Source organism: Hemitrygon akajei, chromosome 26 (assembly GCF_048418815.1).
Source record: "Hemitrygon akajei chromosome 26, sHemAka1.3, whole genome shotgun sequence".
Classification (NCBI taxonomy): domain Eukaryota; kingdom Metazoa; phylum Chordata; class Chondrichthyes; order Myliobatiformes; family Dasyatidae; genus Hemitrygon; species Hemitrygon akajei.
This window is the reverse complement of record NC_133149.1, coordinates 32,175,406-32,302,045: the sequence shown is the minus strand read 5'-3', so window position 1 is coordinate 32,302,045 and position 126,640 is coordinate 32,175,406. Positions and strand designations below refer to the sequence as shown.

Below are 126,640 nucleotides of genomic sequence, written 5' to 3'. Positions count from 1 at the left end.
GCTGCAGACCAGCTGAGTTGGAAAGTCTTCTGTTCTGTGCTGTAAATTCTGTGTAATTTTGCATGTGTAATTTTATAACCAGGTTCATCTATTTTGGACAATCCTTTATAGTTTGTGCCACTTTCAATTACAAGAAAACAGCCAAGCCATGACAGACAGTATGGGAGATATGTCACAGACTGAATGGATAAAAAGGGAAGAACTAAAGATGGGGTAGGCCTGTCAAGAGTATAAAGAGTGTAGGGAAGCACTTAAAAAAATAAGGAAGGCAAACAGGGTTCACTGGTAGACTAGATTAAGGTAAATTCAAAAATGTTTTATATATACATTAAAGCAAAATGAATAACAAAGAAAATAGTTGGACCCATGAGGAACAAATGGAACAATCAGTGCGTGGAGCCAGAAGGTCTTAAGAGGTCTTAGTGAGGTCTTAAGAGCACTTTTTATCAGCATTCCCAAACAAAACAGACTTTGTAATTGGAGAATTCAGGAAAGGTGAAAGTGTAAGTATAATAGAAGATGTTCAATGTCTGAGCAGGCTTAAAGGTGGATAAATTCCCAGAGCTAGAATATACAAACCCCATTTCCAGAAAAGTTGGGATATTTTCCAAAATGCAATAAAAACAAAAATCTGTGATATGTTAATTCACGTGAACCTTTATTTAACTGACAGAAGTACAAAGAAAAGATTTTCAATAGTTTTACTGACCAACTTAATTGTATTTTGTAAACATACACAAATTTAGAATTTGATGGCTGCAACACACTCAACAAAAGTTGGGACAGAGGCATGTTTACCATTGTGTTACATCACCTTTCCTTTTAATAACACTTTTTAATCATTTTGGAACTGAGGATACTAATTGTAGTAGATTTGCAATTGGAAATTTTGTCCATTCTTGCTTGATATAAGACTTCAGCTGCTCAACAGTCCGTGGTCTCCGTTGTCTGATTCTCCTCTTCATGATGCGCCATACATTTTCAATAGGAGATAGAGCTGGACTGGCAGCAGGCCAGTCAAGCACACGCACTCTGTGTCTACAAAGTCACGCTGTTGTAGCCCGTGCAGAATGTGGTCTGGCATTGTCCTGCTGAAATAAGCATGGACGTCCTGGGAAGAGACGTCGCCTTGATGGCAACATATGTCTCTCTAAACTCTTATATATGCCTCAGAGTCAATGGTACCTTCACATACATGCAACTCACCCATGCCGTGGGCACTGATGCACCCCCATACCATCACAGATGCTGGCTTTTGCACCTTTCGCTGATAACAATCAGGATGGTCGTTTTGATCTTCGGCACGGAGAACTCGACGCCGATTTTTTCCGAAAACTAGGTGAAATGTGGTTTCATCTGACCACAGCACACTGTCCCACAGTCTTTCGGTCTATCTGAGATGAGCTCAGGCCCAGAGAACTCGCCGGCGTTTCTGCATAGAGTTGATGTATGGCTTCCTCCTTGCGTAATACAGTTTCAAGTTGCATTTCTGGATGCAGCGACGGACTGTGTTAAGTGACAATGGTTTTCCGAAGTACTCCCGAGCCCAGGTGACTATAATTGTCACAGTAGCTTGACGGTTTCTTAGGCAGTGCCACCTGAGGGCTCGAAGATCACACACATTCAACAGCGGTTTCCGACCTTGCCCTTTACGCACTGAGATGTCTCTGAATTCTCTGAATCTTTTCACAATATTATGTACTGTAGATGTTGAAAGACCTAAATTCACTGCAATCTTGCATTGGGAAATGTTCCTTTTGAACTGACTAGCAATTCTCTCATGAATTTTGGCACAAAGGGGTGAGCCACGACCCATCCTTGCTTGCAAAGACTGAGCCTTTGATGGACGCTACTTTTATACCCAGTCATGATACCTCACCTGCTACCAATTAGTCTGCTTAATGTGGAGTCTTCCAAACTGGTGTTACTTGAATATTCTGTGCACTTTTCAATCTTATTTTAACTCTGTCCCAACTTTTGTTGAGTGTGTTGCAGCCATCAAATTCTAAATTTGTGTTTATTTACAAAATACAATTAAATTGGTCAGTAAAACTATTGAAAATCTTTTCTTTGTACTTTTGTCAGTTATATAAAGGTTCATGTGAATTAACATATCACAGATTTTTGTTTTTATTGCATTTTGGAAAATATCCCAACTTTTCTGGAAATGGGGTTTGTACTTATCCCATACTGCTATGGGAGGCAAGGAAAGAGATTACTGGGGCTCTAGTCGAGACCTTAAAATATTTGTATCCCAAGTGAGGTACCTGATGTTTAGAGAATAGCAAATACAGTCCCCCTTTACAAAAAGGAAGTTAATCTGATAATTACTGACTTCTTAGCCAGATCATAAACACAAGAAAGTCTGCAGATGCTGGAAATCCAAAGCAACACACATAAAGTGCTGGAGGAACTCAACAGGTCAGGCAGCATCAATGGAAATGAATAAACAGTTGATGTTTTGGGCCAAGACCTTTCATCAGGACTGAAAAGTGACGAGGGTGGGAAGATGCCAGAATAAAAAGGTGGGGGAAAGGGAAGGAGGATAGCTAGAAGATGATAGGTGAAGCTAGGTGGGTGGAAAAGGTAAAGGGCTGGAAAAGAAGGAATCTGATAGGAGAGGAGAGTGGACCACAGGAGAAAGGGAAGGAGGATGGGACCCAAGAGGAAGTGATAGGTAGATGAGAAGACATAAAAGGTCAGAGTGGGGAATAGAAGAAGACGGGAGGGGGGAGGGAATTTTTTTTATCAGAAGTAATCAAAATTCATGCCATCAGGTTGGAGGCTACCCCAGATAGAATATAAGGTGTTGCTCCTCCACCCTGAGAGTGGCCTCTCTTGGCAAAAGAGAAGGCCATGGACCAACATTTCAGAACGGGAATGGGAATCCAAATTAAGATGTTTGGCCATCCAGAGGTTCTGCTTTTGGTGGATGGAACGGAGGTCCCCTAATTTACAACGGGTCTTACCAACATAGAGGAGGCCGCATTGGGAGCACCAGACACAATAGATGACCCCGGCTATTCGGAAGTGAAGTATTGTCTCACTGGGAAGGACTGTTTAGGGCCCTAAATTGAGGTGAGGGAGGAGGTGAATTGGCAGGTGTAGCACTTCTTCCACTTGCAGGGATAAGTGTCAGGAAGGAGATTAGTGGGGAGGGACAAATGGACAAGGAGAGGGAGCGATCCCTGTGGAAAGTGGAGAGTGAGCGGGGAGGTAAAGATATGTTTAGTATTAGGATCCCTTTGGAGATGGCACAAGTTCCAGAGAATGACATGTTGTTTGTGGAGGCTCATGGAGAGGTAGGTAAGGACAAGAGGAGCTCTATCACTGTTAAGGTGGTGGGAAGATGGGATGAGTGTGGATGTTCGGGAAATAGAGGAGATGTGGGTGAAGGCAGCATCAAAAGTTCAGGAAAGGAAACCCCGTTCTTTGAAGATATCAGTAGTAAGTAAGTTATTAGGAAAAGTTCTGAAGGACAAGATTCATGATCACTTGGAAAGGCAGGACTTAATCACAGGGCTAGACACCATAGTTTGTCAAGGTTAGATCCTGTCTGACCAATCCGCCTGAACCTTTTGAAGAGATAACAAGCCATTCCTTGAAGAGGACCACAACCTTGTCGTGGTTTGGAGGTTTGCATGTTTCAATGAGCTAGAGAGCTATGTTGGGTGGAGTTAGTGCTTTATGACTTGGCTCTTGGTAGGGTCACCCATGCCAAACAAGTCAAAGGTTAAAGGCCAGACTAGGACTGGTCCACTGGTCCTCTAGGTATGGGGGGTTCAGCTCAGGGCTACCAACCCTGACTGGACAAACAAAATTGTTATGGAAACAGCAACGAAGAATCCTTCTACATCTGAATGCGAAGGTATTCCTGAGGCTTCACCAGGGACTTGTATGGCTGACAGTAGTGAAAACCAAGAGGAAGCTACTGGTGTGATGAAGGAAGCCCTGAACGCTGCCAAGACCAAGAGGAAAGACAGAGATGGAGGACCTTCATTGATGCCCTAAACACCTGCAGGCATAACAGGCAGTAAGTAACAAGCTATTGATGATGGAGGTACAGTAGATGTGGTTTACATAGACTTTGGTAAGGCATTTGAGAAGATCCCACATGGGTTGCTGCATACAGCCCATGGGACCTAGAGCAATTTGGTTAATTGGATTTATAATTGGCTTCTAGAGGGTGATTGTAGAGAGTTGAGAGTTGTTTTTGTGATTCAATGCTTGTAACTCATAGTGTTTCACAAGGATCAAGTGCTGAGACCCTTGCTGTTTGTGATATCTGTGAATGATTTTGATGTGGATGTAGAAGGCATGATCAGTAAGTTCACAGATTACATTAAGACAGGGTCTTGATGTGTTGATGAAATGAGCTGAGAAGTGGCAGGTGGAGTTTAATCAGATAAATGTAAGGTGATGTATTTTGGGAACACTAAAGAGGCTAGAACACCACAAATGGTGGGATCTTATTGAGTATTGAAGAACAGAGAGAACTTGGTGTACAAGTTTAAAGATCCTTGAAGATGGCAATGCAGGTAGATAAGGTGGTTAAGGAAGCATATGGGATACTGGTCTTCGTTAATCAAGGCATTGAATAAAAGAGAAGGGATGTTATGCTCCAACTTGCTAAATCATTCATTGGACCTCAACTGGAGTACTGCATGTAGTTCTGGTCACCCACTATAGGAAGGATGTGAACGTGTTGGATAGGATGCAAGGGAGATTCACTGGGGGTTGCTAGGGATGGAATATTTCAGTTAAGAGAGACTGGAGCAGCTCAGTCTGTTTTCTTTGGAGCAGTGGAGCAGTGGATTGGGGTATATAAAGTTATGAGAAATATAGATGGGGTAGACTGTAAGAAACTTTTCAACACATCAGAGGTAGAAAAAGTTGGAGGATATGGATTTTGGTATGGGTAAGAGATTTAGAGGGGATCGCTGGGGAACATTTTCCAGGAAAACTTTGCCAGACAGATTGGGGAAGAGGAATTTCTGAGAGCATCAATGAAGTGTGTAGATGACCACTTGAAGACTGTGGACAAAATGCTGGAAGATGGAATTAACATGAATGGGTGCCCACAGGTCACCATGGACATGATGGACTGAATGTTTCAATGCTGAGTGACTCTCAGACCCTATTAGTCCAAATTTATGCAGGGAGAAACTAGAGTTAATGTTTCAGCTGGATGACCTTTCATCAGGTGCTATATGGCCTGCTAAGTACCTTCAGCATTTTTGGATTTTTAGCTAGCAACAAAATATGAAACAGTGGATCTGTTGTCCTCTCAGATAGCTAATGAAATTTCAGAAAAGTATGTAGTGAGATTTTTACTTTACCTAATTCTTTATCTTGTTGATTGTTACTATCCCATATCCATTTCCCTAAACAATAAATAACTATAACAATTATAATCACAGCCCACAGCTTTTAAGTATGACATCTATCCACCTGATAGGATGAATTACTTGGAAAAGGTACAAATTCTTCTAAAAATTCCTGATGGGGTAAAGAGAATGGGGGGAAAATATCACCATTATATGATTAAAAAGCCAATTAAGTGTCCTTAAATCTTACAAAGCAACATTAAGTGCATTTAGTATACATTTTCTCTGCTACTAAAACTAAACCAATTATACAAAGAAAAGTTGTTAGGATCAAAGATATACATTGAGTCAAGAACTTGTTGGATCATAGAATAGGCTGGGGGTCTTAAAATGGAATTAATTCTGTTCTCAAATATTGAAATTACCAGCCTTGTAGGATTGAAGGATACTAATCAAAGTGCATTGAACATATTCCAGGTGATCATAGTACATCTGATAGGAAAGACAGCACAATCTGCACAATGCAGATTGTCTGTGTTTTTCATTCAAAAAATATTTAGTTTATTAAAACTACAGTCGACAAAGCTAAGGAGAAAGGAAATTCAAAACAAAAAATGCTAGATGTATTAAACAGGTTAGGCAGGGTATACACAGAAAGGATTGGGGTTAATATTTCAAGGGATGAGTTTCTGATGCAAAATCATAAGTCAAAAATATTAACTTGATCTTTCCATACAAGATGCCTGACTATGGAGCATTTCCAAAATTTTCTCTTTATTCCGATCTTCAGCATCTGCAATATTTTGCTTTTGTTTTATAAATAAATTAGTGTTTTTTGTGTAGCAAATAATGTTCACACAAATGTCATGTGCCAATGTATACACCTATGATGAATTGACATCAATTCATTTCTATATTTGTCATTTCATGGAAATTTACTCCCAGTTACCAATATCCTCCTGTGTCACTATTACTGATGAAACCAAGATATAGCAGTGCTCTGCTACTTGTATATTATATAAGCATTAATTTAGAACTATGAAAAATATAGTAAACTGCTTATGACTAGTTCAAAGATCATTCTCCCTTTGTGTGCATTTTGGGTGCAAGTGTTAAATGTGCACAGCCTGAAATTACCAAGGAACTCTATTACATGCAATAGAATGAGATAGACAAGAAGGTTGTACAATATCAGTTAAGAATGAGCTGATTGTAAATATGTCAGAAATATATTGGGAATAGGCTAACTACCAGAAGAATCTGGAATCTTCACACTGGAGGATTGCTTCTTTGCAAAATTAGATCCAGTTGCAGATCAGAATAAAGTTGAAGAGAAAAACAGAAAAAAGATTAGATGTCTGTGATGCCTTTCATAGCCTCAGGTCATTTGAAAGTCCTTTACAGCCAAGAAAATACTGTACTCTTAAATTGTAATCATCTGTAGTGTAGGAAATTCAGTAGGCAATTCATGCATAACAAACTCCTAATAACTGCAATGTGATAGTAGCCAGATAATGTGATTTTTTTTTGGGTAATTTTGTCTGTGATAAAATTGGCCAGAATATCAGTGATAATTCTCCTGCTCTTCTTCTACCATGCTACCTTGTACCTTCACTTCAGGGAAACTGTTATAAAATACCAAACACCTCCCCTCAAATTTCAATAACACTCTGAAACATTCAGAACATCACTTACCCAGGTCAGAACAAAATAACCCACAACATTTCATCAGATCCATAAGGAATTCACGCAAAATTAGAAGGCTGCTTAGAAACATTGATGTACAAACCAGATTAATCTGTTCGAAAGATATCTGGATACACTTCCCTAATCCAGTCAGTATATGAGATGATGTCTGGTTTAGGTAATTCTACCCAGTTTGCTCAACAAAATTTTCTCATGTCAACATTGGGAATGTGGGTGGGGAAGTTTCACACTGTCCTGTCTTAAAATTAATGGGCAAAATTTGTCTTTGTTTGCCAATAACAAACCCAATTTGATACCAATTATATTCCCCTTCCAACATCCTATTCCATTGAAGTAAATAGAACCAAATGTTTGTTCATCCACAGGCTGATATTATCACACAAGTTCAGCTTAGGCAGCCAAAGATGAGTATCTCCCCCAATTAGTGAAAGCTCCCTAATGAGCCAGTAAAACAGTTCCCTTTCCCAACCAAACAGTATTCATACAGTCTGAAAAGCCTTGGTTTGAGCTGGGATCATGACAGGAACAGCTCCCATTCTTTTCATATGTGCCTGTGTTGGTCCATTCTTGTTGATCTTCACTTCCTCAGTTGGTGTGTACGAAATGAGCATCTTCTCGTCTTTGGCTGATAGTGTGCGAGGTTGCTGGGAGCAGGGGGTGCCATTTCTGATGGACTTAACAGAGCAGGAACCAGACTGTGTGCTTCCTGTACCCACAGAGGACTGTGTGCTGCTAAGCTTTCCCTTTGGTGCCTCAGCATCTTCCCTGTTGTCGCACAATGAAAAGAAATAGCGAAACGTAATTAAAAGTTTCCTGCTTGAGAAATCTGTACATTCCTTGATTAAAAACTCCAACTAATTGATTAGTAATAATTGACATGTTTTAAATACTTCCTTAAGATATTTTAACTTCTGCCTTAATTTTCTATGTAAGTCATAACCTTTAGTTTGCTCTCTGTACAATGAAAGAAAAGTTAATGATAAAAGTCATTTTTTGCAACCTGGTTATGGTCTGAGTTTACTATAAAATGATAGGCTATTCAATGTGGAGGTAGTCAGCAGCTTTAAATTCCTGGTTGCTAATGTGTTGGAAGACCTGTCCTGAGCCCAACACAGGGGCACAATCATGGAGAAGGTACACCAGCACTTCTACTTTCTTGGAAACTTAAGGAAGTTCAACATGCCCGCCACCACCCCCCCCCCCCCCCCCCCCACCAAACTCCTCTAACAAACTTCTACAGTTGCACTTTTGAAAGTATCCTGACACCTTGCATCATGATCTGGTACAGCAATTCAAATGCACAGGAATGTATGAAGCTGCACAGAATAGTGGGCTCAGCCCAAAACATGACAGGCACATCTCTCCCCACGGTGACGAGTATCTACATGAAGTGGTGCCTCAAGAAGATGACATCAGTTATCAAAGATCACCACCATCCAGGTCATGCAGCTGTCTTTGGGCAGGAGATGCAGAAGCCTGAAGCCCCACACCACCAAGTTCAAGAACGACTTCTCTTTAGTCATCTGGTTCTTAACCAGCCCACGCAATCCTAGTCGCTTCCTCAGTATAGACAGACTCTGACCATTTTGATTACTTTGCAATACAAAGGCTTTTTTTTTGTTTTATGCATGTTCGTTGTTTTAAAAATTTTATACAATTAATGTTTATCTTGTCTCTCATGCTGTATGCCTGTGATGGTTTTCATTGCACCTGTGCACACACATATGATAATAAAACTCAACTTTGACTTTGATGCTGGATTCCAAGGATCCCTTTTAGCTGAGGCTTGAATCAAATTAATGTTAGAAGGACTACTAAGAGAAGCTGATGATCTTGAGAACAGCTTTCTTTGATCACAATTTTAAGTACAATCACTTTGGAGCGGACTGTAAAATTCAGGCTAATGGAAGCAGAGATTCAATTTATTTCAAATGCATTTCCCAGACCAATTGCCTCTACCACCAGGGAGTTTGGGGCAGTAGGATGACCTCCAAGCTGCATAGCAAATCCACTAAATTGATGGCCCTTCATCGTCACTGGAATGTTATTTGAGACCTCTGTCCAAGATCACCGTGGGAGTACCTTTAACCAAGGGATTGCAGTGGTTCCAGCTGCCAACTCACCACCACTTACCCCATGGGCAACTAGGGATGGAATAAATGCTGTTCCTTCTTTCTTTCTAGCAAGGGGAACTCAATAAGGCCAATTTGAACATTTTAATAGACACTTGATTACTTTAAATGTTAGGGTGCTGCCAATTGCCCGATCTTTCACAGTGCCCAGATTATAGCCTCCTGTCCCCAAACAATGTGCAGCATGATTGTTAGCATAGAATTGGTTTGGAGTCTGAATGCCAGTTTGGCATAATGCAGCAAATGGGCAAGTAGTTGGCAGCACCCACATAATGGCCTTAAGATCAAGGAAAGCTTTGCCTCTTGGCATGCTGGCTATCAAATCTCCTACTGCTGGGTTACGTTTGTGAATATCAAAAGAATTCATAAAGAAAGTCACTTATGCCATTAAAAATAAAATAGTTAAAAATTAAAATTAAAGACTAATATTCACACAAACACCTAAAACGATTTGTGGAAGTACATTGTTCTTTGAAAGTGGCATCACAGATAGACAGGGAGGTGAAGAAGGCACTTAGCACACTTGCCTTCAAAAGTTAGGGTCCCGAGTATAGGAGTTGGGACATTATGTTGTAATTGTACAAGACACTGGTGAGGCTGCTTTTGGGGTACTTTGTACAGTTTTGGCTACGCCATTATGTGAAATATAGGAAAGGCATTAAACTGGAAAGAGTGAAAAGATTTACAAGCATGTTGCAAGGACTCAAGGGCCTGGTTATAGGGAGAAGTTGAGCAGGTTAGATTTTTGTTCTTGGACTGTAGGAGACTGAGGGATAACGCAATAGAAGTGTATAAAATCATGAGGGACATTGATTGAGTGACTGCATACAGTCTTTTCTCCAAGGAAAGTGAATCAAAAGCTGGAGGGCATAGGTTTAAGGTGGGGAAAGTGAGAGGGGAAACATTTAAAAGGACCCCGAGCAGAAACTTCGTCATGCAGAAGGTGAGGTGTATATAGAATGAGTTGCCAGAGGCATTTAAAAGACATGTGGACAGGTATATGGATAGGAAAGGTTGAGAGGGGTATGAGCCAAATGCAGGCAAATGGGCAATTAGATGAGACCTTGGTCAGAATAGACATATTGGGCCTAAGGGCCTGTTATTCTGGTGTATTACTTTATGAGTAAAAACATTTAAAATTACTTAATTAATTCAAACAGAATATCTATTTTTACTCTGATCACATTTCTTCCATCACTGTGGTACACTTATTGGAGCCATACTACCAGTGATTAAGCAGCAGGGTGACTGGGAACATTGTGATGTGCTTAATAGAAACAAGCACTGTGATGTTTGCAGCAGTCGTGAGCTGCAAATCTGCTTGAAACTCGGTCACTTTACAGCTGAACACTAAGTTGAAAAGATGAAAGAGAAAATAATACGTCCTAGCTGTACTGCAGCTGGCGAGAAGTGACATCAGCAGCATTAGACTGTTTGGTTCATGAAAATATTCGTGTGGCACCATGACAGGATCAGGAATGAGTAAACAATGTTTAAAATATAAACATTGCACGAATTCAGATGCTGGGGCTTTTTGGGGTCAGAATTAAGCTATAGAAATGAGTCTTCTGCATAGGATTTCTGACCAGAAACATGTCTCTGCCATACTTTGCCAGAGGTTAGTAACAATAACATGCTTATTCAACATCTTAGGGATAGCATCTGCAGACCACAAATTTGCACCTTGAACTGCTAGCTAGACAGTACCTTATCTCATTCGGTTGTTCCTCTTCCTCATATTTATGTTTTGCTTTCCTGTATAGTGTAAACCAAACAATAAGGAAGATTAACAGCAGCCCAAGTATAACTCCGATAACAGCACCAGCAATGATCCCAGGGTCTTTTGCATCTGGAAACGAAAAGAAAGCAAACAAATTAATATCGACATCTGAATCTAATTAAATTAAGTTGAATGTATGTATGTTTGTATGGTTTTGAGTTTAAGTAGTCTTTTTGATGACATATTTTCTACCTGCATCCACCATTTCTAAAAGTAAACATATTTCACTCTGTTTATTTGTGCTGAATTCAGTAATGATGGATTTCAGGGCAGAAATGTTGAGTATTAGAGAACATGCATTTAAGGTAAGAGGGGGAGGTTAAGAGGAGATGTGTGGGGCAAGGATTTTTTTACACACAGAGACTGGTAGGTGCCTGGGTGGGGGTTGGGGAGCATGCTGGCAGCAGATACAATAGTGGTGTTTAATGGCTGTCAGATAGATGGAGCGATATGGATCACATACAGGTATAAGAGCACTAGTTTAAATCAGCATCATGTTCGGTGCAGACATTGTGGGCCAAAGGCATTTCTCTGTGTGGTTCTGTTTGATGTTCTATGTACAATGTTTGTATTACCATCCTAGCATTGTGAATAAATTTGAAGTACTTTTGCCTGGAATTGCTGATTTCTTTGGTGTTTGTAGACTACTCACAGATAATTGTGATGTTCACCGAGCAGCTTTCCTGCCCTGCCTCATTGGTAGCACTGCACCGGTACACTCCAGCATTCGTGTGGCTCAAGTTCCTCAGCAGCAACATTTCTGGGGTTTTTGAATCTGAATAAATTGAAGGACGGCTCAGTTAAACAAAAAATAAAGTAAAGTCTGCACAGTTTGGAGCTCTGAAATAAAAACACAAGTTACTGGGAAAACTCAGCCGATCAGGCAACATTTGTGGAAAGAGAAATAGTCAATGCTCCAGGCTTGCTGAGTGGTTTTCTGGCATTTTCCAGTTTTATTTCAGTGCAGTTAAATGATGCATTTAGCATGGGCCATATTGATAAGCCAACAATTTAAAGTTATTTGACAGATTGCACGATATGAAACCTTCAACATGTTTTTAATTTATCAAAATTTCTATCATATTTTAACTGAATATATTTACAGAACAAACTGAACAAAGTTCCCCTACAGATTCCTTTGTCCCTTTGTTTCCAGAGTATTGTTTCTTCCTTTCTTAGTAAAGATTTTACTTTACATAAAGGGGATTTTATGACCTAGTTTAACAAATGTCATTCTGTAACTAGACACCATGATGAAATAAGAACCTGTGTGAATTACCAACTCTCTTTATGTGACAGCTCTTAGCCTTCACTTTGCATTGCACAATGAAAAACAAGATCTTATAACCAGGTAATTTTGTAGTTGACACTTCCTGATCCATTACATCCTACACTGTGGCTGACTGCAGTTACTGCTTCCAGATCCGGGATTTGGATTAGTTCAAGCATTAGTTAACTGCATTTTTGGTTCCATTTTGTTTGTCCAACTCGCAGGTGCAGATTAATTCAGTATCACTACTAGCTGTAACTGCAGGTAAAATGCGTTTCAGAACATTTCAATTGTTTGAAATTATGGCTGAGAATTCAAATCTTGGGTTAGTTGAGACTTCTAATGTCATCCTCAGTAAGGTTACATTCAAAAAGGGTAAAGCTCTGAAAATTTAAAGGGATGTAACATGCAAGGGAGCAATTTCACTATGATAAGATATAAGGCCATAAGACATCAGAGCAGAATTAGGCCTTTTGGCCCACCGAGTCTGCTCCATCATGGCTGATTTTTTATCCCTCTCAACCACATTCTTCTGTTTTTTCCCCGACATCTTTGACACCCTCATTAATCCAGAAGATGGCACCAGCAAGCAACGCAACTAAGATGACATCCTGCAGCTGGTTCATAAAATTACTTCTTTCACTTTGTTTACTTCATCTTTTTCTTTCAAATGTGCTTCTGCTACTGTTGAAGCCTGTGATTTACATTTTGATGATGTGTTTTCAGGCCCATTGAGTGATCCGGCGCTGTCTCCGAAGGAGTTCGGTGAGATTTCGAGCAAAGTGTGCAGCCTGGAGGACAAGAAGCCAGGAGATGGAGCATGAGCCCACAATTGACTCCATTTCTCACTAATCTCACCGATTAAAGCGCCAAGAAAGATTGAAAATCAATGAGGAAATGGGAAGGTGAGTTGGGTGTTCAGCACCGTCTGCCTGTGTGTGACCAGTCTCTCTCTTGCTCGCACTTGCTGCACACGAAGGAAGGTGTCTCATGCTGAAGGATAGTGCTGGAGTCTAGGGTCTTGGTGATGCACCATCAATAACTCTCGGAGACGTGAGGCGAGATAGGCTTTTATTAGCTGGAAGAGAGCAGTCAGCAGCAAGAGACCATCACACAACATCCTGGAGACTGAGGGAGGAGCAGTGCCTCCAATCGCCTTTATACAGGGGTCTGTGGGAGGAGCCACAGGAGCAGTCCGCAGGGGGGGACGTGTCCAGACAGGTATATGTAGTTCACCACACTTGGGCAAGGTTTAATCAACGCGGTTTATGGATTGGACTCTGTAGTTCATGATATGATTTGTCTCTGGTTTCTGCTCACTTCTGTTTTGTTGCTGTTTCTGTGTGATTTTGATTGGGGTGGACAAGCGCTATGGCCTGTAGATAGTGAGAGACACGGTGTTGGATTGAACTGAGCTGAACTGAACTGAATATGCCTGGACTCTTTCGTGTCTTTGTGATTTGATGTTTTTTGCTCTTTTTCTGCCATTTGTGCAATTTGTTCTTTTTTATGCACATTGGGGGTTTGATGTTTTCTTTAAACTGAATCCATGGTTTTCTTTGTTTCGTGGCTGTCTGTGGGGAAGACGAATCTCAGGGTTGTATACTGCATTCATACTTTGATAATAAATGTACTTTGAATCATTAAATCTTGAATCAAGAACCTATCAACCTCCACTTTAAATATACTCAATAACTTGGCCTCTGCAGCCGTCAGTAGCAATGAATTCCATGGATTCACCAACCTACCCTTAAAGAAATTCCATCTCCTCTCTGTTTTAAATGGATGTCCCTCTATTCTGAGGCTGTGACCTCTGGTCCTAGACTCACCCACTATAGGAAACAACCTCTCCACATCCACTCTATCTTGGCCTTTCAATATTCAATAGGTTTCAATGAGATCCTCCCTTCATTCTTCTAAATTCCAGTGAGTACAGGCCCAGAACCATCAAATACTCATATGTTAACCGTTTCATTCCAGGAATCATTCTCATGAACCTCCTTTGGACCCTCTCCAATGCCAGCATATCTTTTCTTAGATAAGGGGCCCAAAACTGCTTACAATACTCCAAGAGCAGTCTGCCTCATAAAGCGTCAGCTTTATATTCTAGTTTAATCCTTGCTTTTATATTCTAGTCCTCTTGAAAGAAATGCTAACACTGCATTTGCCTTCTTTACCACTGCAAATTAACTTTTAGAGAATCCTGTACGAGGACTCCCAAGTCCTTTTGCACCTCCGAGTTTTGAATTTTTTCCCCATTTAGAAAATAGTCTGCAGCTTTATTCCTTCTACCAAAGTGCATGACCACGCAGGGAATTACACTGTATACCATCAGCCACTTTGCCCATTGTCCTAATCTGTCCAAGCCCTTCTTCAGACTCTCTGCTTCCTCAAAACTACCTGCCCCTGCATCTGCTGTATCTTCATATCATGTACAGACTTGGCCACAAAGTCATCAATTCCATCATCCAAAATGTTGACATATAATATGAAAAGAAGTGGTCCCAGTACAAACCCTGCGGAACAGCACTAGTCACCATCAGCCAACCAATAGGACCCATTATTCCTATTCTTTGTCTCCTACCCGTCAGCCAATCTTCTGTGCATGCTGGTATCTTTCCTGTAATACCATGGGTTTGTGGCGACCCACTTCCCAGCGCACTCGAACCGGCTCACAAAGTGACACGCACCGGCATTGAGGCCAGTCCCAAAGAGGATGCCAAGCCTGCTTCACCAGCAAGGGGAAAAGCCTGCGCGCAGGATGGGACTGTGAATATGCGCCCCCTGCAGCATTCCCACCCGGGGAGGGCGGGATCAGGAAGGCTTTAAAGCGAGGCCACGAAGTTTGAATAAATCTCTTTTGCAACTGCAGCTCACCGACTACGTGTTGTTATTTCAGCGCTGCGTGTAGCACACCGCTACAATTGGTGACCCCGACGGCCCAAATTATATTTGGGCCGAAGATGAACGACGCCGCATCTGTTCATGCAGTTTCGTTGAAACTGCCAAGCTTCTGGACGCTGCGACCTCACCTATGGTTCCAGCAAGCAGAAGCCCAATTCCACATTCGGCAGATAACCTCGGATGACACACGTTACTACTACGTGGTGAGCTCCCACGACCAGGAGACAGCCGCCCAGGTTGAGGAGTTCATACAGTCGCCCCCAGCGGACGGCAAATACACAGAAATCAAAGTCTTGCTCATAAGGACTTTTGGACTCTCACGGAGCGAGCGAGCTGCCCGCTTACTGCACCTGGATGGTTTGGGAGACAGGCCACCATCAGCTTTGATGAACGTGATGCTGTCCCTGGCTATCGGACACAAGCCCTGCCTCATGTTTGAGCAGGCGTTCCTGGAGCAGCTGCCCGAGGACATACGCCTGCTGCTGTCCGACGCGGATTTCAGCGACCCCCGGAGGGTGGCGGCCCAGGCAGACGTGCTGTGGAAAGCCAAGAAGGAGAGTGGGGCGTCTGTTGCACAGATCACCAGGCCACACTCCCAGCAGCAAACCAGACCAGGCCCAGCCACAGAGCCCGCTAACCCCAGAGGCAGGGGTGAGGAAACCAACGAACAATGGTGCTTCTACCACCAGCAGTGGGGCGCAGAAGCCCGCCAATGTAGCCCACCCTGCAAGTTCCCGGGAAACGCCAGGGCCAGCCGCCGCTGATGGCTACGGCGGCTGGCCATCGGGATAGCCTCCTGTATGTCTGGGACAAGCGGTCGGGATGCCGCTTTTTGGCCGACACTGGAGCCGAGATCAGCGTCTTACCTCCAACGAGTTACGACACCCACAACAGAGAACTGGGTCCCACCCTGAGGGCCGCGAATGGCAGCACAGTAAGGACCTACGGCACCCGTACGGTACGGCTACAGTTCAGCTCCAGCCAGTTCACGTGGGACTTCACACTGGCCGCTGTAGCCCAACCGCTCCTGGGAGCGGATTTTTTGCGGGCTCACAGCCTACTGGTCGACCTGCAAGGGAAGAGACTGGTCCACGCCGAGGCCTTTCAAACGTTCTCCCTGGGTGAAGCCCGGTTGCCGGCCCCACACCTAGACTCCATCACCCTGTCCGACAACGACTTCACCAGAGTCCTGGCGGATTTCCCATCGGTTCTGGCACTGCAGTTCACGGCAGCCATGCCCAGACACAGCGTACAGCACCACATCCCGACACAAGGACCACCCCTCCACGCCCGTGCTTGAAGGCTTCCCCTGGACAAGCTCCGACTGGCGAAGGAGGAGTTCAAGAGGATGGAGGAATTGGGGATCATACGGCTCGTGGGCCTCCCCCCGCACATGGTGCCCAAAGTAACAGGGGGCTGGAGACCATGCGGCGACTACCGTAGGCTGAACGAGGCTACAACATCGGACCGCTACCCTGTGCCGCACATACAGGACTTTGCAGCAAACCTGCACGGCGCACGGATCTTCTCCAAGGTGGACCTCGTCCGGGGATACCATCAAATCCCGATGCATCCCGACGACGTCCCCAAAACGGCACTCAGCACCCCTTTTGGCCTTTTCGAGTTCCTCCGCATGCCGTTCGGCCTGAAGAATGCCGCACAGACGTTTCAGCGGTTAATGGATGCGGTGGGACGCGACCTGGACTTTGCTTTCATCTATTTGGACGACATCCTCATAGCCAGCAGCAGTCGTCAGGAGCATCTGTCCCACCTCCGTCAACTCTACGCCTGACTGAGTGAATACGGCCTGACAATCAACCCGGCCAAATGCCAGTTCGGGCTCGACACCATTGATTTCCTGGGCCACAGGATTACTAAAGACGGGGCAACCCCTCTGCCCGCCAATGTAGACACGGTCCGCCATTTCCCCCGACCCAACACAATCAAAGGCCTTCAGGAATTCGTGGGTATGGTGAATTTCTACCACCGCTTCCTCCCTTCAGCTGCCCGAATCATGTGCCCCCTGTTCACCCTGCTGTCGGGTCCGGACAAGAACATTACCTGGGACGAGGAGTCCGCAGCCGCTTTCATTAAAGCCAAAGAAGCCTTAGCAACCGCCGCGATGCTAGTGCACTCACAGTGGACGCATCCAACACGGCAGTCGGTGGAGTGCTGGAACAACTCATCGAGGGTCGCTGGCAACCCCTGGCGTTCTTCAGCAAACACCTACGACCACCCAAGCTCAAATACAGTGCTTTCGACCGGGAACTGTTGGCGCTATACCTGGCAATCCGGCATTTGAGGTTCTTCTTAGAAGGTAGGCCCTTCACCGCGTTCACGGACCACAAACCACTTACCTTTGCGTTCACGAAGGCGTATGACCCCTGGTCGTCCCGCCAGCAGCGACATCTGTCCTACATCTCCGAATACACGATGGATGTCCGGCATGTCTCGGGAAAGGACAACGTCATGGCGGACGCTCTCTCCAGACCTAACATCCAAGCCCTGTCCCAGGGGGTAGACTATGAAGCACTGGCGGAGGCGCAGCAGGCAGACGAGGAGATCCCTAGTTACAGAACCGCAATCTCCGGTTTTCAGCTCCAGGACCTCCCCGTAGGCCCACGTGAGAGGACCCTACTCTGTGACATCACCACCGGCCAACCCCGTCCCATCGTCCCGGCAGCCTGGCGGCAGTGCGTTTTCGACTCCATTCATAACTTAGCGCACCCCTCCATCTGGACAACCGTCCGGATGGTAGCCAACAGGTTCGTTTGGCACAGACTCCGCAAGCAGGTCAGTGAATGGGCCAAAAAGTGCAGGCACTGCCAAACAGCCAAGGTGCAGCGGCACACCAAAGCTCTGCCGCAGCAGTTCCACCCCACCCACCGGCGTTTTGACCACATTCATGTGGATATCGTGGGCCCCCTGCCAGTGTCGCGAGGAGTGCGGCACCTCCTGACTATTGTGGACCAGTTCACAAGATGGCCAGAGGCAGTCCCGCTCACTGACACCACCTCCGAATCCTGTGCCCGAGCACTGATTGCAACCTGGGTATCTCGCTTTGGTATACTGGCCCACATTACCTCCGACAGAGGCGCCCAGTTCACCTCCAGCCTGTGGTCAGCTATGGCCAGCCTTTTGGGGACACAGCTGCACCACACAACTGCTTACCACCCACAGGCGAACGGACTAGTGGAGCGTTTCCACCTTCACCTGAAGTCGGTTCTCATGGCCCGCCTCAAGGGGCCTAACTGGGTGGACGAACTTCCCTGGGTCCTGCTTGGAATCCGCACGGCGCCCAAAGAGGATCTGCACACCTCGTCGGCCGAGTTGGTGTACGGCACACCCCTGGTCATCCCTGGGGAGTTCATACCAGCCCCAAGGGGGCAAGAGGAAGAACCTGCAGCAGTCCTGGACAGACTATGCGAGAGGCTCGGCAACCTGGCCCCCATACCCACTTCACAGCATGGGCAGAACCCGACCTGCGTACCCAAAGACCTGCAAAACTGTAAGTTTGTTTTTTTACAACGGGGCGGACACCGGACACCGCTACAACGGCCCTACGAGGGGCCGTTTACAGTGATCAGAAACAACGGGTCCACATTCGTGCTGGACACTGGGGGGAGAGAGGAGGTTTTCAAGGTGGACCAACTCAAACCGGTCCATGTGGACGTGACGCAGCCGGTCGAGATTCCGGCACCGCGGTGCAGAGGCAGACCTCCCAAACAGAGACTGACCCAGACTGAGGACATTGGGGGGTGTATCGCCGGTTCTGGGGGGGGGGTGGTTATGTGGCGACCCACTTCCCAGTGCACTTGAACCAGCTCACGAAGTGGCGCGCGTCAGAATTGAGGCTGGTCCCAAAGAGGGCGCCAAGCCTGCTTCACCAGCAAGGGGAAAAGCCCACGCGCGGGACGGGACTGTGAATACGCGCCCCCTACAGCATTCCCGCCCGGGGAGGGCAGGATCAGGAAGGCTTTAAAGCGAGGCCGCGAAGTTTGAATAAATCTCTTTTGCAACTGCAGCTCACCGATTCCGTGTCGTTATTTCAGCGCTGCGTGTAGCACACTGCTACAGGTTCTTATTTTCTTAAGCAGCCTCATGTTCAGCATCTCATCAAAGGCCTTCTGAAAATCCAAGTAAACAACATCCACTGTCTCTTTTGTCTAACCTATCTGTTACTTCCTCAAAGTATTTCAACAGATCTGTCAGGCAAGATTTCCCCTTAAGGAAACTCTGCTGACTTTAGCCTATTTTGTCATATGCCTCGAAGTACCCTGAAACCTCATCCTTAATAATGGACTCCAACATCTTCCCAACCACTGAAGTCAGGCTAACTGATCTATAGTTTCTTTTCTGCTGTCTTCCTGCCTTCATAAAGAGTGGAGCGACATCTGCAATTTTTCAGTTCTCAGTAACCATTCCAGAATCTAGCGATTCTTGAAAGGTCGTTACTAATGCCTCCACAGTATCTTCAGCTACCTCTTTCAGAATCCTGGGGTGTACACCATCTCACCCAAGTGACTTATCTACCTTGAGACCCTTCAGTTTTCCAAGAACCTTCTCCCTAGTAAAGTTGCTGCAATTTCAGTTTTAATGCTCATATACATTTTTTTTTATCAACAAAGACTTCCATCAGCCTTCTGTCTTAAATTCAGACAAAAGATCCAACATTGGTGTGCTTTAGGTCATCTGTCCTCATCCTCATAACAGATACTGGCCAGTTTTTTTTCCAATGATGCATTTTTTATTTACCTATACAAATTATTTGTCAAGTACTGATTGTAAGTATAACACCACTAGTGGAAAAGCAAAATCTACATAGCAATGGAATACATTCCAGTCTTCTATAAAATTTTAATCACCAACCTAGATGTGAACGGGCTTGAACTTTGGCCTTTTGTCCTTCTGCATCCAGATGTTCCCACCTGTAGAAGATAGGTTCAGTGCCTTTCTCTGATCTACATCGAAGTTTGACGTCATTTCCTTGCAGTAACTGCCCTTGTGTCCAGCACTTGGGTTTAGAAGGTCTGACTGATGCAGAAGAAAAGATATTTGGTTGAGGTTATACTTTTAAATCAGCATGTTGCATCTAGAGCAGTCATTAATTCTATTATCGTTAATTACAAAAATTATTAAGGATACACATTCAAGTGTATTTACTATTGTGTGGGTTACCTGCATTTCAGGAGTTCATACAACAGCTATTACATTTTTAGTTGTCTTTCCTCCATCCCCAATAAAAATAGAAGTAGAAGACAGCAAAAGAGCATTGATGATAAAAGAGGATGTATTTGAAAACAAAACAGCTTGTTCCATTTGTTTAGCTCAATGTGACACTGCCATATGTTGCTTGATGAGTGAGTCGTGACTATTCCTTAGTTACTCACTCATCCAGTTACATACACTTATGAGCTCAGAGCAAGGTACATAGTAACCAACAATTGTCTTTTTCATGGTCCCTTTTAAACATTCTGAAGTATTTATTTACTTTTATTATAAAACCTGTTTAGCACTCTGACCTAATGACAGCAAAAGGTGGCAGGATTCTGTTTGGAAATCTCCCCCCCCCCCCCATGCTATGGTGTTTTGACTCCACGGTGTGAATCTTCTTTTGAACAGAATCCAAGCCTGGAAGTCCGCATGATTGACACACATACCTTCCATCTGGGCAGGAAACAATCCGAGATCATGTTGGCTGTGCAAGGGCAGGGCTAATATGGGGAGTAGGCAAGGTTGTATTAGAAAGCAGTGGCATTTTCAGCAGCTTGGATTTTGGGGTTAGGTGGAGGGAGAGCTCCTGCTCCTGCTGACTTGAAAGTTGTTTTCCTAGGACCTTTTTTCTGCTGTTCCTAAATGCCCTTCATCTATTGCCTTTCCTGACACTAGGAAAACAGGATTTAGACCATAGAGCAGGATAAATCTGAAATTCTGAATTTAACTACACAATCCACTTTCCAGGAGAGGATTGGCTGTGGCGAAACCTGCACCAGGTGGGCTGTCATTAGATTTGAGATGTTTTTAAGTTTTAAAAGCCTACTCAAACCGATTCATTTTGTTTTTAAATTGATATTCACTAAGTTGATGCCTTCAGACAAAAGCTCTGACTTACTGTCTTGCTATCTATTTGGGACTTGGAAGATTGACTGACACTTTTAAGAATCTTTCTGGAATTGCATTTTATGCTCTGATAAAAAGATTCCCAAATTATCTGGCATCACCTGATAAAGTATAAATTCACCCTAGAGAGATCGGAAACAATTGCTCAGGTTATTTCTTCGAAACATACAGTAGGTGGCACTCCAGGAAAAGGTACAGTTGTGCAATTGGAATTGTCAAGAAATTGTCAGTCAGAAATACTAAATATGCTGCATGCAGATCAGTTTATTATCACAGACATATGTTGTGAAATGTGGTGTTTTGTGCAATACATAAGAATTACTGTTGGTTACAATAACATATATAAAAATAAATAAATAATGCAAATAGCAAAGTAGAGTCTTAGAGTCATAAAGAAGTACAGCACAGAAACAGACCCCTATTTAGTCTATGCCGAACCATAGGCAGGTAGTGAGGTAGTGTTCATGGACCGTTCAGAAGTTTGATGGTGAGGGAAAGCATCTGCTCCCAAAACACTGAGTGTGTATCTTCAGGCTCTTGTACCTCCTCTGATGGTAGTAGTCTCTGGTTTTGTGATGTAGTAGCTCTACTAGTTGTCCAATGTGCTGCCAGTCAGTATTTACATACAATCAAATCATATCTCAGCCAGCAGATGAACTTACTATTCTCATCATTCCATTTTGACATTGTAACCTTGACAGTTTGGCAAGAGTCTTCTGTGGTCAAAGAAAATTGGTTCCTTGTAAACTTCAGTAACTTGTACTTAAATCAAACTTTTCATGAACTCTGGATGATTCAAACTGCTCCACAGCCAATTAAGTACTTTTTTTTACCTTTGTTATGTGGTCACTGTAGAAAATGTAGGTAACCTGGGAGCAGATTTTAAACAGAGAATGGTCCACTAAGATGCACTGAGATAATGATGAAATAATTTATTTCTAATGAAGGTAGTTAAGGGAGAAATATTGGCCTAGATATCAGGCAGAAGTCCCTCGCTATTCTCTGATTCCTGTCAGGGAATCTTTTATGTTATAAGGTAGATGGGTAAATGGTTTAATGTCAACAGGATGCTTATTAAAAATGCACACCTTGTGGGAAAATATGCAATGGAACTAATCAAATTCCAATGGCAGTATGTGCAAGGAGTGAATGCCCAATATAGTTAAAAGAGAAGTTAGACTGTATTGCCTTTGCTGAGGTGTTGTAACATCAACTAGACAGTCAGCCAAACTCCATTCAAAAATGACATGAGAGTCAGGGAAAAGCCTCCCAGCTCCTTGGTTTTATTTCAGACTCAATGGCATGACAGAGTGAGTAAGGAGTGAAACTGAAAAACAACAAAATACAGTGCCATCACCTCGCTGTTCCATTCCCACAAGTAAATATACACAGGTAAGTAAGAACTTAGTTCAGTTTCCTGCATGCGAATATTATAACATTCCAACAAGTAAATTCTACAGGTCAACAGTGTCTAATAAACTCAAAAATAACATTCTATTTCAGCTTAACTTCTAAACAATACAACATTAACTTATAAACAATGCTTCTACTGGGGAAACAACAGGATGGCTTTGGATAGAAACTTCTTTTGCTCCTAACATAAGCCTCTAGCCCACTGCCAGCCAATGTGCTTTCCTACTTACTACTTCCTGGCTGCACAGGAAGTGACCTAATACAGATCAGCAATTCCTCATTAAAATAAAAGCTGAACATGCTTAATCACATAAAGAAACATAAATGAATTGCCCGAAAGGCCGAACACTCCTTGCCTAACATTGTGAGGTCACCTCTAAATACTTTGCAATGGTGTTTACCGAAAAAAAAACTTCTGAGGCAGGTCTCGGGAAGGTCCTAGAAGAACCTTGGTCTTTGGTCTTGACCTCTACCTTCCGGACTCCTCCATTCCTTTCAGGGAAGGCAGCAGTAACCTTAGCCATGGGCTACTCATCGCAGGTAGCTTGACTGTTTCACAAGAGCACGACAGCTCCCTCTTTTAGATCCCTACGGGCTTTCATCCAGTTCTGGTGGCTCTGCAGAGTTGGGAGGTACTCATGGCACCAGCGAGTCCAGAACTTATTGGTGAGAATTTGTACCTGTCTCCACTGTCAACTGAGAAGATTCTTATTCATATAGTCTCCAAGTGGAGGGCTACTCCAATGTTTTGAGTGAGTATCATTGCAGGCGACACTAAATGGTGAGTTGGGGTCTGTGGAAACTGGAACTAGAGCTCTCACATTTATTATTGCTGCAGCGTCCACCACAAGGTACATACGACTTCATGGGTAAAACGAGTGTACTCCTGGAGCAGCAAGATTCCTCTCGCAACCTCAATTATGCACTCTCATGAGCCACCCATGTGGAAGGCATGAGGGAGGGTTGAGCTCCCACGTGCATCCTTATTGACTCGGCATGTTGGTGTCCTGTTGCTCTTTCTCTAGTTCTAGTTCCTTACTGCCTGCTGCAAAATTGGGCCCACAGATCGCAAAAAGCACCTGAGTGGACTGATGCTACTTGAAGTATCCACAGACCGCTCTTGAGCTCAAGCACCTCAGCAGCATTGCCCACCATTTGCTTTGTGCCTAGCCTCCTCTTGTACATCTGGCAGTGACTAACCAGGGTCCAAAGACATCCAACCCACCATACATGAAGGGAAAGCAGGTGCTTGGGAGGTAGGTCTGTTCCTCCATTTTGCCACAGCACTTCTGGCAGATGATACATTCATGCAGAACTGAGTTGAAGAGCCTCTTAGTTCCTATGATCGACAAACCTGCTGCTCTAATGGCTCCTTCCAGTCTTGATGTTTCACCAGGTCATGACAGTGCTGTACTAGCAGCATGGAGATATGGCTGCCCTTGGGCAAGATAAGGGGATTATGTCCAAGTGTGCATGTTTCAGCCAGCCTACGATGCAGATGAGATTGTTCTCAATGATAGGTTTGAGCTCCAGAACAGTGTTGCCTTTGGCTACAGATTTCCTAAGAGCAAGTGTTGCAAACTCTTCTGGGAAGGCTTCTCTCTGAGCAGCACTGACAACAGCATCTCTGGCCTGAGACAACTGATTTGGAGTACACTGTAAGTTGCAACAGTGCCATCCCTTATACCTATTAAGCTAGTTGGAGTGTCTGTGAGCTCTAATGAGCAAGCACATGGTTGAAAAGTGCCGGAAACATTCAGTGGTAAGGTTTCCTGTTGAATCCTGACAATGAAGCTGCTCGTCTATGACGAATTTCCACATCTTTCTCTGACTTTCTTTACAGAGTGCACTTTAGGGAGGTGAGACGGGTAGGGGCCTAGTCATGATTGTTGGGTATACACTGCTGGGGAACTCTAAGGGGAGAGAAGCAACCCAACTATTTGCCTTATCCCTGCAGACTTCCTTGTCCATTGTTTTCAATGGAATGGGCAGGTTTGGTGTCAGACTTTGTCTGGTTGAACACAGTTAATTCAAGTGTCTCCTCTGTTACCCTGCTAATCTTGGATGGACTGTTGCGTCGCTCCCTGTCTTGACTGACTTTCTCCTTCAACGGCATGAAGCTGTTGCAGGGAGTGACGGCCATCTCCAGCACACTTGTCTTGAATGTGCCCACACTCAGCTTATGTGCGTTTCCCAAGCACACATCACCCACCAGCAACCTGCCCAGTTTCAGTCTCTGTGGGAAAGGGGCATCATGTTGTCCATTGACATTCTGCCTGACTTCATGCACCCTTACAATGTCTCTCCGAAGCAAGATGAGGATCTCTGCATTGGGGTCAAGTGCTGGAAGGTGTGCTGTCACACTTCTCAGATGTGGCTGGTGAAGAGCTGCATCTGGTGTTGGTATTTCAGAGCAATTATGGAGTGTCTTGTTGCACTCAGTTAGTGGCAGGAGAGAAATGCTGGCCTTACCATTGAGTGATTCAACTTGGAAGCCTTCTGCCTTCCTCCCAGGTGTCTCGGTCTTACCAGTGCAGGCTCTGACCGAGTATGAAGATGAGTGGCTTTTAACATTGAGCAGCTGAAAGAAATCTGACCTGGCCAATTAGCAGTTACTTTGGTCATCGAATATGATGTACATGCTGACGGCTCTTTCACGCTGGCCTTGAGTATACACTCTAACAAGACCTAGCTACCTACTCTGGACCAATAGCTTCAGTGCATTGGGAGTTAACAGCAGCCTTGACAGCAGGGTTTCCTTCTTTCTTCCCATCATTGTCTGATGAGGACCTAGAAGACTTGCGGGGTTGAGATGCCAGACCAGGGTGCATGGCTGTGTCGTGGTGAGTGCTAACACACTCAACGCAGTTCGCTGTAGCTTTGCAGTCCTTTGCCAAGTGAGTCACTGAGGTGCAGCACTTAAAGCAAATTTCATTCTCTTCAAGAAAGGTTGAGAATAGGTGAGTGAACTTGGCCTTTTCTCCTTGGAGCAACAGAGGATGAGAGGTGACCTCAGAGGTGTATAAGATGATGAGGGGTATTGATCATTTGGATAGCCAGAGGCTTTTTCCCAAAGCTGAAATGGCTAACACGCGGGAGCATAGTTTTAAGGTGCTTGTAAATAGGTACCAAGGGGATGTCAGGGGCAAGCTTTTCACACAGAGAGTGGTGGGTGTGTGGAATGCACTGTTGGCAATGGTGGTGGAAGTGGATATAATAGTGTCTTTTAAGAGCCTCTTAGAAAGGGACATGGAGCTTAGAAAAATAGAGGGCTATGCGCTCGGGAAACTCTAGGCAGTCTCTAGAGTAGGTTACATGGTCGGCACAATATTGGGGGCCGAAGGGCCTGTAATGTGCTGTAGATTTCTATGTTCTAAAGGCCTTTCTTTCATTGAGAGTCTTGGCTGTAAAACCGCTGCATTTTCTGAGTGGGTGTGGCTCGTTATGAATGGGACAGTTCCTCCCTGGCCCTTCGCTGTTTTTTTACAGAGGAATCTACATGCAACTCCTAAGCAGAAGAGATCTCCATCTTGTGAACTGATATGGAGCCCTTTGTGCTGCAATTCTTGAAGATAGATCTGTCTGATTCCCGCTGCTACTCGGAATTGTGAAGCTGAGGTTGTTACTTTTGCATGCTACATGACAGATTAACCTGGCAAAGTAATCGAATGGAGGAAAGTGGCCACCATCTCTTCCTTGAACCTCAAGTCAACAGATATCCACTTTTCCTGGAATCCATAGGGGAGTTCCTCCACTATGGGGCCGACACCGTGGGCAGTGTCCAGGTAAATCAAACCCAGTAAGTACCTCTCTTCCTTAGCACACTGAAGATCCAAGGGAAAGTCTCCCAGTTCCCTTAACTTGACATGGTTCTTGGCAGAGATTCTAGGAAGATCTTCTAACATCTTCAACAGAGACTCCTCAATAATTTCTGGCATGGCGTAACATTCCTGGAGCTGTTACCAGATCTTCACTAGAGTGATGACAGGGTTACTTACATGGACTTTTGTCATTGTGAGGCCAAGGTCCCTAGTGGCATTTTTGGATGATGACTGTCATGCTCTGTAGATCTCAGGTTTGTCATCAGACTGGTTAAGGCTTGTGCTCACTAAGTCACGGCGAGCCAGATATTGTGCATGGTGTTCTGCTGCAGGTGCCAGGCTGGTGGAAGCCCAGGGAACAAATGACTGTGCTGTAGTGCCCAGTGGTACGTCGCAAGGGTGGGGAGCTGTCCTAGCATCATCCACTGCTCATTATCCCTGTAGTGGAATCTTTGGAAAGCGATATGAAGGTATCAATAAATGTGTCGTCCGCAACAGGTGTCGGGTTGTCAGTGTGAGCCATCTTCTGAAGGAGATCACCAAGTAATAAAGCTGCCGTCAGAAAACACTGAAGTTAGGGAAGCAGAAGAAAAAGCTGTTTGGTTCAGTGATGTGCCAAGTTCAAGCTGTGCTTTCATGTATTCGCCTGTACGCTCTGCAATGTCCTTTTCTGACACTGCTTTGCTGGCCCTTTCAAACTTCTCCTTCAGTTCTTCAGCTGCCTCTAAGAGCTTGGCCTGTGCAATCGGTGAAGGGTAAACACACTAAGTTCAGCCTCTAATTTTGCCTCTTCTAATTGCAGTTCTGCTTTTTTCCATCTTAAGCTTTGCCTCCTTCTCAGCAAATGAAGCACATGCTTTTGCCACCTCTGCTTTGGCGCGGGCTCTTGCTGCTGCCCTAGCAACTGGAGCTGATGTATGAGAACTCTTAAAGCTGGATACGGAAGCATTATCACCTTGTTTCTGATCCATGATGCAGTTTTTAGATGTAAGGAGGTTTTACCTGTAGCCGTAGTTGTTGAAGCACCAACTGATCTCTGTTTTTTCACTGTACTGCCTTTGCTGAGGTGTTGTAACATCAACTAGACAGTCAGCCAAACTCCATTCAAAAATGACATGAGAGTCAGGGAAAAGCCTCCCAGCTCCTTGGTTTTATTTCAGACTCAATGGCATGACAGAGTGAGTAAGGAGTGAAACTGAAAAACAACAAAATACAGTGCCATCACCTCGCTGTTCCATTCCCACAAGTAAATATACACAGGTAAGTAAGAACTTAGCTCAGTTTCCTGCATGCGAATATTATAACATTCCAACAAGTAAATACTACAGGTAAATACTATGTATAAACCATTAGCATCTAGATTAGTGTCTAATAAACTCAAAAATAACATTCTTTTTCAGCAAAATCTTATTGATACTTTTAGCTTAACTTCTAAACAATATAACATCAACTTATAAGCAATGCTTCTACTGGGGAAACAACAGGATGGCTTTGGATAGAAACTTCTTTCGCTCCTAACAGAAACCTTTGGCCTACTGCCAACCAACGTGCTTTCCTACTTACTACTTCCTGGCCGCACAGGAAGTGATCAGAAACTACTCATTAAAATAAAAGCTAAATGTGCTTAATCACATAGAGAAATATAGATGCATTGCCCAAAGGGCAGACCATAGAGGATGACCTAATAAATTTAGAATGCAAATATAACTTCAGAAAACAGATGGAATTATAGGTCTCTTGATTTTATATACAAGGGACACATTTAAAAGAAATGATTTGTAGTTAAGCAAGCTATTTAATTAGAAACCAGTATATTTAAAGAGTAAAATAATCAAACTACAACAACTTCTCTCAATAACAGCAGGATAATATTTTCATTGAAGTTCAGTGAATAGATCCCGTTAAAAGCAATCTACGTGCTTAAAATCAATTTCAGTCGCTGTAGCAATGAGAACATCAAGCTTGACTGACAGGAAAACTGTCCAATAAAATCTCCATTCTGCTTTGTAACAGTGTTGTCAATAAATACAGGCTCTGACTTAATACTGCAATATTATTTGAATCATAAATATTTGGCAAGTTCAAATACAGGTGCTGAATTGATTAGTGTTTAAGATCTTCTCTGAGACAGCACAATGCCAGAATCAGTGGAAGAGTTCAACAATATGAAATGTTTTAATTACAGACGTGAACATCAGAATTCATAATGCCAAAAGCTCATGCCTAAGTGTGACAACAGTGTGATAATAGGAAGTAAAGCTTTATAAACAGGAAATGGGGTGTGGCTGATTTTATTTTATTAGAAGCACATGCTCAAAAACATTTCATATAGTAAGCTAATTGAATACAGCCTACTGATTCGTAACTCAGATCAAAATACAAACTAAGAATACTTGCCAGTAATTTGCCATATAGCTTTAGAGTACTATGCTCACAAAAATGTACTTTATTAAAAGGTTCAATATTAAAATAACACAGGAATATTAAAAATGCTAAATAATCTTATGGTATCTTCCCAGATACTTACCCAAAACCACAAGATTAATAGCAGGCTTCAAATCATACTCTCCTGCATTCTTTACTTTGCATGTGTACAGTCCAGAATCTGTTGCCTGCAGGGAGGAAATTTTAATGGAAGCATCGCCCGTCTTGTATTTTCCTGCAAAGGAGATTCTTCCTATCTGATTTGCACTTATGTTCTCATACACAGAACCCAATGAGTAGGTGATCACCTGTGAACCAATCAGAACAGAATTAGACCACTCTCTATTAGCAACATTGAAAATATAAAATGGGGTCCCAATGGCATTATAAGTTTTGAGTCTTACTTTGATATTCTTCAGAGCACAGTGGCATTGATCATCCAATAGGGATGTCTTACATTTAGTTAACTACCTATGATGTTCCAACTTACAACTCTCTCATTATCCAATTGCATCTCCTCCCAACCAGAACAAAAGCTATGAAAGGGTTTTCAATCCATAGAGTCACTTCAGATTCAGATTCAGATTCAGTTTATTGTCATTTAGAAACCACAAATGCAATGCAGTTAAAAAATGAGACAATGTTCCTCCAGAATGATATCACAAAAGCATATGACAAAACAGACTACACCAGAAAATCCACATAACGTTTGGCAATCCCCAATCCAGAGTCCAGAGAGGCTGCTGCGTATTAATATCGCGCGTTCCCCGGAAAGGAGCTCCAAATCCACCAGACAAACAAGACCAAAAACTGAAGCTACAAGACTTGCACCAATCCTACATCAAAACCCATTTTATTCTCCCTATATCCCCATCTATTCTCCTCAGATAATATTATTCACCAAATAAGTTACCAACAGGCACACCTTTCGTCCAGTATGTGGGAGAAAACTAGACCACCTGGGGAAAATCCCATTTGGTCAAAGGAAGAGCAGGCAAGCTCCACACTGACAGCATCTGAGGTCAGGACTGGATCCACATTTCTAAAGCTTCAAGGTAGCAACTCTGCTACCTGTACCAATGTGATGCCCTTTGTGATCACTTCCTTATGTGATTACCATGTCAGCTATTCATTGATTACCAATTGCCAAAGATATTTGTTCATTAATATAATCCTGAGCATCCTTTAATGCTGTTATAAAACAGAATAAATCAACCAGCTAATCATTATTGTTCAACACACAATGGAAGTACTTCACAAAAGCAGAGTGATATATTCAACTGTTACTATATTCCACATTTAGTATCTGCAACGAAAGAAGAAAACTCCCCCTTAATAGTTCTCAATGAAAGTATCAAGGATATAAGAGACAAGTGAAAGAACATAGAACAGTACAGCACAGTGCAGGTCTTTCAACCATTAAACACGCCTTTGCTCCATCCGCGACAAGCAGGATTTCCCGGTGGCCAATCATTTTAATTCCAATGCCCACTCCCATTCCAACATGCCAATTCATGCCCTCCTTTACTGCCTTGATGAAGCCACCCTCAGGTTGGAGAAGCAACACCTCATATTCCGTTTGAGTAGCCTCCAATCAGATGGAATGAACGTCGATTTCTCTAACTTCCGATAATATTTGCCCCCCCCCTTCCCTCTTCTTCCATTTCCTACTCTGGCTCTCCTCTTACCTCTTTCCCTTTCCTTACCTTCCTATCACCTCCCCTGATGCCTTTCTCCTTCCCTTTCTACCATGGTCCACTCTCCTCTCCTATCAGAATCCTTCTTCTCCAGCCTTTTACTTTTCCCACCTATCATCTCTTAACTTCTTACTTCATTACCCCTCACTCACCCACCTGGCTTCACCTATCACCTCCTCGTACCTTCTTATTCTGGCTTCTTCCCCCTTCCTAAACAAGAGAAAATCTGCAGATGCTGGAAATCCGAGCAACACACACAAACTACTGGAGGAGCTCAGCAGACCAGGCAGCATTTATGGAAAAGAGTAAACAGTTGACGTTTCCGGCTGAACTGATCATAACTTATGGACTCACTTTCAAGGACTCTTCATCTCATGTTCTTGATATTTATTTATTATTATTTCTTTTTGTATTTGCAGAGTTTGTTGCCTTTTACACATTGGTTGTTTGTCTGTCCCATTGGGTGTGGCCTGTCATTGATTATATTGTGTTTCTTGTACTTATTGAGACTGCCCACAAGAAAATGAATCTCAGGGTTGTATAGGGTAACATACATACACTTAGATAATAATTTTACTTTGAACTCAAGTTTTATAGAGCCGCAACATTAGCTCACAGCTATTGTGCTCAATCCCCTGAGTAATGAAGGCCAGCACACACCATACACATTCTTAATCACTCTATCAACCTGCGCAGCAACTTTGATGGATCTATAGTCTAGGACCCCAAGATCCCTCTGTTCCTCTGTTAAGAACATTGTCATTAACCTTGTACTACATGTTCAAGTTCAATCTTCCAAAGTGTATCACAGTGATGTTAGTGAAATATTAAAGCATGGCTGGTCAGCTTCATAGCCAAATTGCTGAGGATACTTGAGGAAAGTAGGATCATTGGGGATCTAGAAAATTAAATTTCACAAAAGGAAGATGTTGTGTTTATAATGTTTCAGTAATATTTGAGTAATCTATATATATTTGTTGATTAAGCATTCTTATCTATTTAAATAATTCATTATGGGTTATATGTAAAACATGCTACCATGTGATACACACACACATCACTTAAAGTAAACACAAAGTCAGACCCACATTTCAGACTCCCGCATCTTCCTTTGAATTAGTTTAATATTTTGAAGTTACAGAACAGAAGAGACATTAAATATTTCCTAAAGTAAATGACCAGCAATGTCTTACTGGATGAATAAAATCTGATCTCATGAAGATTTGAAATTGCAAGTGAACTCCTGCCCTTGCAATGATCATTGTATTTCATATTAATTGTTCCTTTTTGCGCCTTGTGGCGCATCAGGTGGGATTTCGGCCATTTGCGTGGCATTTGACTGTTTTTTTCATGAGGCCAAGTCGCTAACTCAACGCTCAACTCAGCATGGATGGAAACTGTGCAAGCAGCTGGCTGGATTTGAACTCGGGACCATTTGCCTTGAAGTTCAGCGCTGATGCCACCGCTCAGCTAATTTCATGCTAATGATGATCATAAAACCCACCACCAGCTCTCAAAGTGACAAATTCAAATAATTTTATTTAACCTATGGTGATGTGTTATGATGGTCTAACATCCATAGGCTGAATATTCTATGGATCAAAATGAGAAAAATTGCATGTTTAATCAGTAAATTTAAATACCTTAATGTCCAACATAATGTCTGTGTTCAGATATTGAACAAATGAATCATAAAACATTTGGGTTTTCTATGAAGTTGCAGCCGTGTTTCTGGATGTAAGGAAACCACAGGGAGTGCTTTGTTGCTCATATTGATGTTCCTTAACCACAGGATGTTTCAAGCTAGAATGTGGCCTTTTCAAAACCACATCCAACTGATCCAAGCATTCAGAAAATTTAACACTTCTGAAAGTGATCCATAATTTGACCATCTGCTGACTGGATAGTTCCATAAGTTGCTTTTTCCTTCCCCCACTTCCTTAGCTTTCTTTCCGGAGCACTGTTGGTAACACTGATGATGTAAGCACATTGATGACAGTGAGGGCTCAGATAAAAAAAGCAGACATTCAGCACTGCTTTGTAACATACAGCCTATCTCTCAAGCTCTTTCAGTAGAACAAGGATCTAATGTAATTGTTAGTTCCTACATGGATGACAATTGATCCAATCCTTCCTTCCTTCATTTTTCTCCAACCTTGTCAATGGACTGATAGGACAATCTTTGGACTCCTGTTCCTGGAATGGAGAATGTTACCACGCCTTTGACTGGAAATCCCCTGACAAATTCATTTCTTTATATATCTCCCAAGTGAACATCTTCTACAATGGTGCTGTTGTCCACTTCCCCTTTGTTCTACAGTCCCTTCTTCTCTGGCCTCTTATGAATCCCAAACCACCAGCTATCAGAAGGTGTGTGACTGCCTTTCAGCTCAAAATGTCTTGATAATCCCCCCTCCTTTGGCAATGTCAGCACCTCGGGCCCCACTTCATAAACTCTGAGCCAAAGTTCCTCGAGTTTCGGAGATTTACTGCTGAAATGATTACGGTGATCATGCATATCTTCCCATACACTGAATGGGGCTTCCACAATGCCATCCTCATCTAACCTTGTTTTATATATATAATTTATTAAAGTTTTACATATTTAATTTTCTTGGTAAAATTTTATTTTGTTGTACACTTTAATTAACTGGTTTAAATATTATTCATTTGAAAGACTGATGTGAAACAGCGGTGGAACTTGACCCAGTATTTATGGAGGATTAAAGACTATGTGGCATTGATTAATTTCAACATTAGCTTCAAATGTCTTTAACTCTAATGCAAATAATTGAAACATAAGTCAGGTAGTCCCTCCAAGAGCTGAAACAAATATCAAAGCAATGGAAGCTGGCTAAGTACATTAGGTGGAATGGATGTAAACTCTGTGTTATTCTATCATAAATCAGTACCTCATCCAAAACCCAAAAAGGGGCCCCTTGCGTGTTGATTATAATTTCCCATTCGAGAAGCAACGCTGTCGCATTCCATTCCATTTCATTTCATCACATCAAGTTACATTTTTATCTCAAATAAAAATTAAAAAAACTAAAATAAATTTTGTGCAGCCTTGCTGTGTACAAATTGGCCGTCAGGAGGAACAGAGATGAGGAGGAATTTCTTTAGATGGAAGGTGGTGAATCTGTGGAATTTATTACCACAGACAGCTGTGGAGGCCGAGTCCTTGGGTATATTTAAGACAGAGGTTGATAGATTCTTGATTAGTCAGGCTGTCAAAGGTTACAGGAAAAGGCAGGAGAATGGGGTTGAGAGGGTGATGCACCATCAATAACTCACTCTGAGACGTAAGAAGCGAGATATCGGCTTTTATTGACTGGAAGAATGAACAACACTACATCCTGGAGAATGAGGCCGGGCTCAGGCCTCAATCGCCTTTATCCAGGGGTCTGTGGGAGGAGCCACAGGAGCAGTCAGCAGGGGTCTGTGGGAGGAGCCACAGGAGCAGTCCAGACAGGTATATGTAGTTCACCACAGAGGGAAAATATATCAGCCATGATTCCATGATGGAATGGCAGAACAATTTGATGAGGCAATTGGCCTAATTCTGCTCCTATGTCTTATGGTCTTATAGTTTTGTAGACTTCAGAAGTACTTCAAAAGTTTAAAAGATTTTTTGTGATTTCCTAAAAGGGTATGTTTAAGTTATTACCTGTCATGTGCTAGAAAGATTTTAAGATTTTCAAATGGGTGAACGTAGTCAGCAGAGTGCAAAGATCCTGCAGAGGGTGTGATGGGGGAGAACATTGCTCCAAGCACACTCACAAATATTTCACCTCCCCCCTCCAAAATGAATCATTCCTAACATGCAGAAATCTCCAGAACTTGCTAAAGTATCTGTTCATGTGTCCATTATAAGTAAAACACTGAACAAGAATGGTATTCATGGAAGAACACCATGGAGGAAACTATTGCTCTCCAAAAAAAAACCTGCTGGACGTCTCAAGTTTGCAAAAGACTACCTGGATGTTCTACAATGCTTCTAGGACTATGTTCTGTGGACAGATGAGACAAAAGTTGAACTTCTTGGCAGAAGTGCACATTGCCATGTTTGGAGGAAAGTGGGCACTGCACACCAACACCAAAACCTAATTCCAACTGTGAAGCACGGTGGAAGGAGCATCATGGTTTGCTGCCTCAGGGCCTGGACAACTTGGAAATGTTGAGGAAATAATGAATTCAAAATCGCATCAAGACATTTTACAGGAGAACGCCAGGGTAGCAGTTCATCAATTGAAGCTTAGTAGAAGTTGGATAATGCAACATGACAATAATCCAAAAGATAAGAGTAAATCAACAACAGGATGGTTTAAAAAGAAGAAAATTCATGTTTTGGAATGGCTGAGTCAAAGTCCTGACCTTAATCCTACAGGAATGTTGTGGAAGGACCTGAAGCAAGCAGGTCATGCAAGGAAGCCCACCAACATCCCAGAGTTGAAGCAGTTTTGTAAGAAGGAATGGCCTAAAATTCCTCCAAGCTGATGTGTAGGACTGATAAAAAAATTACCAGAAATGTTTGGTTGAAGTTATTACTGTACAAGGGGATCACACCGGTTACTGAAAACAAAGGTTCACATACTTTTTCCAACAAATACATATCATACTGGATCATTTTTTTCAATAAATAAATGAACAAGTATAATTTTTGGTGTTATTTATTTAATTTGGTTCTCTTTATCTAGTTTTAGGACTTATGTGAAGCTCTGATCACATTTTAGGTCATACTTATGCAGAAACAGAGCAAATTCTACAGAGTTCACAAACATTCTAGCACCACTGTAGGGTGCAGGTGTGATGTTTTGGTTTATTAAAGACATACTGTGGTACAGACTATGTAAATGCTAAGATATTCTACCATAGCAGCAAGGAACACAAGTTTACATTTGTGTTAACTAACCTCATGATTAATTAACTATGAGGTGGAGAGGAGGAACAAATAAAAGAAAGATTGATGACAACATTCTCCTTAGCTGTGGTAGCAAAATGACAGAACATTTGTAACCATCTCATAACACCCCTTGGAACCATAATGTATTTTCTGGACATTCAGTATTTATACAACTGCACCAAAGCAAATTGTCCATGCTTCCATGATTCTTGCAGCAGTTGATTTGGAAACGTAGAAGTTCATCAGTTTATGGAACATATAGGGCCCCTAACTTTAACAGGAAATATTTTGGGCCATATTTATATGGGATAATTAGGATCTGGTCATTTACAGAACTAGTACCATATCCTTCAAAGCAGGCATAAATCAAAGCCTCAGAGAAGCTTGTCTGCATGCTTAGGTTATTATTTCCTTGCCAGCTTAGATTATTCAGTGCTTTTATTCCAAGAGAAATCTCTTCTAATCCTTCACAAGTGAGGGACTTCTTGAATTAAACAGTTATGAAATGTTTTGGTAGAGTCAGCAATGGAGAGCAGGGTGGAAGTTAATGGCAAAGGTGATAAAATTGATGAGTCCTGCACAGGGTGCAAGGAGCAACGCCAATGGAGTCATCAATGTTACAGTGAAAGAGTTGGGGAGTGGTGCCAGACTTGGTTTGGAACAAGGACAATTCCACACAGCCAAAATCACAGGCACATCTAGGGCCCATTCAGGTGCCCATGGCTATATCTTTGATTTGCAGAAAGTGAGAGGAGCTGTTCACGGCAAGAACAAGCTCAGCCAGGTAGATGATAGTGTCAGTGGAAGGGAACTGGTTGGATCAGAGGGCTTTAAGAACTTCCTGATGAGGAATGGAGGTGTGTAAAAACATTATCATTCATAGTGAAGATGAGGTGGTTGTGGCCAGGGAATCAGAAATTGCCCAAATGGTGGAAGCCATGTAAGGTGTCCCAGATGTAGGTGGGAAAGGGAAGACAGACTGAAGTCAAGGTATGAGGAAGTGAATTTGGAGGAGCAAGAACAAGCAGAAATAATGTGCCTGGCAGGACAGTCCTGTCAATGGATCTTGGGTAAGAGACAGAATTATGAAATGTTCATTACTTTTTAAAAAATTTAATTGGGTAAAAATAAATCAGTTGATGAAACTAAATTGAATTACAATGCAATGTAGTATTTTAAAAAAGATTAACACAATTAGAGCAATCATTAATTTAGAATGTAAACCATCTGCTAAAATATACTCACAACTTTCTGATTTGGTTCAGAGTCTTGTAAAAGCCACTCAATATCCAGATCCTTTGTTACTAAGTGACCAAACCGATGTTGACATGGTAGAATAACATCCTGTTCTTCAATCATCTTTATTTCTTTTTCAGCAATTGCACTCCAGAAGCAAGCAGAGCCTAAGTAACAGAGAGGAGCAGAGTTAGTACACTATTAGTAAGTATCCTGCTGAAATCGTACATGACTACATGACTTGCATCACCATGAACACTCCAAAACTGGTTAATCTCTCAGAGAGTAGTAAAACTTCCTCAAGAAAAAAAATATGAATCTCTCCCTTTTCCCAGAAAGGTCCAAAATTATACTGTAAGTAGCTAATTTTGCCTGAAAGTTCAGGGCCACATCTTCCCTCAATAGGAGCAGATATACACCCACCTTGATCATAGCCTTTTTCAGCCCAACTGGCTAATCCACTGTTTTATTGTATATAATTACACACAAAAAAAAAGGAAATGTATTAAGACCATAAGATATAGGAGCAGAATCAGGCCATTTGGCCCATCGAGTCTGCTCTGCATTACATCATAGCTGAGCAAATTTTCCTCTCAGCCCCAATCTCCTCCCTTCTCCCCGTATCCTTTCATTCCCTGACCAAACAAGAATCTATCAACCTCTGTCTTAAGTATACATACAGACTTGGTCTCCACAGCTGCCTGTGGCAAAGAATTCCACAGATTTATCACTCTCTGGCTAAAGAAATTCCTCTTCATCTCTGTTCTAAAAAGATGCCCCTCTTTTCTGAGGTGGTGTCCTCTGGTCTGCGACTCTCCCACTATAGGAAAATCCTCTCCACATCCACTCTATCAAGGCCTTTCACCATTCGATATGTTTTAATGAGGCCACACCTCATTCATCTGAATTCTAGTGAATACAGGCCCACAGCCATCAGACACTCTTCATATGACAAGCCATTCAATCCTGGAACCATTTTCATAAACGTCCTTTGAGCCCTCTCCATTTTCAAGCTTGGATTGCTGAAAGCATTGCAATTAAGTTCATCTGTCTGCACTCCACAGGTGATATTCCTACCAAGGATAGATCTGTAATGACTTATCTATGTTGGCTTACACTTCCTTTACCGATGATTATGTGCTAGTCCTTTGCTATAAGTTCACGACCAGCACAAGTAACCATTTGATATTGGATTCTTGCAATCCCCTGAGGGTCCAGCGAGTCTTCTCTGGGGTATGAAGTCTATCCATATGCATTAGCCTAATATTCTGATCATAATAATGAATGGCATTAATTACCTTATCTATGAATTATACATACTCTGCACAATGAATATACCTGAAGTTGTATCCAAACCAAAATCTTGGACTGATTCATTAGAATCTCTTTGCTATCATACTCAATGACTCAAAAATAAACTAGAAGAACAGAATTCAAAGCAGAGCTAAAGCCACAGTACTGATTTCCTTACCAGTGTTGGGGGAGGTGGGAGAGATAGAATTATATGACATAGTGATGATTTACAAAATGATTACAGTAAAGTGAATGCTATTCTTTTGTGGTGCGTCACTTCACCACAAAATGTTTTGCGAATTAACGTTTATTCCTCAACCTCTTTCCTGGATTTCTTGGAAGATATTGATACTGTTTCATAAAGCACTTTTGGAATCACTACCATGCCAAATATTTCTGTAATACAGCCAAAAGTGCAGCATGATGCAACTGGTTTGGCCCAATGCTATCCATATCAATTAAAGCAAGATGACCCACCTACCCAACATTAATTTGATTTTTGTTTGGCTGCCATTCCTCTCTCTATAGATTGTCATTTCACATCAGTACTTTTATTGCACCAGAAATTAAAAGCAGACTATCAATCAAGTTCCCTGTAACTGTCTAGCTGTGCATGGGTTAAGCTTTGCAACACTACACTTGACCCCATTTCAACATTACAGAAAGCATAAGAGCAGAATATGCTTCAACTGTATGGATTCAATATATTCCTATCAGCAGCAAACATGAGAAAAAGTCTTCAAATCCCTGCACTACAGAGATTATGAACAACTGAATGGTCTAAGCAAATACTAGTTTTGTTGTTTAAAATATGATCAATGAGAAGATTTGCTGCCTGTGGCAAAGCCCTGGAAGAACTGGGAAATATACACCTGAAGTTATCCATGCTGGTTCAGGACCCTACAACCATTAGGCTCCTGAACCAGTGTGGATAACTTCACTCATCTCAACTCTGAACTGATTCCAGAATCTACAGACTCACTTTCAAGGACTCTACTTCTCCGTATTATTTATTTAATTATTGTTTGCACAATTTGCATTCTTTTGCACATTGGTAGATTGTCAATCTTTGCTTATGTGTCATATAGTTTTTGTAAATTCTATTGTATCCCTCGAATGCCCCTCTTGCTGTCATCTCAATATACTCAGTAAATTTCAGCTCATCTGAACCACTACAGGCTCTACTTTAATTTGCAACAGGTCCCCCACACCCATCATTCCAGTTCTGCATTCGCCAATGCAGAAGCAATGGTGATCTGCATTGATACCCAGTCTACCAACAACATAGATGTAAAAAATATTCCAGTCTTTCATTCTTATATCCTCATTTCTCATCCACTCAGCCCTTCAATTAATTCATTGTCTTCATTCTTTCAACCTGGCCACAACACTTGGCCTATCACTAGCAGCTGTGCATTCAGCTAAATGCAGTGTACTTATGTATGCCGGTGCCCTTCTGCTGCTGCAGCCCATCCACTTCAAGGTTCAATGTGTTGTGCATTCAATGATGCTCTTCTGTACACCACTGTTGTAACCATAGTTATTTGAGTTACTGTTGCCTTCTTGTCAGCTTGAACCAGAATGGCTATTCTTCTCTGACCTCTCCCATTAACAATGAGTTTTTGACCATATAACTGCTGCTCACTGGATGTTTTTTTTTGTTTTTTTGCACCATTCTTTGTAAGTTCTATTGCGCATGAAAATCCCAGAAAATCAGCAGTTTCTGCAATACTCACACCATCCCTTCTGGCACCAACAATCATTCCACAGTCAAAATCACTTAGATCACATTTCTTCCCCATTCTGATGTTTGGACTGAACCCTTTGACCATGTCTGCATGCTTTTATGCATTGGATTTCTGCCACATGTTTGGTTAATTAGATATTTACATAAACAAGGTGCTCTGGTGTATCTAATAAAGTGGCTACTGAGTGTACATTCCAGGCTTTAACATTCCATTCTTAAATGTAGTCAGCCCCTTGACGTCCCTTAGAGGTCTCTTTAAAAGTAATCTCTTTGACCAAATTATGATCACATCTGTACCATATTCTTTGGCAATTCAGTCATTCATATCTGAGTATCCCTTTGCATACTGCATTGGGATATATTTCTAACCTAAATCAACTGTTGACTTCCTCTACAGTAAATGCAGACCTGGAAAGGAAAATTCCTTCCCACTTACTTATCGCATTACCCACTGGTTAAAATGAATGAATTCAGGAACTTCACCACCTGGACAATAAAACATCCAGAATTGGTCATGATTCTCAATTTGTCAACAAATGTCAGTAAAAGTATGCAGGCATAAGACTACTTGACATGGCACTGGCTATGTTTAAGGATGGAATAATAGTTTACCTTACTGTGCCAGCTGGACTATTTATGTTGCAAATAAACCATTATCATTAACTTCTCATACAGAGTGGTAGAACTTTTGAAGATGTTTTTAAAACAAAACCAAATGATGTCATCACATTTGCAGATCTTCAAGAAATATACTCTTATTTATGATAGACTGGGTATAGCAAAGAGATAAAAATGCAGAATAAATGAAATAAAGGTCCTGCACAATTTGTTTGAATCGTTGTTTTAAAATGTTCATAATTTACAATTCCAGAAAAGTTCTCAAAATCCACATAAATTCTGGCAAACACATAAAATTAGCAATAGCATGCAAGGAGTACCAATATAGACCAAATTTTAATAATATCATATTCACCACTAATAATGTAGTAAATGAATATAATCAGGATATACATCTTAATACAGTGAACAGATGGTGTATTTGACCAAGTTATGATCACCTCTATACCACATTCTTTGGCAATTCACTCATTCATTTTTGATTATCCCTTTGCGTGCTGCATTGGGACATTTTTCTAACCTAAATCAAGCTGTTGACTTACTCCACAGTAAATGCAGACCTAAAAATTAGGTCCTAAAAATGAAATAATTGACTTGAAATATAATTTTCTTCTGTACAATAGAATCACTTAAATTGAATTTCAGTTTCACGTTGAAACTTGTTCAAAACTGCAATAAATTCAGAATTAACAGGGCTTAGACATAGCAACTGGTGTTAAGCAGCATGTGCAGTGCCTTGTCAAATGCCTTATGAAAATTGAAAATAAACAACATCCACTGACTCCTTCGTCTGTCCTGTTTGACTGTCGGGCAAGAATTCCCCTTTAGAAAGCCATGCTGACTTTGGCCGATTTTATCATGTGCGTCCAAATAACCTGAAACACATCCTTAATAGTAGACTCCAACATCTTTCCAACCACTGAGGTCAGGGTAATTGGCCTATAATTTCCTTTCTTCTGCCTCACTCCCTTCTTAAAAAGTGGAGATATATTTGCAATTTCCAGTTCTCAGTAACCATTCCAGAATCTAGTGATTCTTGAAAGATTATTACTAATGCCTCCACATTCTTTTCTGCTACCTCTTTCAGAACTCTGGGGTGTTGTCTATCTGGCCCAGGTGACTTATCTACCTTCAGACTTTTCAGCTTCCCAAGCAAATTCTCCTTAGTAATAGCAACAACACTCACTTCTGCCCCTTGACATTCCCGAATTTCTGGCATTCTGCTAGTGTCTTCCATTGTGAAGACTGATATAAAATACTTATTAAGCTCCTCTACCATTTTTTTGTCCCCAATATTACCTCTCCGGCATCAATTTTCAGTGGTCTAATATCCATTCTCACCTCTCTTTTACTACTTATATATCTGAAAAAACTTTTTGTATCCTCTTTTATATCATTGGCTAGTTTACCTTCATATTTCTTCTTTTCTCTCCTTATGGTTTTTTTTACTTGCTTTCTGATGGTTTTTAAAAGTTTCCCAATCATCTACCTTCCCACTAATTTTTGCTATATTATATGCCAACAACCTTGCACTCAACATCAATAAGACCAAGGAATTGACTGTAGATTTCAGGAAGGGGAAGTCAAGGTAACACACACCTTGGGATCAGAAGTGGAAAGAGTGAGCAGCTTCAAGTTCCTGGGTGTCAACATCTTTGAAGATCTATCCTGAACCCAATATATTGATGCAATTACAAAGAAGGCACGACAGTGAGTATATTTCATTCAGAGTTTAAGGAGACTTGGTATTGCACCAAATACACACAAATTTCTACAGATGTATCTGAAGAGCATTCTAACTAGTCGTATCACTGTCTGATGCAGAGGGGCCACTACACAGGATTGGAAAAAGCTGCAGAAAGTTGTAAACTCAATCAGCTCCATCATGGACACCAGCCTCCCCAGCATCAAGGACATCTTCAAAAGGTGATGCCTTAAAAAGGCATCATTAAGGACCCACATTATGCAGGACATGCCCTCTTCTCATTGCTACAATCAAAGAAGACGTACAGAGACTGAAGGTACACTCTCAACTTTTTAGGAACAACTTCTTCCTCACCATCATCAGATTTTTGAATGGACAACAAACCCATGTACACCACGTCACTATTTTTTTCCATTTTGCTCTCTTTTTGCAGGACTTTCATAATTTAATATTTTATATACATTTCTTATATTATTAATATAAGAAAAATATATTTCTTATATTTTTTCTTGTTACTATGTATTGCAATGTGCTGTTGCCACCAACAAATTTCACAACATACACCAGTGATAATAAACCTGATTCTGATTCAATGACTGTCAAATTAAAAACTCTCTGTTGTGGCTTTAAACACATATCTCACCATTCAGTAGTAAACCACTGAGTATTGGATAGAAAATTTTAAACATTATGCCAAAAGAACTAGATTTATATACCCTGAAATTCTTCCCAGCTTTTCTTGTAAATCCCTTTTGATTTATTTCTGAACACCAAAAGTTGATAGGTTAACATTTCTGAAATTTTGCGCAGTAACAGGGAAGTCTTCTTGGCCAATGCTAAGCTGCCCTACTCGGCAGTAAATATTTCAGTATTTCTGTTTCAGAACAGGAATTACAGGGGCATGATAGGAATACGTATTTCTAATAGATTGAGAGATAGTTTCTTTAGGAGAGAGTTGGCAGATGTAAATAAAGTTGTGAAATACACCAAGTCCATAAGGATAGGGGTGTGAACTTCACATATAGTGCATCTGCTAAGGCCCTCTCCTTAGTTCCCAATACAGTCCCTAAATGAACATTAATATGCCCTACAATATTCTAACATGCATTAATAAACACAACAAAACATTGAAATAACTAAAAGGAAATTATATTACCTCCTTCCACAGAAACTTAAAAGCCATGATTGGGTTTTTAAATCACAATTTTTAAATTGTGGCTGTGTAAACAAAGGCACTTTCCATGAGAACAGCATCCAGCAGAGAGCCAGTTGACAAGGGGCCTGGAAATCTAACATTGTACTTACATAGATAATCATAGTTCCTCAAGTTCCAGAAAAAAATCAAGATAGGGCTTGGGGCTGACCCCTCACATATGCAGACTACAAATGAGTAGATAATGAGTGTGCAATAAACTGAAGGTTAAAGAACAAAAGACGTGAAAGTGCAGAGAAACAAATGTAATCTTTTAGATCTATTTTGTTCAAATAGGAAAAGATTAGATATGAAACAAGTTTTAAGTAAGTGGAAAAGCAGTGGGAAAGGGGAGTGAAGAAAGAACAACAAGGAAAGGTGGATACGGTAAAGGATTACTAACAAACTATGGGGGCAAGATGGTTTATGCTAGCGACAGATCACGAGCCCATTGTGTCCATTTTCAATCTTAGGAAGGGAATTCCAGTGATGACTGATAGATAGATAGATAGATAGATAGATAGATAGATAGATACTTTATTCATCCCCATGGGGAAATTCAACATTTTTTCCAATGTCCCATACACTTGTTGTAGCAAAAACTCATTACATACAATACTTAACTCAGTAATAATATGATATGCATCTAAATCACTAACTCAAAAAGCATTAATAATAGCTTTAAAAAAAAAGTTCTTAAGTCCTGGCAGTTGAATTGTAAAGCCTAATGGCATTGGGGAGTATTGACCTCTTCATCCTGTCTGAGGAGCATTGCATCGACAGTAACCTGTCGCTGAAACTGCTTCTCTGTCTCTGGATGGTGCTATGTAGAGGATGTTCAGGGTTTTCCATAATTGACCGTAGCCTACTCAGCGCCCTTCGCTCAGCTACCGATGTTAAACTCTCCAGTACTTTGCCCACGACAGAGCCCGCCTTCCTTATCAGCTTATTAAGACGTGAGGCGTCCTTCTTCTTAATGCTTCCTCCCCAACACGCCACCACAAAGAAGAGGGCGCTCTCAACAACTGACCTATAGAACATCTTCAGCATCTCACTGCAGACATTGAATGACGCCAACCTTCTAAGGAAGTACAGTCGACTCTGTGCCTTCCTGCACAAGGCATCTGTGTTGGCAGTCCAGTCTAGCTTCTCGTCCAACTGTACTCCCAGATACTTGTAGGTCTTAACCTGCTCCACACATTCTCCATTAATGATCACTGGCTCCATATGAGGCCTAGATCTCCTAAAGTCCACCACCATCTCCTTGGTCTTGGTGACATTGAGACGCAGGTAGTTTGAGTTGCACCATATCACAAAGTCCTGTATCAGTTTCCTATACTCCTCCTCCTGTCCACAGTTACACTGCTACACAGTTACAACGTTGGGCACTGTTCCCAGTAGCCCACTCGTATAACATAGAGTTCAAGGGTACCAACCAACACAGCAACACTGATGGCTTGTCACGTCTTCCACTATTGGCAACTGAAGAAGAAAAGTCTTCATTCTGTGACCCAGCAAAAGTGTTCCACACAGCACTGGTGGACCAGTTGCCAGTAACAAATTCTGAAATACAAAAGGAATCAAGGAATGATTCGTAATATCAATAATCTATGAATTCACCATGCAAGGATGGCCAGCTCATGGTAACCCTACATTTCCAGAGTGCTCAGCGAGACAAGACCAACTGTTGGTATGTCAAAGAACACTGATGTATGGATCTCGTGCTGTGGTTGTCTCTAAACTGCACACCAGAGTGTTAGAAAATCTGCCTGAAGGACACCTGGGTACAGTCAAGATGAAGAGTCTCACCCAGAGCTATGTGTAGTGGCCGGGAACAGATAAACAGATTGAAGACTTCCAGCTGTTCAGGATGACAAAAAGTTCAAGGGGCACCGTTACACCCGTGGGAGTGGCCATCACCACCATGGCAAAGAGTACACATTGACTTTGCTGGGTCATTCATGGACTCCATGTTCCTGATTGCTGTGGATGCTCATTTGAAGTGGTCAGAGGTTATATCAATGAAGTCAACCACCTCAGCAAAGGCTGTCTCCACTCTGATGACTATCTTCACCAAAAATCGCTTACTAGAACAAGTTGTGAGTGACAACAGACCACAATACACATCAGAAGAATTCCAACTGTTCATGAAGAAAAAGGGCATCAGACATTTCAAGTCAGCTCCTCACCACCCAGCAACGAATGGGTTAGCTGAAAGGCTTATCCAAACCTTCAAGAAGTCTATTAAAGCTATGGACAAGGAGGACATTTCTCTCCAGCACAAGGTGGACAACTTCCTTTTTGTGTATCAGAACCCCGTTCATGTGACAACAAATCAAACGCCTGCAATGCTATCCATGAGCAGGAATCTGAGATCTCGAATAGTACTCCTGAAACCAGATCTACAGAGGGAAGTGAAGAATAAACAGTTCAGCCAATTGCCAAGTGAAGCAGCGAGGAGCTTCAACGTTGGATAGGAAGTCCTAGTATGTGAGTCCCAAGAAGACAAGTGGACACCCAGTAGGATAACTACAAGAACTGGATCATTGATGTACACAGTGGATGTTGGAGATCAGACATGGATACATCATGTGGACCAGATACTGGATGCTCAACCAAAGAACACACCTGAGTCGACTGCATCCAACAAGATGGACACATTACAATTACTGGACTTATCTCTCAGTGATGATGTCACTGACAGCAACATGACACCAGAAATCGAGAACGTTGTCTTAGACAAGATAACTACCAAACGTGATGCCACTCCACAGGTCCAGAGATGCTATCCTGAAAGAAATAGAGCACCGCCCAAAAGACTGAATCTTTAGAACTGTGAAGTTAGTTATGGACTGTTCTTGCGAAAGCATGTTTATTTAAAATATGGGTTTATGAAAGGGAAATTGAATGTTTTGTACATATACAGTTTCATGTTGCATTAATCTAAATGGGGAGGAAGTGTAATGTATGAATCTATTTCTTTTAGAGCAATGACCCCCCCTTAGCACTACATATTGATCTGTTGTCTGCACATGCGCATTGTTCTCTCTCGCTCTCTCTCTCTCACTGCAGTGTGATAGCACCAGTTAAAGCCATCTCCTGTGTGCGTGCTTTTATTTAATATATAAATAGTTGTGCAAAGACACAACAAGAAGGGTGCTGCCAGGCTTGGTAAAGCACAATGACTGCAGGGGGTATGCTTCTTTGAGCAATGTGAACCATGGATAGCCTCCAGGTCCATAGTTGGGAATTCATGGCAGAGGATGCTTGGGAGTTCTCCATAAGGAAGTGAGTATCTGCACTACTTTGGCAAAGCTTGTAACACAGACTAGTGCCTGCTCCTGTGGGTAGGGTATAACGTTTGTGCAAGTTCCACACTGCAGCAATCAGCAGCAAGCTGTGAAATGGTGGTAGCGATCAGTAGCAGCTGCCCGGAACTGCCCGAAAGCTATGAATCTGAGAGTGACAGTGACCTTGACCCCACAGGCAAAGTACACTTAGAAGCTTTATTTGAACTCACAGGAGGTCACAGATCTCATTGCGGGTTAGGAATGTAGTTTAGATGTTGACTATTTAAATAACGCCATTCAAGTTCAGTTTATTGTCATTCAATTGCCAAAAGAAACAAACTTCCTCTGGAGCAAGATGCACAACACAGTATATATAACTCACACACATAACGCATAAAGTAATATTACCACAAATAAATACACAAATTATTAGGTGCATATATGATACAAGTTAAAAATTAAACAGTATAACATTACTGGCACTTAAGACATGATGAGACCTGGGTGGTGGCAGGGATTTCAATAGTCTTGGGGCTTGGGGGAAGAAGCTGTTTCTCATCCTAACAGTTCTCGTCCTGACTGATAGTAGGGGGTCAAAGAGATTGTTGGACGGATGGGAGGGATCATTGACAATGCTAAGGGCTCTGCGTATGCAGCACTCCTGATAATATCTCTTTGTGTGGAAGAGAGACCCCGATGATCCTCTCATCAGTCCTCATAATCCTTTGTAGGACTTTGGGGTCAGATGCCTTGCAAAGGAAGTAGGGTTAGTAACAGTTGATTGATGAGTAAACAAGGATGTTGTCTGGATTCGAGCTTTTCAATTGCAGTGGATTTGTTTTGCCTGGGGCTCAGGATAGGGCAGAGGTACTCAAAATTATGATGGGGTGATTGTTCCCTGAAAGTGTCAACACTGGTAAATAAGGTAATAAAGAAGGCAGGGTAAGTGTTGGGTATAAAAGTTGACAAGTTATGTTGCAGCTATATAAAACTTGGCTGAGGCTTTATAAGGCATTGGTCAGGCCCACCTGGAGTATGCTGAGCAGTTTTGTACCCTTATCCAAGAAATGATATATTGGCATTGGAGAGGGTCCAGGAGGTTCATGAGAATTATCCTGGGAAAGAAAGGGTTAACATATGAGGAGTGTTTGATGGTCTGGGCCTGTACTCATTGGAGAGTAGAAAATGAGGGGGGATCTTATTGAAACTTATTGAATATAAAAAGGTCTAGATGGAGTGGATGTTTCCTATAGTGGGAGAGTCTAGGACTAGAGGGCACAGCCCCGAACACGACAATGTCCCTTTAGAATAGAGGGGATGTGGGGGAATTTCTTTAGCTTGAAGGTGGTGAATCTATGGAATTCATTGCCACGGATGGCTGTGGAGGCCAAGTCATTGGGTATATTTAAAGCAGCGGTTGATAGGTTCTTGATTAGTCAAGGTGTCAAAGATTACGGGAAGAAGGCAGGAAAACGGGTTGAGAGGAATAATAAGTCAGCCATGATGGAATGGCAGAGCAGACTTGATGGGCCAAATGGCCTAATTATGCTCCTGTTTAATTGTCTTACATTTGGTGTATTATGTGCAGTTTTAGTTGCCACACTATAGGTAAGATGAAGGGGCTTTGGAGAGGATGCAGAGGAGGTTCTACATGCTGTTGCTAAAATTGGGGTGTATTTGCTATAAGGGAAGGTTGGACAAACTTAGATTGTTTTCTCTGGAATATTGAAGGCTAAGGGGTGACCTAATAGAAGTTTATAAAATTATGAGAGGCATAGACAGGGTAAACAGGAAGTGGAGATGTCAAATGCTATAGTGCTTTAAGGTTTAAGGGAGATGGATGAAAATTTTTTTTAAAACACAGTGTGGGAAATTCCCATATCTGACTGCCAGGGAATGTGGTAGAAGTCGATGGAATAGTCAATGGTAAAGAAACATTTAGACAGATACCCGGAATGAACAGACAGGCAATAGAGGGTTATGGATCATCTGCCTGCAAATGGGATTAGTTAGATGGGAATCATGGTTGGCACAGATGTGGTGGGCTGAAGGGAAGGTTCCCATGTTCTCTGTACTCTGTAGATAAGGTAGATAGCAAGAATCTTTTCCCCCATGATGTGAGTCTAAGACAAGAGGACACATGTTTAGGGTGAGAAACAAAAGGTTTAGAGAATGCCAAAAGAGGTTTTGTTTTTCTTGCAGGGAGTGGTTGGAATCTGGAATGCATTACAGAGGTGATGGAAGCAAATACTCATGACATTTAAAGAACATCTAGATAAGAATTTGATTCACCAAAGCAGAGAAGGCTAATAGGGGTAAATGGGATTAGTGTAGATGGGTTCAACAGTCAGCACTGACATGATGGGCCAAAAGGCCTGTTTTTTTGCTGTGCAGTTCTATGACTCTAAATGACAACTGTTGTTTTTCAGACCAGGGAAATTGAAAATTTTCACAGCAGATTAATTTTGAAAGTTACACCATACGGGGAAATTGACTCATCAAAACAAAAAGTCTAAGAAAAGCAAAAATTCCACCAAAAAGTCAGGAATAAAATTTCCAAACTGGCCACAACGACACTCAGAAATGCATATGCACAATGGATACACTCTGGGTAGCCAATTTTCAGTGCATAGCACTGTTCTGTTTTTTGATGTTTTGTAAACAAATTTCTTAGTCCTTGTGCTTTAAACTTTGCAAGAGCAATTGACCTTGTAAAGTTTCAAACAATGTACAGTAAATACACACATAGTTGCTGTACACAGTTGGAAAAAAGTCTGGTATTTCCAAACACCACGTTTTTAGGATGTTACTCAATAGGAATCCTAGACCCATCAAAGCAAAGAGACTACACTGAATACTGTGTCTAAAGTACTTTTCTTGACATGGAATTTGATATACTGCACTGTGCACATACTTTCCACTTTATATCTCCTGCACAGATTGCTGTTTCTGCTGAAGTTCTGCTTTACTCTTCAATATTTCCTCCAATATCTCCTGAACCATTTCTCTTAATCCAAAGTCTGTGACAAGAAGAAAATGCTAAATAGTTAGTATATCCTTTTCCTGCAATGAATATTGATGCCATTTAGGTTTTCTGCTTCATATTAGCAGCACATCTAAATCAATAAGGAACACAAAGTATTCAATAATGCATTCAAGGTCTGTGTAAGCAATTTAGCTCAATTTTAAAGGCTGGCTTAATCTTCTACCAACATCTGGTTCTGGGACATAAAATATTTTATTTTCTTTGGAACGCAGAAGGAAATGCTTGGAGCCAAGAGGAGGTCAAGACTCCCTCTCACAAGGCTGCTGGTGGAGACACGCGGCATTGTACTCAAGGAAAGACCTGCACACACTTCAGATATGAAACCAGTGCGCTGCAGGCTGCATGATTCACTGCAAATATTTGCTTTGTGAATGCTTTTCATCCATAAAAATGTTGTCACTTGATGCAACAATGACAAGAAAAAATCCATCTTGGAATTGGAAATACGCTTGCTAAAATCACAGGCCACAATTAAATCCATGTGGAATTATGTGGCAGACTGCACTGGAAACTTCACAATATTTTACATTTAGATTACTTCTGACGTTAAATTTAAGATGAGGGTGGGTGTGAATCTGCAAGTTCATTAGCTGACAGAATACTTATATTGAGTAAATAGCTTTGCTTTCTTTTTAAACATGCTTTCATTGTCGCCTTCATTTCCCCCCCCCCCCCACCCTTTCCAAAAAATAATGACTCCTTTTGTAGTTTTTATTTGATGAGTGACAGGTAACCTTCCATGCATTCCTTGGGTGACTACTATCCAGGAGAATCTTGGCAGGAAGACACTTTAGACACTTTATATTTGGCCTTCTTTTGATGTGACCCAAAATCCACACATGCAGGATCATTTTTAAGTGGAAAAACTGGTCACTATCCACATTCTCAACATTGACAGAGGGTCATGACTGTAACAACCCTACTAATGTGGCATCTCGTGCAGTAATAGAGTGGGAACTGAATGTAACACCTTAGTGTCATGGAGTCAGTGAGTTCAGAATGTGATGGATATTCACTCCTGGCCAGTACACCTCTTGCTTCTTTGCTAATTTTCCTTTCCAGCAGTTGACATTTGTAAGATCACAAACAACTGTAAGTAAACATCCAACTCACATTTGTTTGACTTCTGGTTGTAAATGGGAGTCGGTCTTCAGTTCTTAAAATGTAAATAGCAAGAAGTAATCAGCTTGAAGTTAAAATAAGTACTGTCTATAGAACAGCTTTGTATCAAAACTGGTGATGAATCCACATACAGGAGGGAGATTAAAAATTTGGCTGAGTGGTATCATAACAACAACCTCTTACTCAATATCAGCAAGACCAAGGAACTGATTGCAGACTTCAGGCAAGAGAAACCAGAGGTACATAAGCCAGTACTCATCAGAGGATCAGAAGTGCCAAGGGTCAGTAATTTTAACTTCATGGGTGCCTCTATCTCAGAGGACCCATCCTAGGCCCATCATATAAATGTAATTACAAAGAAAGCAAAATTGCAACAGCACCTCTACTTCCTTAGGAGTCTGCGGAGATTCGGCATGTCATCAAAAACCTTGACAAACTTCTATGGATGTGTGGTGGAAAGTGTGCTGACTGGCTGCATTACGGCCTGGTATGGGAACACCAATGCCTTTGAGCTGAAAGTCCTACAAAAGGTAGTGGATTCAGCCCAGTCCATCATGGATAAAGCCCTCCCCAACCATGTAGCACATCTACATGAAACACTGTCATAGGAAAGCAGCATCCATCATTGAAGGTCTTCACCACCCAGGCCATGCTCTTTTCTCACTGCTGCCATCAGGTAGAAGGTACAAGAGCCTTGGGACTTGCACCACCAGGTTCAAGAACAGTTACTACTCCTCAACCATCAGGCTCTTGAACCAAAGAGGACAGCTACACTCATCGATTGAGATGTTCCCATAACTAATTATCTCACTTTAAGGATTCTTTATCTTGTTGTTTCATACTCTTGTTATTTATTACTATTTACTTATATTTGCATTTGCACAGTTTGTTGTCTTCTATGCTTTGATTGATCCTGTTTACAGTTACTATTCTATAGATTTGCTGAGTATGCCCGCAGGAAAAAGAATCTCAGGGTTGTATGTGGTGACATGTATGTACTCTGATAATAAATTTTACTTTGAACTGTGAGATAGTAGATGCTCTGTCTGTGAAAAGTAGGATTTAGCTCATTACACCTGGTTTATTGCTGCTTGAGATGCAGTACAAGACAATGGGTTGCTTAATGTCTGAAAGAGACAAGATGACTCTGTGTTGCTTAGTTCAAGATAGCTTGCAGAACCAGATGGATAATATCATCAGCATATCAAGTAACTGATGTGTTTATAGTTGGAAGGTTTATGTACTCAAGGAAATTAGTTTTACAGCATTAATTGTGAACTGTGAACATTAAACTGAGATCTATTTCTCCAAAATGCTTTTAGATCACTTGTGTTTAAAGTGTATCGGAGGAAATATCATACATGTGTGAAATTACCCAAGTGGTAGAGAAAGGGTATAAATGTAGTGAGCAGTTCAAGCTTATTAGGAGTGGTTGCAGAACATCAAGACAAGGTGACTGGAATCCATTCCTCTGGCTTTGGTTTCTTGGCAGACAATTTGTTCATCAGCATTATTGGTATGTCTTTTTAGTCTGTAAGAACTGTGTCTGTATTTTGGAAATCCTTTGTGTTTTAGAAATGGTTTGTAATTTGGAAATGTTTTAAAAGATAGAAATCCTCTGAGCTTTAAATGTGTTTTAAGAATGTTGTTTGGATTTAAATGTGTATCACTGAAACTAAATGAACTGTGTTTAAACTACTTTGTAAGCTGGAACTATCTTCACCTTGGTAGGGAGGGAGAACTCACCACTTGAATAGTGGGTATTGACAGCTAAACCCGCTGCAGAGAATAAACAGGGAAGTAAACTTTGGAAGTATAAATGGGTAGTTACAGTATAATCTCCCTTTCGTGAGAGTACTCATGGTGATTGATATCTAATAAGTTTTAAGATTTTCCTTTCAGTTTAGAACCTTGTGGTTGGTCAGCAAACCCAATGCCATCAGAAGAAACAGGCTCTTCAGCCAACCGACCCACAGTGACCAAGATGCCCATCATTAGCTAGACCCACTTGCCCACATCTGGCCCATAATCCTCGAAATCTTAGCTATCCATGTATCTGTCCAAGAGCCTTTTAAATGTTAACAATGTATCTGCCTCATTCCACATACGAACAACCTTCTTGATGAAAACGTTGCCCCTCAGGTTCCTATTAAATCTTTTGTCTCTCACCTTAGCCTATCCTTTCTAGTCATGGATTCTCTTTCCCTGGGAAAAATATAATAATAATAATAATAATAATAATAATAATAATAATAATAATAATAATAAAAAATACATTATAGCAGCAACATTCAAAACACACTTAGCAACAATAATAAATAATAATAAATATAATATCAATAATAGAGTACAGAATAATAATATACACAATAATAATTTACCAATGTGCAATACTGTGCAATAATAATGTATGAAATAATAAAACAGAGACTATTGTACTATGGTGTGTGTTCTCCTGTTGCACAGAGATGAACTGTTGTATATGCTTATTGCATTTTCTGTAGTGATCCTTGTGACAGCTGCACCCCCTACATAAAGCCACAAAACGACTGCACTCACTACAACAGACTGGTAAAAGATCTCCAACATCCTGCTGCACACACTGAAGGATCTCAGCTTCCTTAGAAAATAGAGTCTGCTCATTCCCTTCTTGTAAACAGTCTTGGTGTTGGTTTTCCAGTCAAGTCTGTTATTGAGGTGAACACCCAAGTATTTGTACTTCTCCAACACTGCAACTTCTTCTCCCAGAATGTATACAGGACTCGTCACAGTCCTCTTCCTCCTGAAATCAATCACCATTTCCCTGGTTTTGGCCACATTCAGGAGCAGGTGATTCCTCCCTCACCACTCCACAAACTCATCCACCAGTCCTCTGTACTCTGATTCCTGCCCATCTCTGATAGTCCCAACCACCACAGAGTCATCAGAGAACTTCAGCAAGTGACAAGACTCAGATTTGTACTGAAAGTCTGTGGTGTACCGTGTGAACAGAAACGGAGACAGGACAGTCCCCTGTGGAGCTCCAGTGCCACTCAACCACCATCTCAGACAGAGAACTACCCAGCTGTCCAAACTAGGGTCTATCTGTCAGTTAGTCAGTAATCCAGGAGATAGTGGATTTGTCTATGTCCATTCTTTGCAGCTTCTTGCTCAGAAGAAGTGGCTGGTTGTATTGAAGGTACTAGAGAAATCAAAAAATGTGATTCTTAAAATGCCACCACCATTATCCAGGTGGGAGTGGACTCTCTACAACGGGTGTATGATAGCATCATCCACTTCCACATGAGGTTAGTAGGCAAACTGTAGCGAGTCCAATGAAAATCACACCTGTGGTCCAAGGTAAATCAGGACCAGATTCTCCAGCACCTTCATCATATGAGATGTGAGGGCAATTGGTCTGTAGTCATTAAGTTCAGATGGACTCACTTTCTTGGGTACAGGAACCAAGCAAGAAGTCTTCCATAGTACTGGTATCCTTTTCTGACTCAGACTCAGATTGTAAAGGTGCTGCAAAATACCAGACAGCTGGCTCGTGCAGGCCTTTGGTACCCTGGGGCTGATACCATCCAGTCTAGCATCCTTGCTTTGATGTAGTCTTTCCAGCTGTCTCTGAACTTGACCTGCAGTCACAGTCAGGCGGGGGGGGCAGGGGGAGGCTGGTCATCCCCATGGAGGCATTGTATGCATACATCCTATCTATAGCACTCATGATTTTATACACCTCAATAAGATCACCCCCCATTCTCCTTCTGGTCCATAACGTTCAGCTACTTACAGAACAAAGTATTCATTATCAGGGTTACTCCAATTGTTTGACTCACACTTGATTTTTTAAACTTTGGCCCAGATCTAATGACCATGACTGTGTACTAAAGCACTTGGGCATGTCTTCTATAGAAACTCCAAAAAAAAATCAACCAATGACACATCCTACACTAAGTAAAAACATACTCTTATTCATATTTTCATCACTGAATCTCCAGGGCATGAGTTGTATGCTGCCTTTGTATTGCTCTTCTCCATAACCAAACAGCCACAGGATTTTTAGAACACCCTCTGTGCATCTAATTGCTTCAGAAACTGCTTAGAAAACTTGTTAAAATATATAATATTTGGATACTCTAGAATAATGCTTTTCATTATAACATGACTTTATCACTGCTTAGACTGGTGTTTAAATTCAGCTAAGACAGATAGAGCTACAGCATGATGTTATAACCACAGTAATCCTTGGTGAAATTAGTTATGCTGATACTTGGTGTTGCATTCTTTTGAGAATTCACTAGGAGAGCTGGCTTTCACTGTTGCATGCCCTCCCACAGTACTTGCTATGCATAATCTCCACTCCTCTGATATTGCCTGAGTTAAAGATTGCATGTCCATAAGGTTCCAGGGCTGAAAAATGCAATAGATTGACATGGCTTGATCTATGAAGTTTCTCTGGAAGTCTGACAGTCATTAGAGTCCCACCCTCCAAGTTTGCCAGCTTCAAAGCAGTCAGTTTTTCCAATATTTAACAACAGTCAGAACCATATAAAACTTTTAAAAGTGAAATAAAGAATGAAGCAGGAGATCCAGAAGATTAAGACGTATGGAATCTACAATGGCTTGGCTGTTGGGATTCAGAATTGACTTTTACATAGAAGACAAAGGTAGTTGGTATGTATTCTGCCTGGAGGCCAACAAGGTTCTGTACTGGCTGGTGTTCCACAGGCTCCTGTGCTAGGCTTTCTGCTGGTTGTGACATAAATAAGTGATTTGGATGAAAATATGGGTGGGTTAATTAGTACATTTGCAGATGATACAAAGATTGATGGCATTGTGGGTGTTGTACTATTGAAGATTGCCAAAGGAAACATGATATGAATCAGTTGCACATATGCGCGGAGATACGGCAGATGGAGTTTAATCCAGCAAAGTGTGCGGTGTTGCACTTTGGGAGATCAAATGTTAAGGGGAAGTATTCTGTAAATGACAAATGCATAGCTCCCTGAACTTGGCTGCACAGCATAGTTTCAATGTTAAAAAAGATGTATACATGCTTGCCTTTATAGTCACGGCACTGAATTCAAGAGTTAAGAAGTTATGTTGCAGCTACATAAAACTTTGGTTAGGCCACATCTCGAGAATTGCATTTAATTCTGGTCACTTCATTATAGAAAGGATGTAAAGGCTTTGAAGAGGGTGCAAAAGAGGTTCACCAGGGTATTGCCTAGATTAGAAGGCATGAGCTATAAGGAGAGTTTGGATAAACTTGGGTTTAGAAGATTATGAGAGGCGTCTACAGACAGCTCGTATTTTATTCCCAGGGTTGAAATGCCCAACACCAGAGAGCGTGCATTTAAAGTGAGAGGAGATAAGTTTAAAGGAGATGTGTGGGACAGGTATTTTATGTAGAGTGGTGGCTACCTGGAATGCGCTGCCAAGGGTAATAGTTAAGGCAAATATGACAGAGGCATTTCAAAGGCTCTTTGAAAGCCACATGGATATGCAAAGAATGGAGAGATATGGAAATTGATTAGGCAGAAGGGATTCATTTTGTTAGTTTAATTAGTGTGGCACAACATTGTGAACCAAAGGGCTTGTTTCTGTGCTGTACCATTCAATGTTCTAAAATCATTTTAAATGCCTTTTATTGAGTTTATTTGTATATTTTAAAGTAAAAAATAAACTCAACTAAATAATTTTTTAAGTAATTAAAACAGGAACTTCCCACATTATAAACAAGAGAAAATCTGCAGATGCTGGAAATCCAAGCAACACACACACAAAATGCTGGAGGAACTCAGCAGCCCAGGCAGTATCTATGGAAAAGAGTACAATCGATATTTCAGGTCAAGACACCAATTTTTTTTAATATATCTTTTATAAACCCACTGGCTCTCCCAGCTACCTGAACAATACCTCTTCCCACCCTCTCACTTGTAGAAATGCCATCCCCTTCTCTCAATTTCTCTGTCTCTGCCACATCTGCTCTCAGGATGAGGCTTTTGATTCCAGAACTAAGGAGATGTCCTCCTTCTTCAAAGAAAGGGGCTTCCCTTCCTCCACCATCAACACTGCCCTCACCTACATCTCTTCCATTCTGTGCAGGTCTGCCTTCACCCCATCCTCCTGCCAGCCTACCAGGGATAGGGTTCCTCTTGTCCTCACCTACCAGCCCACTACCCTGTGTCCAGCACATAATTCTCTGTAACTTCCGCCATCTCCAATGGGATTCCACCACCAAGCACATCTTTCTTCCCTCCACCCCCACTTTCCGCAGGGATCACTCCCTACGCAACTCCCTTGTCCATTTGTCACTCCCCACAGATCTCCTTCCTGACACTTACCCTTGCAAGTAGAACAAGTGCTACACCTGTCCCTACACCTCCTAACTCACTACCATTCAGGGCCGCAAACACTCCTTCCAGGTGAGACAACATTTCACCTGTGAGTCTGCTGGGGTCATTTACTGTGTCTGGTGCTTCCGGTGTGGCCTCCTGTATATCAATGAAACCCAAAGTAGACTGTGAGACATCTTCGCTGAATACCAGAAAAAGTGGTAACTTCCTTAAATCTCCCAGTGGCAACTCATTTTAATTCCACTTCCCATTCCCATTCCCATTCCGACATGTCAGTCCATGGCTTCCTCTTCTGTCACGATGAGGCTGCACTCAGGTTGGAGGAGGAACACCTTATATTTTGACTGGGAAGCCTCCAACCTGATGGCTTGAACATCGATTTCTTGAATTTCTGGTAATGCTTTCCACCCCCACCCAGTCATTCCCTTTTCCCTCTCTCACCTTGTCTCCTTACCTGCCCATCACCAACCTCTGGTGCTCCTCCCCCTTCCCTTTCTTCCATGGCCTTCTGTCTTCTCCTATCAGATTCCCTCTTCTCCAGCCCTTTATCTCTTCCACCAATCAATTTCCCAGCTCTTTACCTCACCCCTCCCCCTCTCCTGGCCTCACCTATCACCTACCACCTTGTATTTCTCCTCCCCTCCCCCCACCACCTCCTTACACTGACTTCTCATCTTTTTTTCACCAGTCCTGAAGGGCCTTGGCCCAAAACATCGACTGTTTACTTTTTTCCATAGATACTTCCCACATTATTCTCTTTCTATCCAAAACAGAATCAGAGAACAGATTCCCTAGATAAATGTCATGGAATTTTGAATATAATCTTCCATTGTTGGACTCCACTGGGGAATATAACACAGTGGTACTTTTTTCTTGAACATAGAATAGTACAGCACAGTACAGGCCCTTCGGCCCACAATGTTGATGGCAGCAGTGAGAAGAGAACATGGCCTGGGTGCTCTGGATCCCTGATGACTGATGCTGCTTTCCTGCGACAGCACTCCATGTAGATGTGCTCAATGGTGGGGAGGGCTTGATCTGTGATGGACTGGGCTGTATCCACCACTTTTTGTAGGATTGTCTGTTCAAAGGCATTGGTGTTTCCATACCAGGCTGTGATGCAACCAGTCAATGTACTCTCCACCACACATTTACAGAAGTTTGTCAAAGTTTTAGATGTTATGCTGAATCTTTGAAAACTTCTAAGGAAGTAGAGATGCTGCTGTGTTTTCTTCATAATTGAACGTATGTGCTGTGCCCAGGACAGGTCCTCTGAAATGATAACACCGAGGAATTCAAAGTTGCTGTCCCCCTCCACCTCTAATTCCCCGATGAAGACTGGCTCCTGGACCTCTGGTTTCCTCCTCCTGAAGTGAATAATCAGCTCCTTGGTCTTGCTGACATTGAGTAAGAGATGGTTGTTGTGGTACCACCCTCCAGATTTTCAATCTCCCTCCTATGTGCCGATTCATCGCCACCTTTGATTCAACCTACGACAGTGGTGTCGTCAGCAAACTTAAATATGGCATTGGAGCTGTGCTTCACCACACAGTTATAAGTGTAAAGTGAGTAGAGCAGGGGGCTAAGCACACAGCCTTGTAGTGCACCTGTGCTGATGGAGATCATGGAGGAGAAATTGTTGCCAATCTGAACTGACTGGAGTCTGCAAGTGAGGAAATCAAGTACTATATCTATGCCAATTAGACTTAACCTGAGGTAATCTTTCTGGTGATCTTCACTGGAGTCTTTCTGACAGCTTCAGATAGGTTGACTACTCACTTGAAAGAAGATAGTACAAAATATAATTCCAAAATTTGATCATGACACATTAAATTCTTAAACTCAAATGGAGCTGCCAATCAAATAGATGAAAACAATACCCATGGGATGAATGTCTATGATATGAGTGGTTTGGCTCCTTCTTTGAAGCACGTTATATTACCAAGATCTGTTTTAGGGCGACCATATATTAATGAAAGCCAAATCATTTCTATAAGTGAATTTCGGTTTTGTTCCATATATATGGTGTCAGAAAGAATAATATTTTTCACCAATAGGTTCAGTTCACTTATTGAAATCCTGTGACTTGCCTAATTGAGAAATAATGACACGAGAAAGCGAAAAGACCATTTGGTAGAGTAGGCTGAGCTCCCAGTGGACCAACTGCTGAAGAAGAATATTGTCTTATGGAAATGTATGAAAACTTAATAATGCCTTAGGAAATATTAAAACACCTGGATATATACTGTATAATACAGTGAGATTAGTGAATTATGCCTGCTACTTATATGCATAGAACTGGCTACTATTTCATTTATTTGATCAGCATGTTCATGTGTAAGTTCTGAAGTGAAACAATTAATATTTTAATAAATTTTGTTGACACATCTGTTATAACATGAAGTTGATGTGTCACAAAACCATATGGTTATGGGAGTGAAACAGAAGTTAAACGAGTTAGTCTTACTGTTACACAAACTGCTGAGACTAAAACACTATGAACACTAGAATCAACAGAGTTACTGTCTGGGATTGGGCTGGAGACTAAATTGGAGACTATAGAATAAGTCATAAGCAGTATAATGCCAGACATCTGAGTAAAACCATTACTTCTGAATAAAGTTCAGTTAAAGTTTAATTACTATGTTAAAAGAGCTTATTTTCTTTAAAACCATGCTTGCTACCTTGTGTAATTAGATTCTAAATACATAAAAACACAGGATTTGCCGGGGTTGTCAAGACTGAATATAACCTTACAGACGCCAGCCTGTTTATAAAATAGTAGATGAATATACAGAGCACCCAAAGACACCATAATATGGTTTTTATCTCACAAATCAGCAGGCCTGATAATTCACTCACCATTTTAATTGGAATATAAATCACATCTTGCAGGACTTCATGAGGTACTCTGTTTATACCATATGTTAAAATGAAATTTTAAAAACTGAAATTTAATTAGTTAAAGAGCTTCAAATGTGACTCCAACTACAAGCTTGGATGCCATGGTTTCAATGATGTAAGGGGAGTATGAATGTCAGTCTGGTAACATTTGTGATTAATTCAGAGAATATAAATATCAGAGGCTTCACTCCTAACATGGTCTCTTTCTGAGTTTGGGTTGGGAAATTAGGTTGACACTCCATCTCTATTATTGCATGCACCATAACTAGTTGCAGAACCTCACAATATGATCTCGTTCTCAAAATATTCCTCAAAGAAATTTGCAAAGGAAAAGTGATTTTTGGAATGTCTTATAACTTTTTCCAAGAAATTCTACAGCATAAGCAAACACTTCCATGCACTGCATCATCAGATTGATTCTACAATTCAGTCATTAAATATAATTTGGTATGTTATGCAGTCATAATGCACCCCAGGAAATTCTATTAGGGTCCTCCACATGCATCATGTGTGGACACTGTAGTGCATGCACAAAAAAAAAAAATCAATTGGCATCACTCTTGCAACTTTATTTAAGTACACTTCATTTATGAAGAGTACAGGGGCATGAAGCTCCTCCTGGTCATATTTTAAAAAGCCCACTCTTACTCTGCATTTCTGAGTTGACCAGAATTTGAGATTCTGGCTTAACTGTTATCAAACGTTCCCAAAATATTCCCAAAGTCTATCATCTAACAGTAGGTGAATCACAATGTCCCCAAACACAATAATTCCTGCTCTAGGTGTCCATTTCCCATAGCACGATGTCTGCAGAGGTGTAAGGTAGATTGCCAAGTATCTTCCACTTCCTACTGCCAGTCTGTCCCAGAAGTGACACAAATTTGATTTTAAGAGCCTGGCCACTTTTTGAGATCAGATAGTAAAGTTTGCTGTCCACCAAGAATTTTGCGGTTAACATCAATTTTACAGGCTGCAACCCTATCATACACAATATATTAGGGTGAAATCAAGTCCAGCAAACTGTAGTTGTTCACATTGGATTACATTAAATCTCCTATACAGTTCAACTTTAATGCACATTTTCTTCTGCATAAATATTATCTTTTATAATGGGAGACCAAGGAAACTTCAAAATTGAGTGAACAAAGAACAAGGTCAGCTTAAATGGAAAGGGACTTGTGTTCAACTTCTGCAGCCTAGGAAGAACGTCCAAACCAAATAGCTGAGAGAGAGGTTGCAACTTTCAAGACTACAATACAATGTTCTCATTCCTGTTAGTTCACATTCATTTCTGTCTGACTGGGCTTTAATATTTGAGTTTATGTTAATAAAGTTATAAATTAGTCATCCACATAATTATCAATTTTCTTTTGACAAAACATGCTAGCTACCCAGAAACACAAAGACAGTGCTACGTATGCACAAAATATAGCAAGTTTTTCAGCATATCAGCATTGTGCACTGTAGTTAGATACTTTTCCAATGATGTATTAAATTGCATCCTCTATTCAAGTTCATTGCTCATCTTATTTGTTGCAAAACTCAGGAAAATCTGAAGTTACACAACATCGTTGCACTGCAGAATTAGTATAACATATATTACTGGAAAGACTAAGTACACTACATCTGGGAGGAAGAAAAACACAGGCAACAATTTCACAATAGATGCTGGAATAGAAACCATATTTCAATCATAAGAATGGAAGAAAATCCATCATAAACACTCTGGAGACACAAAAGACTGCAGATGCTGAGATCTGGAGCTGCTGGGGTACTGTATCTCAATAGGTCAGGCAGCTGTGGAAGGAAATAGACAATTGAACTTTCAGATTGAAACCTTTCATCTAGATTGTAAGAGTAAAGGGGAGCTGCCAAGCGATAGGTGGATCTAGGTGAAAAAGTGATTAAAAGACCAAATCAGACAGGGTAGGGAAGGGTGGAGATAGTAACCAAGGCTTGGAGGTGATGGGTGGAGACAAGGGGCAATGATTGTGGAATCTGGTAAGAAAGGAAGGTGAGGAGTGGAGGTATGGTAAGCAGATGAGAACAGTGGAGGAAGGGGAAAGGAAACCCAGAGGTAGGACAGTGTGAGTGATGGGAAGATGGAGTGGATAGGGAAAAAGAAATAAATGAGGTGATAGAGGGTAGTGGTGGGGGACACAGTTTGAAAAGAAGGGCATGTGTAAGAGGACCCGAGTAGATTAGGGGCAGAAGAAGAACAGGTTTCCTGAAATTGAAGAATTCAGTTTTTGGGCTACTGAGCTGTAGACTAACCAGGCAGAATTTTGCATTTGGCCTCACCCTGGCAGAGATCAGACCATTCGGTGTGGTAATGGGTAGGGGGTTTAAAATGGCTGGCTACCGCGGTGGAGCTCCAGATGGCCATTGTGGACAGAACTCAGGTTCTCAGAGAAGTGGTCTGCAAAACTGCAAAAAAAAAAACAACTAGACTGCAAAAAACAACTCTCTTTCCAAATATCAAAGTGATAGGGATAATACAAATGCCAATTTATCATGCACTTTTCAGAGCAACAAAGGAAAATGGAGAGAAAATTGAAAATGTCATTCAATCATCAGGTTTTTGAAACAACCATACTCCACCTCAGCAATGGATGTCCAGTCAGTCCCTCAAGACCCCTTCCCCAGCCATTCAATGTGATCAGAGTAGATCTCTGCAAACTGCAACTGCTCTTCTGTGCCAGATCCTCATAACTCCTAATTCCTTGAACTTACAAATATTCATATATCTTCACATTAAACATATTTAATGATCAGGGACAGAGGATTCCAGAGACTGGCAACCTATGTAAGACTGGAATAATTAAAGGACGATTCACCCAAGATCTTCTCAATCAACTCTTAGTAAAAGATGAAAAAGAAAATTAAAAGAGGAAATAGAAGGGCAATCAGTCAGCTTTTAAAAATCTTAACCAGGGCTGTTCTACAGTGTCTATCTTCATCTGTGTCTCAACAGTAGTGCATGCTGTGGGAAGAAATTTATCAATATAATGCAATTTGCCATGCAAGCATGGCACACCAACAGGATACTAAACATTACTGTTGACCATAAAATATAATCAATTTTAAATTGTTACTTAATAGCATGGAGAAATATTCCACTAGAGCAGGGATTCCCAACCTGGGGTCTACGGACCCCTCGGTTAATGATAGGGGTCCATGGCATAAAAAGGTTGGGAGCCCCTGCACTAGAGGATAAGCTAATTAAAGGAAAAGCTATATGCATCTTTCTTGTCAATAACGTCTTGATTGGAAAATTGTGAGAATATTAATGTAGCTTCTGATCCCTATTGAATTAAATGGAGACTTACCATGCTGAACATTAATCTCCCTTTATGATGTCTTCAATTTAAATAATTATCATACTGGAAGTAATACTATTTTCCAAATGAACTTGTCCCCACTATCTGCACTGCTCAGAAAGCTGAAATCTGCATCACTGAAACTGCCAGCATATGCCAGAGTTACTGGCACATTCAGTCTGTGTGATAGCTACTAGAGAAAGAAAAATTGCATCCTTGAGAGTAAACATAAGGCTGTCTTTAGTCAGGTTGAAAATATCATTAGTATTGGCAATGCATCCAGTCACACTGGGCTGCCTAAAGTCTTCAAGCAAATTATACCCAATGCTCTCCTAACAATGACACATAGTTTTGTTGTTACTCAGGGTTATATACAGCATGTTGGAACAGTTAACTACAGCACCCTTGTGTATTCAAAGTAGACTCTTTGGTAAATGCTCACACAAAAATAAAAAATATTGACAGGATATAATGCCTTTCTGAAATGAAGTACCTCCATATGCCTAGAAATACCTATGTATACGATCAGTCAGTAAAACCAAAGACATTAGACACTTTGTGGCCATTCTACTCCTGAAATTTATTCCATGGACGTCAATGCTTCCAATCAACAAGGATTTTCTAGGCATTGCTTTGCAGCCAATGAAATTTTCCAGAACTTTAGTTCCACATAGTCTGCAAAGGGGTCTTTCTAGGTTGGCTGCTGGTGAATTGTGGTGTTCCGCAGGGGTTTGTGTTGGGAGCGCTTCTTTTCACATTATATGTCAATGATCTGTATGACAGAATTGATGGCTTTGTGGCCAAGATGGTGAACAATGTAATGATAGGTGGAGAGGTAGGTAGTCTGAAGAAGAACTTGGACAGATTGGGAGAATGGACAAAGAAGTAGCAAATAGAAGTGTATGGTCATGCATTTTGGTAGAAGGAATAAAGGCATAGACTATTTTCTAAATGGGGAGTAAATTCAGAAATCAGAGGTGCAAAGGGACTTGGGAATCACAGTACAGGTTGAGTTGGTGGTGAGGAAGGCAAGTGCAATGCTAGCTTTCATTTCGAGAGGACCAGAATATAAGAGAAAGGGTGTGATGCTGAGGCTTTATAAAGTAGTGGTCAGACCATACTTCAAGTATTGTAAGCAGTTTTGGGCCTCCAATCTAAGAAAAGGTGTGCTGGTATTGAAGAGGGTCCATAGGAGGTTCATGAGAATGATTCTGGGAGTGAAAGGGTGAACACATGAGGTGAGTTTGATGGCTCTAGGTCTGAACTTGCTGAAGTTTAGTAGAATGAGGGGGGACCTCACTGAAGCTCTCAAATATTGAAAGGCCTAGATAGAGTGGATGTGGAGAGAATGTTTCCCATAGTGGCTGAGTCTAGGACCAGAGGGCAAAGCCTCGGGATACAAGGATGCCCCTTTAGAACACAGATAAGGAGGAATGTATTTAACCAGATGGTGGTGAATTTGTGGAATTCATTGGCACAGATGGCTGAGGAGGCCAAGTCTTTGGGTATACCTTAATAGGTTCTTGATTAGTAAGGGTGTCAAAGTTTACGGGGAGAAGACGAAAGAATGAGGTTGAGAGGGATAATAATTTAGCCATGATCAAAAGGCAGAACAGACTCAATGTGCCAGATGGCCTAATTCTGCTCTTATGTTTTATGGTATTTGATTTTTTTAATGGTAACCATTGTATTTACGTATAATTATAGTCAAAAAGGCCTCAAATAGAGCATAATTTATTTTCCTGTGAATCTGCTTATAAATTCTTTTGAATGACAGTGTGCAGGAAACCAGCAACTGTTTTTAATAAACAGTAAAACATTGATGCCAAGGCAGGTGGAAGCTACAACCAGTCCTACTGTACAAGTTGGATGAGATGAACAGTGTTTCCTCATCCCCACATTCACATATTGAATAATTTAGAATTTAGGCAGGTTCACAACCTGCCAAGGAAGAAAAGCCAAGCACTACTGTCAGTCAAATGGTCAGCCAAAAGATGAGTGGTTGCTGATAACTTCCTTTGGTCAGGCCAGACATGGTATTTCAGTTGCACTGCTGCAAATAGCTGAAATAAAATTAATGAAAAAAAATACAACTCACACAAAATCAGAAAATAGTGAAACAGCTAATATCTACAAAGAGAAAAAAAAACAGCTTAACTTTGGTTAATTTTTTTTATCTGAACTGAAAGTAAAATCATTCTATCTTTTTTGATTATCTCAAAGTTACCTACACTCTATGTTCTTGCAAATTATGCCCTGCAATCCTTTTTTTTTTGCTATCTTCTGAACTTGTCAAAAATCGCAAATGCCTCTGCAGTCTTACAGATTAAAATGAAATAAACTCAAAATGCTCAATAAAATTCTACTGCACGCTCGCTCAAGACAAATGTACAACATTTTAAGTAAGTAATAAATATTCAGCATTATCTGCAAACTTACTCCTTCCTCCTCAGTGATTATTTTGAATCTATTTTGCCTGGAGGGAAAAAATTGCTTTTGACGATAAACTGGCCTATATTTATCTGCAGTTTAATGATGGCCAAGTTACACCATTCTTTGGCCACTGGTTAGACAAATCATTAGCCAGATCCAAGATGCTTCTCAGGGTTCAACACACTCATGACTTCCATGCCAAAGCACTGCAATGGAGAAAAAAAATGCACACCATCAGACCTTCTACTACATCTCTCAACTCACCATGAGTCTAGAGATGTTTCTGTATCAGTATGGGTTGTAGGGCCACATACAGATGATATTTTTTGGAATGTGATTCATGTGCATGGGGCTACTACTGATCTTCATTAAGAGAATGCTGTAAATTTTGAATTTTTGTTCTTTTTCATTTGTCTATACACTCACTGGCCACTTTATTGGGTACCTCCTGCACCTAATACAGTGGCCACTGTGTGTACGTTTGTAGTTTTCTGCTGCTGCAGTCCATCTGCTTCAAGGTCAAAGTCACTTAGATCACGTTTCTTCCTCATTCTGATGTTTGGTTTGAGCAACAACTGAACAGGGCCATTGGTCGATAGACTGCTGCCCAAGTTCCATGCCAAGTATGATTTGTTAATGCTGATATTCAGATTCATCAGACACACAATAATTTGGGCAATTAACTTTTCAAGAAAGAATTACAAGGTTTAACCCTAAAAGTCAGAAGATTTACTTAATTGCAATAACATAGAAATTACCACATTTTTGGCAGCTAAGCATCATTTCAAGTCACCTGATGGTGTTTACAAAAGTCACACAAGTCGAGAACAATACAGTGCCTTGAAAAAGTATTCATCCCTCACAACTATTTTCACATTTTACTGAATCATTTTTTAAATTTAAAATATATTGAAGTAGGATTTTTGAGCTAATCTACAAAACCTTGTGCATTATGGCCATCACTTGGCCTTTTCTCCTTGGAGTGACAGAGGATGAGAGGTGACCTGATAGAGGTGTATAAGATGATGAGAGACATTGATTGTGTGGACAGTCAGAGGCTTTTTCCCAGGGCTGAAAGGGCTAGCACGAGAGGGTACAGTTTTAAAGTGCTTGGAAGTAGGAACAGAGGAGATGTCAGAGGTAAGTTTTTTTACCCAGAGAGTGGTGAGTGTGTGGAATGGGCTGCCGGTGGTGGTGGTGGAGGTGGATACAATAGAGTCTTTGGATAGGTACATGGAGTTTAGAAAAATAGAGGGCTATGGGTAATGTCTAAAGTAAGTACATGTTCGGCACAGCCTGTATTGTGCTATATGTTTCTATTGTTCTATGTTTCTATGTTGAATCAAAAGTAAAATTCCAAAACCGGTCAACAACTTACTAAAAATTAAAACCAAACTTGTGAGTCTGAAAAAGTATTCATCCCCTTTATAATTACTACACTAATGTTCCTCAGGTGTGATACTGTATATCACCTTATCAATTCACCCAATCTGTTATAGAGAAAACTTGATGATCACCTGAATAAATATCCCTTCTCTCTGTAACGTCCATCAGTATGGTAGATTTTCAACAGACCAAACAAAATGAAGACAAAAGAGCATTCAAGACAAGTCAGGGAAATGGTAATAGAGAAGCACTTATCTGGGGAAGGGTACAAGACTATCTCAAAGGCATTGAACATACCTTGAAGCTCAGTACAATCAATAGTAAAAAAGTGGGAAAAATATGAAACCACAGCCACACTGCCTAGGTCTAACTGCCCCTCTAAATTTAGTGTCTGGACTTGTAAGAGAGGCAACTGAGATGCCAACAGTCACTGAGGGAGCTGCAGAAGTCAGTGGCTGCAACTGGAGATGAAGTTCATGACTCCACAATCTTCAAGGCCTTGTATAGAAGGGTATTTATGGAAGAGTGGCAAGGAAGAAGCCCTGGCTAAAAAAAGCATATTCATGCCCATAAAGACTTTGCAAAGCATCACTTAGAAGATATTGTAAAGATGCGGAAGGTGGTCTTGTGGTCAGATGAGACTAAAGTGGATCTTTTTGGCTTCAACACTAAGCAGTACATGCTGCATAAATATAATACTGCACATCAGCTAGGTACCACCATCCCTACTGTAAACTATGGTGATGGTAGCATCATGCTGTGAGGATGCTTTTCAACAGAAGGGACGGGAAATCTGGTCAAGACTGATGGAAAGGTGAATGCTGCTAAATACAGAGATCCTGGATAAAAACCTGCTAACCTCCTCAGAAAGCTTCAAATGTGGAGGAAGTTCATCTTTCAGCAGGACAACGACAAAAGCACACTGCCAGAGTAACCATGGAGTGGCTTCAAATGAAGAAAATTGATGAGTTCGAGTGGTCCAGTCAGAATCCTGACCTTAACCCGATCGAACATCTCTGGCAAGACCTCAAGATTGCTGTCCACCACCACTCCCCAACTAACCTGGCACAGCTTGAGCAAATTTGCAAGGAGGAATGGGCAAATGTTGCTCCATCACATTGTGCAAAGCTCATAGAGGCTTATCCAAAAGGACTGCTGGCTGTCATAGCCACAAGAGGTGTTTCAACTAAGTACTGAACAGAGGGGGTTTAAATACTTTTGAACAGCTGACATCTCAGTTTTTGAACTTAGTTTTTCATGCTTTACAATATTTCCTGCTTTTGGGCTCTACTGTGGAAAAAGGAACATGTGATTCACAAATAACAATTCTCAGTTAAATTGATGAAAATATCTGGTTGCAATACTCATTTATGTGAACAAAGGTTTGGGGCTGAGTACACTTACAAGACAATGTATGTGTTTCTCAGATTAGCACTGATGCATTTCTGAATGTAAAGCCACGCTAAAAGTTACATCACTGGTTTCAGCAAAGAATTCTTAACTGATGCTGTGCAAGTTCTTACAGTCTGCTGCATGCAAAACAGCATGTGTGATCTTCACAGCCAGCTCTTGAACAGATGTTCTACAATACAAGTAACAACTCCAGCTGTCAAAACGGTGTTCCTAAAGGAATGGATTGATGCAATTATTTTGGGGTTAGGAGAAGGGGGAGTTGATAGAAATGTGGGGAGATGAAAATTAGTTAAGGTAGGAATAGTGTTTCTTTCAGGCTTGATGACCAGTGTGGACACAAAACGGCCTGTTTCCAAGTTAAATGCTTGAACTTTGAGAAAGCCTGCAATGCAAATCCTGCTTTGCCCTTTCCTATGGGCAGAATAAGACATACAATACCAGACTTGTGCAATGTCCCTAATACAGCAGCTGTGTGATATGGAAGACATTAGCAGTGGTAATCTGAAAGGATCCCAACACCAGGATGCTGGGACTGACTGTGGTCCCTATCAGCAATGGCCTATACAGCAAGGCTGTAATTGGTGTCTGTAGGCAGTCACAGATTTCAGCAAAGATAAAGAATCTTATTCCAATATTGACCCTTTAATTATTGTTTCAGGTAATTTGGACTAGTGATTATGGGCTGATATGTGAATGAACTAAACATCATTTTTCAGCATAGTGAAAATCTCCCCTTTGGTGAATTTTGCACATTGTGCCAGTGTTGATGCCAGCTGCAGGAATCCTACACCTGAAAAGCATACAAAGATGAATGAAAACCCCACTGGAAAATGTGGAGGTATGGTGTCCTGCCAGGTATTGAGACATCAAAAATGTGCAGATAATTAGTCTACTTTTGGGGAAAGCTGACTTTCAAGAGCATTATGCTGTTTGTTTTCCTGTGTTCTATGAATCAATTTTTACCCTCATCTGTTTACAATCACAAGCTTGTAATTGTGTTATGGTGTATAAAACATGAAGGCACAAATGGGTATTAAGATGACACCTGTAAAGAACCCCAAAGTTAAGCTCAAACGTTGCTCTCAAAAAGGGTTTTCTGGGCCTCTGCACTTAGCTTCACTTACTTGATATTCTATCGACTTTGCTGCAACCCCCTTCCCCACCACTCTCACACAGGTGCTATTCTCCTGCTCCTCCATCACCCACACCCTGAGCCATGCTGCTTCCTGCGGTGTGATGTTCACCGGCAGTTTTCCACCTTGGTCATCAATACAGCCAGGACAGTCTCTAGAGATACCCAAGTGCAAGTCAGCAGCTTTAACTAGTGGGCACTTGGTCCCAAACTAACCCAATGACAATTACAAACATTTAAAATCGATCAGGATCTGTTGCAGTTTCCTAATCATTTTAATTCTTACAAGGTGGAAGTCTAAACATATAGGCACATGTTAATACTGACATCAGTCAGCTAATGCCACCAGCGTTCTTTGAGCCAGTCTTGCTTTCCTTAATGAGATTTGCTTTTTGCATCATAATTAAACTCCTTCAGGGTTGGAAGTATTTCCCAAAGATGGGGCAGGTCTTGTGGTCACAAACTGTTGATAAATATGGGTTGAAGGCTGAAATATTCTTTCACTCTCCTCTAACAAAGAGCATGTGCAAATCTCAATATGAGCAAGGAATGGTCTTTGTACGTTGAAATTTGGAGAGTTGATTTATGTGCTTCACTCCAATTATTCCTCACACAATACCAAGAGCAGATTCCTCATCGCCACCTCCATACATTTATTCTCGTTTTTAGCCCAATGTGAATCACAGAAACGACAATGACAGAGAATGAGGACTTTCGGCCCTTTGAGTCCATGTCAGCTCACCACAACAGCTCTCTCTGGAGCACTGAATTAGTATGCTTTAAAATTTCAATTCAATTCTGGTTTGAAAGCCATAATTGAATCTGCCGATATTATCTTGCAAGGTCATTGTTTCCATGTTTTAACCACTTGTAGTGCAAAATATGTTTTTCCTCATGTTGTCCTTTCATTCTTTTGCCAATCATATTGATTTAGTGTCCTCTGGTGTCTGACCCTTCTGTCTAACCCTTTCAGTTTAGTCCCCTCATTCCCTTGAGCACGTCCATTCTTCCACTCCTGTGGAAGCCTCTGAGCTACTTGAACAAGCTACTTTGTTGCAGATTTCTGACTTTTTTTGTCCATCCCATGCCATTTTTTCCTCTCTGTGGCTTACTTGTAAAATATTCTATTATGCACAGGTTTCATTGATAAAACTACAAATTGTAATCTTAATATAGCTTAAGATAACATATACTCTGTGCACATTCAGATAACTCTGATCTGAAGCTTACTGTGGACCCATCCAAAAGTATTTGACAATAAATATATTTCTCTGGCATTGTCCCTCAGGTTTCATATTGCTACTATACATGGTCATTCTGTGAAATGCACATGGGTTTGTGCTACTGAACACAGGCATGTTAAGTGGTTGCAAGTTTAGACAAAATGTACACAGCCTTGACATTTACAAAAACCCAGAACTGCTTAGGCTCCAGCAAAACTCACACTTCTTGACTTCAATCTAAATTCTGACAAACTCTCAAGAAAGCAATGTGACTTGAGTTTAGATAAATTAAAGCAAGTCACTCCAGATTGATTGCCAAAGCAGTCATTTACAAAAGACATATTGGCATGAAGATAAAGGGATTGTTCAATCTCTGTCTGATAGTTTAATGACTGCAGAAGGACTTTCTGCTTTTGTGATGAAGAGCAAAAGAACTGAAAGAATTTGGAGGTTTTTCAAAGAGCCCTGTTACTGTAGTTATTTAATCACAGGCCTTAGCTGAAGTGTATTGTAAACTTCCTATTGAATGGAGAAAGGCCTAGGAAACGCAGAGCATTAGTATGCAACTTCAGTACAATTCAACAACAAATAAACAGAACTGCATTGCCTCAGTTAAAACCATGGACAAATCCTCTCTAAAGTACAGACTTCTCAACTTGCACCTGAACTTAAAATATATGTCAGAGATTAGCTGTATGTAACAGAGATAATGGGCCTTCCATTTCCATTTCTGATGGTTTCTAATTTCCAGCTTTTCACAAAAAATACAGCTAAGAAAATACATGCTTTTAGTGATCTTAATCTGTTACTATTTATGGTTCTAGTTCTTACCAAGGGTCTGTCAGATGAAATATTATTGGTTCTCTTTTCACAGATGCTGCCTGGCCCTGACCTGATGATTGATTCCAGTTTACTATTTTTATTTCATATTTATAGCAGCTGCAGAATTTTTTTTTATTTTCATTGTATGCTGGTGATAGGAATTTGCCAAAAGGTACGTGGTATGTGGGAGTAAGTGGGCTCCACGATTTTCCATCACTTCTCTGGAAACCCTACCACTGTAAAGTGAAATTGCTCAATGTCCAAACTGAAGCATGTGAAATTAGTCATCAATACAAAGGCTATCAATCTGCTTCAAGATTACTGTCTGAGTGTTTCTGAATGGTAAAAAAATACTGTTTTTAAATAATCAATTTATCTTCCCCAACAGTTCTTAAACATCATCTGAAAACAATCAAATAGTTAAAAACACATTTTATAAAACACCACAAAAATCCAGCATGCAAACTCAGCCTTTTCACTCTAGGCTTTGAACAGCACATCTGGATCTAGTTGAGGGCATCCAATTCTTCAGATAGGCTGTTGCTTCAGGGCCAAATGTTTTCTTGATGATACTCTTGTGAAGCACCATGGGATCTTTATGACATTAAAGACACAAGAATTTGCTGCATAATATGGAATTGGTACAGAAATGCCCCCACAAAGAGAGTCGTGCCCTAGAAATTTGGAAGACAGAGTTAATTTGCCTTATTTTATCCTTTACCTGTTGGAATGTTTTCCATTTTTTACTGTTTTGATTCATAATTTTGACAAGAACTAAAAACGTATATAGAAATCTTAATATATGATAAAAATATAACTTTTGGTATGTCTCCAAATATTAGAGACATTTATAAACTTTTAAACTGTAAAATTTTAGCACTTGAACTGCCAAGGCATAGAAGGTTCAGACCAACTGTTGATAAATGGAACTAGAGTAGATAAGTGCTATGGTCAACAGGGACATAGTGGGCTAAAAGGCCTGTTTCAATGATGTACAAATCAATGACCCTAGTCTAGGTTTTAAAAGAAGTCAGTCTCCAGCTTTGCCTACTGTCAAAGGGTGTTCTGGAGGTAGGGCATCAGGAGTCCTCTACTCAAATCTGGGCTGTTATTGAGGTCTACCAGCAGATACAGTACCTCCTGGAAGTGGAGGATCAGCTCTATGCATCTTCTTTCTGTATGTGTGGATCTGTAGGGACCACAGGTGTTGACTAGGTGGTGGGACAAATCCACTAACACACAACCACCCAATGACAAAAGTCAAACCCAATCTTTGTGTGTATATATATATATATATATAAAGCAGGTACAATTTGCCTCAGTTGGCATTTACCCATGTGATGTGCTGTACTGTATGATAACCAGAATAGCACAGATACACCTTTATTAAAGACTCATTTACATGTGGCAGAAGGAAATAAAACTTGCATGTTTGTGGCCCAAGTATCTGTTTGGAGCCCAGGGTGAAGAGAAGATATTTCTACACACCCAGGAAGTAAATTAGTATAGATTGAATAGACAGTACCAGAGAGGATGTGGTCAACACATCTCTTCAAATGGGTAAATAGTCTGTGTCGTTTTCCCTGGGTAGACATGTAACATACCAGGGGTCATAGCTTTAAAGTGAAAGGGGAAAGTTTAAAGGAGATTTATGAGGTGATGTTTTTTGAGACAGGACATGATAGTAGGTACCTGGAACACACTGCCAGAGGAAGTAGTGGAAGCAGATACAATAGTATTTCATGTCATGAGTAAACTAGGTTCCTTTTACCTGTAGGACGACAATAGTAGGGAACATAATGTTCATCAACCATTGCTCTTAGTAGCACTGTGACTTCCAAATAAGAAGGTTCTTGGTTCATTGTCCACTCCGGAGATGTTAGCACAAAAATGCAAGTTAACACTCCATTCTGAGACTGAAGTGGGGAGTTCAGTGCTGAAGGTGAACTTATGGGACGGTAAGTTCAAACAGGACCATGTCTGCTCATCTAGATGATGCAGAAAACAACAGAATGTTGTTTAAAAGATAATAGAGGTTAAGCACAATATATCGACCAACACTGATCCCCTACACATTTCTTAAAACAGATTATCTGATTATTTACATGCCACTTCGGTGGGAGCCCCCTGCGTGCAAATCAGCACATCAAAAACTTCAAAAACCACTCATTGGTTATTAAGATACTTCAAAGAGTGTGAACAGCATTAAAGGAATTCTTTCTTTTTTACCCGGTTATACATACAGACTATGAAAAGATATTGAGATATTCTATGTCTGAATTTCATCTCTTAAAATTGGATAACATACTTTAGAGCCAAGATTATAGGTCAAAAGAAAGAAAGGTTCAACTTGCATCCATCTGTTCCATAACTAAAATGAAATGCTTCACATATTCCAAGCCACATCAATGAATATCCTTCAGTGAAAACCATGAAGTATTTTAAGTGAGCATAAACAGGCTAATACGTATTAAATACAAGCCAAACTTTCAACTTTGATACAAATTATCAATAAGTAGTTAATCCAGGATGTGAGGTCAACCAATTAAATTGCCAGTGAATAGCAGAATGTTATTTGTCATGTAGAATTCATTCTCGCCAATAAAACTATGTCTCAGAACTCATGAATGATGGTGAATACCAACTTGGCATGTATGTTTTTATAACACAAGGGTTTGTGTTTGGGTGGGCCAGGTGTCTTTCATTGTGAAATCTAATTACTGGAGTTCTTTGACTGTTAAGGTTTGTCTGTCCAGGGCACTTGCTGATTGAAAAAACAAGTAACATCTGTGGATGTTACTGGGGCCAAGAGCCTGTGTAAAACAGACACAGAATCTCAATGACGGCTAGTAATCCTTAAGAGCAAGGAAGGGGAAAAGGAGCAACACTAATCGCACCTTTGACAAATGTGCCAACATCAATGATACCCTGGCAGCAACAATATGGGACAGAATACTGCAAAATGTTTGAACTGGGGTTTTCAAGCCAAACCACAATCCTACTAACTCATAATAACGTACAATTGTATTTTCACTGTTTCCCCCCCCCCCCATGAATCCTTGCTCCTTTGATTGAACTATGCAATGGCCCACAAAATACAAAATACATACAAAGATCTCTTTAACCCTTTTATTACTGAAACCAAACTAAATAGCAATTTCAGATTTAAATTCTGATTTCTCTATTTTTCACACTTCTCTTCTACAGTCATATCTTTGTGAATTTTAGACAAAAGATTGGTATTGGTCAGTTTCAAATAAAGCACCCTCCAGTTGGTTACAAACTGCAGACTTCAATAGGTCCAGTCAAGGTGATCATTTATGTATTTATTTATTTACTTATTACAACCAGGGGAGTAAAATTCTTTATGTTGCATCTCTGTCACAATGTGCAAGCAATAAGGAAGGGAAATGTGGGAGGATATTGCCCAGACGCTAAGATTGGATACATATTGTTTTGTATACATGTATGTAGTCAGATACACAATCAGATCAATGTGTATTGATAAAGTCTGACAGCCTGATGAAAGAAGCTGTCCCGGAGCCTGTTGGTCCTGGCCTTAAAGCTGTGGTATCATTTGCCAGATGGAAACAGCGGAAACAGTTTGTGGTCGGGGTGGTTGGAGTCCCTGATGATCCTCCGGGCCCTTTTTACACACCTGCTGCTGTAAATGTCCCGAACGGAGGAAAGTTCACATCCACAGATGTACTGGGCTGTCCACGCCACTCTCTGCGGTGCCCTGCGATTGAGGGTAGTGCAGTTCCTGTACCAGGTGATGACACAGCCAGTCAGGATGCTCTCAATGTTGAAAGTACTGAGGATTTGAGGACTCATGCCGAACTTCTTCAGATGTTTGAGGTGAAAGAGGCGCTGTTGTGCTTTTTTCACCGCACAGCCGATATGCACAGTCCAGGTGAGATCCTTGGTGATGTGTATACCAAGGAACTTGAAACTACTCACCCACTCAACTACAGTCCCATTGATGTCAATAGAGGCTAGCCTATCTCCATTCCTCCTGTAATCCACAATCATCTCCTTCATATTTTCAATATTGAGGCACTCTACCCCACTGTCATAAAAACAGACCTGATACACTCATGCCCTTTAGGGAAAGAATTCTGCTGTCGGTCTGTATGTGACTCCAAATCCACAATTTGGTATTTGGTACAGAAACAAGGAACCGCAAAAAGGTGAAGCTGGAACAAAACTGTTGGAGGAACTCAGCCAGTCAGCCTGCACTTGTGGATGAAATAGGCAATCAACGCTTCAGCGCTTCTCCCACTTCTTTTCCGGCAGCCCAGATAAAGGATCTTAATCCAAAACGTCGACTGACCCTTTCCCTCCACAGATAATGCCTGATAGGCTGAGTTCCTCCAGCAGTATGTTTTTTGATTCATGTTTGATTCTCAACTGCCCATGCAGATCACTGACTTCAACAGTAATTAGGGATAAGCCATAAACGCTGGTCTTATAAACAACGTTCACATTCTATAGTTAAATTTTAGAAAAATCTTCACATAAAACATGTCATGAAATTAACTACTAGTTAGTATGAGCAATGTCCCTCAGAGGCATGGAATTTTTTTGGTCATGCTGACTGAATACAGAATGTTGGTCTGGTTAGTGCAGGAAATCTATTACTCCTTCAGCTAGAACCATTAGACAATTATCTAAAGAAACTGACAAGACTAAGATTAATGACTGTTCCTAGGAACAGAATGTTTTCGTGTTCTTTCTGGTAACAATGTATCTGCAGATTACCAGTATGGTGTTGAATAAGTAAAATGATGCTGCCCATTATTTAAAGAAAAACACTTTATGACGTATCAGTCAAATTGCAAAACCACTCTGAAGACTGCATTTTGATGAAAACTCCATGTTTTATTTAGACAAAAGGGGGGAAGTACATGGTACAAGTCCCTAACACACAATGACTCCACACTCAGACCATTCAAGATAGGTCTTAGAACTGGTCCCGACACTTACGCACCACAATGAAATTTTCCCCTTTTGTTTCTATTAGGTGAGGCAGAGTTACAATGGTGCTCAATGGTGACTCCTCCGTGTTCATCTAAAAACAGCTTTTTCCTTTTCAGGGTGGATGGGGTTCTGTTGAAGACCCTGACCTGGAGTCATACTCTGACTTCGGTTCTTTGTGGTGGTGAGACCCGCTCCCGGGAGCTTACGACCGGCCGCTTTCCGATATCCCAAGGACACGGCCTAGCAGACGAGCACGTCTTCAGGTTTCTGAGGTTTTGTGGCCCTGTGGACGAGGCGGCTGAAGCATTGCAGGAGAAAATGGAACATTGGAACAACAGATTAGCTGTATTCGGCGAGTGTCTCCCTCTCACTCTCATTGGTGAGGAGCGATTGTCACCAACTCTCAGGGCAGAGAACTCAGAAATAAAAGCGGCGCAACAGACTGTTAACACCGTAAATCAGCGAGTTCTGTTGCTATGCCTCCTCTCTCGCTGTGAAAAGGGAGACTTCTTTTTCTCTTTATCAGGGAGAGAGAGAGCCTGTGGTATGTCGAACTGTCAGCTGAATGATCAGTGTTTTTGTTGTACTGCAGATCATGGTCTTTATTGGGGGCTTTGCTATTGCTTGCTTGGTGGGTGCTGATGCTCTTTTTGCGGAAGTGGGTGGGGTTGGGGGAGGGTCATTGCTTTACTGCTTGTGCACGGGAGGGGGGTTAGTGGGGCTTTGAGATTCTATCATTTTAACTGTCACTCATTCTTTGGGGCATGCTTATGTTTTGGTGGATGTCTGCGAAGAGCAAGAATATCAGGATGTATATCGCATACTTTTCTCTGATATTAAATGGAACTATTGAACTATTAAATTTTGGTTAATTAAAATAACAATGTTTATATTTGAGATAGCAACCTTTCAATGTAATGCTGTTCGGTCTGGCAAGCAAACATCGAAGCAGTTCAAGAAAGAAATCCTGATCTAACAAGCAAATGCTTGACAGAAAACGATTTCTATTTGGATTGCATTCTAGAATCTATTATGAAGAAAGAAGCAATATAACAATAGGAAAATAATAAGATTGGATAGAGTCAATGTGGATTTATAAAAGGAAAATCATGTTTGTCAAATCTGTTAGCTTTTCTGATTAAACCTGACAGAACAAAGAAAGGGGGGTGCAATGCATGTTGTGATTTTTGGTAAGATGGGGGCTTCCAGTAAGATGGCAGCATGCACCATTGCAGCAGCCTCTCTGAGTCCAACCAAAGGTGTAATTGTTCTCCCTTTATGTCCTTTTTTACAACCCCAAGTCATCGCTGGATATTAAGAACATCAAGTACTGCAGGTCTACCCATCAGCAAGTATCCTACATTACCAATGGTAGCGATGGAGCTAGACTTGTTGCATACCGTCGTGTTGCCACGTGGACTTATTGCTTACTGTTGTTAAGCGAAGGCAGGGTGCCATCCAACAGACGGTGCAAATGATTGTCTTGGACATTTTCATTGTGATCGCAAAACCCTGTTGGACATTGGTAATGTAGGATACTGCAAGTCCGCTTCACTGGTTGAGTGATGAGACTGACAGCGGGGCAGCTGCATTGCCTCAGTTGTTGCGTGGACCAGGCTCTCATGCTGCAGTGATGCCTGTTGCAGCTGCCCAGGGGAGGAGTCACCGGAGGCGGTGAGGGAGAGAGCAGAATAGCGGGTGCGCTAGAATCTGTACTGATTTGCGGGCTGCCCACTCCCATTGGTGCTGCCCTCCGGTGTTCATTCAGTGGAGGCAAGCTAGACCAGGACAACATCCCATGCAACTCCACTCGATGGGCCTTGCCACTCGGGAACTTGGGCTATATTTTTATTTGTGACTGTATGCTTTACTGCTATCATAACCACACATGCTATATGTGCGATATGTGATGTTGGCTCTGCATTTTGCACCTTAGCGCCAGAGGAACGCTGTTTTGTTTGGCTATATTCTTGTGCGTAGTTGAATGACAATTAAACTTGAACTTGGATTTGTACTTTTACAATGTCTTCAATAAGGGAATCACAGACACTGGTGTCTGAGTGGCTTCCTCGGCTTCTATTTCTTGTGCTATTGTGTGTTCTGTGAGACATACTTTCAAAGCTGATTAAGGTGTTAATGCAATAAAGTTCAAAAGTGGTAGATTCATTAGTTAATGCAACATTATGGGAGCAAGCCACATAAGCGAAGTCCCCTTCCATCCTGATCACTCTCTTTCCTCTCCTATCACAATGCCTGAAAGCATGCACCACCAGGCTCAAGGACAGCTTCTACCCCACCATTATTAGGCTATCGAATGGAACTCTTGTATGATAAAATAGAATCTTCGCCTCTCAATCCGCCTAATTATGACCTTGTACCTTATTGTACTTTCTAGAACATAAAACAGTACAGGTACTTCAGTCCACGATGTTCTGCTGACTCTAAGATAAATTGACCCTTCCCTCCCATATCGCCCTGTAGTTCTTATCACCCATGTGCCTATCTAGAGTCTCTTAAATGTCCCTAATGTATCTGCCTCTACCACCCTCCCCAGCAGCACGTTCAAGCACCCACCACTTTTTGAGTAAAAAAATTACTTCTGACATCCCCCCCACACTTTCCCCCAATCACCACAAATTTGTACCCTTACACTGACTCAGTAAACGATCCCTCCATGACGTCCTCCACAATTAGCAAAGCTACTCCCCAACTCTTTTACCTGTCGCCCTGCACTTTTGAAACATCTAAACCCTGGAACATCCAGCAGCTTTGTGATAGACAAGTCTCTGTAATGGCCACACATCGTGGTTCCATGTACGGACACATGCTCTAAGTTCATCGCCCTTATTCCTGATACTTCTTCTAGTAAAATTGACCCATTTCAACCCATCCAGCTGACTGCAATCATTCTCTTGTCCACTGCTATCCTTCCTCACAGTCTCTCTACATGCTACCTCTAACTTCTCACAAACGAATCCATCCTCTGACATATCATTCTAGTTCTCATCGCCCTGCCAAACTACTTTACTGATGTACTGATGTTATAAAATGAACTGTATGATTGGCATTCAAAATAAAATTTTCTCATAGCACTACATGAATTATAACACTTGATAACAACAAAATGCGACTGAAATGTATACAGGACATTCCAAGCATATCCAGCGCCATGCCAACCTAACAATAACCCAGAAGTTCCATTCAGCAATGACAGCCTGTCACTTGCCAGTAATCTCACAGAGGCCATACCATAACGATTAAGCAGACAGTATAGTATCAGGTTCCATGTATCCAATGTGATTGGCAAGCAGTCCATCCTGTGTGAGATGCATGAGTTCTGGCAATATTGAAGTCATCAAAAGTGCATAGCAGCTAATTAGATAAGGAAGTTCTTGCAGAGCACAAAATGCACAAAAAGTAAAAATCACTCTGTTTTATAACCTTTTATAAAAAATAAACAGGTGAGAATTTGTTTGATTTTTCAGGAATAGAGAGGTTGTTCTACCATAATTAGGGCTTCATACATTCTTAGAGCTCCCATTTCCATCCTATTTACTGCGGTTTAAAAGTTTCCAGAATAAGAGAAATTCATAACAAATATCTACTTCTGAATTAACTGAATCCACAAATGTTGCAACAATGCTCCTTGCTTTATCTGTGGACAAAACAAGTACCTCCGACTACTCATGTGTTCTGTTTATCTGTGCACCTACAGATACCATCTCTGTCATATTGCAAGGAGTTGATAACAGGCTAATGATTTTACTGACTTTATAATTGTCGGTTCCATGCTAATTTGTGATTAATGATGAGAACTCATTTAACTTTATGCAAACCCAGCTGTTGTAACATATTAATTAATACAAGGTTCAGAACTTGAGCAACAGCAGTTGATGTAATACCCCAGCCAATAGTTCAGTGAAAATATAGATGTTTGTGTGTCATTGATATTTTTGGCACCTAGCAGGATAATGGCAATGTTCCCAGATCAAAGTTTGCCATTTTCTATTGCCCATATATTCTGATCCCTGTTAGTAGCTTGAATACTTTTTGTATGCTTTCCTGAGTAAAGACATTTTTAAAAATTGCAGGTTTCATTTTAGTGGAAGCCAAACAAATGCTAAGAATCCATTTGGTGAAACTGTTGCTGGCACACCTCTTTAATTTCCAAAAACAGCCTTCAAGAAGGCAGCACATACACAGAAAATGGTAAGCTTTGTGAAGTCATAATATATCCAAGGTCCCTTCAGTTTACTACTGTAAAAGTTAAAGTTTCTAACTCCAAATAACTCATTAGTATAACTTCTCCTTTCAGTACAAGGAAAGTAATGTATTTAGACTATGGCTGAGAAATAGCCAACTGTTTCAAATCTGAGCAATTGGCAATTCCGGGGCTTGAGGCCTGGTGTTTTTTGATTGGCGGGTCTTTGGGGTTGATGCTGAGGATCGAGACCCGAGAGTCAAATCAGAAGTCCAGTAGCCAGAGCCCTGAGTCTGCGAATCTCTGCGAGTCCACCGGGGAAGCTGAAGCCCAATGTCTGCCAGCCCGTGTCCAAGACTGCTGGAGGCTGGGGGCTGAAGAAGACAGCTTGTCCTGGGGATAGCGGACTGTGTACGCGTGTGGGTGAGAGGGTGGAACGGGGCTGTTCTGCTGCTTGTTATGTTCTGTTTTGTTGTGTTCAGTGTTGTTCTGCTGAGCATTGTGGCCATCCTATGTTGGCTCTGGACTGTGTAGCAATACTTGCAGCCTACTCCCAGCACGTCCTTTGGGTGTGTTGGTTCTTAATGCAAATAACACCTTTCACTGTGTGTTTTGATGTACGCATGATAAATATACTTGAATCTTGAAAATAGAGCATTATTGAGAAAAAAAATGACATAACCATGAAAGAACCAAAAACAGTCAATGTCAGAGGGATGTGAAATAACAACAGAAAGGCTTGGATAGAGAGAATGCCAGTGTTTAACATCTGGGGCAGCTGACAGTAGAGGAATTATGGTAGAAGATCGAATTGGAAGAACACAAGGATCTTTATTTTGAAAGAGGCTAGATATTTTTTGAGGTGAACTTTTATCTGAAGGTGATCAGTTTCTCCTAGAATTCCCTTAAATACATGAAACTTCCTTACCATGAGATTTGGTCACTACCATAGAATTGTATGCAAAGGAGCGTATTCAGCTAATTAAGTTTGCCCTGGGTCATTCATTGCCCAACTCTCATCTATATCACTCCCTTTGCCTTTTCCCTGCAATTACCTTCTTATTCGTTATAGCTCTTCACAAGCTGAAAGTAAACAATATAAAATTACAAAATGGATATCAGTTGTGAAAGAAATAGAGTGAAAAATGATTGTCAGAATGAGAAAAAGAATGCGTAAGCAAGACCTACAAGATAGTCATTATCCAGGACTAATGCAAACATTGCTTATCTGTTAAAGTCAGTATGGTCTATTTATATTTGTAATCAACAATCAAATATTAATTTGTAAAGTAACTCTGAACATTATCAAAAGAATAATGGCTGGTTCAGAGATCTGTAGTGAACAAAATTTCACGGAATCTAATACAAAAATATTTTGTTTATTGGCAGCAGTTTGCTAACTCTTGATCTAAACTGCTATTGTAAGCATTGTGAAGTAATCACCAAACAAACAGCCTACATCTAAACAGAAAAAAATTACATCTTTCCTCTTCATTGGCTGCACACAGTTTAAAACCACAGGAATGTCCAGAATAAGTTTGGAGACTGGAAATCTCTTACTGACTCTGAGGAGAATGGTAAGCAGTAAGCACACATCATTGTTTTTCTCTGCATATTACACAGTCATAAATACCAGCCAAGGCTGCCTAATTTCCTGTTCCACAACAAGGAATGTTTCAAATTCAAAATGGCTAAAGGTAAACCAAGACAGTTTTTGCAATAAGTAACTCTTTTGGAAAACAATTAAAATGACTTATAATTAAAATGAGCACCAAGTCTCAAACATCCAATCAAGTGCAACCTGCACACACAATTGTAAATCTGTACACAACGTTCACGGTTACCTACAATGAGTTTACTTTATTAAACTGTACTACATAAAGAACAGAACTTCGGCAAATGTGATATTTGCCAAGGTTGTGGTAATAATGTTGAGCTTTTACTAATTCCAAAATCAAATCAAAAGCTTTATTATTTTGACACTGGGTGCAGCCCTTCAATATTATGTCTCATAAAACATGGAAGAATACAGGCCGTTTGGTCACGATGTTGTGCTGTCTTTTTAACCAACTCCTATATCAATCTAACCATTCCCTCCCACAAAGCTCCCATTTTTCTTTCATTCATGTGCCTATCTAAGTCTCTAAATGTCCCTAGTATATCTGACTTTACTACTACCCCTGGCAGTACAATGCGTGCAATTACCACTCTGTATGTAATACAAATGCCCCCCATACATTCTTATGCCACCCACCCCCGTACATTCTTAGCTTGAAATCAGGAGGAACATAGCTCCATTGGCCCATCTGAGTTGATCACCAGATCCTATTATGTATATTAACATAGATTCTCCTTGTTTCATTAAATATATAACTGAGCACAACCTTGCTGTTGGTAAAGAACTTGATATCATCTGGTTCTGTATCCAGCTCTTCAGTTATCATCTCTGCCATCTCAACTACTAGAACAGCAGCAGCAAGTTCAAGCCTTAGTATCGTCAGATCTGGTTTGGAAGCATCTTTGCCTTGCCCAGGATTAATTCAACTTCACTATATCCAGCAGCATCTGTAACTTTCAGATGTGCAACAGCAAGAATAGCTTTAGTTGATGCATCACAGAAGATGTAGACTTCTTTCTTTTGGGTCGTAGATAGTGGAATTGTTGTGTAGGTTCTTGGAATTTTCAAACGTTTAAGATCCTGAAGGGAAGAACACCACTGCTGCCACTGTTAATGGTTCCCTTTTGGGAGCAGGACATCCCATCCACAAGTGTCCAGTCAACTCTCTTAACATGAAGGTTCCCTGGATACTGACTGAAACAGCAAATCCAAGAAGGTCAAATGGGCTGGTGATAGTAGATAGGACACCATGATGCGTAAAGGGTCTTTCACTATCAACGACCTGGAAAGTAAGGGTGTTGGTAACAAGGTCCCATCCAAGACCCAGACTGCACTGCATAGGAGGGAGGTCCTGTCTAAGATCATGACTCTATAGGCCTTTGGCCAGACCTTCAGATGGGAAACATTGCATGACCTCAGCACTGTTGGATGCGATCTTATGCAGGCTGATACTAGACTGCGCCAACATGTCTTGTGCTGCTTTCAGCATGCTGACTGCTTCTTCTGCATGCGAGGATTATTTAAAACTATCATCTTTCTTATGTATCTCTGTGATTCAGTCCCGAATTCCTTCTCCCCCTTGAAAAATGTCCTCTCAAGGCCATAGATTACCACAGCTGGTGAGGGATAGTTACCAAATACACGCACTCTCATGCGGTACTCCAGAGTCTTGTGGTCCAGTTGGTGGTCATGAAACCACAAGAATCTGAGGAGGTTTCAATGATCCTCACTCACTAGGAGACTATGGAACTTTTGCTCGATGTCTGCCATCACTGCAACAGACTCAGTTCAAAGTGCATGAGGGTCCCAAGCAGACCGTTATTGAGGGCTGGATCCCGCAAGAACACATCGTTCAGTGGTACACCTTTGAACTGTGCTCTTGAATCAAAGACAATTCATATTTGTGCAGGCTTCTGGGGGTGGTGAACATCAAAGTTGGTCAAATATCAGTTTTCTTTGTTGGGCTATTGTGAAGGAGCTATAGTAGCTCAGCATTATTGGTCCTGAAGAGTCTCTCCATGAACCCCACGTATCGATCTTTCACACACAAAATGCTGGTGGAACACAGCAGGCCAGACAGCATCTATAAGGAGAAGCGCTGTTGACGTTTTGGGCCAAGACCCTTCGTCAGCACTTCGGGTCTCGGCCCGAAATGTCGACAGTGCTTCTCCTTATAGATGTTGCCTGGCCTGCTGCATTCCACCAGCATTTTGTGTGTGTTGTTGTTTGAATTTCCAGCATCTGCAGATTTCCTCGTGTTTATTGATCTTTCACTTCTGGTTTCCTTCTCAATGTGCAACTGAGGGACATGAGTCAACTGAGGGCCTGCTCCCTTTTTGGGAGGAGCTGTCATGGTGAGTGAAAAGGAGGGTACGCTACCAAATTGTTTGATTCATCTTTGCTTAACTTCATTTTTCAAAGGAAGATCTCATCTTCAATGAAAGGTGCCAGCTTACAGTCATCTTTTGAGTAAGCAGAGGTAATATGTCAGAGTGCACAGTTTACTTACGTAAAATCTTCTCTTTCATACAGATTCTACTTTCACAAGATCTGAAATGACTTGGGTGCCCATTCTCCAGGACATTAGTCTTAAAGGTGCTAACGCTTAAAAAATGATTCCGGTTTCGGATGGTGCTGGTAAAGCACAGCGATGACTTACTGGCAGAAAACGCAACCATTACTTTATTATTCACACTTTTTCTTGAAAATGATCACCTGCAATCAATAGACTGTACCTTCCCTTTCGGAGCTGAGCTTTTGAGCCGCCTGTATGACCTGGCATTTTTGTGGCGTGAATTGAAGTGTTGAAGGTGTAGAATGGTTGCAGCATGGTGGTTACAGGCCAAATTGAGGCAGCAGGGAGTGAGCTAACGTTTGGCCATTGCTGGGACTGGCGTGGAGGTAATTTGAAGTGGAAGAACTGAGGTGAGGCAGTGGGGCCCAGGCCCGAGAGAGAGGAATGACCTACTGTTTGGCCAATTTAAGTGCCGCCCCAGGTTGGAAAGGTCGGGTACGGGCCGGATCAAGCCTGCGGAGCCCAGGCCTGAGAGCGTATTGAAGTGGCAGGGCCTGGATCTGAGTGAGGATTGACCTGAGGTTTGACCGATTTGAGCACCAGGCCAGATTGGATAGGTCAGATAAAGGGCCGAATTGAGGCATTGGGGCCGGAGGCAAAGGATAGGCTGGTGTTCAGCTTGTTGCTCCATGAGATTTACTTGTCTATGCATTGAACTGAGGCTGTGGCCTGTAAGTAACGGGTTCCTGAATCAGTTGCAGTGATGACTGGCTTTGTGGCTGTGAACTCACTTTTGTGAATTTCAGTTCTGAATGCTGACTTTTATTGTTTGCATGACCTGTTTTTTTCCTGCACTTTGGGTGTTTGACAGTCTGTTTTTTAATGGGTTCTATTGGATTTCTTTGTTTAGAGGCTGCCTGTCAGAAGACAAATCTCAAGGTTGCATATAGTGTACATATTTTGATAGTAAATACACTTTGAACTTTGAAAGTGGGCTGATGAGCACTATCAAGGCAGACCACTCACTTTGACCCAACCCAGGTCCAATCTCTGGCATAAGGTGCATCGTGCCAACCATTGTGCTATACACATACTTTATGTGCACGGATGACGGCTCTGCCAAGTGGCAGGAGAATCTCAGCAGAAGAATCAAGTGAAGGCATATTATCAGCTATGTCTTTAAGATATGAGCGGCCATGTGCAACTTCAGGGGTTGGGATTTCATCCCTGCTCTTGGGAATATGGTCGCACTCAGTGAGGGTTGGCAAGGGTAAGCAGACATCCCTTCCTATTGACTCCATAACAAATCCACTGGCTCTTCTTCTGGTGTTCCAGAACATGTCTTCAGCATGTGTGGGGAAACAGAACTTTGAATACTGAATGTGTCAAAGAATGTTGACTTTGCCAATGACACATTGCTCTGATCATCCAATATAACAATTGCCTTTATTTTTTGCTCACGATGTCCTTTTGGCTACATGCCGGTTAGACATACTTTAGAGCAGGATATACCTTGGAACCCTTTTCCACACACCTCTGTGCATGAGGAAGTAGCAATATCTGATGCATGCACGACTGGCTCCCCGCCGTGCAGCCCAAGCTGCTGTCCCTGAATGAGGTGCTGATATGTGCTGGCACTCTTGCACTCAGTGCAGTGTATGATAGCTTTACAGTTTTTTGCTTGCTGTGCCGTGTGCGAATGTTGATAATGGCCCAGAGTAACACTGTCTCATTTGGCTGTATTCATGGGTATTCACATATGGTTGAATGACAATTAAACTTGAACTCTTGAAGCACAATATTTTAGAAAGCATCTCCAGCCTGCAAGTGGTTTTTCTCTGAACCTTCTTGAAGGGTGAGGTTTCTTATCTGTAGGGCATTGTCAAGCAGGGTTCATGGCCGAGTTTTCTACTTCACGTTTGCTGACCGTGACAGGGGTTTTGGTTTTCCATGCTTTTGCTGAAAATCTCTCTTTAAATGGGGTTTTACCAGAAGTTGAGTGTATAAAACAAGGGTTATTTTGCATTTCTGCATGGTGGCAGACAAAGTCTACAAAGAATGAAAATGATGGACAGGCTCCGTGATACTTCATCTTATAAATGAACCCTTCAGTTATCCACAGTTCTTGCATGTTATTCAGTAGTTTCTGCACTTCAGGGTTTACTGATCTTGCTGTGTCCAAGGAGCTCGGTCCCTCATTTTTTGGAGCTTGCAGTTCCGAAGACAGATCTGCAAGCTCTGATAGTTTCTGTGGATTTTTGTGTGAGAGCTTTAGTGAATTATCGAGTCTACTGAAGAGCATTTCTGTGATGGCCTCTGGAGAGTCATTGGATTTGTACAGCCTCTCAGAATCAGGTTTAATATCACTGGCATATGTCATGAAATTTGTTGTCTTTGCAGCAGCAATACAATGCAATACATAATAATAGAGAAAAACTGTGAATTAAATAGTTAAATTAAATAAATAAGCAAAAATAGAAGTAAACAATAGTGTACAGGGTTCATTATCCATTCAGAAATCTGAAGGCAAAGGGGAAGAAGCTGTTCCTGAATCATTGAGTGTGTGCCTTCAGGCTCCTGTACCTCCTCCCTGTTGGCAGCAATGAGAAGAGGGCATGGTCTGGGTGATGGGGGTCCTTAATGATGGATGCTGCCTTTTTGAGGCATCACTCTTCAAAGATGTCCTGGATACTATGGAGGCTAGTAGCCATGATGAAGCTGACTAAGTTTACAACTCTCTACAGCTTATTTCGATCCTATGCAGTAGCAAACCCCCCCCCCCATACCAGATGGTGATGCAGCCAGTTAGAATGCATAGTACATCTGTGAAATTTGTGAGTACTTTTGGTGACATACCAAATCTCCTCAAACTCCTAATGAAATATAGCTGCTGTTGTGCCTTCTTTGTAGCAGCATCAATACATAAGGACCAGGTTAGGTCCTCAGAGATATTGACACCCAGGAACTTGAAATTGCTCCCTCTTTCCACTTCTGATCCCTCTATGAAGACTGGTGCATGTTGCCTCGACTTACCGTTTCTGAAGTCCACAATCAGTTCTTTAGTCTTACTGACATTGACTGCAAGGTTGTTGCTGCGACACCACTCCACTACAAGATATGTCTTGCTCCTGTCCACCCTCTCATCACTCCTTGAAATTCTGCCAGCAATGATTACCTCATCAGCCAATTTATCGATGGTATTTGAGCTATGCCTAGCCACGTAGTAATGGGTAGAGAGAGAGTAGAGCAGTGGGCTAAGCACATATCCCTGAGGTGCACAAGTGTTGATTGTCAGCGAGGAGGAGATGTTATCACCAATCTGCACAGAATGCAGTCTTCCAGTTAGGAAGTCAAGGATCCAGTTGCAGAGGGAGATACAGAGGCCCAAGTTCTGAAGCTTTTTGTTCAGAACTGTAGGAATGATTGTGTTAAACGCTGAGCTGTAGACACAGCTCTGCCACAGTATTTAAATACATGTAGCTGGATTATTAATGTGATTTGCCCTAACCCTTCTTGCATGTTGTAATGGCTCCCCATAAAGCCACTTACAGAGAAGGTCTAGCTCTTTGCTACGTTTGAGACTTAGTCCTTCCACGTCATTGTAAAACCTTGACTTCCAGGACAGGTAACTGGCAGACAGGTTGTCGAACCAGATATTAAGTCAAATCTAATGCATGTACTGTTCCTGAATGAGCATTGTGGAGACTGGCTTGCCAAATGCGTATCCTGAGATAAATGGAAGTTCAGTTTGTTCATGTCTGTGCAGATGGGATTGGCATCAGTAGCAGCTCTTAAATGATGCCTTTGCTGTAGTCGAACTGTGGAAAGGGGTGTTGTGGATCTTTGTTGCTGTAAAGCTTGACTGTCAATAGCTGGACTATGAGAAGACATGCTGACTGAGTGGTGTGGACAGCTTCTCCTTGTAGAGTTTAAGTAATGTCTTTTTTATAGCCAAAATGTGTTTGGACATATTCTGTAGGAAGATGCTTTGGCTGCTGTGTTGGCAAAACATGACTGATTCTAGTTATAGGTACACAACTCTCTAAGTCATTTGCTGCTTCATATACCTTTCATTCTGCTGAGGCAGTCTCAGCTTCACGTTCTTCCTAAATCGCACTTAATATAGCCTCTACACGTGCCCCTTCCATGTCTATATGTGATTTCTCCATGTCTATACGAGCTTTCTCCATGCATATACGTGCTTTCTTCATTTGCGTCTCAACTTCACATTTTGGATCCACCGCTATCATTCTTGCTGCTTCAGCTTTGGTGTGAGCGTGTGCTGCACCTATGCTAATTGTGACTTCACTTGAGCATCACAAACATGTAATAGATAAGTTACATTTTGACCTGACCTTCAGGTATCGGTGATCAACATTGCTTCCGTTGGAAGCAGACACGTCTCCAGTCCTTGGGCAATGACTTTAAAGACAAGCTATCTTTTCATTCTACTGCCCTCGCTGTGCGTACAAACACAATTATGCAGCGAGCAAAACAACTTTTCAAAAATCACTCAAGACAAAAGCTCTCTTCAGGGTTTTTAATGAGATGCCTTACTTGTGAAAAGATATTGCTGTTTCAAGGGCAAAGGAAGAGAGGATGGAGATTAGTGTCTTCCCACTGTCTGCTTCAAATCCAATCAGAGCTAATTCATGCAGGAAATGATATTTAAAAAACAGCTATGTACCGGAAGTGATGTTCATACAGAGTGAACTGCACCCTCTAGAGGACAGAACAAAAGACAAAGCCATCTTTTTCCCAACAAATTGTCTCTGATATTTGAATAATGCAATTTTTACATTTTTAAGAAATAACAATAACTTTCTGAATGGAATTAGTAACTGGATCACATGAATTCCCTTTAAATAAGAAAATAATTGTATGCTTTCAGATGTTGACAGAGATTGACAGAGGCAGAGTTAGTTCTGTGCCAATCAGAATAAGGCAGCTGAGCCAAGTTGATGCACTCAATTTGCCCATAATGTAATAGAAAATTAACAGATATGGATTAATGGAATAGTATCGGGAAATAAATACTTGTATCAGAAAATATAAATAACTCACATACATTTGAATGGAGCAAAACTCACCTTATATTCAAGTATGATTGTTTTGTTCACCAAGAGCTAACCATGCCATCAAATGCCCAGTGCAATGCCAAGGATACAATTTCATGATCAACTAACCTTAAGCTGGCTTGCACTAAGGGATTGTGTCTGTCTGTCCTCTCTCAAGAAAGAATGTTACAGAAGTCCGTTGCTCCAGGAGTATAAATGTTAATTACTATGTGTCACGTTTGCTCTCTGGTACAGATGCAGGCGTGGCTGTGTTATGTGGTCCACTTTGCTTAAGACCTTCCTAGAATTAGTTCATCCATTCCTCCTGGCTGAGTTACATGGAGAGTTGGACCTTTAACAGTAATAATGAATAGAGTCTCCTGTTAAGAGCTCTTCTTCCACTAAACCCCAACCCTTTCTGGCAGACTGCCTTTACGTTATAGTCCAAGAAGACTAATAAACAAGGCACCAAGCGCAGGGTTTTCCTGAAGTTTTAAGGGAAATCATTCCAATGGCTGATAGTTCTCCACCTGTTGATTTGACAAACTTCATTGAAGTTAGCAATGACAAAAGGTGCCACTAGTCCAGCCTTTTTTAATCTTTTTGCCCTGAAGGAACCCTTGAAATAGCTTTCTGGTCTCAGGGAACATCAGTGTAAAAATTATTATATCTACAGCTCACGGTATGTTAGCGTGATCAGTAAGTTGTAGATACAATAATCCAAAAATATTTGTCAATGCTATTTTGAGTAGAGAATGAATTTTTAGCCAACCCTTCTTGAAAAGAAAACAGGCAATTAAGCTTAGCTTACCTTTCTTAAAATTAATCTCTTTCTTTCACTTTTATAAATTTTAAAAAGTCTTAAGGCAAACATAATCAATTTCTGTTAAATAACTGGCTTAAGCCAAAATTGGATTTAGTTTTTCTAAAGGTAGGTTTGGTAGATTTAATTTAAATAAAGGTTGTAAATTGATTTTAATTAATGCTACTTACAACATGAAATTTTATTGCCAATGTGGAATAGTAAAGTTACTGAAAACCATAAGCCAAAGCAATATCATTAAAAATATAGCCTCAGACACAATTTTATACAAGACTTTGAAAAAAACATTTTCAGACTAAGTGACATGATCAGGCTCAAATATAGACCAAGCACATGAAACTTCTGGGTCAAACTTGAGATAAGCCCACAGATTTTGCCTTCAACAGAAATGAGACGATTTCTATTCTTGCCCTTGATGGTTGTTAAACAAGAAAAAGCTTGCTCAAACCTGTAAGAATTTGAAAAGGATGCTCTTCTTTCACAGAAATCCAGAACCTGTCCAGGGGCAGGTCAGTTATTCTCATCTTGAGTGTATGATCAGACAGATTTGATTCTCTCAAATCAAATTCTCGGGCTGAACAGAAGATTCAGAGAAAGGGTCCCTCACCCTGTCATACACTTGGGTTGAAAGGGAGGAAAAATACTGTAAAATTTTGTTCTGTGGTTCTTCCCAGTGTTTTTCAATAAGACTCGAGACTTTCTGATATCCTTGCTCACTTTCAATCCCAAGCAGCAGTGGAAATATTTCAAGATTTCCTTTTGCAACATGATTTTTCCAAAGATTCAGTTTCCTTTTAAATCCCAGAATCTTGTTACTCGAAGTCAAAACATTTTCTCCAGGGCCTTGCAGAGAATTGTTCAGCTGGTTCATATGATGAAAAATGTCTGTTAAGTAGGCTAGTTTCTGCAACCATTCTTCACCTTCAAAACACACAGCAAAATCTGGCCTACTATTTTCTTGAAAGTACTCCTGAAATTCACTTTTCAGCTTAAATACCCTGTTGAGAACTTTTCCTCTGCTAAGCCACCGGATTTCTGTATGTAACAGGATATTGGTGTGCTCTTTGTCCAGATTTTCACATAATTTTTTAAACATTCTCAAGTGAACCAGTCTTTGTTTAATAAAGTCAACCATTTTTGTTTCATTATCCGGAACATTTTCATTTCATCTCCAAGAGTTTTTGACATAGCACCTCTCTGTGAAGAAAGCAGTGTGTTGTGACATTGCCAGGATTTTATTTTCTTTACAAGAGAAACGAAACCTCTCATGGAGCCAACCATCGATGGGGCACCATCATAACAGATGCCAACACAGTTTCTCCAAGACAGACCTTTTGTTTCCAGAAATGAAGACAAAACATTAAATATATCTTGGCCTCTGCTTGTTTCAGGCAGCACTTTGCAACAGAAAAAGTTTTCTTGAATTTCACCATCATTTACAATTCTTACAAATGCTACAACATGACATTCATTGGTGAAATCTGTTGACTCATCAACCTGGATAGAGAAGCTGTTGTTTTTTCAGTTTATCCCACAAAACCTCTTCAGCATCATGTGACAGGGTCATCAATACATTGACTTATCATACTGTTTGAGAGTGAAACCTTTTCAATTTCTTGTACTGTATCTTGTCCTAGCACTATAATCTTACATGCTGGCATTATTAGGTTCTCACCAACTGTGTGACTTTCCTTTTCTGGGTAATAAATTCTGCCACAAAATAATTTGCTTCCTGAGTTCTGAGTACTGACTGTGACTTTATTAACAAAAGTTTTACTCTGTTGTTTTGAGATTCCAATAGCTGTTTAAAATAATCAGCACATTTACGTGCCATATGGCTGTGATTTGTAGTTAAGTGGCTTTTCAATTTTGCTGGAGCCATTGCTACATTTGTAAATTGTTTGCCACAGAATAGGCACAACTTGGATCACCAATCCATGTAAAGCCCATTGATAAGACAGACTTTTCATTGTAAAGACAGACTTTTTTATGTCCATTGTTGCACTGATTCAGTGAAATTATTCAGAAGATTGTATATCCTCATCATTAACCTTATCAGAATTCTCCTTCTCTTCCATCTCACACCTCTTCTTCAAAAATCGCCACACTGGACCATCAGACATGTCTGTAAAACACTCCTCTGTATTTTACACAAGGAGGGGCTGACGTCACCACCCAAGTTAGGCAAATCCATTCAATGCTCCGAAAAAGCACTTCACACTTATTATCAGCCTACCATCCTCTCCTCCGTGCAATACAGCCTACTGTCCTCCCTCTTTACAATACAACGCTCACCAATTATCATTGGCCTCCCCTATCTCACGTCAAAAACAGAGAATATTTTCAACCAAATAAACATGGTCCAACTACGCACTGCCATACTGGGCTGAGAGACTGCTAATGAGATTGAGAACTGAGCTGCTCACAGTGAACACCTGCATCATGTGAAGTTCAAAAAACAATGTTTATTTTTTATATCACAATCTCTCGTGGAACCCCTAGCAACCTCTCATGGAACCCTGGTTGAGAAATCCTGCCCTAGTCTATAAATCAGTCCACAATGAACTTACAAGTAAATGATGAAGTTCTTATAGCAGAGATTGAGATGAAGTAAGGTGTGGCCATCCTGTTGCTGAATTCTCAGTGCAAACTAAATAGATTGCATTAACAGAATCACTGGGATCCAATCTGGCAGCACTGGCATTAAATCAACATGTATAGATCTGTCTGTTTCATACACTTCTGATAACTAAGAGTACAGCATGAAACACCACCATTCCCAACATGGTCAACAGGTCTCATATTGAATCCAACCCAGCATTTGAAATGCCCAACATCCCTAAACCCAATTTACCATGGTATATGCACTGTGTACACTTAAGATTTACAGCATAAATTTGTTACAAATCTGATAATGTGGGAGGATGTTGCAGTGTTACCAATCAGGCTCATCTCCACACAATTAAAAAATACCATTAATCAGTAATTCATTTTATGTTTCATGTTTCTGTCATCTTAAAAAGTTGAATCACTGAAGGTATTGTGTAATTGTGAAATGTTTTTATGAAACAGATGTGATCCAATAAATAATAAAGCTAATTACTTTGAAATTTAGTTGCTTTACTTTACAATGAAATAGTAGGTGTTGTGGCAAGTACATTGTGTTGACAGTGCTTTAGGCATATTAAAAAATATTGGAAAGGCAGCAACCTCCATTTTATATTTTGCAAGTTCCTCCCATTGCAAATTATATCTGTTTCCATTTTGCCTACGACAGAAATTATTTGTTACAAAGCCCCAGGAGTAAAATCTGCCAAAAGTCACAGCTGGAAAAAATATGAAGTACGCCTAGAAGAATTGGCCATAATATTGAGCAAAATCTTATCACAGTCATAAGTCTTTGCACAATAAAAATGTCATATTTCAATAGGACCTAGCTAAAATCTTGTTAGACCTGCCTCACCCTATTAAAATTCCACTAAGCGGAAGAACAGAAACGTCCAATTTGTTTTTTCAACTATTTTTCACATTAAGAAATGGGTTTCTATTTCATATTGTATTTCCATGATTATTGCAGTATTTAAAACAGTCGTGTGAAATAGTAGGAAATAGATTACTTCATATTTCATAGTTATGGGTTTGATTTGTCGATCCCAGAAGGATTAGCCAAGACTTGATTCAAGTAACCATTAATGATATTTCACAGGTCGAGTGTAAAGAAAAGCAAGGACTAAATGATTCCCTTTTCATCTCTAGGACTTAATACTGAAGTTGCCATAATCTCTATTGTCACTCCACATATTAGAACGCAGAACATAAAACATAGAAAATCTACAGCACAATACAGGCCCTTCGGCCCACAACACTGTGCAGAATATGTATTTACTTTAGAAATTACCTAGGGTTACCCACAACCCTCTATTTTTCTAAGTTCCATGTATCTATCCAAGGGTCTCTTAAAAGACCCTATTGTATCCTGTTATATTCTCTTATAAGCCATGGGACAGTGTACACCCTGATCATAATGAAAACATTACACAATCAAAACTGTCCCTTACTTGGCAAAGTAAATGTTAAACTACCAAATTCACAAGAATAATGAGCATGGAAAATGGTAAATACAATCAACAGTAGTAACAGATAAGACTCATATTGAGAGGGAGCAGAGAAAGTTTTACTTTTTATATTGCACCTGACCTGAACTGTTTCATCCCGACTTTGGTTGCATCTGTGTAAAACTGGTGGTTCAATCAATTTAGGACTCAGTATTTCATTTTGACGATCAGGAACCCTCACTGCTCAACCTAGTACTAACCGTAGAGGTATTGGAAACAAAGGCAGCTTGGCCAAGATTAGTTAACATCACCCACCAGGGATGATGCTATTCTCTGCTGAACTAAGTGAAGTTTGTCTAAGATCAATATAGAAGTGATACAGATCTGAGACATCCTAGACTTCTTAGCATCATATGGCAACCTTGGTGTGGCACTTGAGCCTCTAAGTATCATGCCTTATTTCCTTTTTATCATCTACCCCATCTGTTTTTGCCTGCTTAGTACTACCCCACTCCATTCCATCAAAGCTCATCTGCTACTGAGATCCTTTTCCATGCTCTTATCACTCCTTGATTTGATTATTCAAATATAAATCTGGAAGGTCTCTATTCTACTCATCATAAACTTGAGTTCATCCACACCAATGTAGCTTGTAGCCTGGCATTATTAGCAAGCATTAGGTGTTAAGTGCTTGCTGAATGAAGGGGAAATTGAGGATTGAAATAGCATCACATGGAAGCTGATTCTGTGCCTAGGTCGCAGTCATGCAGTCTTCATGTCTTTAATGGGTTCAAGGCTATGAAAATGGACTGGACTAACTGAAAGTGGTTAGGGGAGGCCAGAACACTAACAGCTGCTAAAGGTGTGGTCCAACAGTCTGTTTACTAATCTGGCCAGTTTTACTTCTTTGAAAATAAGACATTAATCTAAAGGGGGATTGCCAAAAGAAATTTCACCAGACAATAGAGTCCTTGATCAGAATAACATCTGTTAATTTGAAACAGATAACTGCAAATTTGGACAAATAACTGGTTTAATAAATAGCCTTTCTCATGCAATGTAATACATGCACAAATACACAGGGGTCAGCACTCATCACTATTAATTACATACAGACTTACAGGAAGAAAATGTTTAGTACAAAGATTTTTCCTTTTAAGAATACAACGACCATGGAAGTGAGATTACTCCCAGTTATTAGTTGTATGGAACACACACAAATTTAAAGATGTTTGCACATTGTGTCTGAACAATAATGGTGGGAATCTTCACCTTCACCTACACCAACTCTCCATCATCAGCAGTTCCAAGATCAAAAGGTATTTTGTAATTAAATGTATAAAGAAAGAATATGCACAAAAACATTAATAATCCATTCAGATAAAGTACTTCATTGCAGATTGTCATGAGGACTAATTAAAAACAGGAGTGAGCAAGGCTGCACAAATAAATGGATTAATTTACAAGACAGCAAAATTATGTTTTGCAAGGTATTAAATTATAAAGATGGCTGATCATGGTCTATTAAGTCAATTCAAAACCAAACTCAGCTGAACAAGTGTTTCTGAACAATCTCATTAAACAGTCTTATGGCTTGTGGTTACAAACTTGGAAACAAGCAGGAATTTGCTCATTTTTATTTGTTCATTTCCTTTATAGATTATATATTTCCACTGACGTCACAATGCTTGACCACTGGAAGAGACAAAAATCTCTTTAATTTTTCTGGTGGTAATGGGCATACAGCATACAGTATATTTGAAACTGGAAAATATATGATTTGAAAGAGAGAAATGAAATTAAATTAGTCTTAGATTGTTTTGGTAAAGAACCAGCAAGCAGATTGGCCACACTCTTTCCTAACTTGCCATCAATGTACTTCTACACCATTATACCCACAGCTTCTATTGACTAGGATACAAAAAACCGTATCTGATCTAAGTGATACTAAAGGACGTGTGCCCGCAGTCAACTGAGTTGCCAAGGATAAGACTTGTGTTAACTCTGATACATAAAATTACAGACCTTTCATGATTTTGCAGATAACATTGAATTTGATTAAATAAATACTTCATAATTATAGGATGATAACAACTAGAAAGACAAATTAACATTTGGATGTGGATAACAGCTCTGTTTATCAAGATAATGTACTTCAAGAAGAATAAAAACGCTAATCTTATAAAGGAAATGAGGTTCATTGCAAGAGGAATGGAAATATGGGAGTCATGGCTAATTTAGGAGTACTTAATGCAGAAAGTTGGCATGAAGTTGAAACATTTTATTTCGTAACATTACATTAGTTCATTTTGATGCATGTACACAAAAGAAATTAGGAAGACCTAATTGGGTCCATTTGTGGCTAGCTTCCAGGCACCATCTGTTCAGATCTGGCATTCTGAAAAGCAGCTGAACAGCTTATAAAAGTGCTATTGGGCACAATTCTCCTCTGCTTACACTAATACTTTTCGCACTTCTCAAGCATAAAAATTGCCCAAAACCAAGTCTCCAAGTATACATGTAACCAGGGGATTTTTTGGAGAAACTTTGTGCATGATAAGGTAGGATGGTGGGGTATGGAACAGCTGGAGCCACTAAAAGTATGAGCAAAGTTCATTCATGCAGGAGTGCTCAGAAGAAAGAACCCACTGCTTTGCATCCATAACTGGTTAATTCTTGGAAGGACCTGTTAGTGTTCAGCAAGAGTTATGTACCTCAAAGGGACAGGGGAAGAATGCATTCTGTCTTTGTTTCTAAACAGTAACTACAATAAAACTCAATAACCCACTATCCAACTATTCAGAGATCATATTGGTTCTGTACATTGCTCTACAAGCACTGACCTATTTCTCACACTCTCTCTAACACACTGGGGTCCATGCAACTTGCTCCCTACCATCTCCGGGGCATCAATTTCCCTACTCCTTTCCATTCAACAGAGCCCCAGTTCTTGCACTGTCTTTTATTTACCAGGGCCCTGGTATCTGGACTCCCTTTCACTCACCTGATTTTGTTTCCTACATTCTTTTAAAACTTTTAATGTCGTCAATAGAATATTTATTATTCGACTGTATAGTAGTTTAAGTAAAGAGTGAATTAAAACTGTGTTGTCTTATTGGGAATAGCATTCAGTAGTCTGGAAAATCTGTGAGAATGTCACCAACAAAATCCCCATCATGCTGAATTAACTGTTTTACCACAGTAAGTAATACAGACAAAATGTTGGTGAAACTCAGCAGGTCAGGCAGCATCTATGGAAATGAATAAGCAGTCAACATTTTGGACTAAGACCCTTCTTCGAGACTGAGAAGTAAGGGGGAAGATATCAGAATAAAGAGGTTTTTATTCTGGCATCTTCCCCCTTCCTTTCCAGTCCTGATGAAGGGCCTTGGCCTGAAACACCAAATGTTTATTCACTTCCAAAGATGCTGCCTGGCCTGCCAAGTTTCTCCAGTATTTTGTGTGTGTGTGTTGCTTTGAGTTTCCAGCATCCGCAGAATTTCTCATGTTTGTGATTTAGTATAGCAGCTTTTCGAATTAGAGGCCAGTATCATTGGTGCAAATTTCTACCCTGTCTTCTACCATGTCTTTGCCATGCTGAAGAATGAAATGGTGTTGGAAGAGAGCATGATTTCATTAGCACCTTAAGGCATGTAAAGCTGATTTCCCCCCCCCCCCCCCAATATACCTAAGATCTAGGTATTAAGTTTCAGGTAGAAATAGGCAGGGCAAACACAGCTCATGGTATATCCAGAGTATGGAGCTGCTGGAGAAGAGCTGCTAAATCCACAGTTCATAAAGATTATGACAGGATCCTCAGAAAACAATGTGATATTTTTCAGAATGAACATTCCCCAGGTACTGAAGTTACCTAAGTCTTCTTAACTCAAGTACATCTTCCAATCTGCTGTGCTAACATTTTCAAATCGATTCCTTGTTTTTCCAGAAAGTTTTGATCTGTTCATCAGAGGAACTGGAGTGACTTCTCAGAAATTAGAGTCACAGTTCAGCCTTTGTCAAGTGGATGAAAATGGTCCAAGACTTATGCCATAAGAAATAGGAAGATTGTGCAATCACCCAGCTTGCTTGATAATTCCGAAAATCCTCCCCTAGATTGCTCTAACATCAGTCATATGAATCAGTCAAGGTTTCAAAATGCCTTGATTACAAAGGTGGTAAATATGTAAGGGAAGCTGTACTGAGTAATGCAATTGGAGGAATCATGCACACTGTAGTCATCTCCAGGCTGCATTAGTTGAACTGGGAGTGGTGGGTTAGTGAATGGATGATTTGCCTAGCTGACTGCTCCTTGCCACTAACTTCAACTCTGACTCACAATTCTATGAACATTGGGTGACCACACACAAATACACACATAGTTTCCGGGACAGCTGTTGGTATCTGGTATATCATACTACAGATGTGAACAGCTGTCCTAGTATCTCCTGCAATCAAGAGAGGTGGGGATGAAAACCAGGGTAAAGTGAATAAATGCACCACATTATTGACCAATTATGGAAAGGATTTTTCAAGAAGGTTAATATCTTCATCCATGAAACAGCAAGTTACAAAATGAACCTCCTGATGTCTTATTTATTCAGTTGATCTTTATCAGCTTTTATTTGACTGCCTTCCAACTTTCTACATTAATTACTGTGTTATATGTTTTCTTTCGGCATCCTTTCCATGATTTGTTGTTCTTATGCATAACATTTCTGGAATGTTAACAAACATATCCATAACCTCAAAACAGACTCCATTAACATTCAGGGGTCACTAAGTATAAAAATGTGTTTCTAATTGAATAAATGCAGCAGAATAAAAAGTAAGGCTCAACATAGAATTTCACAACTATATAGCTCACTCACATTTTTTTTTGCCCCCCTCTGTTGCTATTGAATTATTATCTCAAAAAAAATCTAACTTTAGAACCCGCATTTACAAAAGATGAAAAGTATTCTCCATCTTTTTCAGAAAGGGTAATAACATTCTACATTTTCACTGAAGACTTTCTTAAGGAAAGCATGGTGGCTCAGCAGTTGATGCCACGACATATCTACAGCTATCCAGAGCTTATCCTGACTTCAGGTGCAGTCTGTACGGATTTTATCTGTTCTTGCTGTGAATGTATGGGTTTTCTGTTGGTGCCCCCATTTCAGCTCGCACCCCAAAGGTTTGCTGGTAGGTCTATTGTCTACCATAAATTATCCTTAGTGTAGCTAGGTGACAGGAGAACCAGCGGGGAGTTGACAGGCATGTGAGAGATAACAGGTTAACAGAGAACAAGCAATGGGATTGATGGGAATGCTGACAGAGCCAACAGACTTGATGGGCTGAAAGGACCCCATGTTGTGTGGGATAGAAATGCCAATGTCCACATTCAGTGACAAAGAATTCTGAGGCTGAGAAAACTCAGTTAATCCAGCACACTCTTGGTTTGTTTGGTGTTGGACAGTCATATTTTCTATATTATTGGATGTTATTCCTCTTAGTACTCCCATATATTTCTTATATACATTTACTTAGATGTTACACAGAACAGTAGTGTGAAGGAATTTTACAGTAAACCCAGTAAGTTTAAAGGGAATGCAAGAACCGGGTCCCTAGTGCACTAAATGCTAAACCATCAGGATGTCCAAACAATTGGAGAGACAATTATCAGAGCTTTACTGGGCTGTTGTGGAAATACAGAAGCAAAAGTAAATTACAGAATACATCATACTTTTTTCGTTATCTGATAAGATATAGGAAGGTGTGTGACATAACTCCATAAACCTACATTTACTCCTTATTTCTTAGTACTTCTGCGAACGATTTGAGATTTAAATTTCATTTATGAACATTTGGAGAGGCATAATATGATTATGAATAGTCAGCATGGCTTTGTCAAAGGCAGGTAGTACCTTATGAGCCTGATGGAATTTTTTGAGGATGTGACTAAGCACATTGATGAAGGTAGAGCGGTAGGTGTAGTGTATATGGATTTTAGCAAGGCATTTGATAAGGTACCCCATGCAAGGCTTATTGGATCCAAGAGGACATGGCTTTGTGGATGCAGAACTGGTCTGCCCACAGAAGACAAAGAGTGGTTGTAGACGGGTCATGTTCTGCATGGAGGACGGTGACCAGTGGTGTGTCTCAGGGATATGTTCTGGGACCCCCACTCTTTGTGATTTTTATAAATGACCTGGATGAGGAAATGGAGGGATGGCTTAGTAAATTTGCTGATGACACAAAGGTTGGGGGTGTTGTGGATAGTGTGGAGGGCTGTCAGAGGTTACAGCGGGACATTGATAGGATGCAAAACTGGGCTGAGAAGTGGCAGATGGAGTCCAACCCAGATAAGTGTGAAGTGGTTCATTTTGGTAGGTCAAATATGATGGCAGAATATAGTATTAATGGTAAGACTCTTGACAGTGTGGAGGATCAGAGGGATCTTGGGGTCCGAGTCCAAAGGACACTCAAAGCTGCTCTGCAGGTTGACTCTGTGGTTAAGAAGGCGTACGGTGTATTGGCCTTCATCAATCATGAGATTGAGTTTAAGAGCCAAAAGGTAATGTTGCAGCTATATAGGACCCTGGTCAGACCCCACTCGGAGTACTGTGCTCAGTTCTGGTCGCCTCACTACAGGAAGGATGTGGAAGCCATAGAAAGGGTGCAGAGGAGATTTACAAGGATGTTGCCTGGATTGGGGAGCATGCCTTATGAGAATAGATTGAGTGAACTCGGCCTTTTTTCCTTGGAGTGACGGAGGATGAGAGGTGACTTGATAGAGGTGTACAAGATAATGAGAGACATTGAACATGTAGATAGTCAGAGGCTTTTCCCCAGGGCTGAAATGGCTGCCACAAGAGGACACAGGTTTAAGGTGCTTGGAAGTAGGTACAGAGAAGATGTCAGGGGTAAGTTTTTTTTATGCAGACAGTGGTGAGTGTGTGGAATGGGCTGCCGGCAACGGTGGTGGAGGTGGATACGATAGGGTATTTTAAGAGATTCCTGGATGGCTACATGGAGCTTAGAAAAATAGAGGGCTATGGGTAAAGCCTAGGTAGTTCTAAGGTAGGGACATGTTCGGCACAGCTTTGTGGACCGAAGGGCTTGTATTGTGCTGTATGTTCTCTGTGTCTCTATGTTTCTATTTAAGATAAACAACTGATCGTAAGACATATGGCCCATCGAGTCTGCTCCGTCACAGCTTACTACCCCTTGACAACTCTTTCGAATAGAATTGTTTCTGGGAACAATTTTTGTACCTCAACACCACAATTAGCAGATATCCACCTCCCTCTTTTTAACTAGTCATTTATCCTTAATATCTGAAGAACTTTGAAGCTACAAAACATAAAATTGGCGACAGATATTTTAAAAATGGACCCAAGACAGCTACCAACCATTCAAAGCACAGCGAAATGTTCAAGTTAAAAAAAAACGCAGCGAAGAATGGCAAGTAAAAGAAAACAGTGCAGCTCATGATGAGACTGTCAAGTTAAAGAAAGACAGTAAATGGAAGAATTCAGGGTTCATAAACAGTCAGTACCAGGTGATAATTATCATTAAAAAGAGCAGAAATGGCTGACTACATCAGAAAGACAGATATATTTGATTACACGATGGATAACTGGATCTTATATACTGAGCAAGTTAAAGAGTATTTTGAAGCAAATAAAACAGCCATTGAGAAACGAGTACTAATTTTGCTGAGTGCACTTGGATCTAAAGGCATAGAGTTTGCTTTGAAGTTTAACTGCTCCAACCAAACTAGCAGAAAAGAGCTTTGCTGATATTGTCAAAGTAATGCAGGAACATTTAGAACCAAAACCATTGTTGATTGCCTTAGCTTTCATAAGCAGAATCAAAAGGAAGGGGAGTCCATTTTCATGTACATGGCTGAGTTGAAGAGATTGTCTCGAGTATTGTCAGTTTGGTAATGGGCTTAATGATACACTGATAAACTGTTTAATTAGTGAAATCTTACAAGAAAGCATTCAAAAATGGCTCCTAATTGAAGCACAACTTACATTTAAAAGAGCAGTTGAAATTGCTGTATCAATGGAAACAGCAAACAGAGATGCAATTGATTTGCAGTCAGGAATGAACATGAGCATGAACAAAATTGCAAAGTCTAAATAGAAACCGGCCTAGCTGAACAAATTGTGTTACCATTGTGGCAGGGGTTCACATACACCAGACCAATTCAGATTTAAAGGTGAGACTTGTAGAAAGTGCAACAAGTTAGGACACACACAAAGAGCACATCAGGCAGACAAAAATAAATAGACTGCAAAGGGAAGAGAAAAAGCTAAAAAGTTTCAAAAAGAGCATTAATCTGCATACTGTTGATGAAAAATCTGATAATGATGTGAGTGACACAGGACTGGCTAGACTTGAGATTTACAATTTGTAAACTAACAAAAGACAAGCAATATGGCTTACATCAGAAGTGAATGGCAAATTAATTAAAATGGAATTCAACAATGGTTCAGCTGTTTCAGTCACTCCACAAAATGAGTTTGTACAGCATTTCAGAGATACTAAACTGAAGCCTGCAGATATACAACTAAGAATCGATACTAAAGAAAAGATAACTCCTGTGGGGATGACATTTGTAACAGTGAAACACAACCAAAAAGCCAAAGTGGGCTTGTATGTAATAAAAACAGGAGGGCCATCATTGTGGAGGCGTGATTTGCTTAAACAACAACGTGATTGGAGATCCATCCACCATTTGCATGCCACATCCCTTACTATGAGGCCATCTGAAAGCAAATTAAGAAAGGTACTGATTGATGACACAACTGTCTCCATGCTGAACACCGTGAATTGTGGCACAACAGAGGGCAAACGGGTGTTGGTGGCAATCTCAGTGCCTCTGGTTGGAAAGCATATTGGACCAAGGAAGGACCATGCTGCTCAGAGGAATCATGAAAATGACAAAAGCACTGATCTGACTACAACAGTTTTCATAGGCAAAATCTCTGAGAAAGCTTCTGATGTGTTAATCAGGCAATTACTTGCAAAATGTGGCTTGTTTTTAAGCTGGAAGAGAGTTCAGGGAGCTTCAGGAAAGTTGCAAGCATCTGGCTTTTGTGGATATAAAGAGCCAGAATCTGCTCTGCATGCATTAGATTATTGCATGAACTTCAAGTGGGAGAAAAAAACTGCTTATAAAAGTAGATGCAAAGACCAAAGCCCAGCTGGATGAATGGAAGGCTAAAAAGAAAGGAGTCAATGGAGAAACAAAAACAGAGGATTCGTCAGATGATATTGTGGATACAGAAAATAAGAGGAGAGGTCAGATCATAAAGGAAGCAACAGAAGGATTAATGAGAGAATACTCCAGTGAATTAAATACACTTCCCCAAGATCAAGATACACAAACTAGAATAAGAAAAAAAGAAGAAAGGTGTCCAGAGCTGTCAGAACCACTTCCTGCGGTCTCAGAGTCAGCTCCTACAACCTCTATGGAGGAGCTCTCAGAACCTGAGATTGTTTCACAGTCACAATTCTCATCTGACAAACAGTGACCTCCTTTGTCAGGAAAGACATTACCCCACAAAAGTAAGAAATTCTCCAGAGCAATTAAATCTTTAGGACTGAATAGGAGAATTTAAAATTTACTATGCTGTAGTTGTCCTTATAGTAGTTGTACTATACTTTATAGTGTGTATATAGTTGAGATGCCTTCTCTATTGGGTTGGAATTTATAGCTAAGCTGGGAGGAGTGTTGTGTATTTAATATTTCAGTAATATTTGAGTAATTTTGTAAATATGTTGATTAAGCATTTTTGTTCATTTAAATAATTCACAATAGGTGATATGTAAAAATACGTGAATTGCCTATGTCATTACATTACCATGTGATATGTGTGCACCTTGCTTAAAGTAAACTCGAAGTTAGACTCACATTTCGGAATGTGTCTTTCTTTGAATTAATTCAATGTTTTGAAGTTGCAAAACACAACAAGTACCTGGATGAATAAGTTCTGGATGGGGAAGAAATGAATGGTTAGGATGATGGGCATGGAATAAGAGCATGGGACTTGTGCAGGATGGAGTCCAGCTTCTTGGTAGTTGTTGGAACTGTACAAGCAGACAAGTTGAGAGAATTCCATGACATCATTTTGCTTTGTGAATGATGGAAGACGTTGGGCGTCACAAGGTGAGTCACTTGCCCTCAGGATATCCAGCCTCTGATCTGTCCTTGTAGTTTATGTGTGGGGTCCAGTTAAGATCCTGGTCAATAATGCTTCCTAGGACATTAATGATGGGTAATTCAGTGCTGGTTAAGAAATGGGAAATTTGTAGCATGAACGTTACTTATCATTTACTAAACCCATGCCTGAACGTTGTTGTGGTCTTGCTGAACACAGGCAATGAATGATTCCTTTGCCCAAGAGTTACAGGTGGGATTGAACTTGTCCCATCATTACTTACTATTTCATATCACTTATATTCAATTTATGTTATCACTACTGCCTAAGGGAATTTATTTTTCACAATAAGGTTTTAACAACTGTACTATAGATTATGCACTTCAAAAGTATTTTATTGGCTATCAAGACATCAAAAAATAATTATGAAAGGCATCATTTAAATTAAAGTCTTTCTTCTTCCCTCTTCCTAACTGAAGGTTCCAATTTTTACCCATCAAAAGGAATTTATTCATGCAAGGTATCCAAGTATCTCCCATTGAGCATTCCAGATCGTACATTTCATGGGATAAATACAATATGTGTAACCACAGAATTAGGTAGATTGTCTGACTGAGGATAATTTTGATTTTTTTTTAAACAGACAGTATGAAATACAGTGCCTTTAAAATATATTCACCTCCCCGAAAGTTTTCATGTTTTATTGTTTTACAACATTGGGCTTCTTTTTTTTTTTTTTACACACCAGCAGAAAATGACTCTGTTGTGTCAAAGTGAAAACAAATCTCTACAAAGTGATCTAAATATAAAATACATAATAACTGATTGCATAAGTATTCACTCCTTTCTAGTCAGTATTTAGTAAATGCACCTTTGGCAGCCTTGAGTCTGTGTGGATAGGTCTCTACCAGCTTTGCACATCTGGGCACTGCATTTTTTTCCCCATTCTTCCTTACAAAGCTGCTCAGGCTCTGTCAGATTGTACGGGGATCATGAGTGAACAACCCTTTTGAAGTCCAGCCACAAATTCTCAATTGGATTGAGATCTGGACTCTGACTTGGCCACTCCAGGACATTAACTTTGTTGTTTTTAAGCCATTCCTATGTTTTGCTGGAAAATAAATCTTCTCCCATGTCGCAGTTCTCTTGCAAACTGCATTAGGTTTTCCTCCAGGATTTCTCTGTATTTCACTTCATTCATATTACCCTCTCCCTTCACAACCCTACCAGGGCCTGGTGCAGTGAAGCATCCCCACAGCACGATGCAGCCATCTCCATGCTTCACGGTAGGTATGGTGTGTTTTTGATGATGTGCGGTGTTTGGCTTATGCCACGACAAATATAGCATTTAGTCTAATAGCCAAACAGCTCAGTTTTGGTTTCATCAGACCATAGATCCTTCTACTAGCTGGCTTCAGAGTCACCCACATGCATTCTGGCAAATTCTAGCTGAGATTTCATGTGAGTTTTTTCAACAGTGGCTTTCTCTTTGCCACTCTCCCGTAAATCTGTGACTGGTGAAGCACCCGGGCAACAGTTGTTCTACTCACAGCCTCTCCCAGCTCAGCCTCCAGAGTTGTCATACGTCTCTTGGTGGCCTCCATCACTAGTCCCTTTCTTACACGTTCATGCAGTTTTTGAGGATTGCCTGCTCTAGGCAGATGTACAGCTGTGCCATATTCTTTCCATTTCTTGATGATTGACTTAACTGTACTCCAAGGGATATTCAGTGACTTGGAAATGTTCTTGTATCCATCTCCTGACTTGTACTTTTCAACAACCTTTTCACAGAGTTACTTGGAGTGTTCTTTTGTCTTAATGGTGTAGGTTTTGCCAGGATACTGACTCACCAGCAGTTGGATCTTCTAGATACAGATGTATTTTACTACAGTCAGGTCATCTCCATTTAACTAATTATGTGACTTCTAAAACCAAATGGTTGCACCAGTGATGATTTGGTGTGTCTTATTAAAAGGGGGGAGGGTGAATACTTATGCAATCAATTATTTTGTGTTTTATGTTTGTAATTAATTTAGATCACTTTGTAGAGATCTGTTTTCACTTTGACATGAAAGAGTCTTTTTCTGTTGATCCGTGTCATAAAAGACAAATTAAATCCACTGTGATTATTCAATGTTGTAAAACAATAAAACATGAAAACTTCCGGGGGGGGGGGTTGAATACTTTTTATAGGCACTGTAGTTGAATTTGATTCAGCTACTTATATCAATCTTTTCTGGTTTTCATTTCCTTTGGCTTCACTCAAAATCAGACTAATAACCCAAAGTGTTTCCTCAATCAAAATAACTTTAGCTGCTATTGTTATGTAGACAAAATTGGGAAATGAGTTTGCATTCAACAGGATGACACCAGAAAAAGGATTTATAGAATAAGTAATTAATCTAGTGATGGTGGAAGGGGTTAAGAGATTAAAGTGGCTTGAACGTGTTCCATACGGACACGTAAATTGTGAAACTTCTAAAGGGCTTTAGAAAAAACATCCAGCATCAAAGGCTGCTCAAACTATGTTCCATCGCACTGGCCTCAGATCAGTGGAATTTTCAAGCACCAAGTTTCCTCTTTTATCATTTGATTTCCAGTAGAAATAATGCAGAAGTAACAAGTACACACAATGGTCTTGAGTTTTCCTGTGAAACATAGAACACTTGAAATTCATCTACATATTCCCAATGCATCGTTGAAAAGGATTTATTGACTCAGCTAAATTTACAGTTGCAATCTTCATATTAGAATACAGTTTCATATGTGTCACATAGCCCACATTTTACAAGTCCTACTTTTGTTACTTTTATTTCCAAGTACACTGTGTACCAAATAGAAATAGTCAGCAATTGCTGGTCTGAGGTGAAGTACATCAAGGGCACTTTGGTTTAACCACTGACTCTGCCAATGTCATTACCTGTGGCAAATTAATGCTTTAAAGCGTGGCACTGTATGGAGTTTGCTCCTCTAGAAAACCGTAAGAGGACCGGCTAATTAATAAATGGTTAATTTTCTGATTATTGCAAGCCATACTCCATCTTTAAATTTGTCTCACAAAACAGGTTTTCAAATCTAATGAAATAATGAAATGAAGGAATGAAGTAATAATTTTTATTTATTTTTAGTATAAGACCATCACTGATAATGTTAACATTTATTGTCTATTCATGGTTGCCCTGAGTGACTTGTATGAACATTTCAAGCAAAGACTCAGCATCAAAATTTTTGGCATGACACTGAAGTCTCATGGCTGCAAGTACAGGAGAGCAGAACACGTTCACTTTCAAAAAGTCTTTGCTTAATGCAGCAATACCACCATTAAATGTTATATCAAAAAAGTATTAAACCAAATCTTTGGCACTGTAGTGGGAAAATAGTTCACTTGAGTTAAAAAATGCAATGGATGAAGTGTAAAATCTTTGGATAACATAAAATGCATAAATGAATTTTAAAAATAATGAACACCCCAGACACAAGTAAACAAAAGTGTCTGACTTTCTCAACATAGAAAAACACAGCCAGATGTGCAGAAGATATTTATTTATACAAAGAAAAACTTACATATAATCCACAAGACCACTGACTGCCAGACATTAACTCAGCAAATCAAGGTATCATTTACCATTTTAAAAGATGTGCTGATTATTATCTTTAAATCTACATTTTCTTATCAATTTAAGGCTATGGACGAGTTAGGGCAAAACCTCCAAAAACAAACTACTGAGTATTTACAATATGATTTTTAATTTATTCATATTAACTTTGCATCACTAAATGAAAATTTCACTGAGAAAATTAACTATCAGCGTGAGTAAGTTACAATTACATTTTTGTCTAGTTTCTGTCTTGGTCTCCTTTTTCAATTCTCAATTATTGTTCAGTAAGTTCTTGGTCTTATAAATAGAGTTACCACAAACTCAAAAGATTATAAAGGATAAATTCAGTCTTGGAGAAATACCTGCACAAAGTCCCTACTGTCCTTCCATTGCAATTTATTTCACATTTCATTAAGATGGAGCCATGGAATATTATGTTTCTATGTCTAATGCCTAACAAAATGCATAGAAAGCTGCGTGAACAAAACGGGAGAGTGCTGTCTGCCTGACTCTTTGGGATACCTCATGACAGCACACACGTGATGCAGAACATCAGTGCTATTAAAACATCACTCTCTCATGGGCAGTGTTTAAAAAACATAACACAATGTAAAGCTGGCACTAAGCGGAAAGAAACAATTGTCACGAGTTATTGTCATGTCAATGTGCCAGAGACCATATTATGATTATTTATACAAGATTCAAGATTGTTTTATGTTATTTCCTGTACACAAGTGTAAAGAGAACAAAATAATTGTTACTCCAAATCTGATGCAGCCCAAAAATCATAAAAGATAAAGAACACAATAATAATTTCAAAACACACAATAAATATAAATACACAAGATTCCTTATATACATAGATCGATTATATGTCCATAAAGTGAAACTAGGCTGTACATAAGGTGATTGATAGGAAATAATAAAGTAGAGATGGAGTTAGTGGATGGAGGTGTTGATCAGTCTATCTGCTTGGGGAAAGTCACTGTTTTTGAGTCTGATGGTCTACGCGTGGATGCTATGATGCTACAATGGCAGATGCAAGAAATCTAGCAGCTGATATTATTCATGGTATTCTTCCTTTGACCCTGTATCATTTCTCCTTCACTCATTAATAAACTCAATAATAAATACCTTGATCAAAAACAAAAATGACAAAGTGTGGATAAGCACATGTTCTTGGTATCCATACATTTATATTCTCCAAGATGCAAGTTAGAAAGCAAATGGATTACTTGCATTTTTTTCTTAAAGTGGAACAGCGAGGCTATGCTATAACTTCATAATCACTTATTAGGCCTCAGCTGATGGAGCTGACCCATTCTGGAAATCACAGTTCAAGAAAGCATAATGACACAGTGTACACAGGAAGCTTACCGAGAAGTTTCCTAGAATGAGAGCGTTTTCCAGCATTATTCCAAGCAAAATTTTCAAACTATTTCTAGAAGATTAAGAAGGGGCATAGTTGAGGATTTAAAGATGACAAGAGGCTTCAAAGGGTTAAAAATGTCATTGTATAACCTCTTTTACATTTATTTCATGACATCCCAATATCCTTCATAACCAATGAATTAAAAGGAACGTTGTCCTTGTCATAATGCACAGTGTACTTTTAAATCATTGCTAAAAGATCTAGAAGGATGAAGAGGAGCATTTATCTCATTGTGAGTTGCTAGATGTCAAACACTTCCTTGAAGATCAAAAGGCAAAAAATACAGATGTTGGAAAGCTAAAATAAAAATAGAAAAGGCTGTTTTCAATTAGTCAACAGCTCAAGCAGCATCCATGAAACAGAGTCAATATTTCAGGCTGATGACGTTCTTCAGAACAGAGAAAAGTTAAAAGTGGTTTCAGCTACAGAGAAGGGGGATGGGTGAAAATAACTATGGGTTTATCTGTGGTAAAGAGAAGGCTCAATGTCATAAATGGCAATGGTATTGACAGAGAGTGGGTGGTGAAGACTTGTTAAACACAAATGGAGACAAAGTAAGTAGAAAACAGATAAAAACAAGGAAAAGGTAGAACTGAAAAAGAAAAAAAAACAAGAACTGTCTTCCTTGAAATGAGTAGTAGATGATTCCATAAATAATTTTCTAAATTATTTTATCAGGTAATTGAAGTCAAGGTGTGTGTAGTGTTACAGTGCAAACAAGTGTGAGGAATTGCACTTTCAAACAGCCTGCACTTGTATAACGGGCCAGTTAGCTTTCTTCCATACCATAAAATTCTGTGACTCTAAAACCATTTAACTGGACTATCCAACTGCAAGGTGCTAATTATTTACTTAATTATACTGCACTGGAGCAGAAGCTTGTGTTTTTAAATCTTTAACCAATCGAGCCATTTTTGCTTTTCCACCAATGCCGCAACCCTGACTTACGTTTGACAGAGCCCGAAATATGAGCACAGATTTGGGTGAAATATATTTTTCTGCAACACATATCTAAGGTCGACTTAAATAATAGCTGGCTATCAGACTGCTGAATACCATGCTTTCTGTGGTAATCAACTTCTTGTAAAGTGTTTGAATTAGCCCAATCACATATTCAAGTTTTACACTTAATTTTTTTCTCAAAACACCAATGAAATTTTTGCTTGGCTGCAGGATATGTTCTGCTTTGTTGAATGCTTGCACACATTGGGCCCACTGGGAAATCAAATACAGAACAGCCCATGTTAGTTATTTGAACCCTAGGCTGCCTACATCAGCTGCAATATAATGTGGCCAGCATTGCTGGCAGAACACTTGTTTTATTATTTAAATTGTTAAAATTCCAGGTTTACTCTGTATTTGATTACACCAAATAAGAATGCTCCAGAGCAATTAAATCCAAGTACGAGGGGTGATTGATAAGTTCGTGGCCTGAGGTAGAAGGAGTCAGTTTTAGAAAACATAGCACATTTATTTTTCAACATAGTCCCCTCCTACATTTACACACTTAGTCCAGCGGTCGTGGAGCAGACGGATCTTGAACCTCCAGAAAGTGTCCGCAGATGGGTGATTGATAAGTTTGTGACCTAAGGTAGAAGGAGATGAGTTATACAGCTCTCGTTACATGCACATGCAGTTCAACTCTGAGTGATTATGCAGAAAGTTTGAAGTTAATAACATTTCCTTCTACCTTAGGCCACAAACTATCAATCACCCCTGCTGTGGACACTTTCTGGAGGTCCAAGATCCGTATGCTCCACGACCGCTGGACCAAGTGTATAAATGTAGGAGGGGACTATGTTGAAAAATAAATGTGCTAGGTTTTCTAAAATTGACTCCTTCTACCTTAGACCACAAACTTATCAATCACCCCTCGTATCAACTATCTCCACCATCTTAGGAATGTGCAATTCTAAATCCCCTCCTACCATTAGATAGAAGAGGTTAAGTGGGAGGAGTTAAATGCTAGAACACAGAAGCCCATTCTGACCTACCTTATTCCAAGCACTGGTCATACTTACAACAATATTTCAAGCCATTGGTAATGTTTACACCTTATTCATCCAGAAGTTGATCCAATCCTTGAGATCAAAGTCATAGTCTAATGTGATACCAATTGGCTCTATTTCCTGTCTATCTCAGGATCTCCCTCAAGGATTTTGCCCTTGCCAAATTACAGTGGGCGCTGGGTTTCATTCACAAATGTTCCCAGCTATACCATCCTACCACAAAATTTCAATGACCTCTAACAATTTGGCTGCCTGCTGGGTGAGAGCATGCAGATTGCTACTTAAATGATATCTTGCCATTGAGATCAGACTTCTGTCTCAGACATTATTATCCATTATCAGGCACCCCCCAAGCTTTTCCCTATTTTCAATCAAGACAATTGTCTTAACTAGAAAAATGAAAGGAAATATATTATATAATGCATGAATTCTGACAAAGGGTCTTCAACTTGAAACATTAACTCTGTTTCTCTTTTTACAGATGCTACTTGTCCTGTCAAGTGTTTCCAGCATTTTCCAATTTTATTAATGCTTTCCAAGCATTTCATAGGATTACGATGTGTTCACCCATACTTGGGTGACAGTATTGCTTCCCAGATGCCTCACCCTGTTTACAGGTGAAAAAACACAGCCCAATTGGCAAAAATATTTTAAATTGAAGCTAAGTGCTGGAGATTCCGATTATGGAACACAACCGAGTGATCTCATTCATATTTATGGCAACGTTTAAATGCTTTCATTTGTCACTGTCTTCTCTGTTACCTATTTTTCATTCTTCTCTGCTAGCATGACTTGCCTCAGAGAGGCTGTTAACTCCTTGCTGGGTCGCAGTCCCTGGATGTGCTATTACCCAACAAGTTGTCTCTAACTGTATGTAAAGTTCATAATGAAGGTTGGTTTGGTGTTTAACCATGGCATTTGTTGGATGAGGTGCTAATATGATCAACTGCAAGCCTATCATTTCATATCAACATGTATGCATTCACGGCCAGAAAGTCTGGATTTTCAATAATTCCATCAGACAGCAAACCACATAATGAGGTCTGAACAACGTTGTCTTATGAATTCTCTAGCAGTAGAAGCTGAATTGAATCCCTGTGACCTCTTTATACTAACCTTTCTTTAATGCATTGTGCCTCAGAACACAAAATTCCATTCATTTACAGTAACATTTTTTCTCCAATCAAGTCCAAATACTTCAGTTTAGACTTGGAATAAACTTTGTTCAATCTCACAGATTAACTAAACTAAACATGAATGGTTATTTGCCATTCACAGAATGGCTACAACAGAGAAGGCCATTTACTCCATTTAATCCATACCAGCTCTATGCAAAACCAACTCAGCTGGTCCCAATGATTTGAATTTTAGGTATTTTTCCAGTTCACCTTTGAATTGCACAACTGAATATAGTTACATTGTTACCCCATACAATTAATTCCAAACTTTAATCATTTGCTGCACATTAAGTCTTGCTCTTTTTTTAACTTTGGTTTCTCTAATATTCACCATCGTTCAATGTCCAACTGATATTGACGACTCTGCCAATGGAAATGGCTTCTTTTTGCCTACTATTATTTAAGTACCTCCTTTAGATCCCCTAACAACTTATTCCTTACCAAGGAGAACAAACTTACATTTTCCAATCTAAACAACCGAGATCTTCCATTCTTTAATCATGGTATCTTACCGAAAACTCGCACAAATTTCTACAGATGTACTATGGAAAGCATTCCAACTGGTTGCATCACCATCTGGTATGGAAGGGCCACTGTACAGGATCAGTAAAAAGCTACAGAAAGTTGTAAACCCAGCCAGTTCCATCATGAAAACTAGTTTCCTCAGCATCGAGGACACCATCAAAAGACAATGTCTCAAAAAGGCAGCATCCATCATTAAGGACCCCCATCACCCAGGACATGCCCTCTTCTCATTGCTACCATCAGAGAGGAGGTACAGGAGCCTGAAGGCACACACTCAATGATTCAAGAACAGCTTCTTCCCCTCTACCATCTGATTTTTGAATGGACAAAGAACCCTGTACACTACCCACTACTTTTTTCTTTTTTTTTGCTCTCTTTTGCTCAACTTAATTTAATTATATATATTTCTTATTGTAATTTATAGTTTTTTATAATTATGTATTGCAATGTACTGCTGCCACAAAGCACACAAATTTTTTGACATACTATATCTATAAGTTTGCTGACAATCCAACTATTGTTGGCAGAATTTCAGATGGTGGTAAGAGGGTGTACAGGAGGGAGATATATCAGCTAGTTGTGTGGTGTCACAGCAATAACCTTGCACTCAATGTGAGTAAGACCAAAGAACTGATAGTGGAATTCAGAGAGGGTAAGACGAGGGAACATACACCAGTCCTCATAGAGGGATTGATATTGGAAAGAGTGAGCAATTTCAAGTTCCTGGGTGTTAATATCTCTGAGGATCCAACCTGGACCAAACATATTCATGCAGCTACAAAGAAGTCAAGGCAGTGGCTAAATTTCAGGAGGAGTTTGAGGCAAACTCAGCTATGTCACCAAAGAAACTCACAAATTTCTACAGATGTACTGTGGAGAGCACTCTAACTGGATGCATCCCCATCTGGTATGAGGGAGTCTACTGCACAGGATTGAAATAAGCTGCAGAGAGTTATAAACTTAGTGAACTCCATCATTGAGACTAGCCTCCATAGTATCCAGGACACCTTCAAGCAGCGGTGCCTCAATAAGGCGGCATCCATCATTTAAGGACCCCCATCACACAAGTCATGCCTTGTTCTCACTGCTACCATCAGGGAGGAGGTACAGGAGCCTGAAGGCACACACTCAATGATTCAGGAACAGCTTCTTCCCCTCTGCCATTTGATTTCTGAATGGACATTGAACCCATGAACACTACTTCACTACTTCTTTATTGCTACTTTTACACTATGTATTTAATTTAACTTAATTCAGGATTGTCACAAGAAATAAAAGCAGAAAATATTGATGATCAGCCAATGAGACAGTTTCAGATCCTGCCTGACATTGAGTGTTTCCAGCAACTTCTTAAGTCAGACTTCCAGCATAAACAGTTTAAAATTTTCCATCAGAATCAAAGGAAAAGTGTAATTCAGAAAAAGATACTTTCATACTTAACTTCAATTTCAATCTTCAGACCATTTCGCTCAGGAACTTGTGTTAATATTATTTTGGTGCTGTCTGTGCTGGATTGTAACTACAGTATATGTGTGTGTTTTGCACCTTGGCCCAGAGAAATGATGTTTTGTTTACCTGTATACATGTGTATGGTTGAATGACAATAAACTTGAACTTTATTCTGAAATATTTGCTTTGAAAATGATAATTAACAGTTATTTGATTCCTCATTGAAAAGTGTTTGGAAATTTCTTTCAAATTAATGAAATTTAAAGGAATATTATTCTTGAAATTCTGTAAATCTTGATATTGAACTTTGGAATTTTTATTCTGCCATAAAATATCTAAGCTATTTTTATATCTCCAATGAAGCTGTTTATTTCTGCATTGCAAAAAAAAAAAAACTTGAACATCAGCAGAGCTTGGGCTGGTAAGTGGAAAGATGTTTCAACCACACTATCTGTCAGATAATGATCACCTCCAACCAAAAAAAAAGCATCACTTGCAGAAAACACTGTAGCAACTTATTGTTTCTTCTTGTGCACTTCCCAAGCCAAGACAATCACATCAAGAATGGATGAATACCATGAAATTCCAACCAATAAAATAAATCGATTTTTCTTGGGCATCAATGACTGTTCTTTCTTTGACATTAGGTCACCATTCACGAACTGCTTATCTGGCCGATTTATGGGTATCCCTTTAACACTTGGACAGAAACAATTCAAAAGAGAAGATTCTTCAGAACTGTGAAAGACTAATAAGAGAGAGCCACAATGGTCATTGTAAGAAATCTCACAAGTATGTACTCAAAAAATTAAACTACAAGTAAGGCAGCACTCTGCTGACCTGTAACACACTCAAAATAAAGCATAAATGCAAGGTCTCACTCATTCACGTCCTACTCCATTTCCCACTCTCCATGGTATATAGAACCATAGGGTCATGGTCACATGTCAAATTGAGAGACTTGATCTGGATGGATTACATATATGATTCCCTAATCATTTAGAAATCTGAGAACTTTTGCAAAGGAAGTATCCTATACTGCTTTATTCATTTAACACAGAGAAAAGAATACAACAATTTATCAATTAAACACCAGTCTGATTCATGTGCTATATTTAACAACCATTACTAAATTGGGGATGTGGGAACTTTCTCAGATACATTTGTAGTTATACATATTAATAAATTTGAAAGAGATCCAATAAACATAAGTAATAGTTCCACACATAAATATTCACTTCTTCAAAGTGAAATGGGTGTAAATGAATCAAATATACAATTTTAGACTTCATTGTCCAAATGGAGCCAAAGCCACTTAGTATCATTAAAAATAGTGGAAGTTTATATCCTTAAATTTCCTTGTGCATTCTGTGTTAACCTAAATACATAACTGATTTCTATTCTCTGTGACCCTCACTAGTTTTTAAACCTGTCACCTGCCTTTAGCGTCAGCTCTTTTTTCCCCCAGTGCATTGCTTCTTTGTTACTGTCTTCAAGTCTAAGCTTGAATTATTCCTATACGATCTCCATTTCGCCAAATCTCATTCACTCGAAACTTCTATCAAAACCTTTCTCCGTGACGAAACATTCCCTTTCTATATTAACTTCTGTTTTCTGAAATGCCTTCTATATTTACTTTGCAATTGAAGAACCTTCAGGACGATGAACCTGAAAGGACAGTTCAAGTCCAGTTTGGTTTCAATGTTAAATTAACAACAGAAGGGATTGCATTGATTTTGGGTTAGAGGCCAAAGTCTGCAGATACAATTTGTCCCATAAGCACACAGAGAGATAATATGTGTAAACATCAGAAATACCAACGAACGAATCTTTAGAAATTAAATCAGCAATAAGTACACAGGAGCGCACAGAACTTGAACTTTGCCTTGCATATTTCCACTATGAAGGAAAACATCTCAAAAAATTAGAAAGCCGCCTCATTTGAAAATTTTACTTATGATGGTTTGCTTAAAATTGATACAGAGGGAGATAATGTCATCCTATTGAAGGACGTCTTATCCCTTATTGCCATCTGGTTTCAATGTAGAATAAACTTGCTTTATTTTTAGTAACTCTTCGAGTAAATGCAAAAACAAAATAAAACTAGCTGTTGCCCGCGTGGCTAACTTGCTCTCAAGTCCCTCAGTCCCAGAGGACCGCGCGAGGACAGCACGCGGGGTCAGGGCAGCTCGCGGAGGGCTGCAAAGCGCCTCTCGAGTGGCTCACACCCAACTGCGACAGGCTTGCGCTCTAGGTCAATGGCTCTTCCTGCATCCAGATGCCGCAGGAACGCAGAGATACTGAGACCAAACCATTAGGCACTCCTTATAGAACAGCATGGCAATATTAATACTTAGTCCAAAACTAAACTGTTTCCCCTTTTTTTCCGTTAATATCCACCCACCACTTCATTAACCCGGTCTGCCGCTTTTTTTTGGTTTTGGTCTGGAAACTGTTAACGTAGCAGACCACATCTGTTTCCAATATGGGTCGAGTTACATCTTTTGGAAACAATGCTGCTTTTTTCTTAGTGAATTGCATTTTAAAAAGTTTTCAACCGAAATGAAAAAGGATATAAAACACAACACCACTTAATTTAATTATTGTATATTGTATGTTACAATAAAGAAAGTTATGCTAATATTAAACTAAGCTATTAAAACTATTGATGTAAGCAATAAAGGACAAATCCGTAATAAGAAAATGTATTTCATGAAGTAACTATGAAAGTCGCTGAGGAATCTAAAACCATTGCACGTCCCAAAGTCTTCATCAGCCTCATCCACACTGTGTGTAAAAGAATCATATTTCATAAACTAGACATTTAAAAACGATCCAAAACCATGGGACGAAGTTTTGCTAATGCATTTTCTCATTTGGATTAGCGAGACTAAACGGAATAAAACATAATAATCCGAGCCACTTACCGACCATCAGCACCAAACTGAGAGGGGACAAAATCATGTTGCCTTCAGAAATTCGACATTTAATCCATAACTTGATGAGGAAATTTCGTGCTGTTTTTCTCCGCCTCCTTGATTTTTGGGACTGGAATGCTGGGACAGACCTGAGCACATTAAAACATCAGGAGAGGGAATGCCACTGCTGGATATTTACATCTTCACTCGGCAGCACACTCCAATCTGTCCCTTAATCAACCCATTCTGTTCACTCCGGCTGACCAGATGGGGAGTGGAGTGTGCTGGAACTGTCTGGGATTTGATGGGACAAGTCCGTTGAGTTGAAGGCTGATTGATTAGTTTCAACGAGTAAATGGAGAAAACAGTGACCGCTCCAACTGACGTTACACACACTTTCCTGTCTGAAAATTGCAGAGAGAAAGTCTAACCTAAAAGTCTGCTACGAGTACAGATGTTGTTTCTTTCCGATTACCATAGTGACTTATTGCTGGTGTGCTAGTGGCTCTGTTCCTTCATTCAAGTTTTAAAGTACTACTTCGACATTTAAAGCAATAAAAGGAATGCTACCATCTTTAGAGTTTGAATCTAAACTGGATCCCATCAGTTTCCTCAGCTGGCTGTTTTAAAACCAGTGTTTTTACTGCCTGATTCAGTGCTGGGATGTAAATTGAACGGAATATTTTCCTACCGATATGCCACAGCAATGTCATACTTGTCCTAACTGGCTGCTCTTTAATACGGTTATTTAACTCTTAATTAAAAGGGAACGATTAAAAAAAAAACAAAATAGTATGCACAAGCTTGAACATTTGAAGTCACAGATGTTAGTTTTGAATTTTCCAATGCTAATACCTGACTTCACTATTCAATTAAAAAATTGCAATGTTGAAGAATGAAAACACCTTCAAAAGAACATAGTCATCTGGAAATATTTGTTTACTTTATTTGCACTAGTAGATTGGTGGAAGAACTTTTAAAAGAGTTAGTATATGTACTGTGGGCTGAATGACCTTTGTGCCTTGATGCTTTACAGTCACAGATACAAAATGGATTCAGGGACTATTTTTCGTACACAGTGCAATCTGTTGAATCTTGATGTAAACAGTAGGTCCAAAACAATGGCAGGAGGGGAGAATGGAGGAGTGAAAGATGCTGTGGAGGAAAGCATAATGTCCCACCCACTGACACGCCCCATGTTGGTGTAAACTTCAATATAGATAAGAGCTTAAAATCATTTCTGTAGCATCACACCTCAATTCAAACTGGCAATGTAATAAGCAGCCATTGATAGTGGCAAGTTGTTAGCATATCGTAAGTGCAAGGTTCTGGATAGGCTACCTGTTGTCAACTGGCTGTCAGAGCTCAATCTGCTTCACAAGTCACTTTTCAGGTGCAGACTGCAATGGTCAGCAGCCATGGACAGTGGCCCAAGCATTGGGCTGGGATTTAGCCAAAATGACCCATTATGTTTTTATGACTGTGAATTCAGAATGATTTTGTAAATGTTTGCATTATTTTTTTATTTGAGTAGCATACCAACCAAAAATAAAATGTTTTAATTATTTTAACTAACAAAGTTTCTGAAAGTGGACTTTGCATTGCAGTAAATGCTTACAGTGGATAGAAGCACTAAAAGAGTCACCTAATAAAGAATCAAATCAGAGAAGAGAATTGACCTTGCATTTCAGGAAGGAGAGGTAACAACATCTCAGTAGTTATCCTCACCACCACTACCCCACATGACAACATTATCAGTTCTTTACTATACTCCCTATACACTCATGACTGCATAGCCAAACTCTGCTCTAGTTCCATTGACACATTTGCACATGCAACCACCGTAGTGGGCCAGATTTCAAACAATAATGAGACTATGTACATGAAGGAGATAGAGAGCCAAGTGGCATGTTATCAAAACAAGAACCTCTCCCTCAATGTCAGCAAAATGAAGGAGCTGGTCATTGACTTCAGGAAGCAGAGTGGAATACATGTCCTTGGCTGTATCAATGGTGTTGGGATGGAGATGGTTGAGAGTTTCAAGTTGCTATGTGCAAATATCACCAATAATACTGGACAACAAATTTTTTCCAAAGTGTTGCTTGCTCAGAATGTTTTTGGTTATGATAGGCTGCTTGAAGGTGAACACAAATATAATTTCAGATGACTTGTATCACATAAGAATTTGGAAAGCAAGAAATTAACTTTTATTGAATATAATGCCTTTAATTGCATAACGGTGCTGATGCTTTGTAATAGTTCAACTAAACTAAGAGTGCTTTGTTGATGATTTTCATTTGCACTCAGTGTCTCATGATTCTTAGTTAAGTGACCAAAAATAATCAGCCAGCATTGATGGATTCCAGTTGCCCTGATATCAGTTCTCTATGACCACAATGTTGCCAAGATATGCAGGGAAGAAGTCTAAATGGAAATGCAGAAAATGAATCTTTAGTGACATGTTGCACTTCATGGTTTTGTATGCTTGAAGCACGTTGTCAACCAGCTGCATGTAGATTGGTGCTCTGTGGTTGCCAAGAAAATTTTCAACAAAATCCTTGAACACCTTCCATGTGATTTTCTCCAGTCCTACCAGAAGTTCTTCGAATTGCCTGTCACTGATGACCTGTTTGACTTGTAGACCAACAAAAATACCTTCCTTCATCTTGGCATCAGTTATTCTGACTTGAATCATGAATTGAAATAACAAATATAGGCAATTTCAAAAAAATGGTGCATGATAGGGAAATTTCATGGTGATTTTCATGATCAACAGCCCAAAATCCATATAATACACCCAAAAGTTTTCAGGAAGCAAAACCTTTTTGACCAGTGTAGTTTGTCATGGTCCAGCTACAGTGAAACTACAGCCAAGAAAGTACACCAATGCCTCTACTTCCTCAGAAGGCTAAATAAATTTGGTATGTCCCTGTTAACACCTACCACACCATTTTTTACAAACGCAGCCTGGAAAACCATCCTATCCAGATGGGTCATGGATTGCTATGGCAACTGCTCTGCTCAAGGCCACACAAAAAAACTGCAGTGATTTGTGAACACAGCCCCATACATCACATAAACCAGTCTCCCATTCAGTGATTCCATCTATACTCCTTGCTGTCTCGGGAAAGCAGCCAACATAGTCAAGGACCATTTCCACCTCAGTCATTTTCTCATATCTCCTCTTCCATCAACAGAAATACAAAAGCTTGAAAACATAGACCACCAGACTCAAGGACAGTTTCAATCCTACTGTTATCAGACTCTTAGACAGACATCTTATAGACTGAAAATGAATTCTTGATCTCTCAATTTACTTTATCATGGTCCCTGCACCTTATATATTTCCATGCACTGCACTTTCTCTATGGTTGCTACATTATATTCTGCATTTTGTTTTCTTTTTACTACCTTGATGTTTTTATATTTGGCATGATCTGCCTGGATGAACAAAAATTTTTCTATATCTCAGTACACATGGCAATAATAAGCCAATTCCAATACTTTAATGGTATTTTTCAGGATTAAAGACTAACAAAATATAAATATGATTGATCAATGGAGAAGGGGTAACATTCTCCTACTGTAGAGTGACACAGCCACAGAAATGGGTCCTGATCAGGAAATACTGACAATAATGCTCAGGTCTTACATACAATGCCTATAAAAAGTATTCACCACCCTTGGACGTGTTCATGTTTTATTGTTTTACAGCATTGAATCACAGTGGATTTAATTTGGCTTTTTTTGACACTGTTCAACAGAAAAAGACTCTTACATGTCAAAGTGAAAACAAATTTATACAAATTGGTCTAAATTTATTATAATTATTAAACACAAAATAATTGATAGCAAAATTGCTCATTCCCTTCAAGTCACTATTTGGCAGATGCACCTTTGGCAGCAATTACAGCTTTGAGTCTGTGTGGATAGGTCTCTATCAGCTTTGCACATCTGGATACTGCAATTTTTCCCCATTCTTCTTTACAAAACTGCTCAAGCAGTGTACTTTGTGCTCAAGCTCTGTCATGGAGATTGTGAGTGAACAGTCCTTTTCATGTCCAGCCACAAATTCTCAATTGGATTGAGATCTGGATTCTGATTTGGCCACTCCAGGACATTAACATTGTTGTTTTTAAGCCATTTCTGTGTAGCTTTGGCTTTATACTTGGGGTCATTGTCTTGCTGGAAAACAAATCTCCCAAGTCGCAGTTCTCTTGCAGACTGCATCAGGTTTTCCTCCAGGATTTCCCTGTATTTTGCTGCATTCATTTTACCCTTTACGTTCACAAACCTTCCAGGGCCTGATGCAGTGAAGCATCCCCACAGCATGATGCAACCATCACCATGCTTCACGGTAGAGATGGTGCATTTTTGATGGTGTGTGGTGTTTTGCTGATGCCAAACATAGGGTTTAGCTTGATGGCCAAAAAGCTCAATCTGGGTTTCTTCAGACCCTAGAACCTTCTTCCAATTGACTTCAGAGTCTCCCATATGCCTTCTGGCAAACTCTAGCTGAGATTTCATGTGAGTTTTTTTTCAACAGTGGCTTTCGCTTTGCCACTCTCCCATAAAGCTGCAACCGGTGAAGCACCCGGGCAACAGTTGTTGTATGCACAGTCTCTCCCATTTCGGCCACTGAAGCTTTTATCTCCTCCAGAGTTGTCATAGGTCTCTTGGAGGCCTCCCTCACTTGTCCCCTTCTTGCATCCTCACTCAGTTTTTGAGGATGGCCTGCTCTAGGCAGATTTGCAGCTGTGCCATATTCTTTCCATTTCTTGATGATTGACTTAACTGTACTCCAAGGGATATTCAGTGACTTGGAAATTTTCTTGTATCCACCTCCTGACTTGTGCTTTTCAATAACCTTTTCACGGAGTTGCTTGGAGTGTTCTTTTGTCTTCATGGTGTAGTTTTTGCCGGGATACTGACTCACCAGCAGTTAGACCTTCCAGATACAGGTGTATTTTTACTACAATCAATTGAAACACCTTGACTGCACACAGGTCTCCAAAAACAAATCTACATTTAACTAATTATGTGACTTCCATAACCAATTGGCTGCACCAGTGATGATTTGGTGTGCTAAATTAAAGGGGGTGAATATTTATGCAATCAATTATTTTGTGTTTTACATTTGTAATAATTTAGTTCACTTTGTAGAGATCTGTTTCCACATTGACATGAAAGAAGTTTTTTTGGTTGACCAGTGTCAAAAAAAGCCAAATTAGATGCACTGTGATTCAATGCTGTAAAACAAATAAACATGAAAACTTTTTATAGGCAACATAGCAATTAAAAAGTGTCAGCAGAGCCTGTGCAGGATAAAGATCAGTATGGAACCTACTTCTAAATTGTATCAAATGAAGACTTGGTGGTTCAGTGACTACAGCTGTGTTGCCTGTGGCTTTTGAAAATATAACTATGTCAATATCCAGGTATCAGGTGACTTGTCACACCTCATTGTTCTGATGGAATGGTGAACTTCTCCATGTGTACTGTGAGTATGAAGAACCAAAGATAAAAGAAGAGGAAAAAAGACAAGTTATAAACTGTAAACCTACAAAACAGGATTACAATTCATTATTACAAAGTGTCTGAACTCATTAAGAAATTTAAGCTATTTAAGCTATTTAGAGGAAGTTAAATGAGGATATGTGAAGATTAAGTTTTCTAAAACTTAGAAACACAATTAATAATTTTAAACTAAGGATGACAGGATTTGATTATGCAAGGAATACAGTATTGAGCTAAGTCTTGTGGATGGTATTGATACATAGGTCAGTTTTAAGCTGATTAATAAGCAGAACAATTATATAACTTCATTTACATAAATCATTGATGAGACCACATCTGTAACACCATGTACTTCATTGTCTTCTTACTTAAGGACGAATGGTAAAAGTTGGTAGTCATTTAGAGAAAGTTGGCTGGATTAATTCCTGGAATGGACAGCTTGTTTTATTAGGAAATATTGGACCAAATAATCTTGCATCTATAGGAATTTAGTGAAGAGTAGGCGTAGATCTGATTAAAGCACATAAGATCCTTAGGGTTCTTAACATGGTGGATGTGGAGAGGATGTTGCTCTTGTGGAAGAATCCTTAAAAATTAGATGTCATACATCTAACACAGAGGTGGGGTGATTTTTTTTCCTCTCTTAGAGGATTTTGAGTCTTTAGAAACTTCTTATACAAAGGAGAAATGGGAAACAGAGTCTTTAAATATGTTTAAGGAAGAGTTAGACAGGTATTTGATAAGTGAGCCTTGAAAAGGTTACTGTGATTAGATTGGAATGTAGAGTTGAAATGCTAATCAGATCGACCAAGATCTAAAAGATCATTAAACACAGAAGAATTACACAATTCGGCCCATTGAGTCTGCACTGCCATTTAATCATGGCTGATTTATTTTTCCTCTCAACCTCATTCTCCTGCCTTCTCTTTGCAACCTTTGACGCCCTGACTAATCAAGAATCCATCACCCTCCACTTTAAATATACCCAATGACCTGGCTATCTGTGGCAATGTATTCTACAGATTCCACACACTCTAACTAAAGAAATTACTCCTCGTCTCTGTTCTAAAGGGAAGTTCTTCTATTTTGAGGTTGTGTCCTCTGGCCCTTGACTCTCTCACAATTGGAAACATGCTCTCCACATCCACTCTATCTAGATCTTTTAATATTCAGTGGGTTTAAATGAGATCACCTCTCATTCCTCTAAATTCCAGCGAATACAGGCCCAGAGCCATCAAATTCCCCTCATACATTAACCCTTTAATTCCTAGGATCATTCTCATAAACCTCCTCTGGATGATCTCCAATGCCAGCACATCTTTTCTTGGAGAAGGGGTCCAAATCTATTCACAATCTAATTGAAAAGCAATGTATGCTTGAAGATCTAAATGGCATACATTTAGTATTTATATTTGAGAGTCCAAATGGTCAACTCCTGCTCCCATTTCATATGTTTGCAATAGGGTCAAGGATCTGAAACTCAACTGTTGTTCTTAAGTTCCTAACAAATACATAGGAAGCCCTGAACTTATATAAAACTTCTTTAGTTAATGACTGTCAACTGATTGTGTTTTTAGGGCTTAACATTAAACCCATGAAGCTGAGTAAAGTTCGGAAAAATGAGAGTGATCGCATTGAAACATGGAAAGTTCGAAAAGTACTTGATAGGAAAAATACTGGAAACTGATATCCCCTATGAGAACCTGGAACTGGGGTGCATGGTATCAGAATTAACCATTGGTTATTTAGAACTGAGAAAGAAGAATGTCTTCAAGTGTGGTGGTTCTTTGGAACACTGTTTTCCATGCATCTAAAGATTCTCAGACACTGAGTATGTTTAAGATTGAGGCCAAAGGTGAAAGTGATCCAGAACAAACCAGTGTGGTGTTCCATCCAGATGTATCACAGCTTGATATGGTAAATGCTCTGCCCAAGAACACAAGAAATTGCAGAGAGTTGTGTACACAGCCTTGTTAATCTTTTGTATAATCCTTGTGATCATGACAATTTTTTTAATATGACAAATTTGGAACAGTTTTGTCTGATTATAAAACTGTTCAAACTTCACATAAAACTAAATATAGGGAAAAAGTTCTACAAATGAAATGCTCCTAACAGAGGTAATAAATGACACACTGGTTTATTCTTTTGAAAAGAACATGATGCAAAAATTGCTTGGTAGTGGAAAATGTAAAGACAAAGATGATGAAATACTGACGTGGACATTTTAGCATCTGTGCAACTGAAATTGAATTATGTCTAGTATATTGACATAGACTTGGAAATGCACGACTTGCCATGTCAGTTATGAGTCAATCACATTGCAGAGAACTGCAATAACATTATGGGAACCAAGCTGGTAGAAATTTACCTCAAAGCACCCTTGAGATTTCAGATACCAGTTTCTGACACCTGTTGAGATTACCATACCTAGGATAAACTATAAAATGACATTATGTCCACAAGAAAATCATACATGCTGAATTTTCTTCATTGAATTGAATTGACTTGACTTTATTTCTTACATCCTTCACATACATGAGGAGTCAAAAATCTTTACGTTACGTCTCCGTCCAAATGTGCAATGTGCAATCATAGTAATTTATAATAAATAGAACAATCAATGCAACATAGAAATACACTCAAATCAGCAAGAGTTAATCAGTCAGATGGCCTGGTGGAAGAAGCTGTCCCAGAGCCTGTTGGTCCTGGCTTTTATGCTGCGTATCTCTTCCCGGATGGTAGCAGCTGGAACAGTTTGTGGTTGGGGTGACTCAGGTCCCTAACCCTTTTTACACACCTTTCTTTGTAAATGTCCTAAATAGTGGGAAGTTCACATCTACGGATTCGCTGGGCTGTCCACACCACTCTCTGCAGAATCCTGCG

General features: G+C 40.3%; 1 protein-coding gene across 2 annotated transcripts; it reads right to left on the bottom strand.

Moving 5' to 3' along the window:
- Nucleotides 1-6,082: 6,082 nt before the first annotated feature.
- On the bottom strand, nt 6,083-118,724 carry LOC140716834 (CXADR-like membrane protein). Of its 2 annotated transcripts, none has more exons than XM_073029789.1 (7): nt 118,247-118,724; nt 36,747-36,904; nt 29,002-29,206; nt 19,990-20,154; nt 11,599-11,721; nt 10,874-11,015; nt 6,083-7,799 (listed from the first exon to the last, which is right to left on the bottom strand). In XM_073029789.1, exons 1-7 carry the CDS (start codon nt 118,281-118,283, stop codon nt 7,514-7,516), a joined length of 1,116 nt encoding a protein of 371 aa, XP_072885890.1. In that variant the 5' UTR covers nt 118,284-118,724; the 3' UTR covers nt 6,083-7,513. The 2 variants fall into 2 exon arrangements, with proteins under 2 accessions (XP_072885890.1, XP_072885889.1); XM_073029788.1 differs by lacking the exon at nt 118,247-118,724 and adding an exon at nt 104,945-105,123.
- Nucleotides 118,725-126,640: the final 7,916 nt, after the last annotated feature.

Bases quoted from the DNA above. Each gene is read 5' to 3' on its own strand.
- LOC140716834 (XM_073029788.1), bottom strand. From the start codon at position 105,011: ATGCTCTTATTCCATGCCCATCATCCTAACCATTCATTTCTTCCCCAT. The intron at 11,016-11,598 runs GTGAGTAGTCTA...TTTCGTTTCCAG, and splicing joins GGTGAACATCACAATTATCT to ATGCAAAAGACCCTGGGATC. The intron at 7,800-10,873 runs GTACTGTCTAGC...GTGCGACAACAG, and splicing joins GAACAACCGAATGAGATAAG to GGAAGATGCTGAGGCACCAA.